The sequence below is a fragment of the Sprattus sprattus genome, assembly GCF_963457725.1.
Source record: "Sprattus sprattus genome assembly, chromosome: 3".
Lineage (NCBI taxonomy): Eukaryota > Metazoa > Chordata > Actinopteri > Clupeiformes > Clupeidae > Sprattus > Sprattus sprattus.
Genome location: NC_137922.1, coordinates 51,134,041 through 51,276,540, shown reverse-complemented (window position 1 = coordinate 51,276,540; position 142,500 = coordinate 51,134,041). Strand labels below are relative to the sequence as shown.

The 142,500-nt window shown below is 43.2% G+C and overlaps 9 protein-coding genes across 9 annotated transcripts in view; 5 read left to right on the top strand and 4 right to left on the bottom strand.

Moving 5' to 3' along the window:
• LOC308362406 (TBC1 domain family member 15-like) overlaps window positions 1-19,402 on the bottom strand; it is a 38,025-nt gene extending 18,623 nt beyond the window's left edge. The window contains exons 1-7 of the mRNA XM_080835024.1: window positions 19,280-19,402; window positions 18,402-18,500; window positions 18,246-18,320; window positions 17,344-17,479; window positions 12,738-12,951; window positions 5,676-5,778; window positions 2,597-2,800 (exon numbers count right to left, since the gene is read on the bottom strand). Of these exons, the coding sequence (XP_080691150.1) occupies window positions 2,597-2,800; window positions 5,676-5,778; window positions 12,738-12,951; window positions 17,344-17,479; window positions 18,246-18,320; window positions 18,402-18,500; window positions 19,280-19,303 (855 nt within the window). The 5' untranslated portion in view covers window positions 19,304-19,402. The remainder of the gene's footprint in view (window positions 1-2,596; window positions 2,801-5,675; window positions 5,779-12,737; window positions 12,952-17,343; window positions 17,480-18,245; window positions 18,321-18,401; window positions 18,501-19,279) is intronic.
• Window positions 19,403-23,394: 3,992 nt separating this feature from the next.
• Window positions 23,395-43,370, bottom strand: rab21 (RAB21, member RAS oncogene family). Its single transcript, XM_080835023.1, has 7 exons — window positions 43,024-43,370; window positions 31,709-31,768; window positions 28,026-28,133; window positions 27,695-27,758; window positions 25,745-25,799; window positions 25,481-25,569; window positions 23,395-24,737 (listed from the first exon to the last, which is right to left on the bottom strand). Exons 1-7 carry the CDS (start codon window positions 43,165-43,167, stop codon window positions 24,595-24,597), a joined length of 663 nt encoding a protein of 220 aa, XP_080691149.1. The 5' UTR covers window positions 43,168-43,370; the 3' UTR covers window positions 23,395-24,594.
• A 4,385-nt stretch (window positions 43,371-47,755) lies between these two features.
• Window positions 47,756-56,595, top strand: aamp (angio-associated, migratory cell protein). The gene is made up of 11 exons (XM_080835019.1): window positions 47,756-48,128; window positions 48,338-48,472; window positions 50,267-50,386; window positions 50,540-50,679; window positions 50,802-50,946; window positions 51,376-51,459; window positions 51,894-52,009; window positions 52,642-52,739; window positions 52,858-52,948; window positions 53,981-54,135; window positions 56,043-56,595. The coding sequence occupies exons 1-11, from the start codon at window positions 48,038-48,040 to the stop codon at window positions 56,116-56,118; spliced, it is 1,251 nt and encodes a 416-aa protein (XP_080691145.1). The 5' UTR covers window positions 47,756-48,037; the 3' UTR covers window positions 56,119-56,595.
• Window positions 56,596-65,111: 8,516 nt separating this feature from the next.
• On the top strand, window positions 65,112-66,182 carry LOC308362837 (G-protein coupled bile acid receptor 1; the record flags this gene model as incomplete). The annotated part of the gene is made up of 1 exon (XM_080835565.1): window positions 65,112-66,182. One exon carries the CDS (start codon window positions 65,112-65,114, stop codon window positions 66,180-66,182), a length of 1,071 nt encoding a protein of 356 aa, XP_080691691.1.
• A 2,133-nt stretch (window positions 66,183-68,315) lies between these two features.
• Window positions 68,316-73,419, bottom strand: LOC308362836 (intermediate filament protein ON3-like; the record flags this gene model as incomplete). The annotated part of the gene is made up of 9 exons (XM_080835564.1): window positions 68,316-68,470; window positions 68,749-68,777; window positions 69,048-69,268; window positions 69,628-69,753; window positions 70,415-70,579; window positions 70,839-70,934; window positions 71,188-71,248; window positions 72,280-72,488; window positions 73,213-73,419. The coding sequence occupies 9 exons, from the start codon at window positions 73,417-73,419 to the stop codon at window positions 68,316-68,318; spliced, it is 1,269 nt and encodes a 422-aa protein (XP_080691690.1).
• A 326-nt stretch (window positions 73,420-73,745) lies between these two features.
• Window positions 73,746-77,339, top strand: LOC308362403 (keratin, type I cytoskeletal 18-like; the record flags this gene model as incomplete). The annotated part of the gene is made up of 8 exons (XM_080835021.1): window positions 73,746-74,075; window positions 74,201-74,283; window positions 74,514-74,670; window positions 74,761-74,922; window positions 75,058-75,183; window positions 75,349-75,569; window positions 76,179-76,213; window positions 77,242-77,339. 8 exons carry the CDS (start codon window positions 73,746-73,748, stop codon window positions 77,337-77,339), a joined length of 1,212 nt encoding a protein of 403 aa, XP_080691147.1.
• Window positions 77,340-90,379: 13,040 nt separating this feature from the next.
• On the bottom strand, window positions 90,380-95,504 carry LOC308362835 (intermediate filament protein ON3-like; the record flags this gene model as incomplete). The annotated part of the gene is made up of 9 exons (XM_080835563.1): window positions 90,380-90,537; window positions 90,809-90,837; window positions 91,066-91,286; window positions 91,642-91,767; window positions 92,056-92,220; window positions 92,428-92,523; window positions 92,784-92,844; window positions 94,529-94,737; window positions 95,298-95,504. 9 exons carry the CDS (start codon window positions 95,502-95,504, stop codon window positions 90,380-90,382), a joined length of 1,272 nt encoding a protein of 423 aa, XP_080691689.1.
• Window positions 95,505-95,825: 321 nt separating this feature from the next.
• On the top strand, window positions 95,826-100,589 carry LOC308362402 (keratin, type I cytoskeletal 18-like; the record flags this gene model as incomplete). The annotated part of the gene is made up of 8 exons (XM_080835020.1): window positions 95,826-96,155; window positions 96,285-96,367; window positions 98,066-98,222; window positions 98,311-98,472; window positions 98,561-98,686; window positions 99,257-99,477; window positions 99,773-99,807; window positions 100,492-100,589. The coding sequence occupies 8 exons, from the start codon at window positions 95,826-95,828 to the stop codon at window positions 100,587-100,589; spliced, it is 1,212 nt and encodes a 403-aa protein (XP_080691146.1).
• A 17,496-nt stretch (window positions 100,590-118,085) lies between these two features.
• Window positions 118,086-119,171, top strand: LOC308362834 (C-X-C chemokine receptor type 2-like; the record flags this gene model as incomplete). Its single annotated transcript, XM_080835562.1, has 1 exon — window positions 118,086-119,171. The coding sequence occupies one exon, from the start codon at window positions 118,086-118,088 to the stop codon at window positions 119,169-119,171; it is 1,086 nt and encodes a 361-aa protein (XP_080691688.1).
• Between the last annotated feature and the right edge of the window lie 23,329 nt (window positions 119,172-142,500).

Genomic DNA, 142,500 nt, shown 5'->3' with positions numbered 1-142,500 from the left:
ACACACACACACACACTAAAGAGAGACGGCACTATTCCCTCTCTTTTTCATTCACATTCTGAGACAGATATGAACACTGAAGGGATTTAATAACCTATTTTTTCTAAGGTGCAAGAAAGAACTTATAACACACACACCCTACCCCCCACCACACACGCACGCACACATTCCCACACACACACACACGGACACAGACAAAAACACAGTATTCAAAAGCACTTCTGTCTGATGGCAGAGTCCTCGAATTAACTAAGGCAGGCGCTTCATAGTCTCACTGAGTAGCTTGTGCATTACGGTGGGCTGACGCTAAACAAAGGCAGAAGCATAGGTGGACTACTGATTATCTGTCTTTAGTTTCTTCTTCTTCTTTGATGCAGCCTTGCTTTCAACCAAGATGTGCGGCCTGAAGGTTAATGAAAGCCAAATGAAATAAAAGAAAAGAAAAAAATAAACACCCCACCGCAGAGGCTAGGCTATTCAGCTCTTGTAAACCAGACAATTGTGAGCGAGAGGAAGAGAGTGTTCGCCCGCCTACCCGCCTGCCTGCCTGCAAGAGTGTGTAAATATGCGTGTGTGTCTCTGTGTATTTTCTGAGTCTCTTTCGGGCTAGTGCATTAAGTGCAGTTACAGTGCATTTCATAACAAGTGTGTCAAAATGATGGACATTAATGCTTTGCCACACTCTACGTGTGTGTTTGTGTGTGTGTGTGTGTGAGGCATGCGTAAGTGAGAGTTAGAATCATTGAGGAGCCTTCAGACATTCAGCAGTAGAGTCCAACCAATAAATTATCGGCCAATGTAAGCTAATTGTCGATCAATATCTGCTTTTATAATGGCCAATACATGATTTAAGAATCAAGTCAACAGGCCGAAGATTGATCCTTCAACTAAAGTACCAGTGTTGTCATTGTACACTTTGTCTACCAGAGGAAGCACTGCAACTTTGCCAATACACACACGCGCACACGCACACACACACACACACACTTTCCTAGGCTACAAATCTCTCACTACTGCACAGTTCAACAGACTGTGCTTTCATGGTAGGGAGATCTTTTTCACGTGAATTGCATTCATTTAATCATAATTGATAGCAAAATAACGTCAAAATACTTCATTGGTCGGGCTATGATCAGCTCCAACTACTGTGTGTGTGTGTGTGTGTGTGTGTGTGTGTGTGTGTGTGTTTATGTAAGTGTAAGTGTGGTGTGTGTATGTAAGTGTAAGTGTGTGTGTGTGTGTGTGTGTGTGTATGTGTGTGTCCTATGCCTTCACATTCAGAGTATGGACTCACATCATACAGCCCGCAGACATTCATCACCAATATAATATCTCTAACATCTCAAAGCCTCTACGCCCCATCATGAAGGAGGGAGACAAAACCCACTCTGGGCAAGAATTTGACTCCTAAAGAGACACTGGTGGATAGAATGGTAAACCCATAAGAGTGAGTTAGTCTGTGTGTATGTGTGTGTGTGTGTGTGTGTGTGTGTGTGTGTGTGTGTGTGCGTGTGTGTGTGTGCAAGTCTGTGTGTATGTGTGCATGCGTTGTCCTGCAGTGCATTCGGATATATCCACCCTCTCCCCACTCCTGGTGCGAGTTCCCGGTTCCTACCGATAACTGCCAGCTAAGTTTAGAGCTCTGAGTTATGTAGAAAAAACACATCGTTCTCCCGTATGTATGTACATGCATCACATCAACATTGGAGCCCCTTTGTGTCAGAGAGGGAAAGGGACAGAGATAAAGAGAGAGAGAGAGAGTGAAGAAAGAAAAGATAGAGAGAATGCCCGTTGGGATAACTTGTTACCACAGCAACACACAGTAGAGTGGATAAGGTCTATTTAACCCTTGTGAATAATTACGGAAGACTGGGAGACAAAGTACTAGGCAAAGGGTTTTCCCTGACTTTATCTGCGACTTCTGCATTCAGTTCAGAGCTAGTCTGTGTGTGTGCAAGAATGTGTAGGTGTAAAAATCTCATTTTTAATATTCAAGAGGCCAACATATGTGTTTGCACCACACATACACGCATGAACATGCCTGCACCACACATACACACATGAACATGCCTACACGCACACACACACACACACGCATGCATACACCTCCTTTGATCCCACCATGACCTGCAGTCAAAGGCTTTGCATTCCTTTTGCCTTGTACATCACACAGTCCACTATGCATTGGAGGCGCTACTCACACAATCACCACCACCAGATCTTTAAAGAGACCATGATCTGCACACCAGATACTCTACATTCATGTGCATTCCTCCTGTTCTTCACTTTGTGAGAGATTTAACATCCACACACACACACGCGCCCCCGTAAGTCTTTTATCTGTTCTTTGAGGTAGGTGAGTGTTTGAAGTCACACTTGATTTCACACAAACTTGCCTTAGTCATCTTCTGAGGTCAAATCATCTATACAAATGTCGTTTTTAAAATGTAAAGTGTGTGTTCGCATTTTTAAATGCGTTTGTACTGTATATTTGTATGTTTTATATATTTGGGTACACATTCACTTGTGGAGTGTGTGGAGCACACATGTAAATGTTTGTGTGTGTGTGTGTGTCTCTACTCTCTCTCAGTCTCACCCTGGTGATGACTTCGAACCCCATCTCGTCCTGCGGGTTGATGTCCAGGCCGGGGATGGCCTCGCTCAGCAGGTCGGCCATGTCCTCCGGCTGCCGCTGCTGCTGCTGCTGCTCCGCCTCCCCCCCTCGGAGCGCGTCAAACAGGTAGTTGGTGACCTTGGAGAAGCCCCCCAGCGTGGTGGTGTATGGGTCCCTCCGAAACTTCTGCAGGGGGAACACAAGCATAATGACAGTTATAACATGTTCATAAGACCCTTAAACACAAGCATAATAGAGTTATAGCATGTTCATAAGACCCTTAAAGCAGCAATAAGGAGTTATTTTCCAAAACTAGTACGCTAACTACCTTGAAGGCATTCAAAAACCTTGTTGCCACCAACTGGTGTCTTTTGGCAGTAAAGATGGTAATGTCAATGTCATTATAAAACTGAGTTTTGACAATTAGCGCGCATTGAAGCTCACCATATGAATTTTATGGACGTAAATGCAGAATTTCTTGAGTAAAGTGCAGTAACGAAGTACGTGGAACATACTCCGGATTCAGTGGTGTAGGTCTGAACCACAAGCATCTCCAATTCTAGCCATTTATACTGTTTTAAAGACACCTCCTAGGCATTGAATGTAAATGAGTTAGGCTTGTAATGCAAACAGATCTGGCAACCTTTTATTGTTGTTTTGTCTGTATGATAATCAGGTTTCTCTGACCTGCTGCCTGACTGGTTCTCTGAGATGGTTCTCAATGGCCTATCCCATTCCCATACTATGATTAATTGCAGTCACTCACACCTTAGTTTTGGTCCAAGGTATCTGGGGCTTATCCAGTGTGGGGACCTTTCATTTGTTACCATGATAAGATTACCATTTTGGAGATTATGCTGGCCAACTTTTGGTGGTCACAGCAGCTGCTTGATCATGAATCTTACAGATCTTTTATGTTTCAAATTCAGAGACGTTTCTGAAAACAACTAACAGAATCGCGTTACAGCTTTTAGAAAGCATAACAAATCAGAAGAAAGATATTTTGCAAAAGGTTCACGTTGTCCTATTTTTAATGGCAACCATCTCTGTTGAGTCATGCTCTTGCATCAGGTAATCAAAAACAAACAGCAGAGCCTCAAGGCCAAGCTGTGGCAACCAGGCAGGGATGACCGCACCCTAAACAAGCTCTCCCAGAATGCTTTTCTTCAGCACCCAACTCTGAATACACTTCAAAGACCTACAAAATCAAAAAAGCAAAGCCAGGAGAATTGATTTCTTTCACGCTGCAATCCTTCCTGTTCCCCTCCTCCTCTTCCTCCCCTCCTCCACCCTCTCTTTCTTTTCGGGGCTAACAGGATCCAGTGACGTGGTCATTCATCTTTGCGATTGGATTTTTTCTGAGGCACATTAGGAAACAATATTCCTGCGCCACTGACCCCGTCCTGAAGAAGGCCACCCAATGTTATTAGCGAGTCAGGGATCATTAGCCTTATCCCTCGATTCCCTAGCGTTACTAAATGATTCCTGTAATATGGAGGGGGCCCGAGCAAGAGGCCCGCCGCTTTAGCGATAATGAGGGACTAGGGTTGTGCGCAAGCAGCTAATACCACCGCCATCGGAGCAGTTCGATTCCCCCTTACCCCACTTCCCAACCCCACCTCCGTGCACTCGTATGCGCTTAGTCATTATCCCTCTCGTTGAAAGGGTGGAATCACAGCCATTAAAAGGGTGTCATTTTACTTTGTGTGGTGAAGAAAAAAAGAACATTAAAAAGGTTAGAGGAAGAGTACAAAAAAAAGTAACAAAGTACAAGAGAAAGAAGAACATTCCTCCAAGCTTAACTGGGACAGATTTTTTTGTGTGCGCGTGTGAAAAGACGGCTTGATGAAGCGTGGCCTTTTCAGAGGTGTTGACGAAGACGAACAGCGGCCATCTGGACACATCGATGGCTCGGCTGATTCAGTCTAACGAGCCATTAGAGACGGAGGTGAGAAGAGACAAGTACTTCTTTGGTTCCCGTTAATAACAACCTCTGGTTTCTTCTGGCTTCTTCGGACTGAAGTTAGCAAAGGACTTTCATTTTTCAGTCTGGGCGTCTAATCTCCTGAATTTTTCAGGTTTTAAATAAAAGAAATTGGAATGACTAATGTGACAGAGCTGAGACATTTGATTTGATTTGATTTAGTATGTATGTATGATCAAACTTCAGCCATGATAGAAGGGGGCAGTGCAACTATTTGAATTTCTTGTTGACAATCTCACCTACTTAGACGTCTAATAGACGTGTAAATAACATACTCAAATGTGTAAAGGGGTAACTCTTAGGCTTAATATCAAACCACTAGCATTACTGTTCGAGCATGATTATGTGGGTGGTAAGATTCTTCTGATCTCAACCACTACACCCTGCCAATCAGGGGGAGTTCTATTCAGTGCTGTGCGTGAGGAGCATGAGGAGACACACTAGTAGGTTGGTCTTTTATCTTTTGGTTTGTGCTCATGGCTTTAAAAGCTATGAATGTATCGTTTCATTGTCCATTTTGAGTTGCACTTGGCACTTGCTGACCCAAGATTAAGATTCAATGAACCTATCTCTGTGGCTTACACATATTGGCCCACTAATCAGTTTTGTCATAAAAAAAAGCAAGTCTGCAGTTTCTTAGAGTATTTAACTGTTCATCAGCATCTTCCTCCCAACATGATTGGTCTCTAAGAGGTTAGTGCATTTAAAGGGCTTTGGAGGATGTTTTCCCTCAAATTACAAGCTTTTGCAGGAAACTTGGGAACCTATTCTCACTGAAAGCCAAAAACAGCCCTCTGTCTAGGCATGCCAACCATGTCACAGGAGCCTTGGCAACACATGCTGTCACACTCACTACAGTGGTCCTGTGAATGGTTGAGCAACTGCTAGTGCAAAATGCTAACCCTTACCAATATAATGGGCTTGATTCATAGGGAGCAATAAGACCAATACATAATAAAATATAGGCTAATACTATATTATATTATTTAAATGTTTATCTCTACTTTGAATAAAAACATCTACTAAATGAATAAATGTACATGTTAAAAGTTCAGTCTCGGAGTGAAAGGCCCTCACCTGTATGAGGCCGAAGGTGGTGTCGTCCAGCAGGTTCTCAAAGGACTGTGAGAGTGCCCTACTGTGGTGGCCCACGGTCAGCAGCAGCGAATCAAAGGGTGACCTGGGGAGAGAGACACAGACAGCGTGGATGAGACTTCAGAGGTCTGCCATCAAAGGCAATGCTGTGACTGTGGGCATCAGTAGTTCTGGCTGTTTGTTGTCTTCGTGTTTTGTTTGTATATTTACATGTATATTGCCCAGCCTAGACACCTGGTCCGAATAAACACTACAAGTACATTAATTCATTTAGCAGATGCTATTATCTGAAGTGACTTGCAGCACAGGTAGGACACAGATTTGTTTTATATATTTACTAATCAGTAAGTGTGCCATCTGACAATTGCATTTTAGCACCTTGCAGGAATACCCAGACATCAGTGAATTAAGTGGGAAAACCAACTTTCTCAGTTTTATTCTGCCGTGAAAACAGCTGGTATCGGACTCCTGTGTGTCAATCATGTCTATACTTTCACAGTCCCACATCAGCATTAGATGCAAGTGAACACCTCGTACCTGATGATTATCTCTACGGAACAGCAATCTATGTGTAATAACATTACCAATGTAAGCCGCATGTTCACTCTAAAACATGTTCACACCCGCAGACACGTTTAATTACACCTGGCACATCCCAAGACGCAACGCACCGCGAAGCAACACACCACGCCACACCATACCCACACCCTCACCCACATCGCACCACATCATAGAAGTATTTTCAAGGTATCGAACAAGCCAGATTAGTCATCCATCACATGTTTGGAGCGGGTGACAGGCAGTGCACTGAGTGAGGTTTTTTTGGCTTGATATCATCAGTGCTGAAGGAGTAAGTGATGAGCCTGCCAAATAAACTTGTGTCTCCGCAGAAGACCATCGCAAAAAAAAGAAATATGAAATAAATAAAAACAAAACATCGAGGGAAAAGAAAATATGATCTAGCAGACTCGCTGCGTAACTGGATAAATGTCAATGTAACAGATTGCATCCTAGGGGGAAAAATAAATAAATAAATTAAATAAAACTTCACCTTGGCAAAACAGGCTTTGTTTGATGTTCTTGCACATTGCGGTGCTTCATTTATTTCATTATATTTCATGGATATCTGCAGCCTGGTTGCGGGATGTCCTCTTTCTCTGTTGGCAGAACATGCAGACACCCTGCAGCTTTTGCGTGGTGACAGCTGCAAGGCTTGTGTGGTGACAGACCGTCGGACTGGATGGGACAGGACAGCTTGAACTCACGCACACGACGGCAGTGTGCTTAAGGTGGTTAATAAGGCAATGACTTGGGCCGTCTGCTTCATGGAGTCCAGGGCGTGACCTCAGTGAAATTTATTTATGAAAATATCGAGAAAAATCAAGGTCCGTTTCTCATTTTCATTAAAACCCTGGAATTTTCACAACTGCAAACACCAGCTCCATTTGGGTTGGTGGTGCGCTCTTAAAACACGTATTTCTGTTCAGTTCAGAGAAAAAACATTTATAAGTAACTTTCAAAATTTAGCATTCAACGTTTCATGAACATGAATGTTAAATGTTCTATTTTATATGGCATTAAGTCAGCATTTCCCAATCATGGTCCTGGGATCTTGCTAAAATCCTCCATAATGTTACAGCACAACTGCCAAATTACAGACACCTGTTTAGGTGCATCAGGTGTGTTTTATGTGATCATAAAAATCAGGTTTTAGGTGTTTTGGGCTCTGCCTGTGCAAAAACCTGGAACAGGACGATCCAATAACATTGTAATACCTCTTGTTCGTCCAACTTTATGTGGACATTGGAGGATTTATTCACATCTCATTTAATCTCATCACACAACCACACCAACCCCTCTCTCTGCCAGGCTGTAAAAGACAGACTCGTCAGCTATGGCCAAAAGAAAAGACCCCTGCTGTGTGATGAGGGCCGCTTGCCTTCCTGAGAAAAGCCAATGCCGCAGTCAGTGATGCCCAGGAAAGATTAATTGGCAGAGTGAGACGTCTGTGATGAGAGGGTAAATGAGCACGAGTGGGTAAGCGGGGCCACAGCGTTAGCGCTAGCCCATTATAGCCAGCAAGGTAGGAGAAATGAGAGCCTCACCCCTCCCCCCTCTCTCTCTCTCTCTCTCACACACACACACACACACACACACACACACACACGATTTAAAAATCTTTCATTTGAAGAGTCGGTGGTACGGGGAGAGGCGGCGTGCAAACACAGGGCGCCATCAGTCTGTTTTTTCTCGCTCTCTCTCGCTCTAGCGGTTTTTCCACCTGAGTGGGGTGCTGATGTTTCTACACCAGTGGAGGAGGAGGAGGACGTCCTCTTCTGAAGCCCTCTGTGCTTAAATGGGTGACGGCACTCTTCAGCTTGCTGTCACTTGGGTCAAGAGGCGCACGAGTGTGAGAGACGGAGTGTGTAGTGTGTGTGTGTGTGTGTGTGTGTGTGTGTGTGTGTGTGTGTGTGTGTGCCCGTGTGTGGGATGGTGGCAGACCGCAGACACTGTCCTCTTCAGCGAGAGGAGAGGAGTGGAGAGGAGAGAGAAGAGAGAGAAGAGAGAGAAGGCGAGAGAGAAAGCGAGAGAGAAAGCGAGATTGAATGAGACATCTCTCACAGAGAGGTCCTGGCATTAGCATACAAATAGCGCTCAATCAAAACGGAAGCGGTTTGGCAGAGGAGAATTCATTAATGACGGTATGATAGCGTGCTCGGGGTGCGAGTGGGATGTATAGAGGCGATAACAACAGTGGAAGAAGGCCCCCCGCTGCTGCATGCTAATGGAGCTAGCGGTCTGGCTGCTGCCACCCCCTACTGATGCTTTTACCAGAGAGAGGGCCCACCTTTCTGCTGTAAGTCAAAGAGGAGGGTCATGAGATCAGCACACACACACAAGTGTGGCACATATTTCACACACAGGGACACACACACACAGACAGTGTCAAAAACCCAAGCTCATACAAACACTTTCGTGAACCTCTCTCATACACAGACAATCTCATGATTCTGAGATGCAGATGCTCATATAGTTCCCATCAGGAAAGAGTGTAATTTGCATGCAAACACACAAATATATGAAACACTCTCATTTACTGAGAATGACTAACAATTACTGACATGCTACATTTAGACACAACACACAGTCTCTCTATCACTCTCACTCACACACACACACACACACAAAAGGAAAAGGATTTCAAAAGGTAAATGTGAGTGTGATGAGGCTGCTAGCCTTACAGGCTAACTCTACAATGTGACAGTGGCTTCATACATTGCCAGTGGTAATATATGAAGTATGCCAAGGTAAGTTGATGCATTCTTTTTCTCTCTTGCTCTCCCTCATACACAGTCTAACATACACACACCCACACCACACCCACACACACACACTCGCACTTTTCTCCTACTTATGGACAAAGGTTGGCCTGAACCCCATTCTTGGATAGTCTATTTTTCAGCTTCAAATGCCCCAATCCCACCGCCAACAAGATTAATGCTGAACACTGAGGCCCAGGAAGCCATCGGAAACGTGCTGTTGGCGCATGGTGAAATATTTATGAATATTCATTTGCTGGGGGATGCTGACTGACAGGTTGGTAACTATGGCTGCAGGGCTCGGCAAACAACAAACAACCACACGGAGATTAAAACCCAACCTCCAGCCACTGGCTAGCTTCAGTTTTCTGTGGTCTGTACCACTTGCCAGAAGGAGAAGTGTGAAGCATTTTTGACGTGCAAGCTGACAAAATGGATTTGTCTTCCTGTAGCTCTACTGGTAGAGCAAGGTCACCAAGGTCATGGGTTTGAAACCCCAGAAGAACACGGTGATGAAAATGTGGATCTGCACGGTACTGTAAGTGTCCTGGGATAAAAGCGTCCTCTAAATATTTGCGGTCTGGGGTGGTGATGAGGGGGAGAGGATGATCGTAAGTAAGGGTAAGCTCAGGTCATCAGCACAATCCCTTGACCTGTCTCCAGAGCAGAGGCATCATGATCTGTAGGCTGACCAGCTTGAGAGGCACTGACAGAACACCTGCCCTTGAGCCAGGAGGCCTTCCATGCGCCTCACATGGAGTGTAGTTAGCAATGAGCAATCAATAAGGCAACCAAACACACACACACACACACACACACACACACACACACACGTCAATCACACGTGCACACACACACACACACACACAAACACTACCTTATCCCACTAAACCCCGCTGGTGGTCCCGGCGGTGACAATCTTCGGTACTTGGTTCTCAGTTGCAATCTGGTCTTCCAATCGATGCCCCCCTCAGCATGCATTACATTCTCAAGTACTGCCACAGAGGCCCTTCTCCATATTGAGTAACACCAGGACCCTTTTCAGGGCTATTAATGGCCGTATGCATCACCAGAGTCATGGGGGTGGGGGGCTTTTGGTTACAATAGCTATTTTTTTCTTTATGCTTTTAAGAACAACATGTTTCAATGTGTATTGAGCTCATACAAGTTTAAGATTCTCCAAGTAAGGAAAATTGAAGTACAATTCACATGAGGTGCAATTCAGTTTGATGAGTCAAGACCAGTGATGATGGTCGCTGCTTTTTGTAAGACCTTTTCTGTGTGTAAGATTCTGCAGAGTGATATGTTTGATGAGTGGCAAACGCGAATTACAGACAGCAGTTCCATTTGCTGAGAGTGAGGAGTTTTGAACCAGCAAAGAACATGGAGGAGCAAAGCAGATCCTTTTCCCTTGGGGTCCTCTCCACGCACAACATTTAAAATAAATGGTGGTTATCTTCAACTTTTAAGCATTGAAGACAGAATGAACGTGACCAAAAAAAAAAATGTCACTGTCAAACTAATGGATACCTTCAGGCTCCAGCAGCAAAGCAGCTCTTGTGCAGAGCCTGCCTGCCCTCTACTGGTCACAGATAGGAACTGCACCCACAGTCAGAATCTGTGGGTAGCATACGAATAGAGAGAAACCCACATCAAATCAGTCTCTGGAGACAGTGTTGAGCGGTGAGGAAATCCAGCAGAGACAATGACCACAGCACAGGCATGGTAAAGGGATTATGCCCGCTTCACTCAAATCCCTGCTTCCCCCTCTCACATCCATTTTGCATGAGGCTCATTTGTGTGTGAATTACTGACTTGGTGTATTGACCTCAAATCTACAAGCATGGGGGGAATCTGTCGATTCAACTGTCGATTATTTTTTAAATGAATCGATTAGTTGAATAGTTTCAAAATGAAATCCTATATAATTTAGCCTATATATTTTGCACTAACAATGCTTTGTGTATGAAACAGATTTTTTCATAAAGCATTATATAAAATCATAAAGCATTATATTTTAAATGATGCATTTATTATAGTTTTCAGTTCATATTAAACTAAAACTGAAGGTTTAAGGCTAATTACACCAACATAGTAAATTAGTGACAAATAAGTTGTTGATATAGAAACAGCCGATTAAGTTGTTGAAGCATTACAATTATTTCAAACCTATTTTGGATATGGAATTTGTGGGGGCAGAGCAGGTGTCCAGGTGCTATTTGTCTCGTTCCAATTAACTAGTCTGTCTCCGCATGAGCAAAATTAGTAGGAAGCTTCCAGGTGTTCAAGCCACTCTTCTCACTTCCTGCTGTGCTTGTACATGTGGGCGAGAGGTGGGGGAAGTGAGACTTGGACAACCTGTGGAGGGTGACGGTGACAGTGGTGGGGAGGGGGGGTGAGACACAAATCTTGGGCTCGCTTCTGCTCTCTGTGGTTTTTCCCCATGCCAGTCACACAATGGTGGAACGGTGGTGGATGCTGACTGATCCGATAACGTCGAGATAGAGGGGGAGAGAGAAAGCGCAAGTGCGTGGGAGAGAGAGAGAGAGAGAAGAGTGAGGGGAAGAGAGAGAGAAAGAGAGCAAGTTAGAGACAGAAAGAGAGGGGGAAATAGGGTGATAGAGACACACACACACTGATAGAGAGAGAGTCACACACACACACTGAGAGAGAGAGAGAGAGAAAAAGAGAGAGAAAGAGAGAGAGAGAGAGAGAGAGAGAGAGAGAGAGTGTGAGTGAAAGAGACACACACACACACACACACACTGATAGAGAGAGAGAGAGAGAGAGAGAGAGAGAGAGTCTTCCTGTGGCCCCTCAGGCTCTGGCTGTAAGAGCTCTAAACCCTGAAAGAACGGTAAACCGGTGCAAGCTCTCCACAGGGGGGGCCTGGCATCCACACGCGCCCGTTAGAGAGCACGGCTCGTGCCTCATTGGCTACACCACACAACGCCTTTCACACTCTCACATCAAACACGAGGGAGACAACCACCAGTCACCCGCTTTGAAGCTTCCGTCCGTGGCTTCACGGAGAGATTATTAGCGACGCCTTACAGGCGGCATGTTGTGTGGAAAGGGTAGGAAGCCTTTTTGCCACGGCTGAATTGAGAAATCTGCATCCAAGTTTCAAGGGAACCGTCATCAAGCCAGAACAGGATACAGATGCGGACTCAAACTCAGAGCCTCACCCTCTACAGATATGTTTCTCTATTCCTGCAAGATTTTCCGACTATTACAAAGCCAACAAGATCAGGGTCAGGGAATTGGCGCAGGAAATAAATTCAAGTGAGGGGAACAACCTTGCTGTGCACAAAGGATATAATAAAACCGAATTGCATGTAATAAACCTGACTGCATAGCCAGGCACGGATCACGATTTTCAATAAAACACTCCTTTTATTTATCTGCTGAGCAATTGAGTCATCCGGTCACTGGAACCCATTAAAGTTTAGTGCCCATGAATTGTCTCAACCTACAAGGTTCTGGGGCAGAGGATATACAGCGCTGCCGATACACGGGGCCGGTGATTTCCAAGCTCATTTGCAAGGCAGCCAACGATTACCCCTTGTCCCCTGAAGGAGAGATGAGTTGTTATGGTACAAAGCTGAGTTTGTTTTTGTCTGGCTGGGGAGAGGTGTGTGTGTGCCTGGCTGGGGAGGTGGTTGTGTGTGTGTGTGTGTGTGTGTGTGTGTGTGTGTGTGTGTGTGGCGGTTCTACCACTCACTCAGTCAGGAGTACGTAGCGACGGAGGCAGGCCAGCAGAGCTTCAGCGCCGCCCTGATGGAAGTGGAGCGCCGGTACAGGTATGTCCTCCTTCAGGTTGAAGTGCAGGTAGGTCCAGGACTCATGGCGCACCTTGATGGAGATCAGGTCGCCCGCGCTGAAGCTCAGGCAGCCACTCCTTCTCTCGGCCATGGGGGGGGAAGCATCCGCAGGAGCTGCAGAGGGGACGACCCAACGACAGTTCACACTGGCATTCACACACTTAAATAGCTCAGTGTTCCTGATACTTTTTCATGATTTAGGAATCACTGTCATCAATAACAGAACCTACCTTTTCAAATACACTATATTAATACCATCAATATTTAACAACCTTAACTTGAATTGAGGTTGTGGGTGAGAGAGTGAATAAACTTGGCAGAAGAGAGAACTTAAAAAGAGGAAGAACGCAGAAAAAGATGAAGTTAGGGACAGCGTGTAGACCCATGTAACATCCTCCCAGCACTTTCACAGGGATTCAAAACAAACAAAGAGCCTGAGGCACCATCATGTCCAATAGCACACCTGTACGAATAACTACTAGCTGACTGGAATTCTTTTCAGTATCACTTCAGATCACTGGAGTAGTGCTGTCTGGTTTTGTCAAGGGTTTAAAACCAACCTCTGTCTAGAGCCCAACTATAACATGCTGTGTTACACCAGTAGGCTGTTTTATCCGAGAGGGATTCAAAGAGATTTCAAACTGCTGGTGAATGGGTTGCTGACGTTTTCAACAATAGACTTTTCACTGTACAATTCATGAGCCTATTGATCCACAGGTCTACGGATTGACAAGCCTATTGATTGTGTGCTAAAAAGCATCCCCAACTGAAGACATTCTCTTTCTTAGAACTCTTAACACTGCTGATCGGTGATGCTTTACAGGCAGTTATCGCTCCTGTTCTAGAAGATGTCAACCCCTATCCACTGAACATAAAGCCCCTCACTAAAGCCATCAAGCGCAGCAAGACATTCTGGCTGCAGTTAACTTCTTTTTGTAGAGGATGGATGTCAAATAAGTGGTGCAGTGCAATCATGCTGATGGTGGTATTTAGGTAAGCAGTGGTTTGGTTGTGGGTCGTGCCCAACCAGACTGTTGTGACCCCAGGCAGTGAGGCATGTCACCTCCTATCCTGTCATGTACTAAGTTCTCCCTTCAGCTGCGAAGGATGTCAACCCGTCGCCTGTACACTGACTACCTTAACAAGTGACTCACAAAACGACTGTGCTCAGAAAAACAGTGGTTTAGGTATGTAATGTTCAACCAGGCTCTTGTGACCACCGGCAATGTTGCTGTCCTGTCATGTTTGAAGTCACCCTCGTAATTCTACTGAACACGCTTCGCCTGGGATTTAAATGCCTGGAGAGCAAGTCATGGCGTGGTGCTGATTAATGCTCCGAGGGAACCACTGACATTGATTGCGGGCTGATTTGTGTTTGAAGGGGCAGGGGGGCAGGGAGGAGGGGGGGGGGGAGTGAAAATTGAAGCAATTAGTCTTTCCGGAATTAATTTCATGCCACTCTTTTCCACCCCCTCTCCATCGCTCTTACTCCATCTCCACTGTCTCGGATAACTCCTGCAGAGGACACAGGTGCCTTAATATATGCCTGAGAGACCCAGACCAACTTTTTTTTCCCTTTCATTTTTCTTTTGTGAAAGTGTGGCAGAGAGATTTAATTATGGCTAAAGCGTGGCTCTGAATGGCAATTAAGAGATAATGTGAGACAAAAATAGTAGCAGTGCATTGTCGGGAGCCACCTGCGTCATAAAGGGCCAAATCAGGACAGCACATGTGCACTCACCGCTCTCTAAGGACCCATTATACATTATTTCATACTGAGGCCACACATTGCAGACTCACCACTTCATAGGACCCAATGCATGATTATTCCCAGCGTACCGTAATTTCCCTGATTATTAACCGTGGTTAATACATTGATTTGTCAAAAATGTCTGCAGCCCTGCGGTTAATACTCATGTGGGGTCTTTACATGGGAATGCATTTTTTTCTTTACCTGAAAGTTAGTAACACGCACAGTAACTCTTCCAGGTAGAATGGGTCTCTCTCCCTCTTTAACATACAAATTCCATAAATGTATCAGGAAAAAACTAAATAGAACTCCTTTTCATTCCCCCCCCCCCCCCCCCCCCCCTAACTGCTGCCTATTGATTGGGATGCTACGAAGCTCAAACCTCCGGGAAAGGTTTGAAACATGTTAGGTCTCCTGCCAGTTACACTAGCTATGAACTATCCTTGCTATCTCTAGCTAAGGGAACCATCTTAACAGTTGGCAGTAGGTAGTTGCTAGCGTGTGTAATATGAAGTCATTATTAATATGAAGTGAATACGTACTTGTGTTAACATCAAACTGTACAGCCACCCAGAGGGTTTCTACCCATCCAAGCTTTTTAACTATCCTAGCTATCATAGCTTAGGGAACCATCTTCACAGTTGGCAGCTGCTAGCGTGTGTGAATATGAACTTGTGTTAAAAGCTGCACAGGCACCCTGAGGGTTTCTAACTTTTCCCATTATAATTTTGAAGAGACTGTAACTATCATGCCATGCAAATGGGACTCTGCCAATTAAAACGTTATATAGGTACCGTAAATAGGCTAGTTAAGTCTCATTAGCTATCTAACTAGTTAGAAAACATAGCAACTAGGCCAACATAGCAACCTAGTAACACCATTAGCTGCTTAAACTGAAAAAGTTGAATTTCTCAAAATTAGCTCACCAGTAAAAGTTAGATGACTTCACAAAGACATCCTAAACAGTCCTGAGAGAAATAATGGGACATCAATAGAGCAATGGCTTACTCTGATACCACTATAGTGATTGAAGGGGGTGAAGTCCCCCACGTTAATTCAGTGGTTGCTAGGGGATCTATTCGATTTAACGATTCGACATTCACATTTAGCATCTATTCCCATAGGACACCATGCCACTTAATAAATGCTAAATAGATGCATGGTTTTCACTGTGAGTAGGAATGAGGTAGCCTGTGTGTGTTTGTGTGTGTGTGTGTGTGTGTGTGTGAGGAGAAGAGAGGGTGTAGCATTTCAGCTTGAAATGCCCATCCCATACAACTTTTAAAGGACTAGTGGCGCTTGCACCACAACTACATGGCATTTAGTTTTATGTGACAGGATGATGTAACCTTAATTTACAAACGTGTGTATGATGTAAATGTTAATTCGGTTTATACACAATGTGGTTTATGGTCGGGAAAATACAGTACCTCTTCATTCTAAATATAGTTGAAATATAAAAGGCAGTTTGGACAAAAGCATCTGCTAAATGAGTAAATAAAAATGCAAACATGAATGAAAGGTGATACAGTTCTTTGTGAAACCATGGTATAGTCATTGGCCCTCATTCTCGATCATTTTCTGTAATTCTTCAGAAATGTTTCTTACGCGACTTTGTAAGAATAACGTAAGGGAAATGCTTCCGCTGCATTCCCGCACGCTTGAAAATGCGTTCATTAGCAGCCGAAGTCTTCTCAGCTGTGTTCCCTCGGATTAGTTTCTTAAATTGATGCGCGTTCTCATGAAAGTGGATTTGCATACATACACGCCCCGCCAGCTCCTTATTAGGGCACGCAGCCATAGCCAAGTGTGCTGTCGGAATCTCCTAAATCCACACGAAAGCAACTCGTAACAGGTGTTCATTAATAAGGTGGAGATCTTTTCTTACGTTGAACTTCCGAAGTCCATAAAAGACATTTAAGAAGGCACTTTTTTTTTTTATCGAAAAATACCCACCATAAGTGTGAAGACAGGTCACGAGTAGGAGTATAAAGTGCAGTCAGTGCTGTCAGTCAAAATAGCCACCATAAGTGTGAAGACTGGTCACGAGTAGGAGTATAATATGCAGTAAGTGAATCTCTTAGTTTTTAGAGATTGGGTTTAGTGTTTATTTATTTATTCACTTACATTTGCAGTGTTCATTTACATTCACATTCAGTCATTTAGCAGACGCCTTTGTCCACAGTGACGTACAAGGGAGAGAACAGTCAAGCTAGTGTAACAATAAATACTACCTCGTAGAATAATGACTATAAATGTGAAACGTAATTGTTAATGATACAAATATTCTCGTATTTATTATTATTATAATTATTTTCATCCGAGGATGTCTGTAAAGTTGACGTGAACGCAATCACCAACGGGTTCTCACAAATATAACCGTTAACCCTTTTAACACAGAGTTTTTTCAAATGTCATTCCTCAACGGGATTCCTCAAATAACCACAAGATGGCCCCGTGGAATCGCATTTCAGAAGATTCCGGAAGAGTTACGACTACTATTTCGCGTTCTGAAAGTCTTCTGAAGTTCAGGAGAAATCGCAGGTGAGAAAACTATGGTGAATGGCAAATGTTTCCCTAAATCCACCGAAGTAGAGTTCCTTCTGAAGTCCTTCTTAAAGTCTTACCAACTGCTGTCTAGAATGAGGCCCATTGTCTTTGTCTATCTACTGATCTATTGCAAACACCACCTTTAAATTCCTAACTATCCATCATGACTTCTAATATAGGGATGGTGATGAGGAAAGCTGGCCTACCTTCCCCATTGGATGGGATCTTCTTGCGGAAGTAGACGGCGTTGACCATATCCCACTCCGTCTCACTGCTGAGCTGGGGCTCAAGAGGCCTGGGTGGTCGTACAGGGTGTTTCCACTCCACCACCGAGCTGGAGTCCTAGGGAGAAACAACAACCGCAGAGTCTCTGTGTGTGTGTGTGTGTGTGTGTGTGTGTGTGGCCAGCAGGTGGTCTGCATGTACAGAGCTGCGTAATGACTAAACCTCACTCCCTGACACCTTATGAGACAGACGGGCAAGTCACAGATATTAGCAGTAGCACCAACTGGCTTTGGCCTCCTTGCTAGCAAGCCTGCCTCCCATTCCAAAGAAGCAGGTTCGAGTCAGGTGTCGGACTATGCGGTCACACAACCCAGGGTACATGTGGATACATAAATATACAATCATCCTATGACATACGTAAAGAAGGCCATCAGAAATCTTAATTAAACTACACTCTGGAAACACTGCTTTGTGAAATGATTCCTCCTGCCCGTGAAAACATTACATAAGCATGGGTGAAGGCATCACTTTTAGTGGCATTTCTCACTATGGTGCAAGGAGCAGGGAACATTTCCTAGGCAATGACAGTGCCTGGCTGTGCATCACTAGTCAAAGTCAAATGCATTCAGCAAATCAAAGTTTGATTCTCGTCAGCAGTTACATTCTGCGTTTTGAGATCATATTTAATTCATCTGTAGAACTGTACATATCAATATAGAATGCTTTGCCTCCAATGCTTAACATACCAGGTGAATTATTCTACAGGAATGAAACAAGCAAACCCTCAGTTAGACTGCAAAATGGTATCAGCTTCTTTGTATTGACCCACACACATTAAAACGCTTCGGTGAATCTGATGAAGTGAATAATATAGCCTACTGACCTTGTTAGGACACAGCATGTTGGATGGGTCAGCAACATCTTCAAACTGTCTAAACTCAACCACAACATCCCCCTCCTGACAACAAAAATGAACATTTAAAATCAAGGGATACATAGGTTTTCTGATAATAAAAAGTTAATTCATTCACTATATCACCTTTTCTATCACACGCAAACATCCTGAAATGAGAGAATCTTGATCATCTTGTCTGTCCGGGTTTGTGTGGATGAAAACACCGTGATGTTCAAACACAACCTACAAACAAATACACAATGTAATATAAAGCTTTGTGTTTTCGTGAGTAGGTCACAGGGATGTCATTGACTGCCTTTGACAGAATTTTAACATTAGTTTCCCGACCGTGAGGTGCAGTAGACAGCCACCTAAGATTCTGGCAGTCACGCAAGATTCTGGCAGAGTCTGGCAGAGCTGATGATCTTCATAATATAAGAAATCTAATTCCGTGATGAATCACATGACGAAACAACCTGAGTAGAACAAGCTAGCTGTTTGGGTTCCAAAGAATTCTAAATTACAGCTAGCGAACCTAAACGATAGTCCACTAACATTTGCCCCCAAATTCTAAGAAACTGTACCAGACTGTATGCCATTCCCTCCTCTTGTTTGTTGTGTCAACGTGTACATAACTTTACGACTGGCATCAACTTCAGACTTGTTCAACTGTTGAAACGTAGTTTGTGAGATGTTGTTGGCGAAAAGCTTACATTTGTATTTAGGTTTGTTGCTGCGACCGCGAACATTAACCCTCTTATCCGTGTTTATATCGTTCGATCACTTCTTTACAGAAGCATATTTAAATTCAACAATCAAACTTTCATCAAAACGCCAAGTGTAGCATGCTAGCTTGTTATTAGCAAACGAAAACAACGAGCCAACTCAGACAAGCCTATTCATCACAAAGTGGATATTTTTTTTTGTCTCCAAGCGGTAAGGCATGTTTCTGTATTTCATATCAATTTGCATATCCACAAAAAACACACATGTATTTGGAATGGTTTGCATCCTTTCTTTACCTTAGAACACACAGGAGTCGCCATGTCGCTCGCTTGTTGTTCTATGTTATGATGACGTAGGATTCACGTGCCTTGCAATGATTCACAAAGTACCAAAACATACGTGGGCGGCCGAATGCCGCTCGATTACAGCCACCCGACTGAGAAAGTCTCAGAAGTCTTTAAATCTAGCTCCAGGTCCAGCACAAACTGTCGGCTTGAACGCGGCCCGAGTGCGGTATACCTTTTGCTTACCTCTTGCTTACGAACTGGGCCGCTTCCGGCGCAGACAATGCCCTCTGCCAATCAGTCTGCCGATTCCAGAAACGAGTGAGCAAATTCGGTTTGCTCCAAAAACTTGCCGCTGCCAACTTGGCCACATATAAAACAGTAAATAATAATGCTTACAATTAACACAATCAAGACATCTTTTTTTCTCAAATTGTATTAAAATACACAAATGTAATCAAAGCTGTAAAGCCTTATTTTTATTAATTCAAACTCCCTCAGAAAATTACTATAACTTATCTTACAAGTGAAATCACCATGCCGTAGTGTGCTCAGTGTTGTAGCAGCCTTAAAGTAATAAGGAATTCTGATCTTAAAATAGCACGCTAAATAACTAAAAGGCATGCAAAAACCTTGCAAAATACCAGCAACAGCCCAGTTGACACTGATAGAAGATAACTGGTGTCTTTTGGCAGTAGCTGGCAATGTCATGCTGTGAAAGCTTTTCTTCCATTTTTGCAAGATGTTCCAGCCAGAAAACACAGAACTAGGCTACCCAGTGCATATTATGGATGGCTAGTGGGAAAGACACAAGTGTTTATCTGTCCTTCACATGACCATATGCTATCAAAATGATTTTTGAGGATGATACCAAACTAGTTGCCTATAAAAACAAACCACAAAAAGTGTCAAATTGTTGCATAGTGCTGCTTACATAGCTTTCCTTGTTGGTCCCTGTGGGACAGTAGTTCCACACGGGATGTGTTCTTGCCCCCTCTATCTACAGATTTTTTTCAAGACTAAGGAATTCATGGCTGACGTGGGGTAAGCACACCTGCAACATATATATTTGATAGGCTATGCACTTGCTCTTGAACTGTAGGCCTAACCTTTTGTGTATACTATATAACGCTACTTTTACTGTCAAAGCCTTTTTGTCAAAGCATCGACAGATAGCTCTAAATCGTTTTAAGAGCTTAATAGCATCAATACATTGCTTTACCTTTATGAATGAAACCTCATATTTTCGGTTATCCAAACAACAAAATAAGTTTGATAAACAATGATTTAGTAGCCAAACAATATTTTTTTTTACCACGTAATTCAATAGAGATTAAACGCACATCAGTGCCCTCCTGTGGAGAAAGTGTGCCGGTGCGTCATTTCTTTGGTGCTTTTTTAGACATGAAAACAGCGTCATCAGGTGGAGAAGTATTGCATGTCCACATAAGGGACGCGAAGTGAAGTGCTCCTGTCTGTATCCAATTTTATTCAAGAACTTCATGTCTTACGTTCCATAGTGTGTATATTTAACTGTAGTTTCAGTAGTAACAGAATTAAAAACATCCTCGCTCAATCCAAACAATATTTCTCCACAATGACTTAACCAACTGAACACAACACTACATTTAAGTCAATACCGTGGGTTTGGTGGAGCAAGAGAACATGTTAGAAACAGTGGTCTTGATAAAAATATATGTTCATTTCATAATTTTCAATTTGGACGAGAGAGGGAGGTTGACATACTGCTGGTCACTTTGGGAACTGAAACCACAGATCAATGAATCTCATTTCCTGCACATATCAGCATGTTATGTAAACAGATTACATATGCTGACTGATCAATCCATTTCGATCAAAATATTGGAGTATTTTCAGATGTGAAAGAATTCCACAATAGCCTGTGACGCCATGGATATTTCTGTACATCCCCTCCCAATACTGGGTTTCTGTGTTTGGCATCCTTCACGGAAAATATAGGTTGAAATAAATATCAGGAATATGACATTGTGAAAATGATTTGCAGCTATTTTGTTGTATAGCATTTCACATTAGTAATGCTGGGTTCATCTTTTAGACAATTCGTAAGCGTATTACTATTCTGATGAGAAAACAGCTGTCCTGTACATCTTCGATCTTCTATGAAACCAGCCCTATATTAGGAATAGGAAACAGAGGCCAGTCTAAATGAAGGTTACCCCCCTCAGTGTGTGTGTCTATCAGTGTGTGTGTGTGTGTGTGTAGACAGTGCACCCATGCATTTCCATTCAAATTCCACTGATAAAGTACTGCAGTGTCTGTGAGCTGTATGAATAAGGGTAGTCAGCACACACTGCATGCAAAGTGAGTGCAGCAGGAGGCTGCATTAGTATTCACCGGAGCGGAGGCACCTCACTGCAGACGGTGTGGGAGAGCATGAGCCTTCTGAGGGCTTTTCTCAGACCCTTAAAGTAAAACACAGGTGAAACCCCGTCTGGGACAGCTTTCCGCTCATCATGGGGGGATCTCTGGACCTGCCAAGGGCTAAAAAGGCAGGGGGGGTAAACTTGAGGCACCTGTTTCATGCTATTCACAAAAATTGCCTGAGTGAACAGACAATATTATTCTTTCTTTAATTTCCGTTTGAGATCAATAAAGGTCAAAGGTTATTTTTCACCTAGGTGTGACAGCCTCCGTGCCCCTCTTGCTCTGGATATACAGGTCATGGCAAAGTCAGCTGTGACCCATACAGGTTTGTTTTTTCTCTCCCTTACAGGGGTACCAGAAGAAAGAAGGACCCCACGCTGCGGTTAGATTTTGCCGACGTGCAGGAGTCTGTGTTGGGGGAAAGTATGGAGGTCAGTATCTCAGGTCTGGCATCATCCCTGCCTCGGAGGAAATGTTTGTGTAATGAGTCAGACTGTGGAAAGGAAGGACCCAGCTAGGAGAGAAAAAAACTATGAATCAGCAGAAAATACCGTCACATCCTCTGTACTGTATGACTTCTCAGCAACATATCTGAATGGGCGCACAAAGGGGACATGCCACGAGTTTAGTGGCACAGATAGAAGCACCGCAGGGACATGAGGTTGAGGTTGACTGGAAATTGTGGTCCAGAGCATCAGACTGAGATACGGCTGCCCCTGATCAGCCAACCCACAAATCACATCAAGCACACAGCCACTCCAGAGTTGCATGCTATCTAGTAAGTTTCCACAAAAATACATATCACAAACAGCTGACCTCTGATCAGCCAAACATGTCCTGCCCCCTTTAAGCCATCTAGGGAATAACTCAAGATAACAGACTTTTCTTAATTTTCTTTTCAAAATAGGCTTTAGCAAAAATTCCATGCATGCGCACGCCCACACGCACGCACATAGCAGAGTTGAGGAAGCTACAAATTGTAGCACCCATTACAGAGAGCAAATAGGGCTATTCATGTGCATAAGTACCCTGTGATTGGTTAATCTGCCGAGAAGAGACCAAACTTCTTTCATCCTAAAAGGATCTTCTCACACGCCGACTTCTGAGGCTGCGAGGGCACGAGAGTGGTCTCTCAAAGCATCATATATTAAAAAAAAAAAGCAAATATCTTTGAGTTTACACATCAACTGCTGTGGTTCCCCACCCCCCCTGGAGAGCACTTAACTTATTATAAATTCTGTTAACACTTCAGAAGAACTTAATGACTTCAAGGAGATAAGGCCTTAGGCACATTGAATCAACAGTTTCTTTTCTTTTTCTTTTTTTCCTGGTAAAATCATTGTAGCTGTCTTCACTAATGTGAAAGTAATGTAGAACAGGAACTATTCTTTTTTTCGTAAAAGTATCGGAGAACACAAACTGGTGTTTCTGTAACAAGTCCATAACACTTACAGCTAAACATCATAGCCCAAGACAGCTGACTTATTGATGTATATTAAAGTTTAGCCCCATAAACGCCTACGCTTAGTGAGATCTAATGGACGGAATGGTTCCTGATGGGAATATTTGCCATAACTAGAACACACGTTACCCAGGAGGCCTATTTAAACAAACACTTACAAGTTAGGCAGGTGATCGATTATTGACACCTGCAGCTAGCTCATGTCACTGGCTTTGGCTATGGAATTTCTTTTTAAAATAATGACAATGTCTTTGACACCTAAGCATTATAAATTGTTATAATTGTTCTATAACAAAACAAAAAAAAGGAAACACTTGACACTAGCAGTTAAAAAATTACAATTCCAAAAAGTGTGCTTTCACCCACAATTGTTATTTTTCTCCATTTTACAATCATCAACGAGACTAATGTACATTTGTCTACACCTGTGTAATGTTTTCCCAAAGCTTGTAAAAGCAGATAAAATATTCAATATGTATTGTACAAGTCTTTTTTCTCTTCTCTTTTTTCTAGGTTGTTGTTGCTGTGGTAATTTTACACACACATTCTGGCAACCAAGGGGGTTCAGTACAACAGATGCATTGATGGATCAGTTCAATCACCTACAAGAAGCCATAATCCACCCCAAAATAAAGAATCAAAAAGAAACAAGAAAGAGAGAAGAAAACAGAGCAAAGACTGAAGAAAAATCTAAAGAGCTCACTTAAGACCACAAATACATAGTTCTCAGACATGAAGAATTGGTACATAAGTTATTAAATAATAAAGATCTTTTTTTTTGTCGTTGTTGTTGTTGTTGTTGGTAGTTTTAAAAGTAAAACCAATTAAGCCTTGTACACAAAAATCAATCCAACATGCATGATGTTCACCCTTGCCAAAGGAAAAAAAAAAGCCTCATACAAACTGTACTGAACAGCGTTTCTGTGCACGTGTGTGGATAAATGCATGTATGTGTGTATGTATGCGTCTGCATGTGTGTTTGTAAAGTATGACAATGGTCTCTTCCTGTTGTGGAGTGAACCAACTTTACTCGGTCTGCTCTTTCGCAAAAAAAAAATCATACATACATCCTTTCTTTCTTTCTCTTCTATCTCACTCTTTCTCACGGAGTTTTTCCTGTCAACCGTTTAACTTGCTCACTCTTCTCTTTCTACTGCCTTATGTGTGAATGGGTTTGTCAGTCTTCAGGTGTACATCCTGCAGCATTTTGTTTATTTTTGTTTGTGTGTGTGTGTGTGTGTGTGTGTGTGTGTAGATGGGGCCTGAAAAAGCTTGGTTGTGTGGTTCTTGTTGGTGTGTGTTTCTGGGGTGCTGGGTGAGGCTAGGCCGCACAGACAGCTGCAGTCTTCATGGTAAGGGGCAGTTGGGGCTAGGGGGTTTGGGGGTAAATCAGTCCTGGGGCTTTTTTTGGGACGGGGACGGGGAGAGGGGTGAGACGGGTGGCTTGGGACGGTAGGGCTTAGCCGGATGAGCAGCATCCTCCCGCAGGCGTCGCTGCTTGTGGGTCATCATCGACAATCTGAACACCTCTCCGTGCGTTCCCCGACTGGCTCGCCCCATTGCCCTTGGCCCGCTCTTCCGCTTGAGCTGTGTCCATCATTCCTGCCATACACACACACACACACAAACACACACACTTATTACTATGGAGATCTTTACTGAATAATGGTGTATGGACTGGAGGCTACTGTTGTGTCACTGAATGTCATGTGTTGTTGTTCATAAAAAGAGTCATAGGATATTAACATTGAGTGTAAACCAAAACATTTTAAATGGCTGAGGACATGACTTGCTGAAAAAAAACAAGGAATTCAGAAGATTTGAGTAACTTCTGCTTAAAGTGAATTAGCAGCTAAATAGTCACAGCATTAACCATTTATAAGAAACTCAGTCCTGTGCTACTGACAAACTACTGACACAACTGTCCATGGCAATGCCAGCATTAGTGGGCTGCTGTATCTCATCAAGTTAAAAACATTATTTACACCATGGAAAGCATTATGAAAAGATACTACTGTGAAAGAGAAACAGATGTAGATAGACAGGGAGAGAGTGAGAAATAGATAGACAGACAGGTAGAGAGTAAGAGTGATAAACAGAGATAGATAGACAGCTAGCGAGACAGCTAGACAGGTAGAGAGTGAGAAACAGAGATAGATAGATAGATATTTAGAGGGACAGATAGACAGGTAAAGAGTGAGAGTTAGACACAGAGATAGATAGCTAGGGGGACAGATAGACAGTTAGAGAGTGAGAGTGAGAAACAGAGATAGGCAGCTAGACAGCTAGCGAGACAGATAGACTGAGAGAGGGAGAGAGAGCAAAGACAAACTGTTAGTGCTTACTTTTACAAAGGTCGAGAAACAGTTCTTCGATGCCTTTATTTAACTTGGCTGACGTGTGATAGTGTTTGGCTCCCACTGACTCTGAATACCTGCAGGGAACACATCATCAGAACAAGTCCACAGCACGCACGCACACACACACACCAAACACACGCACGCACACACACAAACACACACACACACACACACACACACACACACACACACACACACATGTACACAGGCAGGACTGGGGGGTCTGAAACATGAGCCATTAAAACCTACCCCTCTGCTTCTTCCAAGGACACGTGCCTCTCTTTTTCCAGGTCTGTTTTGTTACCTACAGAGAGAGATAGAAAGAAAGGAGAAAGAAAAACAGTGGGGGGAGAGGGAGAAATAAACAGATTGAGGAAGAGAGGGAGATAGGAGGAGGATGAGAAAAGGGGGAGAGAGAGAGCAGAGAGAAGTGAAAGAAGGAGAAAGGAAAGAGGAAAGGAAGAGAGAAGGAGGGTCGAAGAGAGAGAGAGAGAGAGAGAGAGAAAGAGAGAGAGAGAGAGAGAGAGGCAAACTCAGCACTTGAGAAGGTCATCATGTCAAAAACAGTTGCCAAGAACATATTTGTAGATGTTATATGAGGTGTATGCAGCTTACGAGGCCAAGACAACCCGGAAAAAAAAAACGTTTGGACAATCACTTAATTCCAAGCAATAATTAAATACCAAAAAACCTTCACATCACTGCTTCCATAAGATTTGTGGCCTATACTTACTACAAGACCAATGTAGTGTAACTAGAAAAAAATGGTATAGATTTAACCCAGTCTGTATTAAATCTGGTGGCAACCAAATGGTCCTGGTCAAATTCACCTAGTCATCATGACACTAGCAGAAACATCTGGATGGACAGACAGACACACGGAACACCTAAGGTTCCCAAGCTCCATGAAATGTTACATTCACAGCTACATACAAAAATAGATACATGACCAGGCAGACCTGATGAAGTACCATGCAGAATGTATGCCTCAAGGTCTTGTGAAATACACTCTGAAAAGGTCAAAGATGAAACCAATGGCTCAATGGCTGCCATTCATGAGAAAATGGCCCTTGTGTCTTTCTAACCAGAGATAACAGTCTCACTGTACAGGGCTAACCGCATCAAAAGGGCACATAACTCAACAGCTAACAGTTAGCCAAGAGAGTACAGTAATGAGCTATTTTACAGTCTACACTGACTGGCGGGAATGTGCTCAGTACTCTTCAGTACTCTCCGTTTACGCACGACGGCGTTGCCAGGTATGGCTCCAACATGATTTTCAAGTCTGCTGATGTTACCATTGCTCTTGGCCTCATCACGAGTGGCCTTGACCTCCTCTCAGTAGGCTGACTCATCACAGCGGTGCAATGATAGTAATGTCTGTCTCTACATCAGTAAAATTAAGGAAATGATTGTGGACAAACAGGAAGCATACCACCACCCCCCCCCCCCCCCCCCCCCCCCCCTTCCCAGGCAAAGATTTGTGCTGTCATTTGTGAAAAGCTGAAGTGCTTTGGACTTGTCCCCTGAGGTCAAACAAACACTGTGACAACATATGCCAAAAAGAGTGCAAGTTCATTCACCGGTGTCTCGTCACGAGGGCAAGCAGAGATATTTTTCCAATCAGTTGAGAGCTTACGGGCACAGGCTCGACACACACACACACACACACACACTAACCAGTAACCAGACCAACAGGTCTCACTCTCAGACAACCCCACTACTGATTGGCTGGGCAGAGAGGGTTAAACAGCCCCAAGCTCCTCCTTGGGCGTCTTTGGCCTGCATCCACATGACATGAGGTTCAGTGAGGAGTGAAGGGATAGGCCTGTGGTGCAGTAACTCACCCACTATACATAAACACATGACATGAGGTTCAGTGAGGGATGAAGGGATAGGCCTGTGGTGCAGTGAGGCCTGTGGTGCAGTGAGGCCTGTGGTGCAGTGAGGGCCTGTGGTGCAGTGAGGCCTGTGGTGCAGTGAGGGCCTGTGGTGCAGTGAGGCCTGTGGTGCAGTGAGGCCTGTGGTGCAGTGAGGGCCTGTGGTGCAGTGAGGGCCTGTGGTGCAGTGAGGGCCTGTGGTGCAGTGAGGGCCTGTGGTGCAGTGAGGGCCTGTGGTGCAGTGAGGCCTGTGGTGCAGTGAGGCCTGTGGTGCAGTGAGGGCCTGTGGTGCAGTGAGGCCTGTGGTGCAGTTACTCACCCACTATACATAAACAAATTTCGTTCCCCAGCATTTTCCTTAATTCTTTCACCCAGTTCTTCACCTGTGGAAAGACAACAAGAAAGGGATACTTACACAGTCAACATAAGATAAGAAACAAAAGCATGTGACAGTATTATATATTACAAATGTATTGTAACAATATTTATGTATTGCATTCTCTAAATTACATTTTAATGTAGCAAATTTAGTAAACAAAATACGGTCAACATCACATATACTGCATGAACACATACCTGTCTACAATTAAATACTTTAACCAGACAAATACATGACAGGTGTGGGGGAAAAAAGAGAGTTCACTGCCCACCTTCTGAAAGGAGTCCTCATCTGTGATGTCGTATACTAAAATGGCTCCATTGGAGTCTCTGTAGTAGATGGGTCCTAGTGCGTGGAACCTCTCCTGACCGGCTGTGTCCTGGTTGGACAAGAAGAGAGAGAGGCATTAGGAGAGCTGAAGAGAGAGCCACAGAGTGATAAAAAAAAACAACCAAACTTAATCCACGTAGAGAAGAGGGTGTGGGAAAGGGGGAGAGAAATATAAAGAAGAGCAAGAAGAAGAAGAGACTGAAAGTGTATATGGGCAGGGTACAGGTCAGAGTGTTGGTGAGAGAGCGATAGAGAAAGTTCACGAGTGAGAGTGGAAGGCGTAGATGTACAGGGGGGGACTGTAGAGCGTGAGAGAGAGAGAGAGAGAAAGAGAGAGAGCGAGTATGCCAAAGGGGAAGAGAGAGAGTGTGCAAAAGGGGAAGAGAGAGCGTGAGAGGGGCGAGCTGGTAGACAGAGGACGTGCTGGAGTGCCAGTGAGAGATACTGATTTAAGGGTCACACATGGGTCGTAGTGCCAGTGGGAAATACTCATTTAAGGGTCACACATAGTGCAGCGGTAGGGCCTACTGTTGCTCAACAGCAGCTCGCGGGAGTCTGACAGGAGCACATGGTTGACGTCACATGACCCGGCCGCACCCTCTGCAGTCACATGACCCCCACGCTGCTTACACTGCTGACAGTCAGCAAGTGTGAGCGCTTCCAGCGCTTCCTGACCCAGAGGGCTGGGATGCTTGGCCTCCCACGACAACAAGCATGCTGTATGTAACAGGCATCATTTATCGGATTTAACCACAGCAAACGCAGTTTAAGATGTCTGGCCCGCTCATCTGTTAGAATTAGGCTGGGGAAGTGGCCACGTGTTTGTGTCTGTGTCTGTGTGTGTGTGTGTGTGTGTGTGTGTGAGTGAGAGAGAAAGAGAGAGAGATTGTGTGTGATTGTGTGTACATATATGCGTGACAATTTTGCATGTTTGTGTACTACTTATACGGTATAGGTTGCATAAGAGTGTGTGTGTTTTAGAGAGAGAGAAAAAGAGAGTGTGAGTGTGTGTGTGTGTGTGTCAGTGTGTGTGGCTGGTAGGGGAAAAGATTGGAAGAAAAGAAAAGGGGGGCAGCACGCAGGCAGAAGCCATATGTTCCTGTGGATGAGAGCCGTAGCCTGGAGACAACACAGCCCCTCTCTCCCACTCACCTCCTCTTCCATCGCTCTCTGTCTCTCTCTCTCTCTCTCTCTCCGTCCTGGTTTTCCACTCTATCCATGGTTTTCACATTACGTAAACATATGCCTTCTCTTTTCCTCTGTCTATCTCTCTTCATTTAAACATGTCTATCCTTCCTCTCTTTTTTAAATACTCCACATCAGTGGGTGACACTTAAGCCTCCAGTGCAGTATGGAATAAGCCAGCTCTTAAATCTTAATTCCCGGGTAGTCAGAGAGAAGTTTGCTTTATTTAAGGGGCGTAAGGATTCATATTTACAAATTTTGAAAACTATTAAACTAAGTTTAAAGATGCAACTATACCGTTAAGCAGATTCCCATCGAAATATACCATGAACTGGCCGATGGCCGATTCTCAAGTTACGAAACTTTGCTGCAAATTCTACTTCAGTAAAGTAGGGTGACCCCAGTACCAGTAAAAAATCAAGTTTGAAAGTACATGGCGATTCTTCTGCTGATGTAACTCAGTACAGAAATGACAGAGTTGCATCTTGAGAAACATACCTAACATGATCTGATAACCCACTCACGTGGAGATAATCATACATTACTTCTTGTGCAAAGCAGTGGTATCCTGTTTTTGAAGTGAAGTGAAGTGATGAAACTGATTAGCCTGACGTTCTACTTTCCATCAAAGCTCAAGAGAAAGGTGCACGTACACAGATGATTATCTTTTTCCCATAATTTATTTACTTGAGAAAGTTTGAGAGAATTGCTCTCCCTGTGCTGGGAGAAGGGAGGGGGGAAAGAGAGCTGTGAGTTTATTTCAAGAGAAGCTTTCTCTCTCGATGATTGAACAAGAAGATGATTAGGAAACAGCCTTTTCCTCTGTAATGTTCTATGGACCAGGGATGTGCCGGCTGAGGTCGAAGTGACCTTTGTGGTGGGGTAAACTACTAAAACTAGGGTGACCAGACTTCCTCATTTACATGTCCTCTTTTCGAGACCTAAAAAATGCTTCCGGCAGGGATTCGAAAATTGTCCATGATTTTTCCTCGTTGGATATTTGTGTTTCTCTGAGTCTTAAACAAAGCAGTAATTACGTCCTTACAAGTTTTGAAAAGGGTATCTCCCTTACGTTCCACCTTCTTGCGCAAGCTCTGACTGTAGAGAGAGCGGTCATTGGTCGTCGACCATCTTCCCAGTGTTGCCAGATATGATAATTATCCTCCAAATACGATCATTTTGAGCCTTTGATACGATACACCATTTCCAACCTGGCAACACTGAGCTCCTTCCCGCCTCCATTAGTTGCATCGTTTACAATAGTACATGGCATCTGCATGTGAAAAAGATGTCTAAAAACTCGTGGGGAGAGTGCGGGGTCCCACAACGAAGTGTCCTCTTTTTCACAAACTCAAATCTGGTCACCCTACACTACGCTGTCTTCAATCGAAGAAGCAACAATGTATTTGTTAGGTTAGGATTCCTAAAAACGAATACCACCGTTTAATTAATGACACTTGGCAAACTTGTTTATTGCAGTACAGTGGATGAAATCATATCTTCAGTCAGTCTTGGCGGAGTAACACATATACAACAGGTAGTGTTACACAAAGCAGCTACATTAAAGATGCAGAAAGCTGCAACAAACATTAAAGCCTTGGCTGTGTGCTAACTCATCTGTTAACGAGGGAAGGACACAGGCTTATATTATATACCTCTCATTGTTGATGTCAGAAGCTGGCTAGTCACATGCCGCACTCACACAACGCGAGTTAGCAGCCTACGTGTTTATAAAGGTGTAAGATCATGGTTTAAAGATTCCTCTCATTCTGTCACTTTGCAAACCCTTCAAAATCTCTTCAGAGGGGTAGTATGCACACGTGGCAGAGGCTATGGCTACTCAACAATGGGACTGTTTGGATTGGCTTAAGCTCAGCAGATGAGTAGAAGGTCGACACAAATCTATGGTTGTCGTGAGATATAATTTAGTTTTATGTGTTAAAGGGCTTTGCAACGTTCATGAATTGCAATGTACTTGTGCTAAATTGCAATTGTACAATGTGCCTGGACCGTTTTGTACGATCATTTTTCATATTTATTTCGCCAGGGCGCCAGGGCATGTGGTGTGTGTAATAAATGCACCATTCATTAATCGTATCGTAGCCCACATACCTAGATAAGTATCCGATGATCTTATCAGGGAGAGATGCACACCCCTACTTGATATGCATATTATGGCCTGAAAATGAGAACTATATTGGAGGGGAGGGGGAACTTACACAAGACTGTCACATGCTCACATGAGGCTTACCGCACTAGGGGGAGTCTGTCAGTTCTACTCAAAGCAATGACTATAGAGAGAGGGAGGGAGGGAAGGACGAAGGAGGGAGGAAGAGAGATAAAGACAGGACCAGGAAAACAAAGAGAGAAAGAGAGACAAAAGGAGTAAGGAATGTTCTAGCATGACACAAGAATATAGCAGACAGCTGAGGTCCTTACCCAGATAGCGAGATTGACTCTCTTCCCTGTGATGTTTAGTTTCTTTGTAAGGAAGGACGCCTGGAGAAAAAGGAGAGAGAGGAAGAGGAACACAATTATTTCAGCACATATGACCCAATACAAGCCACCAAGGCCCAGGCCATCAGAACACACAGCAGGAACAGACCTAAAAGTAAATGATTAAGCCACATAGGACCCAATACCCCCCTCCGCTGCGCAGGCCTTCAGAACACACAGCGGGGGCAGACTCTAAAAAGTCACTGCAACTTTACTGGAGTAGGGAGTAGAAACTATGCACAAGAAGACACCATATGCACTCCACGCATTCTGTCCCCGATTTGTCCTTGACTGGATGTCACTGTACCCCCATCTCCAAGGTAACACGAGCCTGTCTTCACACAAGCAGCTGCTTTTATTCTCTTCATCTTTCCCACATGCACTGCGTTTCGTTTCATTCCCTCATGGTCCTCTCTTTCTCTCTCATTTTCACTCTCCCCTCTTCCCTGTCTCTGCTGTTGTGGGTTGGTGCCACGTCATTCTCTGATTCCTTCTCTCTCTCTCTCTTCTCTCTTTGTATTGTTCTCTCGCTTTCTCTTCCTCACGCTCATCCTCTCTCTCCTGTCGGTGGACCCAAGGCAGCTGAAAGTGTTCCGTTCCCAGCAGCCATTTGTCTGCAGATCTAATCCGCATCAGAGCAGAGGTGTGGTTCCGTTTCAGTTTCCTTTTGGAAGAATCGCTCGGAATAATGAGGCTACAGCATGGGCGGGAACACTGCCATCTAGAACCAAATCAGGCCGCCCTGCCCTCTCCAGTTCTACTTGTGTCTGCTGGAAACTTTCGCCATTTCAACCATACTCCCTCTGATTCATGACATCAGAAGAATCTCCAATCGATGAAATGTGATCCTGAAAACACCATACTGAAGCAGGTGTTCAGAGAAGGGAAGTGAGCCCTTATAAGAACGCTCATTTTAATCGTGAAGGGAAAAAGAACATCTCCATCTTCAATTGTTTGTGGGAGTTTATTAAGGCCCAGCAACCACACCAGCAACTAGTGCAGATACACAGAGTCAACACCAACACCAGCCGCATAGGCTAAACATCTAAACACACATGCATACAACATCAAAGAGCGCACACACACACACACACACACTCCAAAGCAAAGCAAACACGCACACACACCGATCTCACTAATGCAGCTAATGTTCAGACAGCTTTACGGGCCTCTGGGGTATTGCCTCATGGGGCATATGACCTGCATCACATGCGTTCAGCGTGGGGGGGCTACTTGCCCCATTGACCTCCTTTAGTTCCACAGCATACATACATGTGGGAAGAAAAGAAACCGTGGGAAGAAAAGAAAAAAAACTTTGCCCCAGTGGCTTTAACACACACACACACACACACACACACACACAAACACACAGACTTGTGCTGCCGACACCTAAGCTGGCATTAGTATTAAGCCACCATAAGGACAACATACTGCGCTAGCCAGGAGTCTGTGTACGTGCCACACTTCATAAAAACACAGACCAGATCACAGGCTGGGCTAGGATGGGCTGTTCACCTTTGGTGCTTGGGAAAGGAACTGGGAAAAGTTGACTTGGCTCTGAGGTGCAAGTCCACATAACACATCATGGCTTTGCATGTTTTTCTGGCATAGCCAATTATGTATCCAGGCCATATATAAACAGTCCAAATGACAGTAATCTGAACAGGGCAAACATGGATGCAGGAAGTGACCTTTGCTTTGGTGACTCAGTCTATTCGGAGATCATGATTAACCCAAATACGTATCTAGGCAAACTGTATGAATCTTCAATATAACACTGCAATGGTATCCAGCCATACAGCCGATTGCCTACATGAGCCCTGAGTGCATTAGCCTATCTTCAGTCACATTTGCATTGCCAGGCCAAGAACCGTTCTCCAGTCAGTTAAATGTGAATGCAGGGACAGTCTGTGACAAAAGTAATGAGGACACCACAGAAATATTTCTGCAGCATCTCTGTGAGCAGCGTCTGTGTGGTGTGATGTGGTGTGGTGTGGTGTGGAGGAGGCCAGAGTGAGAATGAGTCGCTGGATAGGAATGCACACAGGACTACAGGACAGAAAGCTACCAAACAAGGACGCTCAGGGGAAGTAGGACAATGGGTCCAGCGTTCACCTTCTGTCTGCCTTCATCAGTCATCTGCAGTGTCTCTCTACCCAACTCTCCTCCCTGTCCCACTCGAGTGCCCAGGAACACACTGAATAGTTCCTGGCAAGCTTGTTTTTTTGCAATCTTGTTCTCTGTCTGTGTGTGTGTGTCAGATCTGTGAGGACATTTCATCATCTGTCCTTGCACCTCATCTAGGCAGGCAGAGGGCCTAAGGCACAGGAGGGAGAGGGAAAGGGAAGGTCCTCTGTGTGTGTGTGTGTAGAGCTCCCACTGGGCTGAAAGAGACAGGATGAGGCCGGGATGTCAGTTTGACAGCTTCATCTGCTATCAGCTCATCGTGCAGAAACTCACTCTGAGGGGAGATGGCTCAGTGTGTGCGCGTGTCGATATGATGGAAATATCAAGCTCACAAACAGCTGACTGCAGGCAAAGGAACTCCTCTCTGAAGCAAGTGCCGCAGGTACAAACACATCTCCATAAACATGATAACATCGACTCGACAGCTCTGTGGAGCAGAGGCCTGCCTACCCACATTCACTTCCAGTATTCCTGTTAGTCTCTCACGCTCTCTAATGCCGTCTCGGGCCGAAGGCCACAGCCTGAGCCTCTCCTCTCCTCTCCTTTCTCTATACCTCCTGAGGCCTTAGCTGTGGGTCAGACCAGGTGAGCCCCACCCCCTCCCACACACCCAACTGTCTGCTCCACTGAGCGGTTGCTCTTTTCTCTGAACGAACCAGTCACATTCAACTGACCTCAAGGAGGAAATCTGCAACGCTTATATCAGATTTGGTATTTGTCTTCAGCTAAGGGACGAAAACAACAGCTCTAGATTTTCTTTCAAAATCCATACCTGTACTGAGGACCATAAAAATACCTTCAGTTGTCGCAAGTCAATCAACAATAACCTCGGTTCAACTTCAAGGTAGCTCATTAGTGTGAAAAATGTACATACGCAAGGTGCATTTCAAGGACATGTACCACCAGTTACTGATCTCTGAGGTAAATGTTTTGCCATGTACTGAAGATATAAAACTCTGAAGTCTGACGCTGAACTCGCTTGCAGAGTCAGTTATCTCTTCAGATGATATTCAATCCAACCAGACTGTCTGTTTCACACCTGCTCCGAGCGGGCCTTAAATAGCATCTCTGATGGAGAAACTGTGATCTCGCCCCACCGCTCACAGCAGCTGCTGCCACCTGGGAGACCTGTCCAGGCTTTTAATTACAAAACACACACACACACACACACACACACAAGATCTGGGCCTCGACATATTCAACAGTCAGTGGTCAACTGTCTGTATCAATGACTAAAAGCAATGGATGTGAAAGTGTTTGCATAATCAAAAGTGAGGCTACCAGAGAAAATGTTACCAAATAAGGGGGCGGACACGGCCAATTTTCTATTTAGTGCACATGCTGTCTCCAAAAAGCACTCACTCTGCGGACACTCGCTCCAATTTTGCCAACCGCTGTTGGTTTCATTTCTTCCGAACCGACGTGCATGACACCATGCCTGTCCACCTTTTTTCACAGCCATTAGTCTGTATGATCATTGGCTTCCTCCCTGTCTGACAGAGAGACAGGATTAAGCGCAAGACTAGCTGCGCTGCTCAGCAGGGTCTGTGAATGCAATCGCACAGCAGCGTGGCAAACGAGGCCCAGATGTCTTCTCTGCTGCGCTAACAAGCAACAGTCAACTCGCATTGGACAGCAATACGCCTCCGCATATCACACAAACAGAGGACAATTACTGTCCATAGGAAAAAGAAGCACTGGTCCCTTAGGTGTGGATAGATCTGCTCCCACTGTGCTGCCATGTTCCAGATATCTTCCAACACTAGTGACACAATCTGGGAACACTTGAAGCCATTAGGGAGAGATCCAGATCGTCTGAGCATTTGAGAGATTGGTACTAAACTCAGCCCGAGAAAAACGGGAGGGCTTTTCAAGGTTAACATTTCATTACACTTCTTAAAAAAGGGATGCAGTGCTTAGAATGATGGTAGATTCACCCTGACACTGTCAAGCTAAGGATCAAAGCTATGCAGCGAAGAGAGAGGGGACAACATAAGACAAAAAGGAGGATCTGTGTGTGTGTGTTGATACTTACACATATAAGAAATACCCAGCACAAAGGGAAACAGATATTAAGAGTGAGTCAAATTGAGCTGTGATTTTGAAGGTTTGACATTCCAGAGTCAAGGGCATGAATCGTTTAGGTTATTACACACAATAAGCTAAACAGTGTTCTCATGTGCACAAGGATTAACAGCTGATATACTTAAATGAGGCACTCTCATTCTTTGGTATTGCCTAAGTTGTTTAGGGCACTCACACACAATAAAGTCAAGCACCTTCACTACACATGGTGACATGATCTTGACATCTGTGCAGGCAGGTCATATGCACTGCGAAGAGTTTGCAAAAAAGACACTTTCAGAAGAATCCAGGGCCCGTATTCACAAAGACTTTGGTCTTAACACTAATAGTACACAAGGCTTTCTCAGAAAGCCTTTTCACTAAACTGCAGAGGCCACCTTTTACTAAGGAAAAGCAAGAAACCCCTAAGCCAACAGAACGACTTCGCTGCTATGGCTGACGCCGAGTCTCATGCACAAGCTTGCAATGATCTCTGTGAAGGGTTGATGAGTGACAGGTCTGTGCCAGTGATGTGCTTCAAAGGAGAAAACAATACATAAATAAATAAGTATTCGACATATTCCATTACTAATTTATTTGTAGACTACGCTGCAGACCGACAAAGTATCTACACACCATTTTGAAATGTATTATGACTTGTCTGTGTAGACAGGAGCTAGTTCTTTGGAGGCGAACTACAATAAAAAGTTTCACTCAATTTAATTTCAGCATTGAGTAGGTTGTTTTGGTTGGTTGCTGACGTATTGCATCCCTTACAGGCTCTATAAATATTCCCTCAAGATTGAGACTGCATCTGGATTCAAAGATATTCTAACGTGAAATATAAAACGGCCATTTTCTGTTCATTTGGGAGTAAGGCTTAGTGAGTTAGCACTTAGCAGTCCTCTTGAATACTTAGTTCTCCCAGACTTAGGTGCTTCTTTTAGGCCAGGAGTTTCTCCTAAATTGGCATGTTAGGAGCTACTTTTAGCCTTAAGATGCTTTGTTAATACGGAGCCAGAACTCTACAGGACAAAGTATCAAAATACTCCAAGTCTGGACGCGCAATCTACAGACCATTAAGAAGAAATCTCATGTGGGAAGCAAATCTGGTCCAAACTGAAAATAACTTGATATGACGAGCATGCTTGGGCCTTTCCGCCAACACATGAGCATATCATTAGCAGCTATTATTAACTCTTGATAGATCAGATCAGAGAGGAGGTAATGGGAAGGGGGGCATGATGAGAAAGACACGGAGGTGGTGATGTTGGTTCTGTAGGAAGAGGGGGGGGGGGGGGGGGGGGGAGGAGGAAGTGTAGTTTTTAGTTAAACCACATATGGAGTTCCACAGGTGTAAAGGGCACCGTGACGATGCCACCAAACATGGCCCCTTGTGCCAACTTGCTGTCACAGAGGGGATAGGTCATGTGGGTTGGTGCTGGCCGTCACCAAAAGAGAAAAAGAGATGGCAATGCTCGAAAAACAAGACGTCATTCAATTCAGACTAACCACAATACTAACAACAACCTAGGCTAAATGTTTCATTTAACTGGGAGAATGTGTTGTGGGAAAACGCCAAAAGCACCAGGCTTAATGCCGGCTCACCCCCCTGTTCTGGGTCACTGATTCATCGCACAAACACAGGTGGATGGAAGCAACCTCCTGCGGTGAGGAAGGAAGTTATGCTCCGTGATGATCGTGTTGTGATCGGTCTCTAACGTTAATTCTGAGCAAACAGGCCAACCAGGAAAAATCCAACAGAAATCCCCCACACGCTCTTAATAACAGCCCAAAGTAAACACACACACACACACCCACACACACACACACAAACAAGGCAGCAGCCCCCGCACCTTCTGAAAAACAGCAGCGGCAGTAAGAAATTGGGCCTCTTATACTTGGAGATGTTGTTTAAGGCATTATGATTGGTCCAACCTTCACACACCAGAGCCACTTAACATGCATAGCATGCAGGCAAGCGGAGAGAGCCTTTACAGCAGCATTGTAACGTTAAGGCCGTCGCCAGTGAGGGCCTTCATCACAACAATGCCTTTATTGTGCTTTGGGCTTGTTTGTGTTCTAGTGAGTGGTTTTGGCTTTATTCACGAACATTCCAGAATCTGGTGTGGAACACTCGCATCACCAGAGGAAGAAGTGGCTGGCAGTGCAGCCTGAGTCACCGTCTTGTGTGCTATGGGTACAGATTAAATGACACATCGCACATTGCCACTGCTTAACATTAGGCCTAAATAAAAGACTAGAGGCCCGCTGTTGACATCTTAACACAGGTGACATTGCATGTTATACAGTGTTTCAATACGGTTGAAAATGTTTCCAGTGTTTCCCAAAAGAGAAAACTCCTAGTTACCAAGGCAGTTGCATCACTATATTTTTGGTCAGTGGGTCTCTATTGGGTAGAGAGTCAGTGGGTAGTTCTATTCACAGGGAGGAAACATACTAATGAAAATGTGCTTTAGGACTGAGCCGCTTTGCATAAATGTGTCCTCTGAATGAATAAATAGCGATTATCAAATTTTCGGATCTGCTAGTGCTTTAAAAAGTCACACACAAAATCTTGGTGCTGCGCTGACCATCCTGGTGACAAATAATGACTTTCCTTCTGCCTCAAAAGAACTGGGTCCCCCCCCCCCCCCCCCCCCCCCCCCTGCAGCCTCCCCATCTTCTTCAGGGCATTTGGAGAAGTGGACAGTTACAGGAAAAGCAGACCACCCTCTGTCAGACTGCATTTCGCAATCAGAAAACTCTGTTTTAGTTTTGCACCATGCAATCACATAGAAGCCATGACCCAAGGCAGGTGTGGCTCAAAAAGTCTGTGTATTTGGAGAAACATCAGTAGTTGCCGGCCCTAACTCAATCAAAGTACTTCCTGGGCAAAAGCAAACAATGGCAGTTTATATTTGCCCACGTGAGACAATGGGGCCTTTTTCTGTACAAAGTTTGCTCACCGGCCCTCAGGGTGAACTTGCTGTGAGTTTTGGAGGTGAGAAAGTCTATCGAGGGCGTCCTGGAATGCTACCAGTGTAAGAGATTTGACCCCTGCTCTCTGTGTGTGTCACATTCAGTGTCGTTCCCCAGACTCCTCAACCAAGTACCCCAAAACAGGCCTGAGAGCAAATTCAATACACCACTGACATGTTTTTGCCACTATTAAATATGCCTATAACCTACTAAAATAACCATCATTATTTCAGGAACTCCACTTATGAGAACTACAAAAAACATACTTAAGCATATCTCTTTCTAAATGATACGTTTAGTAAGGCTTTTAGGGAGGCGAAGGCTACAGTTTAAACACTGAAGCGTTTGAACTTGACTTGACGGGTGCCAGCAAAGAGGAGGTTTACATTAGGCTATGCTGAACCTTGAATGCTTCCACTCAATCAATAGCATGGAGTTGATCAATAAAGCACTACAGCACAAGTGCAAAACAGGCCCAATTACTGTAGACAGCAGTCTATTTTAGACCCAAGACATTTTTCTGATGCCAATGATGCAGAAGTTGTTCAATATTCTCAAGTTCAAGAGAGAACATGCTCCTTTCTCAGTGCAACAGACAGAACAACAGGAAAACCACAGTCTTGCCAGGGACAATTGCGGTTGTGTGGGCCACAGTTTCACCAGCCTCCTCTTCACACCTGTGTACAGCCAAGCAATGCCTTACAGGGGCTTTCCAGATATTTTTAACAATACAACAAACACCTAAATCTGTATGTCAAATGGAAGTTTCTGTTCTGAAGAAGAATGTTCTGAAACAGTTGTTTCATTAGCGGTCACATTGACACCCACAGGGCAAGCCTGCCTCAAATCACAGATACCACCCTGGTTGCATTTGTCTATTTCTCAGTCAGGAAAAGAAACTCCTGAGGCTCAACACTGATAAAGAAATGAAACTTAGCCTAGCAAGGGTGAAAGATCATGATGAATGTTTAGGCTTGGCTATTTGAATCAGCAGTGCTATGATGTGCATCAAATATGAGTGAAAGTCACTTCTGTGCCACTGGGTCATGTTGCAACATGCTCACTCTGATTCATGGAAATAGTGCTTACACTATCGTTTCATTAGAAGTGTTGAATGGGCGTTTTTGTGTGTGAAATTACCTAAAAGTCCCCCTAAGTGTGACCTCACACAGTGCACCGTGTATTGTTTGCATTCACTCACAAAAATGTGTCAGCGAACAAAATACAGATAAACTTGTAGTTGAATTCTACCGAACTCACGTACGGGGCAAATAGCCAGCCAGAAGTTAAGTAAGGGAGTAGCCTGCTGTATTAGACTGGTGGTGAAGCTGGAATTTTTTTAACACAAATATATTAATGTTGAGTTTAAACGGTTCTCACATGCGTTTCAATGTTCAAATCTCACAAAACACAATACTTGTATCTAAGAGCTATCCACTCTCCTAGTGTTTCCCCCCATCTCCCAGTTCAAGACACGATTAACTTTTTCTCAGTTATAGTAGCATACCAGTTTAAAGGCTAGCCTAAAAAGTCAATCTCAGACCTAGTGTTAGTATCTCATCTGACCAGTCATCCATTAAAAAAATTCTAGGGGAAGAACTGCATGAATAATCGTGATGGCGATTTAGCCATAGTTAAAGGTGCATTAAGGATTAATAGCTATTCGCTAAAGGTATGCTAGCAGCTAAAACTAACGAAATCTCTTGAAATGTGCTGACTTTGACATTATGACAAACTAATTACTCAACGACTGTCCTTACACAGTCAAACATCAATCATGTGCAACACAAGACTAAGCAAGACGGCAAATAAGCTACTTACTAGATCGGCAGAAGGTAATCAAAGTCAGGTCGGCGGGCATCGGCAGGCAAAACTACAGAAGGCAGTTATATGCCTATCGACCCTGCTATGCCATTGGCACGGACGCAATTCTCCATATTAAAAGTCATTGTAGCGCCCCAATTTTTTTTAAGCTGTTATTTTTAGGTTAAACTGCTTATCCTAACCCTAATCCTGAAGCATAATTGTTGCATATTGTGCCTTTAAGCAGCCTTAGTAGTTAGTACCTTCTTTAATTTCTGACATATGGAGGCTTTAAAAAGGGTCATGGCTACAATTTTACTGCAAAAAGTGTTGTTGAAGGTCGAGTCGAGTGTTGGTTGAATACGATAAGTCATAAGTCATTACTTTTGAAGCATCCATGCTAGATGCTTGATATTCGACTGGAATTGTTCAACACTATTAGGCCTAGTTATGGCAAAATAATATCCTTTAAAAAATCCTGACGTGAAACATGCTTTGGGTATAGGCATTTTGAAAGTACTACAACATGAGTATTATAAAGGCTTTCTTAGAAACCAGAAGCATGTTTGAAAGAAATCAAATTTCTGATTCATTCATTAGAAATAAAATAAAAAAAAACACAAATAATACTTTTAAGCCAAGTGCTCACCCATGTTTGACAAAGTGTACCATACACCAATAATGCCACTGGAAAGAGCATGTTTATGCCCAAAATAATGTAGTTGGTCATTTAACCAAACTTTATTTATTAAGGTATCAGACATGCCATTAGTAGTATGCCTCTGTATGTAGCATTTCCATTTGTAGCAAAACATGGCGTTTCATAATAGGGACAGATAGTTTGGAACCTTACTGAACTCCATACTAAAACACCTGTAAATTCACAGCCTTGCTGAGACTGTTGAAGACATCAATGAATTTATCAGGACATCCCGAAGACCCATTTTAAACACCTTATATTGTTCAAGCAGGCCTTGATTGAGATTAACTGGGCAACATTAATCATAGAACAATGCACCATAAACAATCTGAAAACACTGCCAAGAAAACATAGGCTACAGATCATGATTCCACCAATGTTATCACAGCCTACAATACTCCCCAGCACACAGTGGCATGGGTCCCTCCATGGTCTCTTATCTCTAGGCATAGAAATTGCAATTCTGACATTCAGTCTTATCTTGGTCTTTCTGAACCATGAAGACTGATACAGGACACTACCGTGTTTTTATAGAACAAGGATTATCTTCCTGACTTGAAGATACCTCTTGTAAAGGAAATGTTTGTGAGACAAAATGGTATGTCCTGACTGGCTGTTAGAAGTAAAAGCTTTGAGAATGCTTGTCAACTGCTTTTGAGAACCCAAGATTACTTGCTGGTCTAGGGCGCTGGCTACAGTCTTCACATCACGCAGAGGCCAGAAACTTGACCTTCCATTCCTTCAAATGCTGTGTCATAGCCCCATACGCTCCAAGTTCCACCAATGGCAACACGAGCTAGGCTTCCTGGTTTTGTTGTGATTTCTCCATATGAGCTGACGTTAGGATTAGGCCATTTGGGCACGGGTTAGTCAAGATGATTCACCACTTCCATAGATTATATCTTTAACCAGGTATTCAAAAATATGGATTGGTTGTAATGGTAAAGACAATGATTTGACAAACCAGGTTACCGTACAAGCTAACTAGCTTCGTTTTACAGACTTGTTATGCCTGGCAGTCTCGACATCTGACCAGGCAGTAATATGACTGCCACATCTAGTTAGCTAACTAGCTAACGATAAATTATATATGTTAAAGATAACGAATGCTATTTCACAGACAGTTGTCAGCTGGGGTATGTTGTAATGGACGGTTACTCATATGGCTTAACAGGTAGCAGCAATAATAACTGCTTATACACCAGACAAACAGTTTTGCTTGTGATTACTGGGTGGTTAACGTTAGGTGGCTAGCTTCTAAACTGAAAATGCGACACAAGACAGACTACCCAGGTAAACAATATTTTCAAGTCAATGATCAGCTAACATTGGCAAGCTACAGCCAGGCCGTGAACCATGTAAAACCAATATCAAATAATTGTTGAAACGTTATCCAAGCTAGCTGGCTGACGTTTAGACTTCAAACACTTTCAGTTAGCACCATTATGCTTGGTTAGGGAAAGTCAAGCAATACAAAACCAGATGCAGAGATTCCACAGTAAACCTAGCTAACGTTACGTACCTGGAGAGTGGTGATGTGTTTGTCGTTGAATTTATTTTCACAATATCGTAATACGAGTGACGTCTTGCCAACACAGCCTTCTCCCAACAAAACCACCTTGAAAGAGTATGTTTTATTATTGCCTCCCGCTCCGCCAGCCGCCATGGTGAAGAAATCCTTCTTCAGTATGTAATAAAACGAGCCCAATATAAACGCCTTGCTCCAGTCACATTAGAGAAAGGTTTGGGGAGATTGATAGAGGGGGAAATGGGGGCACGGGTCCCCTAGGTAAAGGAAAAAAAACGACGGTCGTTCACACTGAACCTGATTGACTTCCTCCACCCTCTGTGTAGCCTAGCCTCTCTTACCCTGCCTAATGGCGTCTCCTTCCTCTACGTCATGGACCAGGGATCATATGACGAGCAAGGCTGGGAGTCACTCTTCAATGCTGTGTAGCGTGCAGCTGAGAAGCTGTGTGTACAAATTAAAAATTAAAAAAGTCGCAGTTGCTTGTGATTTTGAAAGGACAAATGAAAAATGACACCTCACTCTTTGTTCCAGCTGGCAGCACTGCAAATCAGACTGAACAAAACCCATTTTTGGTTGTAAAAAAAGTGGTTACATCTATGCATTATGTTCAATCACTTTTACATAAATAAATAACCAACAGTTTATTGTTAACACTTGTAAATATTATTGCTTCTTGTGCTCAGAATTGTGGTCGTGTGCCTTTATGAAATTATATCTTGCAAAATGTTGTCTAAAGAAAAGACACCATGAAACTATTTTAAATATAGAAAATCATTCTTGTCATCACAGTGGGACCTCAAAGCATGAACATTTTTCATACATCTAAATTGCACAAGAGAGCATAACGTTTTCATTGTTGTGGACACGTTTATAGATACGAATATACTAGGGTACATGTCCTATTGCCAGCAAAGTAAAGTTTTTCCCATTTAAAAGTAATTTTGCATGTGCTCTATCTTCTGTAATGTTAAATGATTAGAAATGTTTCCTGAATAGACATTACCTGATTGTTTGACTCAACATTGAAACCATAAAGCCATATGGTAACTCTGTGTAGGCTAACCCTATTAGACTTCACCGGTAAGCCAACGATTACAACATAATAATGAGATGAGTGTAAAACTTAAATTAAGTACAACACTATTATCTTTATTAAATACAAGGTACCAGTGAAAAAGTGCGATAACAACCTCTTGGTTTTAGAACAGTGTACAACATTCACAACAATTAGCAAAAAGCAAAAAGCATGCATGACCAACGCTAATCATGAAGGTTTGACAGATAAGCGTTCCTTCACAAAACAGTAACATAACCCAAGTCACCTGCATGACATCGATAAAGTGCAAAACTGTACACTCATTTGAAGAAAAGAAAAAAACAGTGCAGAGAGCTATGCATGGCATCTATACTTTTTACAGTGTGGAGCAATTTGATTGTCTCTAATCTTAGGCTTTTAAATATATGTTATGGCCAGGTGACGTTATGACTACAGAACTCAGTAGTTAGTTGGAGGGAGGGCAGGTGATTGACCACCTTCAAATGTGAAAAAGGTCCAAAAAGGTCAGTGAATTTAATTATTTATTTACAGAGGGGACACCCCTACAGCTTCCCCGAGGCAACGGTCCATTATAATCCCACCACCCTGCCCTATCAAATGCCGCAAACGGCTCTGCTTTACAGCCTCACTTCACTGCTCAAAGTGAAATAGTCCACCATTACACGTTGTAACTATGCCCATTGTGTTAGAGGGTTTTACTGTTTAGCATCCATACTAGCACTGACAGCCAAGAATAATAACTTTGAGAATGAAAGGAACAAAGGTCACCAGCGATTCTGAGAACAATGTACATGAGCTAAGTTGGTAACAGGAGGTTGGGAGGCTGAGGCCTTCTTTTAAAAGTTAGTTTATTCATGAGGAACGTTTTCTTTGTCCACACTCCTATACCTGGACGCATGTGGAGTTGTGTCTCTGTGAAAAAGTAAGAAAAACATCAGTACATACAGGGTTAAGGGTGGGGCTATACTGGTTGTCAGGCTGCCAAAAAAGATTAGTGAGGTGTGTTGAGCTTTGCAGTGCAGTGACTTACATATCTTTGGCATGTTTTCCATGGAGCTTTCGCGAACATGGAGACATCATGCTGTCCGTTGGGCTCCTAATGTCATTCCTGTATAGAGAGACAACACAACTCAAGCTAACACATGTGGGGCAGCTTTAATTGTCTACATACAACACACAATTGTTTCAAAGAAAATCTGTATGTTTGTATAGTATTTATGTATTTTGTATTCTGCCTGACATTATTATAAATGTTGCACTTACGTTTCTTGTATCTTCTTTCTCCTGGCCAGACTTGGAGTAGGTGGCTGTTGGTTAGGATGAATGGTGTGCAACTCCACTTTTCTTGCATTTCTTGTATCCATGTTTTGTCTTTCTGCAGGTAATTGTATTTATTTATTATTATTTTTAATTTTTTACAAAACCTTAGCCTTTGCCTAACATTGTGTTATGTGTCATCATGAAACACACATAACAATGTGTCTTTCTTGAAAAATGCTTGCTTATATTTATAATTGAGTGTCAAGTAGGCCTACATTGCAGTTGCAGTTACATTCTATTTACAATAATTACAAAATATCTGGCCAGGGTTTGTGCCAGCTAAGAAAATTGTCTAACAGATGGACATGCCGGAGCTTGCCCCCCCTCCAAAAAACGAAAACCGCACAGTCATGACAATATGTAGGGCTAAACAACCATACGAAATCATGTCAAGCACAACTAGATTAATAAGCCTACCTTCGGTTGCCGTCTCACTTTATCAGGTTTGAAGCTCCTTGTTCCAGCACTGCACATATCAGCTGTTTTGACTCATATTCGAAGGTGGCGCTGTGTGACGTATTTCAAATAGGAGCCTGCAATTGGTTGTTGTTAGGCAAAACAAGTCACGTGTTTATACGCCAAATATCAACTTGTTTTTCTCGTCGGCTGGCTGACAAAAATGTGACATTTTCGCATTTCAAAAGTAAACTAGCTCATGTAATTTTCCACGAAACTGTTGCCATGCGGAATAAAGAGTACCCTAATGTTCGAAGCTGACAATACGCCCAAGTCGAAAACACAACACTGAAATAACTGTATTTAAATTGACGAGCTTATAACGTTGATGTTGAAACGTTGTCCTATAATTTAAACGACAGGTGCTTTTTCGGAACATTTGTTTCACTATCCTCTTCAACGTAGGTAGCCTAGTACATCAATCATTAAACACTTTTTTTCATTCTTATGAGGGAAGAGTGTGGGGTCGTCCCAGTTCAGCACGTGGGTCATCTCACGTGGTTATGTCTCGCAAAAAACATCTGCGCCCAACGTGGGGCTCGAACCCACGACCCTGAGATTAAGAGTCTCATGCTCTACCGACTGAGCTAGCCGGGCTTGCTTCTAATCTCGAAGAACGCGATTTATTTACATAAGGTGAATGAGTCGATCTTCTCTGTTTTAAGAAGAAGCAGGACATTCATGTCAGTTCGAATAGCATATCAAAGACCTAGGTCTAAAGAATCGGTACCTGCTTAGTGATCAAGTTTTTTAAAAGATAGACTTCCTCTCTCCAACTGATATCAGGAGACGCATAGCTATCATAGCCTTGGCTAATGAAAGACTAGAAAAAAAATATTTATGCAGCGAGAAAACTGAAATCCCTCAAACTACTTGAAAATGTACAGAAAACTGCTTGAAACCCTTGGGTGACAAACAAACAACAGGTCGTTTTCGTCACCTTGTTAATGTGAGACTTGAAGCATAGATCGGAATCTAAAATAACACCAAGATTTGTAACCTATAAATCCAGGGAGTTAATTTCCCCAGATTATTAAACATCATTTCTCTTTTTGCATTAGGGCCGACTAGTAGGATCTCAGTTTTGTCCTCGTTTAACTTTAAGAAATGACTGCTCATCCTATGTATCGCCAAAAGACCGATAGTAACGGAGTTTATAGCTGCAGCATCATTTGGTTACAGCAGATATGTACAGTTCCGTTTCATCTGCATAACTATGGAAACATATCTATTGTGTTCTCTAAGGACCTTAGGGATGTCCCTAAATGGCAGCATGTACAGTGAGAATAATAATTGACCAAGGCAGCTCCCTTGTGCAACCCCAAAGCAGATATGTTTCTTAGACACATGATCTCCAAACCTGATGTAAAACGTTCGCCTTTGATGCATGTTCTGATGTCATGATCAATCGTTTTAAATGCTGCTTAGGTCTAAGAAGACAATTGTTCCCTGTCAAATCCGTATATGTGTGAGACAAGTTATCTAGCAAAATAAGCACTCAACATTACAGCGTGACGCTTGCAAATGAAGTGCTGCCATCTACTGGCATTAATAAGTATCACAGTTTGCCATAGCCAAACAGCACCTTTCGGATTAGACCAAGTCCCTGGGTCTTTTTTGGGGGGGGGGGGGGGGGGGGGGATTTATAGATGATGTACTTTTATTTTCAAACTGTGTTGTTCTGTCTAGGTTTCACTTACAGCCTGAATAAAAATGGCATTGTATAATTCCCACTTTTGCTAGGCCGTTTATAACGGAAGTCCCGCCTAGATTGGGCGTGGATTAGTGCTTTCCAGAGCCGTTTTTTCTTCACTGGTTTCTACGTGGTTGGTTTTCCTACCCTGTCAGTCAAGGTGATCTCAGCGTGTGACTCGGAAGAAACCTCGAACCAACACGTGAAATCATTGTGAGACAGCACGTTTATCATGACCAATTTGTTTTTGGATTGTTGGTTGCTTTTAAAACGTATTATTCTGACACGTACTACATGAGGATCCAAAAAGAAATTAGCGACAGGTATTGTGGGGTTTTTCCGAAAGAACTTTCATCTTGACCTGACTGACAAAACACACGTTCGCCAACTTGGAAAGTTAGCTGGTTAGCTAATAACATAGCGAACTGGTTCGCAGATACAATACATTAGTATTGCTTGAAGAAGTAGGAAAGGAAAACATGGATAATCCTTCTGAGGACACCATTGAATTGCATGAGGACGAAGAGATACTCGAGGTTATTGATCTAAGTGATACAGAACAAACCCCAGGTAAGTCAACGCACTGGTTTAGCTGTGCTGGCGCTAATATCAACAACTTCTTGCTAACTTCATATAACGGTGATGGTTAACTGGTTAGTGAGGGATTTTCCTTGGTTCACGGATCATACGGCAGCTAAATGTCAGTTAACGTGATTGGACGTTTTCAAGACACGGCATGTTCGACATTAATTGGGCACTGATTTATGTTATATTTCAAGATGACCTGGCAGAAGAGTTAGAAGACGTGGACTTCGCAGATGCTGGAGCAGCAGCCGATGACGAGGGTTGGGAGACAGGGAGTGAGATGGAGGAGGCTGTAGATGACAGTGAACTCACTTTCTCTCGTCACACTGGTAGGTATACTGACAGTCTCTGGGCTTTTTGGTGTTGTGCTTTATCTATTAAGTCTTATTTAATTCAAGGGAGAACCCATTGTGAACTCTGTAGGCATGTCTTCAGAGAAATCATCCTACTGATATAAAATATGTGTATTAATTGTATAATAATAATTATATGATATTTATGGAAAATATACACTACCGTTCAAAAGTTTGGGGTCACCCAGACAATTTCATGTTTTCAATGAAAACTCACACTTGTATTTATCAAATGAGTTGCAAAATGAATAGAAAATATAGTCAAGACATTGACTAGGTTGCAAATAATGATTTTTATTTGAAATATTAATTTTGTTCTTCAAACTTTGCTTTCGTCAAAAAAGGGTCCATTTGCAGCAAATACAGTATTGGAGACCTTTGGCATTCTAGCTGTTAATTTGTTGAGGAAATCTGTAGAAATTTCAACCACGCTTCCTGAAGCACCTCCCACAAGTTGGATTGGCCTGATGGGCACTTCTTGCGTACCATACGGCCAAGCTGCTCCCACAACAGCTCAATGGGGTTGAGATCTGGTGACTGCGCTGGCCACTCCATTACAGACAGCATACGAGCTGCCTGCTTCTTCCCTATAAAGTTCTTGCATAATTTGGAGGTGCGCTTTGGGTCATTGTCCTGTTGTAGAAGGAAATTGTAGGAGGAAATTGGCCCCAATCAAGCGCTGCCCACAGGGTATGGCATGGCGTTGCAAAATGGAGTGATAGCCTTCCCCTTCCCCTTAAAATCACTTGTACACCTTGTACAAATCTGAAGCAGCTCCAGACCATCAAATTACCTCCACCATGCTTGACAGATGGCTTCATGGCTCAAACTTTAAATTTGTCCAGAACACTTTTTTCCAATCTTCCTCTGTCCAATGTCTGTGTTGTTTTGCCCATATTAATCTTTTCTTTTTATTGGCCAGTCTCAGATATAGCTTTTTCTTTGCCACTCTGCCTATAAGGCCAGCATCCCAGAGTCCCCTCTTCACTGTAGAAGGTGACACTGGCGTTTTGCGGGTACCATTTAAAAAGCTGCCAGTTGAGGACCTGTGAGGTGTCTATTTCTTAAACTAGACACTCTAATATACTTGTCTTCTTGCTGTTGTGCACCAGGGCCTCTCACTTCTCTTTCTACTTTGGTTACAGCCCGTTTCTGCTGTTCTCCGAAGGGAGTAGTACACACCGTTGTAGGAAAAGTTCAGTTTCTTCGCAATTTCTTGCATGGAATAGCCTTCATTTCTAAGAACAAAGATGGACTGGCGAGGTTCACATGAAAGTTATCTTTTTCGAGCCATTTTGAAAGTATAACTGAACCCACAAATGTGATGCTCCAGATACTCAACTAGCTCAAATGAAGGCCAGTTTTAAAGCTTCTCTCACCAGCAAAACAGCTTTCAGCTGTGCTAACATAATCGCACAAGGGTATTCAAGGGTTTTCTAGTCATCCATGAGTCTTCTAAGGCGATTAGCAAACACCGGAGTGATAGTTGCTGGAAATGGGCCTCTATACACCTATGTAGATATTTCATTAAAAACCAGATATTTCCACCTAGAATAGTCATTTACCACATTAACAATGTAAAGAGTGTATTTCCGATTAATTTTATGTCATCTTCTTTGAAAAACAGTGCTTTTCTTTGAAAAATAAGGACATTTCTAAGTGACCCCAAACCTTTGAACGGTAGTGTATCTAGTATATCTTGATCTGTCATATTTTGAATGTGAATGTTCCCCCATCAAAAAGTGTATCATCATCTGTGTTCGTTGTCAGGTTCTGTATTCTGTGTTAGTCTGGACCCTCAAACAAACAGCTTAGCAGTGACCGGGGGAGAAGATGACAAGGCCTACGTGTGGACTGTGAATGATGGAGAGGTGCTCTTTGAGTGCACAGGTATGAGGGTGTGTGTGTTTTGTATATATGTATGTATTTTATCTCCGGACTGTCAACTGTGGTGGTAGAATACAATACAATAATGTGTATACTGATAGTACTGCACACAACTAATTGATTTTATTCCTGACTCTATTTTCCCTATGACATCAGGACACAAAGACTCAGTGACGTGTGCCACGTTCAGCCACGACTCCAAGCTTGTAGCATCTGGAGACATGAGTGGCCTCATCAAAGTGTGGAAAGTGGAGAGCAAGGAAGAGATCTGGTCCTTTGAAGTCGGAGACCTGGAGGTAAGCAACTCAATACATAGGCTCCAGTTGGCGTCTTTTACCGGGTTTCGTAAAGTGTATGTGAGAAGTAATCTGGTTTGATATGGCTGATGTTGTCTTTGTGTCTCTTTCCCTTTCCCCAGTGGTTAGAGTGGCACCCATGTGCCCCTGTCCTGTTGGCAGGCACTGCAGATGGAAATGTGTGGATGTGGAAGGTGCCAGGGGGCGACTGCAAGACCCTCAGTGGCCCCGGCTGCCAGGCAACAAGTGGCAAGATCATGCTAGATGGTATGTGTCGGAGGGTCATTTTTAACATGTATTCTGTTTGCCCTTACTTGTGAAATCAATATGGTGGTTCCTGTAAATATTTTCACTTCAGAAACAGGACCTTAAAAAAATCAGTAGCCAGTGTATTGTATGGCTGATAGAAGTGGTTCTCTATAGACATGATAGAGTTTAAAATGTTCTCATGAATCAAACACTGCCTCTCCAGAAGGTCATGGAGATGTGACAGTGGTCTATGCAACTGAGTTTCTTTTAGTTAAGTGGAGTTTCAGACTGGATAACATTGACTCGATTGTTGAGTTAAAGTTAAAACTTTAAGACAAAAAAGGAAAAAAAAAATGGCTGTGTCTCTGGCTGTGTGTCTTTATGTATGTTGTCTCTGACAGAAATGTGCTTAGTGCCATGTGCTCCCTTTCCCCCCTTTCTTCTCAGGAAAGAGAGCAGTGGTTGGTTATGAAGATGGCTCAGTGAGACTCTGGGACCTGAAACAGGGCAATGCCATCCATGTTATTAAAGGTGAGCCTCCCCTCTCCTTTATAGCGACATAAGGAACTTCATGACTCCAGCCAGTGCAGCTGAGGAGCTCATTTAACTTGGATGCTCAACTTACTGAGTGGTAAATTGCAGTGAAAAGGTTGTCAAGCTAAGTGTTATTCAGTTAATGTGTTAATCCAGTACAGTTACTGGGAGTATTTGCATTTATTCAATTTGGATACTCTATTTTTTTTTGATGAAGTAAACAAGGTAGAATACAACACTATGGAAAGCTAATGAAGATGCATTTGTTGCATAATTTTCATTTTAGCCTGAAATTACCTGCAAAATAGCTGGACGAAGCTGTATATGAAAGGGAATTGTATTTAAATGTAACTCTTCATTTATAGAAGTTGTTTGTAGAACAAGTTTTAATGGATCAAATGTTACTATTAAGAGCCGTCACTTTTTTACAGGTAGTGATGGCCACCAGGGGGCGCTGACTTGCCTTGACACTAACAAGGACGGCTCACTAGTCCTAACGGGCTCTGTAGATGGCCAGGCCAAGCTCATCAACACTATTACAGGCAAGGTAGGTCACCGACTGCTCTCACTGCCCTCACTCTAAGGGAAATAGATTTGAGCTCAGTCTGAAAGGTGTCCAGAGTCAATGCTAGGGTATGCTATAGAGATAATAAAGACGACATGTGGAGTCTGCATGTCTCCCCGTGTTCACAAGGGGTTTCCTCCACTAAGAACCCCAACAGAAAAATCATGCAAAAAGAACAGATCACTCCTGTCCGTCCCTGACCAAGACGGACGGTTCACTTGGTCCCTGGGCGCTTACAAGCTGTCCACTGCTCCTGGGAGGTCCTGGAGAAAGGAGGGTCCCGGATGGGAAAAAGGCAGAGAATAAATTCTCGCAACCTCAGGCCTGCGTGTGTGTGTGTCCTGTGTCGCCTCCATATAAACACGTGTGTTGCAGTGTGTCATGTGTGCCATTAAAACCTGACAATTATTAATTATTATGAATAACAACACTTGGCTATGAAAGCTGGCTATGCTTGGCTATGAAAGCTGGGCCATTGTCTGCTTTCTTTAACTGTGATGAACAGGGGAATTATTTACGCCAGGGGAAGGTAGACGTGTTCTTTAATGCAATTGGGTTGTTTTGCTGAATGAAGAAGAGACTTAACTGACTTAGTCATGTCAAATTCTTGCTAGGTTCTATGTGCCTTCTCCATTGAGAGTGTCAAAGCAAAAGACGCCATGATGGATGAGGAGCAGTCCAACTCTGTCGAGTCAGTAGGCTTCTGCAAAGTGTGAGTGAACCACTTATTCGTCTCCCTGTATTTACAATCCCAAGAATCCTGTCCTTCTCACAGAGAAAGTGCAGATGTCCTCTTGGCATTGCAGTCACATCATGCTCTTGTATTTCAGTTTGCCCTTGGTTGCCGTGGCTTACCTGGACGGTACCCTGGCTATCTATGACCTTTCTACTCAGACTATGAGACACAGGTGTCAACATGAGGTGAGTAGGAAGTATTATGCTGACCGTTATCAATACTTGGACTCTGTTACGTATTAGTTATTTCTTCAGATTGTCTTTCAAAATAAACAGTCACACGCTCATGGGTGTCGCAAACATTTCTGTATTTCTACACCAAACAAACAAATCAATTGCGGTGAGACATGGTCACGCATTAAACACAAAGTACCGACCACCACAAACGCATTGTCCATTGTCCACAGTGGTTTTATGTCCATCCAAAGAGAAAATATTCCAAATAAGAAAATCCTGAGTAATCCGTATGGAACAGGTTAAGTCCGTAATGGTTGGTGGAGAAAACCGAAGCTCCCGGCCTGTGTGTTCCGACGGTCCTACTGTCGGGAAAAGAAACCTTTTAAGAAAGGAACGCCAACGGCTTCGTATTCTGCCAATAGCCTGTGGCCAAAAACGCCGCAACTCTCCCGCAAAACTCTCTCCAAACGCCATTCGTCTCCATCTTTCTCCATCTCTCGGTCACCATACTTCCGGGACCTTTATTCACTTCGAGTTCCCCGGTTGACCTCTTCATGACCTTCATTTTTAATCACCCAGTGTTCTAAATAAACCATCCCCCATTGATGACATGACGAAATAACACGATATAATCGTGTGAAAATAAATATACAAAGTAGAAATAATATATAAGTGTGCTTGTACATCACAACTCCAACACATAAAAGCCTGGCCTAAGCGTTGGCAACGAGATTTCCTGTTAAAAGAAAGGGGAGAAATGTTGAGGTCGACATTTTGTCAGTCCTTCATAAAGTCATTATTTAGGTGTGTGATCGGAGTGTGTTGCTAAGTGTGAGGCAAGGAGCTGATTTAATGCCCCATCGTTCACTGGTGGTTTGAGATTGACTGTTTACAACTGCGGAGACAGGTCTGTCTGTTCAGCTGTGTGGTCTCAAGTAAACAGTAGTAGTTTATTCCTTAGTTATTAAGAAGTATTTGGCTGAAGTTAAGTATTAGAAGAGTAAAAAAATGTGTGTGTGTGTGTGTGTGTGTGTCCCACAGGCAGGAATAGTCAATCTACAGTGGGAGGAGTCCTCTTCAATGGTGGCCACCTGCAGCCTGGACGGTGTCGTCCGGCTTTGGGATGCCCGCTCTGGATCCATGGTGTCCGAGTGCCGTGGGCATGATGCCGAGATCCTGGACTTCACACTAAACAGGTGGGTCTTGCAATTAACAGGATAACTACTTACAACAATCACCTACTTTTACATGTACTTGTAAAGTTGTAGTGCACTTGTGTGTCCACCAGGAGGTGATGTTTGTTTATGATATCTTGTGAGGTCAGCATTTGAACACATTTTCCTTCATTACGGTTCTTTATGGTATTTGTTTTGTTTTGGATTACCTTTACAACTAGGAGACTTTAACCTGGACGTATGACTTGACAACTGCATTCAGTGCCAGAGGGCTTTTTTTTTTTTTTGTTAGGGTTATGAGTGAAATCTGTGTTGGTCTCCTATAAGAAACAAACAGTTTGTATCCATGTCAGACACGCGTACACTGATAGCTTCATGAAAAATTCAAGTCTAGAGAAAGTTTAATGCTTAAATATGTAACTTTTTTACCTTTTGCCTGTATTTAACTTTTTTCTGGAGCCGCTGGGTCCTTTGTGTCTGAGCATGTGTGACTAGGATCAGGTAGTGACAGTCACTTTCGGAACAGCTTTGACTCATTGGCGAGAGCTGAAAGACACATTTGGATACAAGTTCGATTCAGAGCTAGCCATCTTTTCTTGACATTGTTGGCAAAGTTGTTGACTCGCTAGAATCTCATAAACAAGGAAAGCAAATTTCAACAGGTTTCGCCGCTAGGGGGAGCTACGAGCCAAAAACGACTTATTGCTGTTTTAAGTAAGCCATTTCGATTCACCTGTTTAAATATTTGCTACAAAAATTTTAACACATTTTTCCTCCATTACAGTTCTTTATGGTATTTGTTTTGTTTTGGATTGCCTTGACAACTAGGAGGCTTTGACCTGGACGTATGACTTGACAACTGCATTCAGTCCCAGAGGGCTTTTTGCAAATGTCACTTCAGTATGGATGGAATGGCTGAATGATGAAATACTAGTTTCTAATCAGATGTACTGATACCAGTGTCTTCAAGACAGTAGTTCTTTAGTTTTGGACGAGATCTCACACTGACAAAAAGAATTATTGGTATGACATCTGCAGTATGGGATTAAAATGAGTCCCACGCTGCACTCTTGTGCTGGGACCTGCTGGTCCTGCAGTACTCCTGCGTGAGTCAGCCTCTAGTCACATGTTAATCGAAAAAAATTATTGGAATGACAACTCCTCTCACTTGAGAACAAACCCAGAGGTTGAGAACCTTATCACCATCAGTCATTGTGTGATGCTGTCAGGGAAAAGGTCTCAACTGTCCTCAGGGGAGCTTTACATCACTTGTGTTCAAAACAATGCGTAGGCTTGTGGTTGGAAACAGGTTTTGTGAGGCTGGACTGGACACTTGGATGAATGGGTTGAAATTACATGTTTTCATGTTTTGTTTTCACTGCCGGTGAAAACAACCTCCCTATAGATACCCTCAGAGTGCAGTTTCAGGTCCTGCAGCAAAGGCCGACAGCAAGATCACTCATGTGTGAGACATGGTCTGTCCCTACGATGGCATGCTTCAAGGTTTCAGTGGTAGTTGTGATCAATTGATATGGGACTGAAATGTTTTAAACCTTGATAATTAGCATTCTACCCTCCCTGCTTGTCCATTTTGCCTAAAGATGCAAGGTAAGGTCCTTTTAGCAGTAGAAGAGACATCATTAAACACTGTACATTGTTGCAATCCCTGTACATGCATTTATCTTATTGTTTTTGTCAGCTTCTGCATGAATCATATGGAGAAAACAAATCTGAGATGGATGGATGGATGGAATGCATATCATGATTGGTGCAAATTATCTGTATAATGTTCCTTCAGAAAGGCATCATGAGAGTTGTTCTGGGTAGATCAATGGAAACTACTCAAGATGAGGGTGATGTGTCTGTTGTGTATTTATGTGACGCTAGAAACCAGTGTGTCACTGACTGTCTGTCTCTCCTCTCCACAGTGAGGCCTCCATAGTAGTGACCGCAGCAGGAGACCACAAAGCCAAGGTGTTCTGTCTTCAAAGGCCTGACCGGTAGGGCCGCACCTCCTGCAGCCCTGCTCCCGCTCCCCTCCCACCCCTCCAGGAGATTTTACTTGCGTCATACCACAGATAGCTCCGTCTGGGCCCGGAGGAAGGGGTTTGCTCCTCACAGAGAGATTTCAACACACCAAGCCCAGACCAAGCCCACACCTGAGGGGACAGTTCTAGGTCTCCTAGTTCTTGGCCTATGGTGTTCTAGTCAGTAGTGATCTTTTGAAGTAAAACCTGTTCACTAGACACATTGGTTTGGAAATCATTTCAAATTCTCTATCATGAAATGGACACAAAATGTGACTTATTGTAATGGCTGTGTTCAATTACAGGAAAAGGAACGGGGATTTATATTTTCATATTACACACTGAAGTTAATTTAATATTATGCGACCTGTTTAACTCACTGAATATTTGAAATCGCAAAACCCCTTTTTGTCAGTTATTTCCGCGTGCTTCATTAAAATATTTTATGAGTGAATTCTGTGTAGGTCTCCTATAAGAAACAAACAGTTTGTATTCATGTCAGACACAGGTACAGTGCCACTTGAAAGAATGTAATCCCCTTGAGCAGTTAAGAGTTTTCTGTTGTTTTACCATGATTTTTCTATTTTTTCATCAGCAATTTTCCATAGATGGAATGTCAGGTTTATGTTTATCAATAATTGCATGTATTTGTTTTGAGGGAATTGTGTGAGAAGCCAAAAAACTGCATGAAACATGTAATTAGTGTATGTGCAAAAGTAAGTGAACCCCCAGCTTCATTGGTGAAGTCAAGTACCGGTAGGTAACCGATTTGGTGAAACACATTTGGGTTCTTAATTAGTCAATTAAGCAAACCAATCAAATGATACATCCTGAGGAAAAGGTTTGGGCAACACAGATTAATACAGAGAGGAAACCAACCAAACTACTGTAGTGCCAATGTAGCCACACAGATCAACAATACCAAGTGGAAAGATGATACCGAGGACATCAGGAAGAAGGTACTGACAGCCAATCAGTCTTGGGAAATCTATAAGACCATCTCCAAAAGATTCCAGCTCCATCCACTGTAAGACAAATTATGTACAAATGGAGGGCATTCAACATGACCGTGACTCTGCCTAGAAGTGGACGCCCATCAAGAATATCACCAAAAAGCACCAGAAAAACAAATAATAAAGGGAAAAGGCAACCCACACATCACCTCTAAAGAGTTGAGGACCTATCTGGCAGCATCTGGGGTACCTTTTTCTAAGGATGTCTCATTTGATTTGTTTGCTTTATTGACTAATTAAGAACCCAAATGTGTTTCACCGAATCGGTTACCTACTTGACTTCACCAATGACGCTGGGCTTCACTTACTTTTGCGCATACACGAATTACATGTTTTATGTAGTTTTTTGGCTTCTCACACAATTCCCTCAAAACAAATACATGCAATTGATAAACATAAACCTGACATTTCATCTATGGAAAATTGCTGATGAAAAAATAGGAAAATCATGGTAAAACAACAGAAAACTCTTAACTGCTAGAAAAATGTAAATGCTTAAGTAAGCCTTTCGATTCACCTGTTTAAATATCTGCTACGTGAAGTGATTGGAACAAACTGGTTTGAAGATTGTCAGGTTGGATGGTTTGTTTTATGATCGGGCCTTTTGTCACGCTAGCTGACTTGCTCTATTCTGTGCTACTCAAGTGCCTGCAGCTGCTGCCAGAGGCATTTCTACACTTCAGAATGCTGGAACAGCGATGTGGAGCCATAAATATCTCGCATATGACCATTTTGGGAGAAATGAGCTACGTCAGATGGCCACAAATGTTTGTAGTCAAATATGAGGAATTCTCTAATCTTGCAATTGTAATATGTTACAGTTTTTCTCCGTTCCTAAAACTCCAATTCTGCTAAACTAAAAGCACAATTCTCTGCTTTAGATACAGATTTCAATTGTTAACCGCACTTTCTTCAAAACACAACACACAATTCTCTGCTTTAGATACAGATTTTAATTGTTAACCGCACTTTCTTCAAAACACAACACACAATTCTCTGCTTTAGATACAGATTTCAATTGTTAACCGCACTTTCTTCAAAACACAACACACAATTCTCTGCTTTAGATACAGATTTCAATTGTTAACCGCACTTTCTTCAAAACACAACACACAATTCTCTGCTTTAGACACAGATTTCAATTGTTAACCGCACTTTCTACAAAGTACTAAACACCTCATCTCTGCACAGTTTATCAATGCCAAAACCTCCTTGCTTTCAGACAGAACACACTGTTATTCAAATGACAAAACTTCCATTTCCAAAGCTGTTGTGCAATTTGAAATCAAAACTTTAGCTCCTAGTTTGGAGAACAATTTATGGCAACAAATGATGAAGAGTGAAGAGGAAGAGCAAGACGGAGAGCCATTACTGTATCTCTGATGAGATTCAGGCCAATGTGTTTAACCATGTGGTCAACATGGGTTTGACCATGCAGGCCGCTGGCAAGGCTGGCCAGAGGGTTCAACCAAACATAAGCCGCTTCTCAGTTGCACCAATTCTCCGGACATTCAGAAGAGAGAATGGGTAAGAAACACTACTATGACAGTAAAACACTAGTTTGAATGCCTTATCAGGAGCATAGTATTCTTGTATTTACTGTAGAATATTTTACATTGTACTGTATTTGTAAAATTATAAACAAATACAAAGTGCAACCAATGATGACCCAGACATATTCCTAAACATCAATACAGTGAGCCTAGCCTCAGTGGACCATGTTCTATAAGGCAGAACACCTCGAGAATGAAGCAGGTGTACAGGGTGCCTTTTGACAGAAACTCTGATAGAGTCAAACAATTACAGTATGATATGACTATGTGCAAGTAAGTCATATACGTTTCCACAACTGATTACGTCCTATCAACACAGAAACAATTCAATTCAATTTTATTTGTATAGCGCCATAACAATACAATTGCCTCTAGGCGCTTAACAGAGCCCAGAGCCTAGACTCCCTTAGTGCATGCACAATGGCAACAGGGGCAAGAAAAAACTCCCTGTTAGGCAGGAAGAAACCTTAAGCAGAACCACGGCACATAAGGGGGGACCTATCTGCTTGAGGTCGGCCGGGTGGAGATAGGAAGGTGGGAAGGGGGGAAGGTGGGAAGGGGGGAAGTTGTGTGGCAGAAGGGGAAAGGAGGCAACAGGGGTTGTACACAGCCAGCATTTGGTCGCGGGACAAAGTATATACACAGACATCCGGTGGTAAAATACATGATACAGGCAAGACCGGTTTACTGTACTAATAGGGTAACTGTTACAGGGGTAGGGGACGTAGGGACAGAGAAACATTTCAGTGGAGGCAATAATGTATATTGTATATAAATGCTAGCATAGGGTATGGGGTAGAGTAAGTGTACGGCAATGCAGTGGCGGTGGGTGCAATTGGCCGAGGGTTTCTCCAGGTAGACCAGGTGGAGAGACTACAGCAGCGAGCCATGGAGAGTTGGTCTTGATTAGTAGGGAAAGAAAAGGAAGAAAGTGAGTGGGTAGAGTTCAGCTGTCCATATGTGTAGATGAGGAGTGGTGGGGGTGAGGAGCAATATTTCCATTTCCATCAGCGATTGGGACATGCTTGGTGTAACCAGCGAGGATGCTGGGGAGTCTACGCTGAATGTCACGGACCCTGGCTCCGGGGAAGCAGTGGACCTTGCAGGGGCCGCTTGTTGAAGGGGGGATGTGGACATCTCGGACCATGGAGCTGCCGATGACCAGAGTGGTGGTTGTCACATCCAGCGGGAGAAGTCGTCGAGGGGATGATGACTGTGTTGAGGGCCCAGGATGGGGAGCAGGGCGGCGTGGGCGATGCTGGTGTTGTCTGGGTAGACAAATCGGCAAGTTGCAGCGATTCTAAAAAACAGGAAATGACGAATCAATCTGCAGGTCTGTCAGTCAGGAATCAGCACAAACAAACACACAGATGAAACATTTCACCAACCAGGGACATGTCACCTGTGTGTCGGTTTGCCTGTTGCATGTTGCGGTGCTTAGATATGTTTAGTTTTGCTAGCATTGAGCATTTTGTTTTCTGTTGTGTTCTGTTTGCCGGGGCCGTACATGAATCCACTCGGCAAACAGGAAACACATTTGATGTTGCGGTACTTAATTGCAAGTAATATTTTAATTTTGATTTAAATCAAACATTACTGTACTGTATTGTAATCCAATCAAATGTTACTGTATTTTCAGATGTTTCACAACACAACAATTGTCGATATTGTCTTGAGCAAGAACAGGATGCAGTCTAGTGTTTTTGTCCTTTTTTTTATTTTACATTTTACTTTTTTTGTTGACTGTATCAATATCCTATTGTTTGTTCTGTGTAAATCATCTACACATTCGGTTTTTTGCTCTGATGTAAAGGCTACAGCACTTTTGAAAAAAAAAAACTTTACTGCAAGTCGTTACTGTTTGTGAGTTGTTTTATATTTGAGTTAAAACATTATACAGTTACAATATTTTACAACAGGAGAAAGCGTACAGTAACACTGGAGATGAAAAGGCATAATACTTCTGATAAGGCCTTTATATTAGTGTTTTCCCATTTCATAGTAGTGTTTGCCATTGAGCACATCAGTGTTCAATCAATCAATTTGTTGTTTGAAAACAAAATACCCTTTTGAGGCGACATAATAGTGTTTTGAAACCAAAGAAGCATTTTGCAGGAGATATAAAGGGTTTTGCATTTTGTGTGAGTGGTTTTGGGATTTGTGTTTAGAGCTAAGAGAAACCGAGGCATGCTTTGAAAAAAATTGTTTTAGGAACAGAGAAAAACTGTAACACGTAACACATAAATGGGGTCTAAGTAGATGGTTTAACAAAGTGAGATTCTAACTGCTCCACTTTTACCAAATTGCATTGAGCCATCCATCAGACAGTCACTTTTGTTGACTTGCACCACAGGTCTTGTGTGTGTGTGTGTGTCATATAGTCTCCTGTAGGAGATTGTGACAGCTGTATGTTAAACAAGCTTGGCCAGAAATGCCTGCAATCACACTCCTCTAAATGTAGACAGGGATGGATTACCGAATGGGCCTACCGCGCCCAGGCCCAGGGGCCCATGAGCTAGGGGGGCCCTAAGCCAGAGCCTCTGCGTTAAGATGCTGTTATGCATCTCTTATTTGTGGTTGAAAGAGGTGTATTTGGGGAATTTGCTGTTGGCTTTAACTGAGTGTACATTCACTGTCTCAGAAAACGTGTATGTGTGCTGTAAATCCTTCTGATGTAGGCTACAGGTGAATTTAGTTATTGTGCTGTTGAAAAAAATGTCATTACTTTTAAGTAATGTTTAACGAGTGCGTGAAGGGGGGGCTTTTACATGTCCAAGCCCAGGATCCCATGGTCTCATAATCTGTCCATGCATGAAGATAAAGTGGGTTGCGGATTTTGTGTTCCTTCAGAACTTCAATGAATTTTATAGAAAATATATGAACAGTAAACTTAGCAATTATTTTTAAATGGAAAAACGCGGTTGTTATGGCTCAATCTCAAAGGGAAAGAGACAAAGTTGTGCGTGAGTGGCAGATGCTAGCCTACTGGTGGGCTAGATCAATCTTTGTGTCAAACCTCATAATTCTATCAGTTAAGTAAAACGTTTAGCTATAGCTAATTATAATTACTGTTATATTGCTGGGTACAGTATTTCCTTGTAATATGCAGTTATGTGACTGAGATAGCTATATTCTAGAGATTTCCTTGTAATATGCAGTTATGTGACTGAGAAATCTAGACGACTTCGCTGATAAAAGGCCAGTGGACCACTGTTGTCCCCCTGGAGGCACAGCTGGCGATTGGCCTTTTTCTTAGGCCTATCGGTTTTTAGGCGATCCGCTGGTGAGTTACAGACAAACAAAAAACAAAAATACTCATTCTTTACTCATTTTTACTTCTTCAGTCATGTTTTTACCAGCTCTTAACCTATGTATAGATGTTACTAGTGCGTGATGTAAGTATTTCATTCACAGGTCCAGACAGGCCCCGCCCCCACCTGTCAAACTAACATTTCACAATGAAGTAGGCCTGTTCTCAGTCAGGAGACTCAGGACTCCTCACTACGTAAGACGTTAAAATCTGCCAGTCCTGTGCTGCAGGAAAGGGCATAGCACACGCTTTTTCTGTCACCAGACAACTGAAAATAAAATATTCCTACAGCCAATAGAAAGCTTCTCAAGTTCTTTATCACCAGTTGAAAACAGTCCGAAGCAATCATTGTTCCAAAGCATTATGTTAGCTTTCCATCTAAAATGCTTTTCTAACGAATTTCAGAAACATGATGTCTCCCAGTCTTGCTCTGAGTTTCCGAGTGTTGCTAAGTTTAATTCTGCTTTCCATGTCTTAGTAAAATAAAGTGTTGCTGCATTGATCTGATTTGGCCTAGTGACTTTAGCAACTCTGGTCAGGCTTAGGCCTAGTTGATCCGATCATGTCTAGCATTCATGCTTCATAATATAAATTACAGTGAACTTAACTGTGTGATGTGTAGATAACATGTGACGTGTTTGCGTTACCCCAAGGAATAATAGTAGGGCTTATGTTTATGTATATATTTTAGGGTTAAAATTTTTGCCTATGACATTTAGGTCACAATGATCATGGGAAATTGCATGGCCCAAGGCTAGGCCAGTTGATAACCACTGCTATACACAATATACACAGGCCCCTCTGTTTACACAAAACTTGTGAAGTTGGCCTCTTGTCTGAAGACAAAAATGTTATTTCAGTAAACTAAGTAATGTAGGTGTTTCAACATCACTAGACAAAATTGGAAACAAAATGTTTCCATCTGCAACACCCGGTGTATTTTATTTTGAGACAAAGATAATTGAGGTGTATATTATGTATATTAGGAGACCTAATAGGGGCCTAAACTGACTAAGCAAATACAATAGCATAAAAAAAGACTAACAATGATGGAGGCAACAGATTGGTTATCAAACAGGCTGAGACTTTAGACTGCTCATATTCATACCAAAGCTAAGCAACTTTCTGATCATTTCTGGTCCTGGAAAAAAAGATAACAAAAGTCAATATGCCAGGGAGCAACAAAATCACAGTGTGATGTTCACGTTAACTGGTAACAATTTAAAATATAAGGAAGTGAGAAGTGCAGATTTCAGTTTCAGGATCCCCAGCATCACTCCTCACCTCCATTGTATAAACTTCTCAGTTCTGAATGTGGTCTTAGTGGACAGGGGCCAAGCTTCTGAACACACGACTGAAACTGAAACTGAACCTGACCTAGTTTTATATCAGCCTTTCGGTCCTGTTTTCTGTACCATATCATCAGATTTAGTTCTTAGATCCTGTTTATGGTTTATGAGAGTATGCAGTTCTTGTTCAGTGTGTGTGTGTGTGTGTGTGTGTGTCTGTGTGTGTGCTTGTGTGTGTGTGTGTGTGTGTGTGTGTGTGTGTGTGTGTGTGTGTGTGTGTGTGTGTGTGTGTGTGTGTGTGTGTGTGTGTGTGTGTGTGTGTGTGTGTGTGTGAGAGAGAGAGAGAGAGAGTGGTTCTGCTCCAGTTGACAGGGGTTGTCTGGTCCTGTGGCATTTCCTAACATCTTCACCTCTGGTCGAGAGGACATGCTTCCCCTTTAAGGTTCGCGGAGCGGAGCGAGGCTTCTCCCTCTCTGCCGTGTCTCAGATGCAGAGGAGGGGGACGGCACGTTGTCTGTCCGTCCAGACAGAAACTATTATACCCTCATTGCATGGCTGAACATAATAGCATCATGGAATAAGGCAGGTGGCGGTGCCAAAATCAGGGACCCCAAGAGGAGCTTTGTCCTATCGTTTCTGAGGAGACCAGAGAAGACTTGATTGAAGTTGATTGGTTGGGTCTCTCATAGCTTATGTTCTGATCTGTGTCTTTATAGAATGAGGTGAGTTAATTTCCCATCATCCCGTCTATCCTTTGTTTAGTATGATGGATATTAGTTTTATTAAGTTTGAGGTGGGAGTCTCAAGCACCTTTTTTACTTCATTTTTTCTTCTTTATGAAATTATCCTGCTCTGCACTAATTGAATGTCTTCGGTTTTAAATTTCAATATTTCTTTTATGAAAACAAAACAAATGGGGCTAAATATATTTTTGAGTTCAAAATTTGAGCATGTTTTTATTTGAGCTATCAGTTAGATCTTTACCAAATGCTCTAATGCATTTACATAACCCATAATGAACTTGATGTTTTATTGAAACCTGTGCCATGTTGTATATTTTTATGTTCTTTATCCTCAGCCATCAAATATATACAAGGTATCTGCACTGGAAAGGTTAGGGCTTATAGTGTTACATTAATGTATGTGTGCCCTCTTGGGAAGAAACATTGTGTTCTCTGGGCAGTAAATGTACAGCCAGACGCTCATTGGAGAGGAACCTACCGTGACACCTGTCCGCTAAGCTGCAGAATAATCATGCGTGTCTCTCACTAAATTAGCAGTGGCCTGCTAAATAATACTGTCACGGTGAATGAGAGGAACATTGGAAAAATAGCCACCTGAATAATGAAAGAGTTGCTAGGCTGACTCATTGTCTGCTGATGTTGATGCTCATACAAACGTCAGAAGCCTTGTAATTGATATCTTCCTGGGGGGGGGGGGGGTATTCTAGCTTTGTATTCTAGCCAGACCGTTCACAGTTCTTAAATCCATGAAATTGTACAGAACATGAGACTTGACTTTTCAATTAAACTACACAGCCCTTTATGATTCAACATTTCAGGAGATGCATCTCTTTTACAGTCCTTAATAGTAAATTAATCATCAGTCAATTACTCTATCAGCATTTCTGGCAAGTTATGTAAACAGATTTAGCAGTTTATTGACATTTTAATTGGTTGACGTTGTGTCTCACAGCTGGACACTAAATGCTGATTGGGTGACATTCTACTTAATCCAGCCCTAGCTGAGTGCCTCCATTGATGGGGTGATGCTGAGGCCATAAGGGCTGAGGAGTCTCCACGGCGATGGAGCCCAACGCCTCGGGTGGGGGCGACTCAGACAGCATGCAGGGGCAGCTCATCTACTCCATCACCATGCCACTATCCAGCACCATAATCCTGGCCAACCTGCTCATCATCCTGGCCATCGGCTGCAACCGGCAGCTGCACACCACGCCTAACTACTTCTTCCTGAGCCTGCTGGTGGCAGACCTGGGCACCGGCGTGGCACTGCCCTTCATCCCCTGGATGGGCCTGAACCGCCCGCTCAGCTTCGGCTCGTGCCTGCTGGTGCACGTCCTCCCCAACTTCCTGTTCCTGGCGTTCCTGTTCAACCTGGTGATGGTGCACTACGAGCGCTACCTGAGCATCGTGAGCCCGCTGCGCCACCGCTCGCTCTGGGTGCACCGCCACTTCCCCCTGGCCCTGCTGGCGCTCTGGCTGCCACCGCTGCTCTTTGCCCTGCTGCCAGCGTTCGGTTGGAACAACCGGCGTTCTGGACGCGCCTGGACCGGGTGCTGCCGTCCGGGTGTGGCCCAATTGGATGATGGCACCGGCACCGGCGCTGAGAGCAACTGCTCGCTGTCAGACGCCAGTGCCGGTGGTGGTTCGGGCTGTTGCACGTACAAGCATATCTTCCCCAACGCCTTCATCTACCTGGAGGTGTATGGTATCCTGGCACCCGCCATCCTGTCCATCGCGCTGATGACAGGACGGGTGCTGTGGATCACACGCGGCCAGCTGCAGGACATCCACCGGCTGCAGCGCTCTGTGGCGGGGCGAGGTAGGAGGCAGCTGGGCTTGGACCTGCGCTACGCGCGATGCGTGGCGGCCGTCTCGCTCACCTTCCTGGCCTGCTGGGTGCCTTACATCATCTACACCCATGTCGGTGTGGCCTTCCTGATGCGACCCAACGCCCGCGGCAACCACACTGCCCACATCGTGCTTTCGTGCGCGGGCGTCGGGGGCATGGCCGTGGTGCCGCTGGTGCTGGGCCTCGCCAACCGAGAGTACACCGACCCAATACGGAAGTTTTTACGCAAACTCCACGACCGCTGGCGGAGAAGGAGGTGGGATGCTGAGAGCATTGCCCTGTGATGCTGATCCCAGATTATGTCATGTGGATTTCTAAACAGATTCTGCAGCAAGAGTATCAAGAAGTGGTTTCAAGGATTATAAAGTTGCTTGTAGATAGCTGATTGGGGTAGTACCTATTTTTTTTACAAACTTCAATGGAAAACAATAAAACAATGCATCGGATATTAACAATTTCGGGCAAGACAAAGGGATGTTGTCTTTTTTTCCCTCTTGATTCATGACAAACTATAGGACGCCTAACAAGATAACAGGAGTTATTTTTGGAAACCGCTATTGAACCCAAGATTTAAAAACCATTCTTTGAACTATAAACCACTTCGTTTAAAACAACTTCTCAGTGGGAGAACATATTTATGCGAAGAATGCAAGCAGTGGAGAACTGATGTAAAAAGCTGTTTTCATGAACACATTTTCCAAAAAAATAAATTGTTTATGAACATAGAGAGGCAGTGGTGGGAGGCCCATGACTAACCCTGACTGTGTGACATGTACTGAGCGGTTGGTGAGGTTAGAGACACTGCTTCTGTAGTTTTAAATCTTGGGATTCAGTGTTTGACACCAGGACAGTTCTGTTATTAACATATCTGTTTGGAGTTCCCATTGGTATAATTTATTGAGCATGTCATGTCCCTCGTTAGGTTTACCCTCTTATCTAAAGTTTATCTCTCATCTTATTGTCATGATTCAAATAATACTCTCCATGTTTAATGTTCCTTGTGCTTTCTCTGTGGATTTGTGGAGCAGAAAGGAGAATAGTTTGGCATATACTGTTGGCATATAAGCCATTAATAACCCTTGTGTGTGTTGAACAGAGAAACACAATAATTTAACATGTTTGGAGGAGCGGGACAGACTCAGAGTAAACACTTCCAGTTCTTTGCGTGTGCGTGTGCGCGTGCGTGTGCATGTGTGTGCATGTAAATGTTGAAAATACATTTATCTGATAGTGTTTTGTTCAACCAAATCCTAATCCAAATCATCCCTTGTTTTGTGTGAGATATTTGAGTGGCAGACAGACTTATGAAAATACATTTCAAACTATTACCAATTGACTATTGCATTTCTTATTCAGGCCAGTGTTGAAACAAATTCTTCATTGTAACCCAACAAACATGACGCAAGGCAGTTGAAAAAAACATGATTTGACTCAGATACTGCAGTTGTGGTCTGACTTCTTACTCTTGAGGCTCAAAGAAGAAGGAAAGTTTGGTAGAGGGCTGTGCTGTGAGATATGGTTGTTTACCTTACGTGCTGGGAGAGAATGTGTGTATGTTAAGTGTATCGGGCCCTAATAGGTCCATTACGCACAAGAATGCTGTAATTCTTTGAATGCGCTTTTCTGATGACAAGAGAGGAAGACTGAGCCGCACAGGAAGAGTTCGATCAAGAAAGAGAATGACGAAAGAGAGGAAAGAATGCAAAAAAGCTAAGGAGAAGAGGAAAAGAAAACAGTAAGAGGAGCAGTCGGACTGGACTGGGCTGCGTCCCAGACACTCTGCGGAGCATCATCTTCAGACTTATCATCATCATCATCGCTTGGAGTTTAACCAGAAACCTACTTTGTGCTCGCCAAAGCTACACACAGGACACCGTTGTTTCCCTGTATGACTGAGCGTGCTATAAACTACAGAATCGTCCCACACACACACATTGTGATTTCCTTAGGCTGATCTATCAGGCCTTGACTGAAAGATATGCGTTGCTTCGATAAACACCATCAAACCAAAATACTGTTCCTCTTAAACATGCTGATACATAAGGGGTACTTTCAGCGATGGTGGTCTTAGGATTCAAAGAAAATAAGGCTTTCTTATACAGCAGTCTAAATGTACTTGTATATCTCAAGAATATACTATATTTAGGAATGAAACAGACAAAAGCCAGCAGTGACATTAGACTTCAGGTTTAAGATCAGTTTGAAATTTATTTTTCAGATTGCACAAAGACAGTTTAAACAGACATCTGTACAGATTCGGTCGGCGGCATGACTCAAAGAAAACAGGTCATGGGACAGATTCAATGAACAGAGGAGAATAATAAATGATAATATTTTTTCTTCCAGTGAGCCACACACACTCGCAGCAACCCTGTAATGAGGCTTCTTCTCGACACAGGGGTGGGACAGGGATATTTTTACGAGTTAGCAAAGTGAGAGCTTTCGGAGATCACTATGCTGTCCTTCACTTCGATTTTGATGAGCACGCCTTTCTTGGGTTTGTGCCTGTAGGCGGGCGGAGACTGCTGTGAGTTTCCCTTTTCCAGTCGGAGGCTGTCATGGATCCGGGCGTCTGCATGAGTAAGGATGGGTTGGGGTATGTTTGGGTTTGATTTTAGAAATCTGAACAAGAGACGAAATAACACAGGGGGATGTTGAAATGGCAGGGCCTGCACTTGGTAGACATTTTGGCATGCAATTTTTATGAGCAGAACAGCATAGATTAAATAACAGGAAACGATAGAATACTTTTTTTATTTTGACAACAGAATTCAAAGGGTTACACTTTGCTGATATCCGTCTTTCCGTAAAATCCCTGAAGGAAGTTAGCTTAGCTACATTATTGCTTACCCATCTGGTCACGCTCACGTCCATCCATCCTGTAGAGAGAGAAATGACAGGGTGAACAATTGCCCAGCTTTAATATGATTTGATTGCCCGACTTGCCTTTAAATCTTACATTTCTACCGGCATCCAAATTCCAAGAGGTACGTAGCTAATATTTCATGCCTTTTAAAGTTCAATTAATGTTCTATTTAATTTATTATTTATTGTTTTTATTAACACTTTGTGGCTTGTTTAGAAACAAGCATGATTAGTCGATCTGGTCAATGAGGGCAGCAGCTCTGTGTTTCTGGCCTGGTCAGTACCTCATCTCCTCTCCTTCCAGGAGCTTCCTGTAGGTGGCGATTTCGATGTCCAGCGCCAGTTTGAGGTTCATGAGCTCCTGGTGCTCACGCACCTCACGCACAATGACTTGCTTGGCCTTGCGCATGGCCTCCTGCAGCTGCGTGATGTGGTCCCGTGTTTCATCTACAGCGGCCTGAGCCTTCTCTTCAGTCTCGCTGATGTCCAGCTCCATGCTCTCTTTCTGTCAGAGAGAGAGAGACATAGAGAGAGGGGTCTGAGGGGGAGTCCTAAAGTAGATCTCACTGTTTGGATCCTGCTATAGTGACCTCTCTTAGACTTAATGCCTGATCATTGTAGGGTGCATAAAGATATTGTGAAATGATGACAGAAGGATTGTGGTCTACAAATTCCAACAATTAATCAAAACAAAAGATTCCCACTAGAACAGTGTTGATACCCATTCATATTTGGTAAAAGTTATTGCATACATGAGAAAAATTATCTGTTGAGACTACAGTCTACAATGTTGTTTGATGCAGTAAATGAAAGGCTTTAGGCCAGACTTCACAGGGTCAAGTGTGTTCAGTGGTTGAGTCTTACCTTCTTCTTTAGGACTTCCAGCTCATGTTTCAGCCGCTGGATCTGCCTCAGGAGGTCAGCCATCTCCTTCTTGCTATCGCGCAGGTCATCCTCATACTTCCCAGCCTTCAGATTCATAACTTCCATCTAATAAGAGAGCAAGAGAGAGGTCAATTCTGCATCTAGAGAGGTGAGATTACAAGGATAAAGAATAACTTTGAGTCATTTCATTCTCACAGGTTCATTCACTTTTCTATTAAAGTGGCATTATGTAGGAATTGTATTTCAGGGTTAGGATTAGCAGTTTACCTTTTGGGGTGCTACAATGACGTTGAATATGGAGAATCGCCTCCATGCCATTGCCATACCAGGGTCCGTAGGCATAGTACTGCGTTATGTTAGTTTGCCTGAAGCCGCCTGTTTACTACTGTCTGCCGAACTAGTAAGAAGCTTATTTGCCATCTTGCTGTGTCTTGTGTTCGCTTGCTTGATGTTTGACTGTGTTACGAAAGTTGTTGTTCACTAGTTTGTCATAGTGTCAAAGTAAGCAAATTTCAAGAGGTTTTGCTAGGTTTAGCCGCTAGCATATTCTTAGCGATTAGCAACTCCTCCATTGTGCTGCTTTAAATGTGTTATCTAATTATAGCAAATGTCTAGAAACATCTAAGCTTAGAGCAGAGAGGTAACACCTTATAACAATGAACTACTCTACAATGACATCACTGTACCTTAGTATAGCTTAGTACATACTTGCCAGCTGGTAGCTGGCAGTGGAAGGCCTTGGGGCACTGTCCCATTGTGACCCTACCTTCTTCCGGTTCCACTGCTCCACCTCCTCGCGACTGCGGGCCGCCATGTCTTCGTACTGTTTCTTCACTGCTGCCACTATCTCATCCAAGTCCAGATCAGGAACACTGCTGGCCTTCAGCACGATCTTCTCTTTGACAATCATTGATTCCAGCTCTCTGATCTCCTGTGGTGCAAAAGACAGAGAATCCATGTCACAATAACATCCGATGTGGCATAATTACGCACGCTAAAGTGTAGGTGTAGTGGGATTCCATTAGCCCTGTGGTGGTCATTTCCTTTACATCCTGCCTTGACCTCATGGCGTTTTCCATTGAGGTGAAGGAAATGTGGGTCAGGAAAGGGGAGAGGTGGGGGGCCCTAACAAGGGCGTCTGTTATTGGTCAATACATCTGTAACTGTTGTGCTAATTGGCTGAGACTGACCTCCTGGTAAGCCTGTTTCAGGAACTCTAGTTCATTCACCAGCTCCTCGAGCACCAGTTCCAGTTCCACTCTCCGTAGGTAGCCTTCATCCACTTCCTATCACAGCCAAACAAACAAACAACAAACCTTTTTTACTCCTGACAATGTAATGGAATGAAACATTTTAATTCAACTTTGTCCAGGTCATTTGAAAATATCAAACATTTCTTAGGCAAAACTAGACCTATTTTTTAATTTGCTTTTTCAAACCTTAACTCACCGAATTACAAACCACCGCCACATTATATATGAATGTCCTGACTGACAGCCCTCACAGCCCCTAAGACCCTCCCACAATCCCAGCACTCACCTTCTTGTTGATCACAAAGTCATTCTCTGTGTCTATCTTCTTCTGCAGCTCTTCCTCAAACCTGCAGAGACACATTCAAGGCCATTTGTCAGAGGACATGTCATTGTGAGAACCACTATAAGCACGATGGTGCCTGTGACTTATGACCAGGAAAGAGACCGGGCCTCGACGACAAAGAGGTCAGGAAAAAAACAGTGTCTCACTGTGAGTAGAAACAGACAGAGCTCCAGAGACAACATGAACCGAATGGAAACATGCACTCGATGGATGCTTAGTGAAGGTGCAGGGTTTACCGATGGCCTGCAGCAACAACTCAGGCCCTTCTGCTTTTGGAAGGCGGGGGTGGGGGGCTGGGGCGGGGGGGGTTGCTGGGGCCTGGGAGTGGTTGAAGCAGAGGTGTTGGCGTGTGTATACACACAGACATAACGTAGTGCATTCCAGACCTTTTCCGCATCTTTGCTCATCCCTTACATGGGGATCAAGGGCGAGTAACCTTACGTAATGTGGTCAGGACGGGCACTGGGGACAATTCAGTGGTGTGCTCTTTGGGAATACTGATTGTGCATTAATCATTAAACTGGCTGCAATGATATTTCTAAAATAAACAAATTACATAATTCATATACATGAAATAGATGGATTGGGGGCAGAGCTGAAAGACTAATGCACAAGCTCCTGGGCCTAAGAATACATCAGAGCCCCATGCTTAGGAAGAAGGGGGTTGGTGGATTGTAATTCCCACTTTGATCAATTTGATCCACAGGAGTGTGCTCTTTTAAGTGTAATTGTGGCAACAGGAATATGGTGAAAGTGTGTATCTGGGGCAGGGAGAAACTTCAGGTGTAACCTCCAAGTCAATGAGCCCATGGGCACTGACAGGACAGGACTATTTGGGGGGAACAGGAAGAGTCATAACAGGAAAGCAGCATTCAAAGGAACTAAGAAATCCAAATATATGATGATGATGATGATGATGATGGTAACAGTGCTAACAGTTTATATACAAGTAATTATTCCGACACATATACTTAATAAAAGTGATAAAAACAACAGTTAAAATGTGATCAATGAAGCATTGAAAACAAGGCTCACTTTTCACGGGTCTGCTCCACTTCATCCTGACTGCGCACCAACTCCCCCTCCAGCTTCAGTCTGTCCATGTCCAGACTTTCGATCTGTCGGCGCAGGTTGGTGCTCAACGCGGCCGCGATTTCATCGACGTTGCCCTTGTAGCGCTCTTGCTCCAGGAGAATCTTCAGTTTGGTCTCTAGCCGTTTGTTTTCCTGCTCCAGGTTGCGCACCTGATGAAGCACAATAAGAAAGTCATTGGGCTGTCTTGACTGACCTCTTGAGGACGAAATGAGGAGTTGCACCTACAAAGTAGTGGTAAACTTCAGAATGGAATAGGAGTTTGTTAGGTATAGAGCCCCTTGCTTTGGGCGTGGTTGTGGGGTGGGTGGGCTATGTTCTGTGTTACATACTTTTCACACAAACAGAAATTTCTGTATAATATAATGTCTGCAATGTATGAAATGCTGGAACGCAGACTATTGATTTTCAGTACATCAAACAATCCAGCAGGAGCTAAGCCTATGGATGTATGTGATGCTGTCCAAAACCATAAGTACACCACATCTACTTTTGCATAAACTAGGCAACACCCTTGACCTAACCGTGGGCTAAATGCTGCTTACGTAAAATTACAGGACGTGCACCATTATACGAATGCACCACTATGAATACACTTGTAAGAAGACAACGTGCCATAAACTGTAACAGTAATTATCTTGGTCATAAAAAAGGCAAACAACTATGTTTCTTTGGCTGAAGAAAAATACATTGTGGTAGTATCCCAGTTCACTGCAAATTGATATTTCAGAAATTTGAATTGTGACTGTATGAAACGTTTGAATATTTATTTAGATTAAAAGTTTACAGATAGACTTAGACGTGAGTCTAAAATAAACACATACAATCTGGAGTCTCTAAATTACTTTGCATCTTGAAAACTTAAAGCGTACTCACTCTGTCAATAAATGTAACAAACTTATCATTCAGTCCAACCATCTGATCCCTCTCATTGGACTTCGCCTTCTGGTCAAGGAGGTCCACCTTTGTGTGGATGGGGTTGAGCAGGTCCTTCCTGGCCGGCGTCATGCTGATGTACACTTTGGAGGAGCTTACACTGAATGACTGGCTGCTGAAGCCTCCGTTTTTTTTGACGCTAGTCATGTTTTCTATCTTCACAGGGTCAGTGTTGGCAGGAGTGCTCTTGGCAGACAAATGGCATGGAAGAGAACCTAACCTGCTTATTAAGGTGAGGCATGGGCCACCCCTAATGAATTATGCATAGAAGTGGAAAATCACCGGTAAAAAAGTGAATGTTGGCGAAACTACAGGTTCTACCGGTTGGATGGGAGTAGCCTATAATTCAGTCGAGCTGTTTGACGCCCCGGATGGGTGGGCTAGTATAAATAGGATTCTAGCATTGACACCTCATTCTACACCAGGTATCTGTTTTAGAAGTGGCACTTCCATCCTTAAGCAGACAGGTCGCAATGTCTCGTACAAGTTCCGCAAGTATGTTCGGTGGGGCCGGGGGAAGAGACTCCCGGGCTTCTGTGTCCACTCTGAGGGGTCTCCGAAGCGCTCTGCGCCCCGACTCCCGGAGAGATGGTGACAACCATGCCTCGGCCCCCACCGATGACAAGCAGACCATGAAGGGCCTGAACAACCGTCTGTCTGGGTATCTGGGTCGGGTGCGGCAGCTGGAGAAGTCCAATAACGATCTGGAGGACAAGATCAGAGACATTTTGAAGAGGAGAGGAAAGACCACCGATCATGACTGGGAAGAAATTGAGAGACCTCTGGTTGATCTTAAGAAGCAGGTAATTGACAAAAAAAGTGTAGTCCTAGTCTACAAATAAATGTACCACTGTGGAGATAGCAAAGGCAACGATATTTGTTATCCTCTCCTTACACGACTGTAACCTTTTATGAATGATTCTTGCAGGTGCGCCAAAAGACCTTGGAGAATGCTCGTCTTATTCTGCAGATTGACAACAGCAAACTGGCAAACGAAGATTTCAAAAACAAGTAAATTATATTGTATAATGTTATGCTCCATTAACCCCGATAATGATATTGTAGACGAGCAATGTAAAAAAATTAAATGACGGCCAAAAAAGTTTTAATCTCTTAGGCCTATATTTTTTTCATGGTCGCAAGATGGCGCAACATTCCGCAACACACATCAAAATCTGGACACAGATAACTTATCCTTCAAACTATTTTGGCGAGTATTGATGACAAGTATCACTTTACAGAATGGAGACTGAGCTGCTTGTGCGTCAGAATGTGGAGCGGGACCTTTCTGACCTGCGCAAGGTCATCGATGACACCCAACTGTCTAAGATGCAGCTGGAGAGTCAGATCGAGTCCGTCAGAGAGGAACTGGCTTATCTCAAGAAGGATCACCGTGATGTAAGTTAGTCACGAACATGCAATACGCTCTTACATCCAATATTTTCTTATCTCTCACCTTTAACTCTGTCTTTTCTACCACCATCCTAGGATGCAATGGCGCTGCGTCAGAAAGTAAAGGAGTCTGACGTTACCGTGGAGATGGACTCACCTGACTCTACCCTGGCTGACACCCTCAACAAGATCCGTGGGCAGTATGAATCGGTTGCTGTGAAAAACCAGGACGAGACTGACACCTGGTACAATAAGAAGGTATTCTTCATCACATGCATTACATCTGAGTTTTTGAAAAAGAAAACGTTTCCTTGCACTGTTGAAAAATTGCTGTTACATCAAACTTTTAAAATTCGGCACAATATATTCATGTATGTCCTCTCTCACTCCCAGTTTGAAAACATCAAGGTTGAAGTGGCTAAAAATACTGAGAGTCTTCAGTCCAGCAAGAATGAGCTAAATGACCTGCGTCGCCAAAAACAGCTCCTGGAGATTGATGTGCAGTCTATGAACAGTATGGTATGCTGCATCAGCCTATACTGTACTAAATCCGCAACAGACACACACACACACACACAAACACACACACACACACACACACACACACACACACACACACACACACACACACACACACACACACAGACACACTCATACCTCACACATTTCTTTCTTCCGCTGTAGCTCATCTCTCTGGAGGAGACCCTGCAGGACACTGAGGGCCGTTATGGCCGTGAGCTGGTCCGCCTCAACCGCCTGCTGCAGGGGCTGGAGAGTGACCTGGGCCAGGTCAGGGACCAGGTGGAGCGGCAGTCTGAAGACTACCAGGCACTGCTCAACGTCAAGATGAAGCTGGAGGCTGAGATTGAGAGCTACCGCAGCCTACTTTACGGCACCGACGATGTGTGAGTACACAACCCTCCCCCTCACACAAACACACACACACACATGCATGCACACAGTGAGACATAAGAGTGACATGACCTTGTCATAAACATGGCATAGTTTATAAACATAGTGATACTGACAGTCAATATGGTATGACATGACAAAGCAATGTTTCTGTGTGTGAGATTGTGTGTGTGTGTGTGTGTGTGTCATAATTATTAACATGACTGCGTTAAGGATTTAGAATGTCAGAACAGTCTTTGCCACAGACATGTGAGCAGTAAATTCACAAAAATTAGTAACGCCGCTGTTACACCACTAGACACTAGCTGTCATGTCAACTTATGACACGCATATGACATGTTTATGTCAGTTTTATGACAGAGGGTTCAGGTAAAAAGTTTCCAAACCCCTGGACACGCTAGTTGTATGCGTGTGCATGTTGATGCAAGGATAAGCAGGTAGATGGATCTCAGGCCTTAACCCTCAATGTGTCTCCATATGTTTTTTGCATTCCTTCACATTGCTGTGGGGTATATCCCCCGTGTTGCCTTTGATTGCTTCATATTTTGTATGTTTGAAGAAACCTTGTCCTAGCGTTTGTTTGTTATGTTCTCTCCACACAGCGCGGAGTTCTCCTTACAAAATGCCTTAAACAGTGGTAAGTTTTCCGATGACTGGTCCAGACCCAAGGGGACCTGTGGGATGATGCATGATATGTGCATGATACGTGTTTAAAAGCAGGGCATAGATATGCAAGCATCCACCAAGCACTAGGGACAGTCATAACTTGCTTGTTCAGTCTTATCTCAATGGCAGACATAAAGGAAGTTATGATCGTCTCATGAGCTAAACTGATGTTTGAGAACGCAGACCCAGAAGCCCTCAGCGGTCAAATCTGTGTCCTGGCCTTCTTAACACCATTTTCCACCTTCACTGTGTGCTTCTAACTGTGTCCTGGCCTTCTTAACACCACACTCCACCTTCATAGTCTACTGTATGCTTCTAACTGTGTCCTGGCCTTCTTAACACCACACTCCACCTTCATAGTCTACTGTATGCTTCTAACTGTGTCCTGGCCTTCTTAACACCACACTTCACCTTCATAGTCTACTAGTGAAAACTGGGCGTGCCTCCTCCACCTCTGTTGATCGAACCGTTTGATGACATGTTTTGGACTTTGGCCTTGCCTGTCTCCACATGTTTCACCTGTGTTCATCATTTATTTCACTCTCTATTTTTTGGATCATAACCAAATGCATGAACTAAAAACATGATCAAACCAAAGAGATGATGTAACACAACAATTTGACAATAATATTTGTTTTATGTTTGATGTTACAAAAAGTCATTACATGTTTTGGTAAAGCTTTATAATACGGTGCGATAATAAACTATTTACAATTATTACCAAATCGTTTATTATATAGCTACAAACCCTTACAAGACATAAGACAATGTTAGTAGATTACTTACTTATTTATAAGACACTTTAAAAAATGTAAATGCTTAATTCATGCATAACACAAATATTTATTAAAGGCTACCCCATAACTTTGCAAACATATAGTTCATTATTCAGACAGTATTAGATTATTTTCAAATCTAATACAAAAATTGGTAATACCTTGATACCCAGGTTTTTGAATCTATTTGTCTGGAATGACTTTGATGACTTTCAATCTTCAGAGCCCCCAAAGAAAGAGCCAGCTAAGAAGACTAAAGCAAAAGCAGCGGAGAAAGATCCTGAGGAGAAAGCCGGGACCAACACTCCAGCCAAGAAGTAATCATCATGAAGCAGGAAGTTGAGTGGCCTGAATGAGAGGAGGTGTCCATGAGACTCACCTTCCCCTCAGTGCTAAAACACTGCTCAGTGGCTAAACTTCCTTTGGGAAATATGTTAAAATATGTTTTGGGGAAAAAATGGTTTTGTTTTCTGTGCAGAAATCTGAGATACTAACAAATAAAAACGATTTGACTGGCAACGATTTGATTAGTCTCTTTTATTGTTTTGATGATTCATCTTTATGGATTGGATACATGCATGTTGTTGTGGTATATCTTACAATCCACTAGGGGCGCTACACTAAGATAATGAGATACCCGGGGAAATGTAGGTCAGTATGTTGGATGAAGAAGTGAAGTAAAGGATAGTTCTACACTACGTCTGCTCCGTTGCTTGCTTTCACCTTAATAAACAAAATATTAGCGACGAGGAAATGGCACTACTCAGCCTGACACAACCTCTACCATTCCTACAATTACCAGGTGAACCTACAATTACTTTTGATACCTGGCTGAGAAGTTTTGAGACGTACTTGACTGCACAAGAAGGAATTGGCGGACAAAAGAAAGCGCGCGCTCTTGATTCACTGCATTCGTGTGGAAGCAAAACAAATTTTCTACCATCTCGAAATGGGGACATCATACGAAGATGCTACTAAAGCCTTGAAGGCCTTCTTCATGCCCAAAGTTAACGTTGTGGCTGAAAGGAACAAGTTCCGTCTATGCAGCCAAAGCATTAGTGAGGCTGTTCACTATATTGCCCTGCATGAGCTAGCCTCTACCGAGTTTAGAGAGGTGACAGATGACATGATTAAAGACCAACTGGTAGAGAAAACCAACAGTTTCAGAATACGAGAACGATTGCTTTTAGAATATGGACTGACTTTACAAAAGGCTTTCACGCTAGCCAGCCAAATATAAACTGTAACTGCCCCTAAACTTTTCTCCTGGTTAAAGATGAACCACGCGCCTCCAACTGATGGTTGATGAGTTTTTATTTGCTTGCGTACTCTCTTTCATACTCCAAACCACCGTGAAAAACTGAAATAAAATGTATCACATCCTAACATCAGCATATGTCACGTAATCATATTATGAATTAACCTTGAAATTATCTTTTAACACCTTTAACACATTACTAATCAAATACAACATACAAACATACCGTGTGCGCCCTCCAACCAGAAAGTTAAGGTCAGCTAAAACGCTTCGTATTCACACACATCCTTCTCCATGCAAGTTGTAGATACAAAAGAACGAAACTTACATTTTCCCTGCTATTAACTATTAGTGCATCACATGACTACGGTATCCCCTTTGACTCAATTAACTTATTCACCAGTAGGTGTTCTTACCATGTAATACCAAAATTCAACATCAGCAAAATACAAAATTGGTATGCACAAGCACACAAACAAAGAAACAAACAAATACATATTTTAATAAGTAAATAAAGAAAATATGCGTATATTTCAGCGACAGCTACAGAAACTGTGCTTGACGAGGCAAAAGCGATGGCTAAAGGCCGGATTATAGTCAGTTTTAAACGCAACACGTAAGCACGTAAGATACACAAGAGCCCCTTGCGCAGTTAAGGCCCTTGCATGCTTCTAAAGGGAGCATGAATTGCTAGGTGCTTACGCGTTGCGTTGGGGGTGTTGCCAAGCAATTCACACCCAGAACAATAGGCTTGCGTAAAATGACGCAAGTCTAGAAAAAGGGGCCGACGCACGCAAGACATAAAAAGTCGCGCAAGGGTCGTGCAAGGGGCTTGCGCAGCCTCTTGCGCTTGCGCTTACGCTTACGTAACTGAGCATAAATCAGCCTTTACATAACCCTCTTTACGTGCTTAAGTGGGTTCCCCAAAATGTCTGACTATCCGACAAAGCCACGCTGGCCCCACGCAGCTCGCAAAGACTGTGATTGGCCTGCTAACCACAGCCTTTCATGAGTCTCACGTTTCCAGTTTCATAGCATACTACAGTCTTTTTTAGACCCAGATTTTTTATTCATGAATAGTCGCAGACCGTCTCACAAGCCTCTTCTTGTGGATTATGAACAAACATAACAGAAGAGGTCCGAAGACATGAACTCCTTTACAAACCCTCTTTAAACACTTATAAGGACGCTCAAATGGCCGCAAACTTATGGAGAGACTATCCCATTCTCACAGGAGACAACATCACCCGCGATTGTTTTGGAGAGAACACGCTAATTCACCAAACAAATACTTTCATATTCATTTTCCACCATTTGTAAGTCATGTCATCCATTCATATCGATGTGAATCGATCAATTGCACCCGTGAGGCAAGCGCGAGTTTGATAGGTCTGCTCATATACAAAAGCTAACATTAACGTGGAGTTAACTTCCAACACCGTTGTATTACAAGCACTGACAACAAACACTCATGTTTACCTTTCACCTTTGAATAACGTAACTCATAAACACATCTTTTTAAAGCGCTGTAGCCGTCATTAAAAGATATGTCTTTGTCTTTTCGCCACTGGTACTGAATTGCCAACCTTTGTATTTTGTGTAACACATGTATTGATAACATTAAGCCTTTCGCCCACTACACTTTCATGCTCCGGTAAGTTTTTTTCCTTTGTCCTGCTGCAATAAATACGCTTACATCACTCAAAATAAAACCTATAGTTCTGGCGTTGATTTGCTTTGCAACACGTACAATCCCAAGGGAACCTTAAGGAACCCGAAATCAAAACGAGTCCCTTGTGTAAATTGTGTGCTTACGGTTCTGCATCTAAAACTGATCCTAAATCGGCCTTAAGAAAAATTATGGAGTTGTTGGGGCCTTCCAGGTAACTGCTTTTCGCGGTGGAGGAAAACGAAAGACCTCACAGCATCATCGCAACGACTCCCGTTTCGTGCCCAAGCAATATGAAACTACAAATCCTTCCCAGCCATGTAATGAACTGAACTGGAACTGAGATCGTTAAATGGACTACTTTTAACCTTTACTTTTAACCATGTAGATTTACCAAGACCTTGGGCTGCTTTTAAACATCTGCTTTTAAACCTGTGAGTAGTTTCCCTGCGAGAGGGTGAGTGCACGCACCAACCTTGCAACATTGTGGACAACTGTTTGTTTACAATCCCGTTTTACCACCTAGCGAAATGCTACATGTTTTAAAATGCAACAGTTCAAGAACAACAAGCAGACAGGCTATTTCAAATCTACAGAGGTTTTATTGAGTAAAGTAAAGTTACAAAGTAAGAACAGAGTAGTCGCAAATGTTTACCTTTTTCTCCTGGCATCTCGGGCTGCAGCGTTAAAGGGCCGACTGGGACGCGTTCGCGCACTGCGCTCGTGCGTGAGCGGACAATGGTATTGTCCAATTTAGATTGATAGTCGCTCATGAAGCGTTCTGGTTTTAATATTATGGTACGAGTGTGATGGTTGTTATTTCCTGTATTAGGAACATTTCTTGTCTGTTCAGTTAATGTCTTTAATGTGTCTGTAAAAGCATGTTCTGTATTTTTAACCCCTAGTTTTTGCATTATTGGGTTGTTCCAATTACTTAGGGGAAATGGGTGTCTTGAAAAGGTCGAGTGTTTTCAGTCTTCAGGAGGCCAGCCATGTGTGCACACTATTGTTAGTGAGAGCCTCAGAACTTAGTACAGTGAGTCACTTTATTGCACCAAGTTATTTTGATTAACTTTTGTTGCGTTAGCTTTTGTTAGTTTATTTACTCTTTTCTTTTGACCCTCGTGTCATTGTTTGTTTATTTGCATTTTTTGACCTTAGTTTATTCGCACTGTAAATGTCTGCACGGATTTTTGGCTTGGGAAAAAATAAAAACAACCCTCAACCTTTTGCACAAACCTTCTTGTGCACCTGCATCTCTGCCAGACTTGCCTGTCACGGTTACACATTCCCACATTTGGTGGCAGCGGTTTTGGGAGCCAGTGACCAGCAGAAGTGCAGACGAGCAACATCTAGTCCTACAGAAGGAGGATGGCAGAAGGAGGAGCCATCCGTGATGTCGACAGTGATGGTGACAGAGGAGGTAGCCTGGAGGCTACGCTCAGGCAGTTCATGCAGCAGCAACACCAGCGCGACATGCAGCGAGAGCGAGAAGCCCAAGAACAAAGCCGTCGACTGAGGGCCCTCCAGCATCAGTTTGGCCTGCTCCAGACATTCGTCAGTGAGGAACAGCTGGACGGGCAGACTGCATCCAGACCCATCAGCCCGACAGCATCTCGCCCAGCCAGCGTGGGCCCCTCTGACTTCGGCGCAGGAAGAGCGAGCAGAGTAAGCAGTGTTCCCTCCAACCTCGTGACGTCTTCGGCCAACCAGGCCCCAGCCCCATTTCCAATGGTATGGGCCGCACCGAAGATGACCCCATATCAAGAGGACCAGGATATTGAACATTTCCTGACAACATTTGAGCGCATCGCTTTGGCCAGCCAGTGGCCCATGCAGAGATGGACACTTTATCTTGTACCCCTGCTTACAGGCAAGGCACGAGCAGCTTACGTTGCTATGGATATTCGAGACGCTCAGGACTACGTAAAAGTGAAGCTGGCAATCTTGAAATCGAAAGCGAGACCTATCGGCTGAGGTTCAGATCCGAAGAAGTGCGAGATGGCGAGACACCGCGGGAGCTGCAGGCCAGGCTTCGGGACCTCTACATGAAGTGGGTAACACCCGAGGACCGGACGAAGGAAGAAATCGGGGACCTCTTCATTCTGGAACAGTTCCTGTGGATGGTCAACCCAGAGATCCGCACATGGATTAAAGAACACGCCCCTCAGTCATCGGAAGAAGCGGCGCAGCTAGCAGAGACCTACATATCAGCCAGGCGTGGACGAAGAGGACTCCAGCTGGGCATGGACAAGTCGAGGCAAGACCAGCGGCAGACGAGTGACGGCAACAGCAACGGACCCAGCGCTGGTAAGTCGGGGGGTGGTGGTAATGGTCGTGGTTATAGGGGTTCTAGGTACACTTCATATAGCCAACACACACCAGCAACATCATACCCACAGGCTAAGTCCAGGGTAGTCTGTTACAATTGTAACCAGACAGACCACATTAAGCCCAACTGCCCGTTACTCCAACCTAATCAGTCCAACCTTTGTTTTGTCACCCAAACCCCTAGTGGTAATGACAGGAATCCCATTGATACTGATGTTACAGTCCCTGTTAAGATCACAGGCAAAACCTGGGATGCTTTGGTAGACTCTGGTAGCAGCCAAACTTTTGTCAGCAATAGTTGTGTCAAATCGCTGAATCTAGCTAAAACGGGCACAGTGCATGTCAGATGTATACATGGTGATGTCAGAGAACATGACACGGTGAATTTAACCATGGAAATTGATGGACAAGCTTACCTGTTGAGTGTAGGGATTATGGAGGAGGCTCCATACCCAGTCATTTTGGGACAGGATGTCCCTATACTTGCCGACCTTTTGCAAAAGAAGACTATGACTACGGCATATGTTACCACGAGAGCTCAGCGCAAAGCAGAGGGCGATGTTGTTCTGGACTGGGATGAGTTCCCGTTCCCAGTCCCAGTCCGTAAAAAGTCCCGAGCTGAACGCAGAGCAGACAAAGTGAGAGGTACCAATGTGGAAGAGACACTTCCCACTCCTCCCATGAGTGAGGAAGGAGTCTTGACTGCTGATTTTGATGAGCTAGTGAAAAATGATGCGTCACTGAAACCACTTTTTGAGAAAGCGGTAACTACTGAGCAGGCCATGGAGCTAAATGCTAGGGGCGAGGAGTGTCACAGGTTGAAGGATGGCAAACTGTACCGTATGAGCGAAGATGGTGAACAGTTGGTGGTACCGCGTTGTTTGAGGAAAACGGTTCTAAAGCTGGGCCATAGTGTGCCTTGGGCAGGCCATTTAGGCCAGCAAAAGACCCTGTTGCGCATCGCAAGCAGATTTCACTGGCCGGGTTTTTACAAAGAGGTAATAGAGTACTGCAAGTCGTGCCCCGAATGTCAGTTGACGTCGAGGGCAACCAGAGGTACCAAAGTTCCCTTAATTAGCCTCCCCATCGTTGACACCCCTTTTACGCGCATAGCAATGGACATAGTTGGACCCCTTGAAAAGAGCAGAGCAGGACACAGATACATACTGGTCATATGTGATTACGCCACCCGATACCCTGAAGCATTTCCGCTCAGAAACACCAAGGCTAGACAGATAGCAAACTGTCTTATCCAGTTGTTTTCCAGGGTAGGGGTGCCCAAAGAGATCTTGACTGACCAGGGGACAAACTTTAGCTCTAACTTCTTAAAACAAGTGTACAGTCTTCTGGGGATAAGGGGTATTCGAACCACACCATACCACCCCCAGACTGACGGCTTGGTCGAGCGTTTTAACCAGACGCTGAAGTCCATGCTGCGCAAGTTTGTGAGTGACTCTGGAGCCGACTGGGATCAGTGGCTTCCATACATCTTGTTTGCTTACCGTGAAGTTCCCCAGGCATCCACAGGCTACTCTCCGTTTGAGCTGCTGTTCGGACGTGCCGTGAGGGGACCCCTCGACATCATGCGGGAGACCTGGGAAGGTGGCCAGACCAGCCAGCAGACCAACGTCATCTCCTACGTCGTGAGGATGAGGGACAAGATGGATCAACTGACCGCCATGGCCCACGACAACATGGCAAAGGCTCAAGCCCAACAGAAGACGTGGTACAACCGCAACGCCCGTAGCAGATCTTTCCAGCCAGGCCAAAAGGTGATGCTGTTGCTACCTTCGTCAGAGAGCAGCCTGCTCGCCAAATGGCAGGGCCCATTTGAAGTTCTGCGCAAGATGGGGCCCGTCACCTATGAGCTTGCCATGCCTGAACGTCGAAAGACAAAGCAAGTCTACCACATCAATCTGCTGAAGCTGTGGAACCAGAGGGAGGTACCCAGAAACCAGCTGTGGGCGCGTGCCGTTCCGGAGGAGGAGGAGCTGCAGGAGCAGTATTTTCCCGTTGCCCAGGGGAAGCCCTCTCAGCCGGAGCTGGGACACCTACCACAACGCCAGCAGAGGGAGCTGCAGCGCTGCATACCCAAGGGCCTATTCCGGGAGGAACCGGGCCGCACGTCGTTGACGGAGCACACCATCCGCCTGACCTCGCCAGGGCCTGTTCGTCAGACCCGCTACAGGGTGCCAGCTCAGCTGATCCCTGCACTCAAGCAGGAGATGCAGGACATGCTGAAGACCGGCGTCATCGTCCCATCCCGCAGCGAGTGGTGCAGCCCCATCGTCCTAGTCCCGAAGAAGGACGGTAGTCTCCGCTTCTGCGTGGACTTCAGAGGGGTGAATGCCATTTCAGCCTTTGACTCCTACCCCATGCCACGGGTCGATGACCTGGTGGAACGGCTGGGGAAGGCACAGTACCTGACCACTCTAGACCTCTGTAAGGGGTACTGGCAGGTCCCTCTTGCACCAGAGGCCCAGCAGTTGACGGCCTTCAGAGTGCCGTCTGGATTGTACCAGTTCACCGTGATGCCATTCGGGCTGCATGGAGCAGCCGCGTCCTTCCAACGTCTGATGGACCAGGTGTTGCGGGGAGCCGAGGGGTACGCCCTGGCCTACATCGACGACGTGGTGGTCCACAGCGCCACCTGGGAAGACCACCTGGGCCATCTGAAGGACATCTTCCATCGCATCCACCAGGCAGGCTTGGTGATCAACCCGGGCAAGTGTCAGCTGGCGAGGACCGAGGTCTGCTACCTGGGCTACACCCTGGGGGGTGGAGTCGTCAAGCCGCAGGTGGACAAAGTGGAGTCCATCCGCAGCTGCCCTCGCCCCACAACCAAGAAGGGCGTGAGATCCTTCCTGGGGTTGGTCGGCTGGTACCGCCGGTTTATTCCGGGATTCTCCAGCAGGGCGGCAGTACTGACCGACCTGACAAAAAAGAATGCTCCCAACAAGGTCCGGTGGTCCGAGGCCTGTGAGCGGGCTTTTGAGGACCTGAAGGAGTGCATGTGTCAGGGGCCGGTCCTGCAGAGCCCTGACTTTGACCTGCCATTTACAGTGCAAACTGATGCGTCCGGCACTGGTCTTGGGGCAGTGTTGCTCCAGGGCGAGGCGGAGGAGTGCAGGCCGGTCCAATACATCAGCCGTAAACTTTACCCGCGAGAGACTAGATACTCAACAGTTGAGAAGGAGTGTCTTGCTGTGAAGTGGGCCTTAGACACCCTCAAATACTATCTGGTGGGTAAAGACTTCATTGTTGAGACCGATCACAGGGCCCTCCAATGGCTGCACAGAATGAGAGACAGCAACGCCAGGGTGACATGCTGGTACCTGGCAATGCAGCCCTTCCGTTTCGCTGTGAAGTATCGCAGTGGCAAGACAAACGTCATTGCTGACTTCCTGTCCCGCCTCGATGAGGAGGGTCAGTCTTAAGGGGGGGGGTGTGTGATGCTGTGACTTGGCGTCTTCCCATCACGTGACGGAGTCACATGACAACCAGCCATGTAATGAACTGAACTGGAACTGAGATCGTTAAATGGACTACTTTTAACCTTTACTTTTAACCATGTAGTTTTACCAAGACCTTGGGCTGCTTTTAAACATCTGCTTTTAAACCTGTGAGTAGTTTCCCTGCGAGAGGGTGAGTGCACGCACCAACCTCGCAACATTGTGGACAACTGTTTGTTTACAATGCCGTTTTACCACCTAGCGAAATGCTACATGTTTTAAAATGCAACAGTTCAAGAACAACAAGCAGACAGGCTATTTCAAATCTATAGAGGTTTTATTGAGTAAAGTAAAGTTACAAAGTAAGAACAGAGTAGTCGCAAATGTTTACCTTTTTCTCCTGGCATCTCGGGCTGCAGCGTTAAAGGGGCGCACACCTCCACTGCCAAGCCTGATAGGCGGTTGCGGCCGACTGGGACGCGTTCGCGCACTGCGCTCGTGCGTGAGGCGCTCATGAAGCGTTCTGGTTTTAATATTATGGTACGAGTGTGATGGTTGTTATTTCCTGTATTAGGAACATTTCTTGTCTGTTCAGTTAATGTCTTTAATGTGTCTGTAAAAGCATGTTCTGTATTTTTAACCCCTAGTTTTTGCATTATTGGGTTGTTCCAATTACTTAGGGGAAATGGGTGTCTTGAAAAGGTCGAGTGTTTTCAGTCTTCAGGAGGCCAGCCATGTGTGCACACTATTGTTAGTGAGAGCCTCAGAACTTAGTACAGTGAGTCACTTTATTGCACCAAGTTATTTTGATTAACTTTTGATGCGTTAGCTTTTGTTAGTTTATTTACTCTTTTCTTTTGACCCTCGTGTCATTGTTTGTTTATTTGCATTTTTTGACCTTAGTTTATTTGCACTGTAAATGTCTGCACGGATTTTTGGCTTGGGAAAAAATAAAAACAACCCTCAACCTTTTGCACAAACCTTCTTGTGGACCTGCATCTCTGCCAGACTTGCCTGTCACGGCTACACATTCTCACACAGACAAATAAACTGGTGCAATGTGTCACTTCAAGCAGCAAGTGGCACTATTGTAAATACAAAATTACTAATTGACACAGGATCTGGTGTTTCTATTTTATCTCAGTGCTTTACGAAGAAAGCTTCACAGTCTTTTTGCTTACAAGCCCTACTCTGCATCTGATGACATACACAAAGACCCTACTACCTGTGCTTGGTTGTCTAGCTTTGAATGTGACTTGCAATACCAAATCTGCCAATGCAAATCTTAACGTTGTTCCAGGGGGAACACCAATCTTAGGCATGGATCTTTTTACTGCTTTGAGATTGGACATTTCATGTGACTGTATGCATAGCTTTACACCTCCCACAATTCCAGTGCAGCACACTGCTGTTGCAAAGTTGGGAAAGGTCGTCAACTTGGTACACAAGGTAAAGGTGCATCCAGACATCATTCATGTCCAACAAAAGCTACGCTGCTTACCATTCTCTATCCGAGATGAAATCACTGCAGAGCTGCTGCGGTTGGAAAAGGAAGGCATCATCGAGAGTGCAGATCCATCAGTCAATTACACAATTGAGTACAAACGTGGATGTGACAATGTAATTGCTGACTGTCTTTTTTACTACTGCCTAACACTGACTTTAATGTGGAACCTGACATGGAGACGGTTGCATTAGTGTCAGATGATTTTGCTGCCATTACTATGTAAGAGCTGACTGCTGCATGTAAAGACTGTCCTATTCTACAACAGGTGAGGGCGTACATCAGGACAGGTTGGCCGTGCACTGCTGAAGGCCTTGACCCAGCTCTCGTACCATACTTCAGAATTCACACTGCGCTTGCAGAACATGATGAATGAGTTATCCATGCTGCCCTACAAAGCCAAAGAGCAGTAAGTGCAAAAACCCCAAACTGAGAAAAACAGCTTTTTGTGTTTTTTTTTACACCAAGTAAAAGTTTTAAATTATATTTAACAACAAAATGTATAATTAGATAGATTAAAGTGAGGTGAACACCACCCTTTAAGTTTTTTTTTACATTTTTGCAAAATCTGGTAATTTTATAGGCTATACTGCGTTTTGCCTTTGTATTACTGCTTAAAATTACACATGCATACATTAAAGGTACCGTATGTAACAATAGCTATTCGCTAAAGGTATGCTAGCAGCTAAAACTAACGAAATCTCTTGAAATGTGCTGACTTTGACATTATGACAAACTAGTTACTCAACGACTGTCCTTACACAGTCAACAACATCAAGCAAGTGCAACAATTGAAGAGCTGAACCTGCACTTTCAATTTCTGCAAAACATTTTTATTTTTTTTAAATGCACATACTGCTCTTTGCCTTTGTAGGGCAACATGGCTCTAACCGTGTTGTAGTTCCAAGAGAAATTCAGCCCAAACTGATCCAAATTTCCAATGATACACATCAAGGAATTGTACGTACAAAGCAAAGACTTAGGGAGCTTTATTGGTGGCCAGGTATGGGTGCAGCTGTAGAGATCGCCATCAAGTCCTGCGTCACATGCACTCAACATGACAAGACTGCCATCGTCAGAGCCTCCCCACTGAATCCGGTGAGTCTTCCCATTGCAGCATGGGAAAAGCTTGCAGTGGACTATGTTGGTCCTTACCTACATGCCCCTCGGATTGCTGTTATTCTATTACTCTTTTGGATTTCTACAGCAAGTGGTCAGAGGTGGCATTAACCTCTGAGGTGACTTCAGCTGCAGCCATTATGTTTCTCTCTACTGTCTTCAGCCGTGAAGGAAACCCGATTGAGCTGGTGACAGACAACGGGTCAGCTTTTGTTGCTGAATTTGAGGCATTCCTTTCCAGCTGAGACATTAAACATTGCCGTAGTTCCATCTATTATCCACGATGCAATGGCGAAGTTGAAAGATGGAACAGATGCCTCAAAGACTGCCTCCAGGCAGCAGACATTGAGGGTAAACCTGGGAAGCAATTTACTATTGATTTCTTGGTTTCTTATCGTGCTACTCCCCATGCAATCACACAAGACTCCCCTTCTGAACTGCTGTATGGTAGGCCGATGAACACTAAATTGAGAATTAGGGGCTTGTCTACACGTCCTATGCAGTTGGTCGATGCAGAACTAGGAGATACTGTTAAGAAGAAACAACTTAAATCAAAGGAGAACACTGACAAACGCCGCAGTGCACAGACCCCGACATTTCAGGTTGGTGACTTTGCGCATTAAAAAGCCTGCCTTGTAAAGAAAGGTGCTCACAAGTTTACAAAGGCCCTGCAACCTTTCGCCTCTCTGATGGCAAAATCTGGAACGCAAGTCATCTTGTCCCTGCTTTACCAGTCAACATGCCTGTGCCTCCCACTCCACATCCTCCTGATGCGACACATGAGCTGCTGCAGGCTACACCGCCTGCTACTGCATTGCCATCTAGGAGAACTGTTCGAGTTCCAGAATGGCAAAAGGACGATATAACATAGACACTTTTCCAAAAGAAAGAGGGAAGTGATATTCATTTTTTTTTTTAAATGTGTTACATTGTGTTCTATTGCTGTGTGCACTCTGTGATATTGATCTGTTATATCATTTGTGATTGTTAATATTCTGCATACGCTATTCTATATTATGCTCAAGGTTTAAATAATGAACATGGTAAATCCTCTATGTTGAAGTACAGTCTCTTAAGGTAAAAATACTGAAGTTGTGATTGTTCTGCATAATGAAGTTTTTAATAGGACGGCTAGTTGTACAATGGGCCACCGGCAGAGGTTCTTTAAGAAAATGGGAATATGTGGTATATCTTACAATCCACTAGGGGCACTACGCTAGGATATTGAGATACCTGAGGAAATGTAGGGAAGTATGATGGATGAAGAAGTGAAGTAAAGGATAGTTCTACACTACGTCTACTCCGTTGTTTGCTTTCACCTAAATATACAACAGTTGAATAATCAATTAAATGAATCAATTAAAACAACAACAATTATAACAATAATGATAATAATATAATAATCACTGTCACAGTGTTGAACTGAAGACAAATCAGAGAGTACACACACACACACACACACACACACCCCCCACAAGGACATTTTGAAAATAAAGGACTCAAAAACTCTTTCCTATTCACCCCTTTATAATTCTGGGCCAATTTGTTTCTTTGAAGTTCTCAGGGGGGAAACCAGACTCGTAATTATTAAGGATTCCTATTCTATAGTGCCAGTGAAGAGAGTTAACCACACAATTACAATGTCCGTAAATGGCCACTGTAAAGAGAGTTTAAAAAGCTTATAAGTTTGACTGGAATGCTAGTATTGTGTCAAATGTGTTAAATCCCACAGGTGTTTGTGTTATAGAATAGCTGAAAGTGTTTAGGGATAATCATACTTTCCAGAGGTTTGACAGACAGACTATAGGTTTTAGATCAGATTAAAATTTATTTTTCAGATTGCACAAAGACAGTTCAAACAGACATCTGTACAGATGTGGTCAGCCGCATGACTCAATGAAAACAGGCCATGGGACTGATTTAATGAACAGAGGAGAATGATTAATGAAAATGTGTAAGTGAGCCACACACATGGAGCAACCCTGTAATGAGGCTTCTCCTCGACACAGGGCTGGGACAGGGATATTTTTATGAGTTAGCAAAGTGAGAGCTTTCGGAGATCATCATGCCGTCCTTCACTTCGATGACTTTGATGAGCACGCCTTTCTTGGGTTTGGGTGTGTTGACAGACGGAGACTGCAGTGAGTTGCCCTTTTCCAGTGGGAGGCTGTCATGGATCCGGGCTTCTGCATGAGCAAGGATGGGTTTGGGTATGTTTGGGTTTGATTTTAGAAATCTGAACAAGAGACGAAATAACACAGGGGGATGTTGAAATGGCAGGGCCTGCACTTGGTAGAAATTTCGGCATGCAATTTTCATCCACAGAACAGCATAGATAGAATAACAGGAAAGGATAGTATACATTTTGACAACAGAATTCAAAGGGTTACACTATGCTGATATCCGTCCCTCCTTTAAATCCCTGAAGGTAGTTAGTTTAGCTACATTATTGCTTACCCATCTGGTCACGCTCACGTCCATCCATCCTGTAGAGAGAGAGATAAGATGGTGAACAATTGAGGGGGAAAAGCACAGCTAGGTGTATGTACCTAATTATGTTATGCCTTTTAGAGTTTAATTCATTTTCTGTTTAATTCATTATTTATTGTTTTTATTAACACTTTGTGGCTTGTTTAGTTAAATGTAGAGACAAGCATGATTAGTCGATCTGGTCAATGAGGGCAGCAGCTCTGTGTTTCTGGCCTGGTCAGTACCTCATCTCCTCTCCTTCCAGGAGCTTCCTGTAGGTGGCGATCTCGATGTCCAGCGCCAGCTTGAGGTTCATGAGCTCCTGGTACTCGCGCACTTGGCGTGCCATGACCTGCTTGGCCTTGCGCATTGCCTCTTGCAGCTGCGTGATGTGGTCCCGCGCGTCGTCTACAGCGCCCTGGGCCTTCTCCTCAGTCTGGACGATCTCCAGCTCCATGCTCTCTTTCTGTCAGAGGGAGAGACATAGAGAGAGGGGTCTGAGGGGGAGTCCTAATGTAGATCTCACTGTTTGGATCCTGCTAAAGTGACCTCTCTTAGACTTAATGCCTGATCATTGTAGGGTACATAAAGATATTGTGAAATGATGACAGAAGGATTGTGGTCTACAAATTCCAACAATCAATCAAACCCAAAGTTTCCCACTGGAACCTTGTTGATACCCATTCATATTTGGTAAAGGTTATGCATGCATGAGAGAAATGATCTGTTGAGACTACAGTCTACAATGTTGTTGGATGCAGTTAATGAAGGCTTTAGGCCAGACTTTACAGGGTCAAGTGTGTTCAGTGGTTGAGTCTTACCTTCTTCTTCAGAGCCACCAGCTCATGTTTCAGCCGCTGGATCTGCCTCAGGAGGTCAGCCATCTCCTTCTTGTTATCGCGCAGGTCATCCTCATACTTCCCAGCCTTCAGAGCCATAACGTCCATCTGATAAGAGAGAGAGAGAGAGAGAGGTCAATTCTGCATCTAGGTGAGATTACAAGGATCAAGAATAACTTTTATTCTCACAGCTTCCTTCACTTTTCAATTAAATGTGTTATCTAATTATTAACAAATGTCTAGAAACATCTAAGCTTAGACCAGAGAGGGAACACACCTTATAACAATGAACTACTCTACAATGACATCACTGTACCTTAGTATAGCTTAGTACATACTTGCCAGCTGGTAGCTGGCAGTGGAAGGCCTTGGGGCACTGTCCCATTGTGACCCTACCTTCTTCCGGTTCCACTGCTCCACCTCCTCGCGACTGCGGGCCGCCATGTCTTCGTACTGTTTCTTCACTGCTGCCACTATCTCATCCAAGTCCAGATCAGGAACACTGCTGGCCTTCAGCACGATCTTCTCTTTGACAATCATTGATTCCAGCTCTTTGATCTCCTGTGGTGCAGGAGACAGAGAATCCATGGCTTTAGTCAGATAGTCTTTTTGGCTTAGGAAGGTTCCTAACTGAGTGAAATGACCGCAAGTGGCAGCCATGATAAGAGCTGGTTGGGTCAGGAAAGGGGAGAGGAGGGGGGCCCTAACAAGGGCGTCTGTTATTGGTCAATAAATCTATAACTGTTGTGCTTATTGGCTGAGACTGACCTCTTGGTAAGCCTGTTTCAGGAACTCTAGTTCATTCATCAGCTCCTCGAGCACCAGTTCCAGTTCCACTCTCTGTAGGTAGCCTTCATCCACTTCCTATCACAGCCAAACAAACAAACAACAAACCTTATTTACTCCTGACAATGTAATGGACTGAAAAGTTACACATTTTTATTCAACTTTGTCCAGGTCATTTGAAAGTATCCCACAATTGTTTGGCAAAATTAAACACATTTTATTCTAATCTTTTTCAAACCTTAACTTACTGAATTATAAACCACCGCCACATTATATATGAATGTCCTGACTGACAGCCCTCACAGCCCCTAAGACCCTCCCACATTCCCAGCACTCACCTTCTTGTTGATCACAAAGTCATTCTCTGTGTCCATCTTCTTCTGCAGCTCTTCCTCAAACCTGCAGAGACACATTCAAGGCCATTTGTCAGAGGACATGTCATTGTGAGAACCACTATAAGCACGATGGTGCCTGTGATTCATGACCAGGAAAGTGACTGGGCCTCGACAGCAAATAGGTCAGGAAAAAAAAAAAAAATCTCAAATTTGAAAACTATCATGTCTCTCAAAAATTCTTGAATCCTTTATTAATTCCCAGCTAAAATCATTTTTATCACTATCCTCTTTCCTGAGTCCATCTCAATCAGGTTTTAGAGCCCGACATAGCACTATTTCTGCAGCCTCCCTTGTGGTGAATGATGTCATTGCTGCCTTGGACAATAAGCAACATTGTGCCGCACTATTTGTGGACCTCTCAAAGGCCTTTGACACTGTTGACCACCACCTGCTTTTACACAAATTGTCACTTATGGGCTTTGAACATGTGAGCCTTCAGTGGTTTAAAAGTTATCTCACTGGTCGCTCCCAATGTGTAAAGGTGGGCAAAATAATATCGCCTTTTTTAGATATTGACTAGGGGGTTTATATCAATGAAATTGCCTCCACACTCACTCCACTTTGTCAAGTTCATCTTTAAGCGGATGACACAGTTCTGTACTGTAGTGCCTAAAACATTGAAGCTAGAAGCACTGATTTTAACAGCTTAAAACTCTGCTCTACAAATGGTTCCGCTCTAGAAAGGGTCACCAGCTACAAGTACCTAGGCATTTGGGTAGATGAGAAGCTTGATTTTAAACCACATGTGAAACAACTCACTAAAAAGCTTAGAATCAAATTGGGTTTTTTATACAGAAATAGATGCTGTTTTACTTTTCCAGCCAGAAAACGTATTATTGAGTCTGATTTTATATCAGTTTTAGATTATGGTGATGTAATCTATGGCAATGCATCCCACAGCACCCTAAAAACCCTGGATGCTGTGTACCATTCTGCCCTACGTTATATAACTGGAGACCGCTATGGCACACACAACTGGGGAAGACAGCCTTCTGTTTTAAGGCACCCTTCATTTGGAATGAGGTCCAAAAATCACTAAGGTTGGCTCATTTATTTCACTTAGGGAATTCACAAGTCTTATCATATGTACACCTGCCTTCTCCTGCAATGATTGCAACTGTTGACCCAACCATAGTATTTTACTGTATTTATTTTATTTTTGTATTTATTTTATACTTATTTTATTTTTTCTTTCCAATGTATTAACTCCTGTTTTACCCTCGGCACCATTGAAAATGAGGATCTTAATCCTCAATGTGTCTTCCGAGGCCTAAATAAATAAATAAATCAATTGTGAGTAGAAACAGACAGAGCTCCAGAGACGACACACGCCGAATGGAAACATGCACTGGATGGACGGCTAGTGAAGGTGCAGGGTTTACTGATGGCCTGCAGCAACAACTCTGGCCCTTCTGCTTTTGGAAGGCGGGGGTGGGGGCTGGGGGGCTAGGAGTGGTTAAAGCAGAGGTGTTGGGGTGTGGACACTGACAGGGCCAATTAAGTAGGGGGAACAGGAAGAGTCAGAACAGGAAAGCAGCATTCAAAGGAACTAAGAAACCCAAATATATGATGATGGTAACAGTGCTAACAGTTTATATACAAGTAATTATTCCGACAGATATACTTAATAACAGTGAAAAAAACAACAGTGACAATGCGATCAATCAAGCATTGAAAACAAGGCTCACTTTTCACGGGTCTGCTCCACTTCATCCTGACTGCGCACCAACTCCCCCTCCAGCTTCAGTCTGTCCATGTCCAGACCTTCGATCTGTCGGCGCAGGTTGGTGCTCAAAGCAGCCACGATTTCATCGACGTTGCCCTTGTAGCGCTCTTGCTCCAGGAGAATCTTCAGTTTGGTCTCTAGCCGTTTGTTTTCCTGCTCCAGGTTGCGCACCTGATAAAGCACAATAAGAAAGTCAATGGGCTGTCTTGACTGACCTCTTGAGGACGAAATGAGGAGTTGCATCTACAAAGTAGTGGTAAACTTCAGAATGGAATGGGAGTTTGTTGGGTATAGTATAGAACCCCTTGCTTTGGGCGTGGTTGGGTGTGTTGGGAGTCGAGTGGGGTGGGCTACTTTCTGTGTTTTCACACAAACAGAAATTCCTTCAATAATATACTGTCTGCAATGTAAAAAATAGGCATAAAATTGAAATTTCAAGACACGCACCATCATACGAATGCACCACTATGGATACACTTGTAAGAAGACAACTTGCCATAAAGTGTAACAGTTATTATCTTGGTCATGAAACAAACAGACAACCACATGTTTCTTTGGATGAAGAAAAATACATTGTGGTAGTATCCCAGTTTATTGCAAATTGATATTTCAGAAATTTGAATTGTGCCTGATTTGATTAAAAGTTTACAGATAGACTTGTGAGTCTAAAATAAACATACAACCTGCAGTCTCTAAATAACTTTGCATCTTGAAAACGTACGCGTACTCACTCTGTCAATAAATGTAACGAACTTATCATTCAGTCCAACCATCTGATCCTTCTCATTGTTCTTCGCCTTCTGGTCAAGGGGGTCCATCTTTGTGTCGATAGGGTTGAGCAGGTCCTTCTTGGCCGGCGTCATGCTGGGGTACCCTCTGGAAGGACCTACACTGTATGACTGGCTGCTGAAGCCTCCGTTTTTTTTGACGCTAGTCATGTTTTCTATCTTCACAGGGTCAGTGTTGGCAGGAGTGCTCTTGGAAGGCAAATGGCATGGAAGAGAACCTCACCTGCTTATTAAGGTGAGGCATGGGCCACCCCTAATGAATAATGCATATAAGTGGAAAATCACCGGTAAAAAAGTGAATGTTGGCGAAACTACAGGTTCTCCCGGTTGGAGTAGCCTATAATTTAGTCGAGCTGTTTGACGCCCCGGATGGGTGGGCTAGTATAAATAGGATTCTAGCATTGACACTTCATTCTACACCAGGTAGCTGTTTTAGAAGTGTCACTTACATCCTTAAGCAGACAGGTCGCAATGTCTCGTACTAGCTCCGCAAGTATGTTCGGTGGGGCCGGGGGAAGAGACTCCCGGGCTTCTGTGTCCACTCTGAGGGGTCTCCGAAGCGCTCTGCGCCCCGACTCCCGTAGAGATGGCGACAACCATGCCTCGGCCCCCACCGATGACAAGCAGACCATGAAGGGCCTGAACAACCGTCTGTCCGGGTACCTGGGTCGGGTGCGGCAGCTGGAGAAGTCCAATAACGATCTGGAGGACAAGATCAGAGACATTTTGAAGAGGAGAGGAAAGATGACCGATCATGACTGGGAAGAGATTGAGAGACCTCTGGTTGATCTTAAGAAGCAGGTAATTGACAATAAGGGTAGTCCTAGTCTACAAATAAATGTACCACTGTGGAAATAGCAAAGGCAACGATATTTGTTATCCTCTCCTTACACGAATATGCTGTAACCTTTTATAAATTATTCCTTGCAGGTGCGCCAAAAGACCTTGGAGAATGCTCGTCTTATTCTGCAGATTGACAACAGCAAACTGGCAAACGAAGATTTCAAAAACAAGTAAATTATATTTTATAATGTTATGCTCCATTAACCGCGATAATGATCTTGTAGACGAGCAATGTAAAACAATTAAAATGACGGCAAATAAAGTTTGAATCGCTTATATTTGTCCATGGTCGCAAGATGGCGCAATAAATTCCGCAACACATATTAACATCTGGACACAGATAAGTTATCCTTCAAACTATTTAGTCGAGTATTGATGACAAGCAGGCACGTGCACAGATAGACCCCTAGTGGTGCTCAAGCACCAGCCCTTGTGCCCTGGTTGGGAAAAAGTGCCCTTTTTTGCTGGAGCCCATTTTTTTTTTCATTCATCAATATTTTTAGAATACAATACGAATTAGTCTTTCTGTCATCAATTTCCCCAAATGGGTTTTGATTTCTGAGGGGGCATTTATTTGAGTTCTTCTGAGAATTTCGCCCCAACATGCTCCGCGGCACAGACATAGAATAGTATTCTATGGCTCTGCGGTGCTCGCAAGCCCCCGCCGCGGCTCTCCCTCCTCATCCCCCACATCAGTGCTGAGCGCCAGGCCGGTGCAGACTACTTCTTCACTGACCTGCAGCATCAGACAAACAGGTAATGACGGTGTTTGTGCACCCCCCCGACGTTGTTTGTTATAAATTAACAACAACATTAGTGCCCCTGAAAACATTACGTCTGAAAACATAACTGGTCCGACGTTTCCTAAAAAAATAAACAAACAACTAACTTGATTTCAAAGTATTTTCCAGCTGTTTACTGACGTTTGTCATGTTTAATGACATTATTTGTCTGAAAGTGCATATTTTCTGTTGTATAAATGCCGTTTAGACAATTTCGAAAGTATGTTGAATGTATGTTTATAAATGTCACGAGAATTCACAGCTAGAAAATAGCAGGTAAACTATGCTAGCTCTCGGTGTCATGCTATCCTTGTCCCACATTGTTTACCGTAATATTTATGTATCTCTTCGTTTTGCCTGTTTTACAACGATCAAACTTGTATGAGTAATTGTAGAGGGTGAAAAAGAGTAAAATAAGTTAAATGTAAGCTAGCTGTCTTATCCTGCCAAGAGGACCCACAGGTTGAGAACAGCATAATTAGTGTAATGCTGCTTATGCTTTAACCTTCAGAAAACGGTAAAATTATTATCCATAACATTGATTTATCTCATTCAAAAAATTTGCAGCATAATGCCAAAAAAAGACAGACATAGGGCTCAGATACACATACGCGTTTTTGTAAAAACGGGACGCGAGCAAATACATTGATTCCTATGGTACGGCGCGTTTAAAGCGTGCGCCCCTTCTCCACCACGCGTTGCGTCTTTGAAGCGTTTTTTAGGTGCGCTTAAAAGTTGAACTATTCTCAACTTTCCAGCGCAAGGCAGGGAAGCGCACCGCTTCTGTTTTGGCCGCCGCACTTTGCCAAGGCGTTACTGAAGCGTTTCTGCCTGAAAAAAGACGCGTATCTGAGCCCTCAAGAAGCAGAAGGACAGGGAACTGCAGCAAGCAGCTCAGAGTAGCCGCTCCCTTTTAACTTGGAACAGGCCATCAAAGAGCCAATCAAATGAGGGAGAATCAGTTACCCTACTAATATATAAGTTGCAAATATCCTATATTTTGGCGATGGGTGCCCTTTTTTTTTTTTTAGCACCTGCCCCCCAAAATGTCTGTGCACGTGCCTGATGACAAGTATCACTTTACAGAATGGAGACTGAGCTGCTTGTGCGTCAGAATGTGGAGCGGGACCTTTCCGACCTGCGCAAGGTCATCGATGACACTCAACTGTCTAAGATGCAGCTGGAGAGTCAGATCGAGTCCGTCAGAGAGGAACTGGCTTATCTCAAGAAGGATCACCGTGATGTAAGTTAGTCACGAACTTGCAATGCGCTCTTACATCCAATATATTCTTATTTATCACCTTTAACTATCTTTTCTACCATCATCCTAGGATGCGATGGCGCTGCGTCAGAAAGTAAAGGAGTCTGACGTTACCGTGGAGATGGACTCACCTGACTCTACCCTGGCTGACACCCTCAACAAGATCCGTGGGCAGTATGAATCGGTTGCTGTGAAAAACCAGGACGAGACTGACACCTGGTACAATAAGAAGGTATTCTTCATCAGTTTATGCAAAGAATACCTGATCAGAAAAATTTATGTTTAAAATGATACTCATGTATGTCCTTTCTCTCTCCCAGTTTGATACCATCAAGGTTGAAGTGGCTAAAAATACAGAGAGTCTCCAGTCCAGCAAGAATGAACTAAATGACCTGCGTCGCCAGAAACAGCTCCTGGAGATTGATGTGCAGTCTATGAACAGTATGGTATGCTGCATCAGCCTACACTGTACTACATCTGCAATACAGCAATACAATAGCCCTTTTGAGACAATTCATTGCAATCTGGAAAACAAAGACTATTTATTCTTTCTATATTATTAAACTACACATAGACTTAAATACAACCCCTCAGGCAAAATGCCAGGTGAAGAACAAGTCACAACTCATTGTGTTGTATGTAAACAGACAGTTCTACAAGCAGACTTTAAGTGAAGTATTGTGAAAGAAAAGACACACATACACACACACACACACACACACACACACACACACACACACACACACACTCAAAACCAGCCCTCTTCACGTCTACTTTTGCAGTGCATACACCACACAGATATGCACCCACAGAGCTCTAGCTCTGTTTAATACAGTAGCAAGCCATTCAGATACATTCAAACTCACAAGACACGCACACACACACACACACTCATACCTTACACATTTCTTTCTTCCGCTGTAGCTGTTTTCTAAATTTCCCTTGGGATTAATAAAGTATCCATCTATCTATGTATCTATGTATCTATCTATCTATCTATCTATCTATCTATCTAGCTCATCTCTCTGGAGGAGACCATGCAGGACACAGAGGGCCGTTACGGCCGTGAGCTGGCCCGCCTCAACCGCCTGCTGCAGGGGCTGGAGAGTGACCTGGGCCAGGTCAGGGACCAGGTGGAGCGGCAGTCTGAAGACTACCAGGCACTGCTCAACGTCAAGATGAAGCTAGAGGCTGAGATTGAGAGCTACCGCAGCCTACTGGTCGGCATCGACGACGAGTGAGTACACAACCCTCCCACTCACACACACACACACACACACACACACACACACACACACACACACACACACACACACACGCAGGCACACACACAGGCACACACTGAGACATAAGAGTGACATGAGCTTGTCATAAACATGTCATTGTTTATAAACATGGTGATACTGTCAATATGGTATGACATGACAAAGCAATGTTCCTGTGTGTGAGATTGTGTGTGAGGATGTAGAATGTCACAACATTCTTCCCTTTTCCACAAATATCAGTTTGTTTGTCATGTTTTCTCCACACAGCGGTGATTTCTCCTTAGAGAATGCCTTAAACAGCGGTAAGTTTGCCGATGCCTGGTCCAGACCCAAGGGGACCTGTGGGATGATGCATGATGTGTGCATGATACGTGTTGTAAACCAGGACATAGAGATGCAACCGTCCACCTAGCACTAGGGACAGTCATAACTTGCTTGGCCAGTCTTATCTTAACAGCAGAGATAAAGATTGAGATGTTTCACTTGTGTGCATCATTTATTTCACTTCCTGTCTTTTTGATCATAACCAAATGCATGAATTTAAAACATGATCAAACCAAAGAAATGATGTCACACAACAATTTGTCAATAATATTTGTTTTATGTTTGATGTTACAAAAAGTCATTACATGTTTTGGTAAAGCTTTATAAAAGGGTGCAATAATAAACCATTTACAGTTATTACCAAATGGTTAATTATAAAGTTACATGTCTTAACAATACATTAGATAACATTAGTAAATTACTTTACAAATAGTTTATAAGACACTTTAAAGAATGTTGTAAATGCTTAGTTCATGCATAACATAATAGCATAAATGCTTAGTTCATGCATAACATAATAGCATAACTATGCAAACCTATAGTTTATTATTCAGACATTATTAGATTATTTTTAATTCTAATTAAACATTTGGTAATACCTTGTTACCCAGTTTTCTTTAATCTATTTGTCTGGAATGACTTTGATGACTTTCAATCTTCAGAGCCCCCAAAGAAAGAGCCAGCTAAGAAGACTAAAGCAAAAGCAGCGGACAAAGTTCCTGAGGAGAAAGCCGGGCCCGACACTCCAGCCAAGAAGTAACCAGCATAAAGCAGGACAGCTGAGTGGCCTGCATAAGAGGAGGAGTCCACAAGACTTACCTTCCCCTCGGTGCTCAAACCCTGCTTAGTGGCTAAACTTCCTATGGGAAAGTAATATTGAAATATGTTGAAATCGGATTTGGGGGAAAAAAGGTTTGGTGTTCTGTGCAGAAATCTGAAATAAAAGCATATGATTTAACCGGCAACAATTTGACTTGGTCTCTTTTATTGTTTTGATGATTTCATCTTTATGGATATAATAATAATACTATAATATAATAATAATTTCAAGACCAGTGCTGAACTGGCAAAGAAAAATTCTCCAAAGACAAATCTAAGAGTACACACACACACACACACACACACACACACACACACACACACACACACACACACACACCCACACCCACACCCACACACCCACACCCACACCCACAAGGACATTTTGTAAATAAAGGCCTCAAACACTCTTTCCTGTTCTCCCCTTTGTCAATCTGGGCCAATGTGTTTCTTTGGAAGTTCGCATGGGAAAACCAGACAAGTAATTATTAAGGATTCCCATTCTATAGTGTCAGTGAAGAGAGTTTACCACACACAATAACAAAGTCCGTAAATGGGCACTGTGAAGAAAGTTTTAAGAGCTTGTAAGTTTAACTGGAATGCTAGTATTATGTCAAATGTGTTAAATCCCACAGGTCTGTTATAGAATAGCCACAAATCTTTAGGGATAATCACACATTCCAAAGGTTTGACAGACAGGGGTATGTGAAAACACATCAGCCACTCTTTGGTCGGTGAAAAACAAGTGATCCTATTTCAAGACAACTTCAGTTCCTCAGAAACTGTCATTGTTGGCATGCAACCCTCATCTTACTGTTATGGAAGAATGCACAGGTCTTCAAAGAGGCCACAAGAGTGACACAAAATCAGACTGCAATATTAAAGATGAAAAGGTTCATTTTATACAGATGTATTTATTTACTCATTCAACGCATCTAACCTCCCACTGTGTCTACAAAAAAACAGGAAAGCTTTCTTTGTGTAGTTTTCCTTGTGAAAGGGCTTCTTTAACAACCAAAACTGGGTAGGATCTCCCATTGCAGTCCTTCTTTTTGCCCTGCGGGACTTGGGATGGGACGTGCAAAAGCATGTTGGTTGTTACAGTTCACAAGTTCCTAATAAAGAGAAAGTCTTCACCCTGGAAGGGGGCAAAGGTCAAAGGCCACATTTTTGAAGCAATGTGTTTTGTCTTGAAAGTTGCGAGTCCACTCACGTTTGCAGGCATTCTGGTTAGCCAGACAAATGATGGAATACTGTTATGGTTTTGTGTCATGTGTCTGGGCCTGGAATCATTCTTGTCATATTAAGTCTGCTCTCTGCACCTGTCTTCAAGGCAGAGGCCCAACTGATTAGCTCCACGTAGAGAGTAGCTCATGTGAGAGAAAGGGTCCCAGGATAAGAATGAATAGCCTCTGGGAGAAAGTGGGGACCTGCCAGCAGCCATGCTGATAGTTCCCCAGATATACCTTCTTCCAAGCCAAGCTTTACATATTTTACACATCAGTATGTTTGCTATACTTGATACACATTTAAACTACCATGGTGGTTGAACTGATTGTTGATTTTCTTCACACACACAGATTATTGAGTTTTCGGCCACGTTTTCCACCACAATCCAGGGGACGTTGTTTAAAGTTTTGAACCTTGTTAACATGTACACAAAAAAACGTTATGACATACACAACATATCATGAGGGAAATAAGCAGTCAACACCATGGCTGAGCATTTCCACCATGCTCCTACAGTGATCCAATGACTGAAAAAAATTGGAATCAGACAGCCAGGGTTTTATATCCAATACATCTACCAGTTCCATCAACTTTGCTATCAGGAGGCGAGTGTAATGGACTTCAGGCGACACACAAAGACATAAGGGAGACGGAAGTTTGTTAGGAATAGCCAAAGCCAGGGGAACAGGGAAAGAACGGGGACTAAAACAAAAGAAAACGGGGATACAAAAGCTCAGTAGATTAATAAATCCAAACGGGAAAGCACGGAAGATAGGAGTTACCAAAACTCATAAGTAAATTACAAAAACTAAGAGCAAAACAAAGAATCAACGTGAGGCAGGAACGCTGTAGTATTAGGCGCAGGCGCGCAACAGGAAACAAAGGAACGGAACTGAATGACACATTCACTACCCAAGTCAGAGCTGGCGATTAGGACCAAAGTTTATCTAACATTAGCAACACATTATAAGCTGTTTGATGACGAGCCAAAGGCAGATAGATAGAGGTATACTGTATTCACTTAATTTCACACAGGCTGTTGACATTGCTGTTTTGAAGCCTAGCTCCAATAAAGAAAATGGGTAATATGTATAAAATGTTCTAGCTTGAAACGGGAAAACACCATAGGAGGGTTAATGTATGTGAAGAGAATATTGAACTGGGGGACACAGGGCCCTGGGAACATAGATGCACTCACCTGAAAAGCACAGTCCCACTTCACTCAAGAAACGCATGAAACTACCCAGACAGGTTCTGCTCCTCTGATCAATCTACATCACATGCATTTCAAAGCACAAAGAAAGAAAGAAGAGACACCATTCACCCATTACATTACAGAGTCACTGTGCATGTTAGGAGGTGATCAAAATGCTTTCCCATCTATAGGCCCTAACTGAGTGTTAACCGCTGGGCTGCTGAAATGTTACGAAACCAATGTACAACCTCAGAAATGACAAAGATGTCACATGAAATGGTGGAAAAGTTATTATGGTTGATAGACTTATTAATTAATTAAGACAGCCCTTTGACATGTGATCAAATAGTGATCTTAGAGATAGTCTCTTAGATACCTCTGATATAGGGCTCTTGTCAATTTGAAGAATGTCACCTTTGGACTGCACCAGAAATGACTGTGGTCTGGCTGTGGCATCTTCAAAGACTTTAAAAATATCGCACACACACACACACACACACACACACGCACCTCAACAGCATACACTAAATACCAGACTAAAGTATTTACCTCAGGTTAAAGTGGAATGGAATAAGCTTTGTTCAAAAATATTTTCAGTCATAGTCATGACAGAAGGGTACAATTTGTTTGATAATGATAGAAAAAACAGCTTTACATGTGACTCATTTTGCCAAATCATCAGTCACATTGTCACCAGGCACACAAGCCCAGTCAGGCCATTATTATTTTACTGAAATGTTGTTAAATGACTGCTTATTTTGCATTAAAGGTGCAGTCCTCCATCCTGGTGAAGGGTTGTTGATATTTGAGCTCAACAGCGAGACAGGAACTTACCTTGTCCCTTTCGTGTTGAAGCAACATTGGAGCACAAGCACCCATTGTAGTTTATTGGCTGGAACAATGTATGCCTTTGAGTTATTCTGTATTATAATCAAGGTCTTCATTATATAGCATCTGTAGATTATGTAACCTTCACCTGAGTCTCTTTTCTCACCACTGAGTTCTCAGTATGGCTTGTGTTCAAAAGCAGTTAACTCCTTTTTACACATGTCCATCATTCCAAATAAGTAATCTTAAAACCTATACGTTTGTCTCCTACAGGCATAAAATAAATACATAAAAAACTCTGATGTCTCCTACAGGCATAAAATAAATAAATAAAAACATCTAATGTTGAACTTTGAAATCTCTTGATCTATGTCCATCTCCACCCATCTAGGGTTTGCTGCCAGATCGCTTCCAGCAGCTCTGTTTATACAGGAAGAGCAAATAAAAAAAACCCTGTGTATTCTGTTCCATGGAAACAATTTGAAATTCTAATGATATTTCCGAAGAATCGTAATTAGGTCTGACACACGACACCCTCCACCACACACGCACATGCACACGCACACGGCCTCGGCCTAACCATCTATCTCCTATGGTCTCATGTGTGTAAAAACATGAATAGAAAAGAGTCCTTTTTTAAATCATAAACTATTTCAAAAAGAAACACAGGTCCACATGTAAACAACAATAATCATTCTTAAAAAAAGACAGACATGCATCAGTGAAAAGCTATTCACTTATCTCAAGTTATCTCATATAGGTGGTGAAGATGCCCACTTAAATGCAACCAGTGACTGACATTTTTTCATTTAGTTTTTTTGTGGTGTGCATTCTAGACAACATGAGCGATGTGGTTCCAGATATCTCAACCTTCAAAAAAAATATCAGCAAAGTAGTATTGGAATGAGAAAAAAAACACAGGTCTTTCATTTGAGTAACTCTTAAGCAAGAATTGAATTGTGTGATAACGTCACTGCTGTATAACGGCTTAGGTTACAATTTCTGTGATTTAGCGTAAACAACTAAATCCACCCAACCTGAGGAAGGAAAGGGGTTTAATCATTGGAATGACAGGTACACATCCTTCTACAGGACCTTTAAAACATTAAAATATGAGGCAATCCCTGTGAGAACAAAGGAGCCATTTTTATGGCCACTCAAGGTTCTGAGGCGCAGAGAGCCAGTAAATGTCTCTGGGGCCTAAAGTGCCTTTAGACTTGTGTCAAGTTCACTTTGATTGGTGTTGACACACAGGGCTACACTGCTCCAGGCTACTTTGATGCGCTTTTTCATTCTTTTGCTCTGCTTAAAGGGCATGTTTATGCTTTCAACACAACCCTTGAGTCATTGCCTTGGAATGGCAGGCAGTCCCTCACTAAACAGTCACAATTATTGTAGTATTTAGCAGGTCAGCATATAGATAGATAAAAAAAGTTTCTAAATTGTTTCAGGCATTCAGTTGGATTTATGTGGTCTAAGTCCCCAAAATCTCTTTTCGCAAAACAAGAAGCTCAAAATACAGTCAAGCATTACCGAATTTCTAGTGAAAGATTAATAAAGGCAAACAATGGTGTCCAGCAGGTTTTATTAAAAAATGTCTGCACTTCCTTAAAGGCACCCAGTGCAACTTTATGTAAACATTCAATGAAAAATAAACATTCAATTTCTAGTCTTTTTTACACGTAGTAAGTTTCAATAACTCCATACCATTACATATCGACATTCAAGGAGCAAAGATGAGACGTCGTTGTGTGGTGAGAACTGATAGAAAATCGTAAACAACAACAATCGCCGGTGGGGAGAAGTCATTTTTCCATTGACTGGAAGCCTGCTTTATTTATTGTAGGTTACAAAAAATAAAGAAAATGGCGGCGATTGTTGTTGTTATCGATTTTCTATCAGTTCTCACCACACAACGACGTCTCATCTTTGCTGTTTGAATGTCGGTATGTAATGGTATGGAGTTATTGAAACTTACTACGTGTAAAAAAGACTAGAAATTGAATGTTTATTTTTAAGCCTCGAAAGTTGCACTGGGTGCCTTTAAGTCGTTCTCTGGAATATGATTAGTACAACTTGTATAAGATTGCAGTCAGTATGTGTCTGCTTATCACATCGGCATAACACTATAATGTTGAATTTACATAATTAAATAAAGAAATATATTGCAACCTTTTCATGTAACATTAAACAATTACATTTGAATTTGTTGGTCAAGTTGTGTTTGTGTTATAAGCAACTTCAAGATATTTTGTAAATTGATTTAAAACATTTCATTCATGTGCAACCAATATCTACAATACAAAATATGTTTTTCAGTGTATACAGCCATAACAGGAAGATCCTTCTGGCATCCTCAAGAAAAAACATCCAAATCGAGCCCCAGACTTTAATGACAACAGACGACTCATTCTGAACTTGGTCCTTATCACATCTGCCTGGAAGTTTTGAATATTTTCATTCAGCCATCATTCCTGCTGTGCCAATCGTACGAAGGCTTGAAACCATGTCTGCCCGCCCACCACCGCAGTCACACGGCGCCTGGAGCCTTCTCGACGTGTGCCACCAACCCACACCATCATTATGGTGCTATCAGGAAACAGTAATGCCAGCGGCATGCATGGAGTGACGGCTGCTGGGGACACAGCAGAGGACGCTGTGCCAAGCCACATGACACCGAGTACTATTCCACATATGATAATTAGCATGCTTTACATTTTGATTAAAAAAAACAAAACCCTAACTTTGTTCCAAAAGAGTTTGTGGGCCAATACTGAGAACATATTAGTTGTCAAATCAAATTAACCATTTCTGTGAAAACCAATCATCTTTCTAATGTGAACTAAAGTAAAATGTTGCCTATGTCAAGAAACACAGTGTTCAGGCCAGAACACATGACATTCTACTGAATCCATACAGATTGACAACATGAAGGTGAAACATGACTTCCTCTTACTTGGGTATGACCTGCAAACAGTTTAGTGATACCATCATTGACCAACTATCAGTAAGCACAGATACCAAGCACTGTAGCCCTGTAGGCCATGCAGCAGGGCACGGGACACACCCAGACCAAGTTATCTGGGACTTATTTACTTGAACCTTGCTTCATAAGACTAACATAACCATGTTATAGTCTTGTCAGCTTAGACGTCATATTATGTCATAAATTGTTACAACAATTAGTGTCCATTGATGTAGCAGTGTCATATAACCATAATCGATAACTGCCATGATTGGAGAATTGGCATCATGATATTGTCAAATCTATGGACATTAGCTGTTTTGCACATGTTTATGTCAGCCTCAGGGGCATTTCTAGCTATTGAAAAGATAAGTCAAGTTTACCTGGGGCTACCCTTTAAAAACAAAAAATGTTTTGTTCAAAGTTCTTGAAATGTGAAAAATTAAATCTAAAGGTCCATTCCGATGTTTGTTTGCTGCAGCGGTTGTTTTAACAGGTTTTCACTTCAACACAATTTGTAGTTTTAGATGACTTTTGGGCAGGGGTGCTCAGACTTCCAGCGAATCCTCCTTAAACTTCTCATTTCTCATCCATCAATTATTATATTTGTAATCTCCATGTAATCTCGGTCACTGATGAGAAAAGCCTCTATTGAAAAACTCTCCATAGTGCTTTTGACAAGGATTTAGGGTTGACAAAAGAGGTGGTGGTGGGTGAGGTAGTATCATCATTGTCATCATCATCATCATCATCATCATCATCATCATCATCATCATCATCATCATCATCATCATCATCGTCATCATCGTCATCATCATCGTCATCATCGTCATCATCATCATCATCATCATCATCATCATCATCATCATCATCATCGTCATCATCATCGTCATCATCGTCTTCGTCATCTTAATCATTATCATCATCATCATCATCATCATTGTCATCATCATCATAATCATCATCATCATCATAATCATCCTCATCATCATCATCATCATCATTATCATCATCTTTGAACAATGGTAAAGACTTCAGTCACTCTGGTCAATTTCACCCAAACATACACCACATACACCAAACCTTCACCAAATGTACACCATACCAATGATCTCACAGTAAATGCCCTGACCTTTAAATATTAACCCACACTCCTCACAGACCAGCCTTTGAAGTTGAACTGGGTAAATCCCCTAAAGTATGGCCTTCCTTCCTTCAGGCATGTAGACTTAGGGTTTAATGTAGATCAACCCCGAGGCCCCACCACCAACGGTCCACATAGGGGAAGAGGGAGGTCAGTGACAAGAAGGGAGGAAAGGAGGTCATTTAATCCTGGCTTTTGGCTCCTGTCTAACTCCTCCCCAAAAGTTGAGTAAATAACAAACCCCTTCCCCCTTAAAGGTTACCGGAGACCAGTTTGTGCACATGACAAGACATCTGCATCTCTATAGGACCCCTACCGAAGGAGCAAGAGACTGTTAGAGCTCCTGACTGCTGACTTGATGTGCAGAGCTTGGGATGCATGAGATCAGCAACCTGCGGCATGGGATGGAAAGAACAACTGGAGGACATCAGACGGGGTTGAGGAGAGACAAATAGGAGTAATCGTTGGAGGACATTTATTAATGGGGGGAATTTTATCCACAGGTTTGGATTTACAAAACTCCTTTGATTCTCTTGCTGTCGTTTGACTGGACCAGGGGTTTCCTCTCTGCTCTACATGTTTCTCACCTCTCCCTGCTTTGCATACCTGACTTGACTACTCAGCGGCAGTCTTGATTCATCACTGGAAACACCTGATTTAGCCAATCAAGAGCATTGCAATTAGACTGAATTCAATCAGGTACACTTTTAGATCTTTAGAGAAGGGAGGGACCCTGAAGGGAATCTGCTTCTGGATTGCGGACCAGTGGAGATTACTGCTGTCACTGACATCCCTCGGACCAGTGAGTGAGCTGAGATCACAAAGAGGTCACTTTCAGGATACCATACCGTCAGGGAAGACCTACGCAGTCTCGTCGTCACGGTAGTGGACCACGGCCCTTTTCTCCTTGCACCTTGCCCCACTCCTGACATCTGAAGCATTCTCTTGGTGACATTGTGCAGAAGCAGAAGCAGAAGCGGAAGCTCCTCTTCAGTCTGCTGGCTTGGTGGAGCACCTATTTGGTGACAAACAGCAGAGGTACTGTGAAGCTTACCGAGGATAACAGGGAGAATTAAATCAGTGGCTTCAATTAAATAGAATTTTTGCCGATGTTTGGATGACACCTGTTTGTTACTTTTATGCCCTAGTGATTACAGGTTTCTCTCATCTTTACTATCACCCTTATCTCAGAGCCCTAATTAAATAACAGCGAAAAGAGAAAGAATGCACCCGTGAGATGCTTCTTGTGGGCCTGCTACCTCAGATGTGAAAGATATGAAAATAACAGGGATGGTTCCGGCAACAAACCCGCCTCGGGCGCCACACTGGAGTTTCCACACAACCACTTCAATAGCCGAGAGCATCAAGAGAGACAGACTGGGTGACCTATTAGAGTAAGCACTTTGGCATTTTTTTCCGACCCAGATACTCCACACCACCACATAAACACATACAGAAATATGCAGACGTGTGGCATAGCGATGAAACAACCCTGCTATCAGGCTGTCACTAAGGAGGTTGTTTCATAATGTTTTGAAACTTCCTGACACCCGTGCAGGGGGAGACACAGACACATATTGCCTGTCAGTTTTTGTTATCCCCTGTCGTGCACTTTATGCAAATTCTTCCTCCAAAATATTTTCGAATCCCCTTGTATGACCATATTTGGCAAACACACTCTACCAGTGAAGACCCAGAGCTTTATTTGAGACTCCAGTCTCTTCTTCACTGTGGTAGAATACTTGCTTTAAGTTCTGCAGCAGAGGACAAAGAACAGGATGCAAAGATGCTCTCTTCAGGATGCTGGTGAGGAAACTGAGCATCACAATTCACTCAGAATCTATGGGCCTTACAGTACTCTTCATTTGTCAGCATGGGTGGACCTTCCTATCAGCATGCCCTAAGGATTGTACACAAAGCATCTTTCAATATGGATGCACTTTTGACTTATGAGTTCTGACCTGTCAACCATAACAGCCATGATGACATAACAGCTTTAAAGAATGAGAAGGCAAAGCCTTCACTGTGATACCTTTACAACAATGTGTTCCTCTCTCTCCTTCCCTCTCTCTGTCTTTTCAGTGGAATTCAAGACCCTCTGAGAAGCATGTTTGGACAAGCATGCAGTCTGTATGGCGGTCTTGCTCTGGACTGTACTGTACCTTCACAACGCCATACACCAGCAGCTCTGTTGTGAAACTTAGGCAAGTTACTGATTATTGCCTTGGTACAGTCACTGCTGGCTCTGGATATTTATCACATAAATGGTACAACTAGAAATTAGCTTTTCAAAAACCGCAACAGCAAAAACAATCAAAGCCCAGGGTGCAGCAGGTAGCTGAGATATGGAGACAGGAGTTAGACATGGCCTTAGGTGCAGAAATCAGTGTTGTCTGCCTCAGGTCTTATATTACTGAGGGCTGTAACTCACCAGCAAAGATAACAATGACTGATGTTTGTCAAGAGCGCAAAGAAAGATTTTGACGCTTTTAATCATGGGTATTCTTGTTTAACAAAACCAGTGTTGACACTGTCACAACACAATTTCTTTGAAAATTCTGGCAGACTACATACAATACATCTCAACATCAATAATGGCAAAAAGTACGTCTCAACATCAATAATGATTACCATACATCTCAATATTGTTTTTTCTTGAATGTCAAGACACATTTCTTGAAATTATGTTCCATTTCCCAAAACTCTAAACACACATGCATTACTCTACACTCATCTTCACAAACAAACTCCACGTCAAAACCAAACTCACACAAAAGCCATCAAATACAAATACAAATAAACTACAAAATTGCCATTACACACGGCTGAGATCAGTTTAAAACATTACCTTAAAAACCTATTATTGCAATCATGGCACTTATGGTTCCCCCCAGAAAACATGTATAAAACATTATCAACATTTTTACTTCCTCAATGTACCTAAACTGAATTCAGTGAAAATGTAAATGTACTGTAAAAATATGGAACTGATACGTAACGAACGTAGAATAGTGGTGCTGTCTGAAGAGTTGGGTCTTCCAAAGCTTTTTGAAGGTAGAGGCGGACGCCCCTGATCTGGTAGTGCTAGGCAGTTCAGGTCAGTGCCACATTGGTAGACCATGCGCTTAACCATGAGGGAGGCTGGGCCCAACCTGAGTCACTACACGGTTGCATCTGTCAACCCTACGTTCAGACATGAGAACCGCCAAGGTCCCTACTATCTACACCATGAGAACGGGTAAGTTCCCTACTATACATACTATGACACTGCTCTTAATGTAACTACACTGTAGTATACTGCAGTCCAACACCATAGGAGGCCTATGTTATGTCACCGACAACAGGCTGTTTCAGTGGAGTGACCGCTTTTGAATCCAGACTGGTTTGGATTGAGGAGATTGGTCAGCATGAGGCGAACAAGAAAAACTGTTACAATGGTAACAATACATATTAATATCAAGATGTTAACAAACATTTTTGTCATGAATGCTAACCCTCTCCCGGCAAATGACAGCTTATACAGCCATAATGCTGGTTATTATAAGTAACACAGTTTATGATTACAGTTTTTTTTAAAGGCACTGCCCCTCAAAATGCAAGATACACATACCAGTTCCAAAGGAGGTTATTTGTTGTGATGTTAATGACTGGCTGGGTAACCCTAACCCTAAGACCCAAATAGGAGGCTTGGTACAGTCACCCAGTCTCATTTTATATGATCATGTAAAAAGGGTCAATAGTTTTTCAATACTTCTTACATAGCCTATTATAAAATATTGTGTATGACGTGCTTCTTTGGACACACGTTGAAATCCTGTTTAGGTAATACACTTATACACTTTGGTAAAACATCTTTGTTGCAGTATTGATCAGCCCTCTGCACCATAAATGGCCTATGAAGTGTACTGTTACTGTAACTGTAACTGTAACTGTAACTGTAACTGTTACTGTAACTGTAACTGTAACTGTGACTGTAACTGTAACTGTTACACTGTAACACTGTTACTGTAAATCCCTTTAGCCTAACAGTGTTGAATCACTGTAGTGTACTGATCAATTGGAAAAGTCTGACCACATGAAAAGTTGTGTTTACTATTTGACACAAAAGAGGGACGGGATTGTTGAGTTTTGAATGCAGTGTTTCATTTTGCAGGAGATGTGTGATGTTCTGCATTTCTTTGGGCAGTTTTGAGAGTTGTGTTAAAAGTTTTCAACAAGATGAGACTTAGTTTCGGAAAACGTTTGTAAGCAGCTGTAAAAACTGTTGACAGAGGTAGGTGACTGTTACGGGCCTGGTAGTAAGGTTTTGTGTGATCACTGTTTGCCTTCGTTTCAGATGCCTTGGCTGTCACCTGCATTCACTTGTGATTGCCTGCAGGTGCCAGCTGCATTTAAGCACTGCTCTACCCCCCCCCACACACACACACACACACTGCAACTGCTTACCTGGCGGAAGGACAAGCACGTTGCAGTCCACTTTCCTTTTTCCCCTACCCAACTAATAAATACACTTCTAAATTAAGTTTTGGTTTCCGTGTTCTCATTATGTTTCTTCCTTATGTGACCTCTTGAAAAACCAATGGAGAATGCTCAACTGTGTGATTCATTCGGTGTTATTATACGGCTCCTCAGAATGTCGCAAAAAATTCATATTGGTTGGAATAGGTCACCTCAAAGTGTGGAGATATGACAATTCTGTATATTGACCACTGCCATTCATATCATTCAACATGTAGTCTGTTGACTTAATGTAATGGAGATTTATGGTAACTTGGAAGTCAGCAAGTAATAGGTTGCTAAACAAGATTTCTTGAGGCAGCATTGGAAGAAGAGACAGTAGGCCTACAGTGAATTGGTTCTGTTGTTTTGTCCAGATGCCAACAAGGAAACCAATATTCATATTTCAGCCGGTTCCAATCACCCCAGTCTACGTCGCTCTAGTTAACCTGATGCCAACAAGGAAACCAATATTCATATCTCAGCCTGTTCCAATCACCCGAGTCTACGTTTACTAGTTTGACTGTCCGAATGCTTGGTTTAGAGCTAGTAAAAAGGAGTAGAAGAAGGAGAAGCATTTCAATGGTGTGGAGGCTATCCTATAAGCCTCGGTGTGGACGGCAAGTTTTCCCAATGCATAGCAAATAATCCTAGGACCAGGCATGAGCAATCTTTGGGTGGTGTTCCCGTTTATTATAAGGTAGAAATTTGTACATAAAATTGGTCTTTTCACCCAGTACTGTTTGCTGTCGGTAAAGTGGGTTTCAGGCTACGGTAAGAACCCTGTGGTCCCCGCCATCCACACTTTTCCCTAATTGAGTAATCACACCTGTAGATATAACCAATGCCCAGTGACGTGCCACACCCAGTACAATACTCCCCCAAGTGGCTAAAATAAGTAATAATAAAATAAACCTAACTAAAAGGTGGATAGAAATGGCTCCCACAAGTTATTTCACAACAAAAATACCTACATACCTACACCTTGTGTGTTGTGGAGCCTTGGAAGTCATTGTTTCAGCCTATCTGTCTATCTGTCTATCTGTCTCTGTTTGCCTCTGGCTTGAGGTTTTAATGAGGCACCTGTGCATTCTGTACCTATAGGAATGCTCTCACAGATTTAGAGTTTCACTCATCTTGTCAGCTGTCTTTAGTGGAGAGACGGGATAAACAGACACTCACACAAACACACACTTGTACAGACGTCCACACACAGGCACATACACCCATACACACACCCATACACACACACATGCAGCACAGAAATAAATAATAAACAGAACAGAATGCCCTCACACATGCATGTGGTCACTCCTGCATCCACACCCAGATGTTTACAGGTATTTGCTACCACTGTTCCAATGTTTGACTGCCTTTATGGCCTTCACAGAACTACAGTCTTATGGGCCTCAAAACATAGCAGTTGGCTGTGGCCTGACCTCCTGCCGGAGGGCTTTCAACATCACTATAATAGGAGTGGGTGACAAACGGTCTGACTTCAAGTGAATGACATGTCTTTGGACATTTTTGGAATTTCGCATTTAAGAAGCACACACAGTCAGTTTGTCAGTAAAATTACAAAGCAGACCAGTGAGACCAGTTAATGGCTCATGACTGAACATAAATGACTAGACAAGCTGACATTTCAAAGCCTCATAGCTCAGGAAGTAACAGGAAACTTTAAAAAATCATCTCCAGTCTAACAGGAATAAGAACACTGGGTTCTAAATGTCCTCTCTATGTTTGGTTTCTATTCTCCAGGTAAATGAGACAAGGCCTTCATACAGAGTATCGGGGTGGGACTGGTGAGAGGGTTCTGACTGAGCCATCCATAAAAACTCCACCAGCCCCATAATAATACAGAATGAAGAAAGACGTCCAAAACAAGACCATCTGGTCTGATGGGGTGGAGGTCTGATGGGGTGGGGTCTGTGGGCAGCGACAGCAGTGAATCACTCACCAGGGAATGTTACTGCCCCACACACACACCCTGGCCCCCAGCCGCACCATTCTTCTTTCTGTCAGAGCCTCTGTTGCTCAAGGGAAAGTGTGAAAGTGTGAAAGTGTGCCCCCTGTTTTTCGGATGTAACCGTCTTAGTTCCATATGCCACTAATGGAGCAGGCTTCTAGCAACCAGTGTGAACGCGACAAAAAAATCCAAACTTCCACAATCTTCCTTTTAAACTTTTACTGACAAAAACGTAACATACAAACAAAACATGAATTTCTTAAGGTCTCATTAACAGTAAATCAGCGCATTGGTGTTGTCGGTCAGAAAAACTGTGTTGCTTCTTAACCTGACCATCTCAAACTGAGCAAGCACAAGTTGGTCACATGACCACCGTTCTCTCCTGATTCTAAACCATTTCACTCATTTAACCAATCAATGTACTTTACAGCTATGAATGAACTGATATTTCTCTATACATGAAATTATGAAATTACAGATTTAAATAAACAATATTCTAAATAATATTTGTATACAACCAAAACTATTCTTCAAATTGGCTCTTACACTAGGCCTAAGTAAAACAAGGGGCCATATCTTCGTTGATTCTGGGAGAAATTAGGACTGTTTGTAATGTTTTTTTTTACAGTTTTTCACTATTGTTAAAAAGTATAAAGCGAAAATTCGGCACAATCTGCACAACCTTCACGTCATGTATCAATCGCTCGCCCCAAGTGGGAAATACTTAAGATTCCCTTATCTACATTAGAGTCCGATTTTCCTTGTGAACACACTGATGTCAATTACACATCACGTTGTTGTCAAAACAGTGTACACAAAGTTCTGTTGTTGCACACAATTTTCAAGTAAAATCTCAAAGCATCAACCTGCAAACCACAAATAGTCAAATCTCTAAACTTTCAGGTCTTTTGACCAATTTGCAGTGAGGACTGCACCATTAAAGTGTCTTGAGCCTCTGTTTTGTTGGATAAACTATTGAAAACTTTGAAAAGATCCACAACCAGAGAAGGAGAGGGGTAAGAGTGAGAGGAGGAAGAAGAGGAGGACAAGAAGGAGGAGGAGTAGGAGGTTGAAGAGTAGGAGGACAGAGAGAAGGAAGAGGAGGACAAGGAGGAGGAACAGAATGAGGACAAGGTGAAGAAGGAGGAGGATCAGGAAAAAGAAGAAGGAGAATGGTCATCTCTAATGAGATTTGGGCCGCTGTGGTAAACCATGTTTTCATGGTTTTTTATCGAACCTTCAGGATGGAGAACAAGTACGAAATCTGTTTGCCTTGTGTACTGTAATACTGCATATCAATATAATATACGTAGTGTGCTCACAGTATTTGTATTTTGCAGGACTGAAAGAGAACCACACTGTGGAGGAAGAAAACACACTTTCAATATTTTTTGAAAGCAAAGTAGCATTTTCCAGGAGATATAAAGGGTTTTGCATTTTCAGTTAGTTGCTTTGCAATTTGTGTTTAGAGTTTTGAGAACGAGGCATGCTTTCAAAAAATGTGTGTAAGCAATTGAGAAAAACTATAAGCATTTTGTATACAATTTTATGTCAATACAATCTGGTGGAACAGGAGACTAAAATTGTAAATATGGTTTGTGAGAACAACGGTATTGCTGTTTTATGTTTGACTATGAAAAATGTAGGCCTACACTGATACATTTTACAAAAGGAGAAAGGGCTCAATGAGTCATTGTCATTCATATGGTGTGTTTCGATGATTGTGTTTTCAATTTTGCACTTCTGTGTGCTGTAAATGCTTGGTAGTGTGCAGCTAATGCTTAGTTGTGTGTACTAAATGAATGTATGTGTGTGTGTTTTGAAAATATGGCTGTGTGTACCAAATGAAAACACGAGTTCCATTTTGTGAACAGTTAAGAGATTTGATAGCAAAGAGTCATCTTGCAAAGGGAGTGTCAGGTTTAGCATTTTGTGTGTGAGGTTTTCAATTTTCTGTGTGCAGTTTTGAGAAAGACGTTACTGTTTTGAAAAACGGGTTTTAGCAACAGTGAAAAACTGTAATGTTGTTGATTTTAGAGTGGTGTGCCCGTTGATCCCCCAAATTCATTAATGGACCAAGTTCAGAGGTCTCTGTCATCTTTTTAATCAGTTCATTACAATTTCACTGATTATAATTATGGTAATAAGTTTCTTAATCAACAAACACCATATGATGGTTTTCATAAATGCAGGAAAAACATAGTGCTGATGCTGGAATTGATGAAACAGTTCTACCTACTGGTCAAAATCGGTCGTACACAGAATGCATCTGCTTTCAAATGACCATTTATCAGATCATTCCTATCTGCAGCGCAGCAAAGAAGGACTTGCACACAGAAACCAAAAAAGGAATTCTGGATTTTAAATATTTCTATTTGTTATTTTGTAGGGTTGTACAGACAGTGCATTGAGTGCACTGAGTGAAAATGTTTCAGCCCATGACTCTATGAGAAAAGTTCTCCAACTGGTTCATCATCATGTCTTATTACTCCAACTGGTTCATCATCATGTCCTAGTTCTCCAACAGAGCTTTGATTAGCACAGGTTTGTTGCTAAACCTAGCCTACTTCCTCACTTGCACAATGTGTTTTCATTGTAGCTTTCTTCACAATATCCGTTTGTTATAATGTAGGAGGAGACAGAGAACATATGGGAACCCATGAAGGCTTAAGTACATTAAATGGCTGAAGCAAACATCTTACTTGTACAGACATTTTCACTTTCAGAGTAATTCTGTATAGCTCAACAATGCTCCAGGGGCCAACACCAGGATACTGATTTAAAAGTGATTCACTGATTTCACTGCTCTAGAACTTTCCGCAGATAGTGGGTTCTGTTCACACGCTCTGAAGAGATTGCCTGGAGGTCTGCTTAATACAATGAAAACACAATGACGTGTAGGGAAATGAATGACACAAGACATACCACAGACACGTGCCACAAACACTGGGGGGTCACACATTAGTTTAGAAAAGTGCAATTAGTAATTTTCAACCAATAATAGCTTTTATTTCCCACATGAGAGTAACGGAGAGCTGTTGTTTTTGTTATCAGTGCAATAAAACCGAATAACCAGATGTAACAACAAGTATCAAATACCAAGACAATTTCTATTTTTCTCGAATGAATGCAGGCCATTATTTAGTCATGTGGTCAGTTATTTAGTGTTACTCATTACAGGACTACATGAGTCAACAGGAAGGCAGGAGGATGTGTGTGCAATCTTTATATTGGGCAAAGAGGAAATGTGTCGGGTTGTTCTGTGAACAAACACAAGGCACTGAGAGGTGCGTTCCCTAACTTCAGGCAGAGGAGATGGCAGGTGAGGAGCTTTTTGAATTGAAGGATTCAATTTGAGTTTTTCTGGGTCTCCAGAAAAAAGACATGCATGTGCTTAGGCTTTGCTTCTTCTCATTCCCTTTTCTGGTAGTGACAAAGAACACTTTCTGTGATGTAAAAGATTTAATAATAGATTATAATCATTTATATATTCATTATTAATCATTAATAATACTTTTCTGGCAATTTGATGATTACTTACAATCATCGGATGAACATAAATTACCATTCATTTAATGATTTGACCTTATATTGCAATCATCAGTGAGCATGGAGGAGCTGGACTTTGATGAATTGTACGAGGAGCTAAACTTCTCGGAGCACAGCAACATCAGCATCGAGGGGCTGAACGTAGATGCCTTCAGCTGCCGCACAAAGCCGATCCCCGTGCTGGCCGACGTCTTCATCTGCGTGTTCTATGCGCTGGTGTTCCTGCTCGCCGTCCCCGGAAACCTGCTGGTGGGGCTGGTGGTGGGCTCCAGCAAGCAGCGTCTCTCCCCGTCCGACCTGTACCTCTTCCACCTGGCCGTGGCTGACCTCCTGCTGGCCCTGAGTCTCCCTCTGTGGGCCGCGTCAGTGCTCCGCGGCTGGCTTTTTGGCGGGCCGGTGTGCAAGATGGCCAGCATGCTCCTGGAGGTCAACTTCTACACCAGCATCCTGTTCCTGGTCTGCATCAGTGTGGACCGCTACCTGGCCGTGGTGCGGGCGGGAGACGCGGCGAGTGCCGGTTGGCGGGGGCCTGGGAGCCAGCCGCGGAGCTTCGGCCTGTGCGCCGCTGTCTGGGTGTTCGGCGTCCTGCTCTCGCTGCCCGCAGCCCTCCACAATGAGGTCTTCCAAGTCGCGGGGAAGGAGATTTGTAGCGAACGCTTCGAGATGGACGGCACGGCAGACTGGCATCTGGCGACGCTCATCCTCCGTCCCCTGCTGGGCTTGCTGTTGCCCCTGGGGGCCATGCTGGCGTGTTACGGCGCCACGGTGCTGCGGCTCCTGCACACGCGCGGCCTGCAGAAGCTGCGCGCCATGCGCGTCATCGCCGCAGTGGTGGCCGCCTTCCTGCTCTGCTTGTGCCCGTACCACCTGACGACAGCCGTGGACACGCTGATGCGGGCGCGGCTGCTGGAGTTCAGCTGCGCCAGGCGGCAGGCTGTGGACCAGGCCGTGAACATCACCCAGATGTTGGCGCTCTTGCACTGCTGCATCAACCCCGTGCTCTATGCCTTCGTCGGGGTCAAGTTCCGCAGCAACCTCCAGCGCCTGCTCAAGAAGGGGAGGAAAAGGGGGGACAGGCCTGGGACGACACGTTTCTTCAGCAGGTCCATCTCCGTATCCCAGGATGGAAGTGTGTCACTCCTGTGATGGACAGGGGAAAACACACTGGGCCACACTGTTAAGGGTAAAGCACTTATATTGCAAATGGTTTATTGTTGTGTATTATTTTGAATGTATCTGAAAGTTTTATCACATTGATGTTTTCTAGTGCCGTAGACCAGCTGCGTGTGTGAATTGATTAAATACAAAGTTGCATGTTGAGAGACTACATTTAGTGATGATGTTGAGTGTTTTTGTGCTTAAATGATCCATTTTTAAAATGAAATAAACAGAAAGTTCCTGTTCATATGCTTAAAATAGCGTTTTACCGCCACCTAGTGGTTGAACCCATTTTAGTGGCTTAGCTCTTTCTTTTTGTGACACAGTATAGAGAGCAAAACTTCCTGATGAAATAAAATGTCTTAATAGCTCTAAATTGTATTAAACTATCAACACCCTACTACTACTTCTGATTTTTGACACTTCAAAGATAGAAGCATGAAACATTGAAATGTTTCAGATAAAATGTTTAACAAATAATATGTTCTGTTTTTGCTGTACAGGCACACAAATAAAATGTGCGCCATATTAAGAAACTGGCTGACTTATTGAGATAAACTTTTTCTTTCATAAAACTTTAACCAAACGACATTATCATTACACAAGCTCTGATGTTCCTGCACCTGTATGAAAAAGGGAAGCCTGTTACAGGAAGTGATTTCTCCACTTGTGATGATGCACTCGTCATCTCCCAATCGAATCACTTCTCTTAGTGTCCTTTTAGATCACCTGATAATGTAATTATTAATTATGTAATCACCTCCTCTTCTTACAGTAACCTTCCATGATCAGCTCAACCGCTTCAAAAGAAAAATAACTTCACAGTATATCAGACTATGGTATGTGTCAAACAAAGGTGATCATAATTTATCTACTTGTACATTTTGAGGGAACAAGGCGGTCACCCCACTTTTTGGGATGTGGGCTGACTGGAGTTAGTGGTGAAATGGGGGGAAAGAAAACACTGTGCAGGAGAAGACGTGTTCTTAGAAAAATAGGTTTTTAATTATATTGCTGGGGAAATCTCTCCCACAGCCCAAAACACACAACAAACAAACATATATCCGTACTCGAAACAGTACTCAAAACGAATCAACTAGTCAGTATCCAAAAAGTATTCTCAGTATTTACTTCACCTCACATCAGGTAAGTACGCCTTCTCTTCCACCCCTTCTGAAGGAATGAGGCACCCTTAAAGAATACTGCCCATTGGGTTAAATTGGACCAATCAGCCCAAAATGGACCAAACCATTTCAGTGGGGTAACCCTCCCCACAAGAGCCTTATAGAATACCTAATACATTCCATTAACAAATACACAAGCCCATCACCAGGTTCACCAATGCACCCATAACCATAGATTACAATATGTACACACACACAATAGTATAGACATACTTTACATATATAACAAATGTAACATCAAACACCCCCCAAGACAATTTCCTTCTCCCTCCCCAGTGGGACACGGAGAAATACCTCTCCCTAGCGGCCCGCACTTCCGCTTCAAGCAGCAGTACGGGAATGGAGGGTGCAAGTGAGTATCTGTACGTGTGAATGAATTAACCGGGGTTGTGTATGGAAACGATGAGTTGATGTGCCATGACAAAGTGGGTATTAAACTAGGACATGGATTGTAGTCAGGATAAACAGGTGATCAGTGACGATGGTGGATTAGAGGTTTTCTGTTATGACTCGGGAACACCGCGTTGCAGCCACAGTGTTCCGCCTGAACTCATGCCGACGACTCACTCAGCCAACGATGCCAGTGACATACATGAATTCGCACATGTGTCTGCGTGCATGAGTCCAATGCCTCTCTCCCCCGCTCTTGTGGGCAATATGTGTAAAGCGAATGGTGGAAAGGGGGTGAATTCACTTTTTCAAAGTCTAGTTTAATCAGACAGTGCAGTTATTACTTCAACAAGGGCACCCCATCAACAACCGCAGCAAACACTTCCAATATGAGTCACCTAATGACAACAGCTCAACATTGGAGTCTGATGTGCCGGGCTAGAGGTACGAGGAGACACTGGAGCATCTTTGAGAGCAGGATTTGCCACACCTGATACCCCACTAAGTCGATAATGAGGCTGCTCTCTCAGTGAAGACAGACTGGCTCTTATCGATGGTTGTCGGGTTTCTGATGCCCTGAAAGGAATCATGGCCTCAGTTCTCACTCCTGTGCCTAGCCATGGACCAGTCTCATTCTATCTTGCATTATTTATCTACTTCCTTCTTTCTAACTTATTCAATTTCTCTCTCTCTCCCTCCCTCTCTCTCTCTCTCTCTCTCTCTCTCTCTATCTCTTTCTCTCTCTCTCTCACACACACACACACACACACACACACCAGACATACGGACAGACAGACAGACAGACAGACAGACAGACAGACAGACAGGCAGGCAAACACACACACACACAGACACAGACAGACAGACAGACAGACAGACAGACAGACAGACAGACAGACAGACAGACAGACAGACAGACAGACAGACAGACAGACAGACAGACAGACAGACAGACAGACAGACAGACAGACAGACAGACAGACAGACGCATGAACAGCTCAGTCAGAGGGGAGTGGGTTAGGGTGTCAGCTCTGTCTGAGAGGACTGGAATTTAACCTGCACCTGCCCGACCATAAGCTGCTGCCACACTGCAGACTCCAGCTGCAGACCACCTGACACAGAAAGGAACATCACACTACCAACCACTACATAGGTAGGGCTGCTTGACTTTAGAGGCTGGATGGCATCAGAGACACCTACAGACCACCCGGCACTCTATGGACTTAACACAGGAGATGGCCTTGTAGTTTAAATCTTATACTACCGTCTTCTATCCTTCACACAAGTGAGACACTTCAAAATAACTTAAATAACAAAATAATAAACAACAATTGGCTTGGTAGTAAAGGGAATAAAAATGACATTTATTGTGTTTTCAGTATATATTCCTCCATCCCTTTCAGTTTCCCCCATTTAATCATGATGAAAATGATGCCACAGAAATTGAACCATGTTCTTCTGCTCTCTTGCACTGGTTGCATGGCTTTGCACTCCTTCTTCTCTCTGGCTGTTTCCTCTTTCTTTGCTTTCCTCTCTCTTTCCTTTTCCAGCCTCCTCTCCTTTGCCTGTATCTTCTCCAGTTGTTTTCTAATCTTTTTGTCCAGTTTCCTTCTCTCCGTCAATCTTGTATCCCTCAGCGTCTTCTCTTTTCTATACATTTTGGTGTGAGGTTCTTTCATGCTCTGTACAAGCTCTTGCTCTATCATGGCCGGGATTGGGTTAAGTGTCACCTCTGTGTCACAGACTGCCTGAAGAGAAGACATGCCACATTGAACGGAGTACATGTACAGATTGAAGCCTTTAAGTGGGCAATGAGAAGGCAGCATCTAGTGTGACTGAACATCTGTTCAGAGATGGTGTGAATGTTTGTTTATTTATTTACCTCAAACGACAAAACAAAATTATTTACTTACCTCTTTTTCTGCCTGCATCTTCAGCTCTGTCAGAAGTTTGTGTTTCAGAGGGAAAACAACCAGGACTCCTTATAACGTTCAGTCCACCCACTCAGTCCTTATCTTTTCAAAGTTCTCCAAGTCTTTATTCATTTGGTCTCTCTGCCTTTCAGCCACGGCATCATCATAGTCATTGTCCTGCTTTTCCAGGAGTTTCTGAAGCGTCTGGACCTCAAATTCAAGTCTTTTAATGTTTTCTTTCTCCTGCTCAAGCGGTTCCTTCTCTCTCCTTCTTCCTTCTCGCTATTGTTGCAATAGAAGTTTACATCTTTCTCATGCTGGCATTTCGATTGTTCGTCCCTTCTTGCTACTTCTATTCCTTTCATTAGTGTGTCTTTAATTTTTCCCCATTCCTCCCGTTCGGCATTCAATACAGCCTCCATTTCTACTATGTCCTGCAGGAGGGACTGCATTGTTGCTTTCTTTGCCCGCTCATTCTGCTCATTTTCTGCTGCCATGTCATTGAAAACTGCTTCCAATTGCACCCTTATTATGTGACTCATCTCAAATCTCACACTCTCACTCAGATGATCCATTTTGGATTGCACTGGAAAAACAGACAAGTTACAAATAAACATTCGGAATTGTTACTATGTATAACGAAGTTAAAACAATGACCATTAGTTTAAACATGAATTCGAAAAGTCTCTGTATTCACTGTGCTTAAAATATAATTGAGGTCAAGCAGAGGTCACTAAAACTAATGGCACATACACTATTTTCATTTGTAGACTACTCAAGCCAATGTTCTCACCTGAAATCTTCGATATCTGTGATCAAATCGCCTTTCTTACTTATTCGCCAGCGGTGATTCAAGTAAATGACAAAAAAACAATAACCTCACTTTTGTAGACTTTGTGAAACGCTATGTCGTTGTCATATAACATGACGGCACAATTGACTTGTGCCACGTCATTACCTCACCAGCATGAGCCACTTCAGAATGCACGCTTATTACAGTGCATGAAATGCCCTGTATTGTTATTCCTAGGCATTTTCTTCTTCTTCTTCTTATTCTTCTTACCTTTTTCTGCGATTAATTCAGCCCGAACCTAGAAACTTCATTCAAACTTTCTCTCTATCCCTCTCAGTCTACTTTCTCTCACACTCAATCTCTCTTCTTCACTCCATTTTTATCTCCTTTTTTCAATATTTTCACTCTCTTTTTCTCTTTCACTCTTGTTCACTCTTCTTTCCTTCTTCCACTCTTCTTTCCTTCTTTCACTTTTCTTTCCTTTCTTCACTCTCCTTTCTTCTTTCCTTCTTTCACTCTTCTTTCCTTTCTTCTTTCCTTCTTCAACTATGATTTCCTTCTTTCACTCTTCTTTCTTTTCTTCTTCCACTCTTCTTTCCTTTCCTCACTCTTCTTTCCTTCTTTAACTCTTCTTTCCTTCTTCCTCTCTTCTCTCCTTTCATCACTCTTCTTTCCTTCTTCCACTCTTCTTTCCTTTCTTCTTTCCTTCTTTCACTCTTCTTTCTTTTCTTCTTCCTTTCCTAACTTTTGCATTTCATGCACTGGTATTTCCTTCAGGAAATGCATTTTCTAGTTATAAAATTAACAATACATTTGAGATTGAATAATTCAATAAATTATGAAATACGCACCATCCAGCAGGCATCTGATAAAAATTGTACAAATCTCGTTCCCTTAACGTCAGCTTGAGTTTTCTAAACAAACGAGACACCTCCAAGGATGCGGTTCAGGTCATCTATACACTGACTTGTGTATGATTATTGTTTGGAACTAACTTTTGTCCAAAGCGAGTTACAAAGCATTACTAATACATCAACATGACAGGTGTGGATGTTTAGGCTAAACATTAAATGTATCTTACTTAATTGATGAATACGAATGTGGTGATTACAACACCTGTTTAGTGTTTCATGTTGTGCCCCTGACCTGGATATTTTTTACCCTCCCAACATTATGATCAGTTTAGTCTAGAGGAAATGTAATTTAATCCTTCAGTTACCTTAAATATTGTATCTGTTTTTCTATTATTTGATCAGAACTGTGTTTAAAACATTTAAACATTTTTTTTTAATAAATGAATGGCGGCACAGCAAATCACAACACACGCAAATCTCACATATGTGGGACGCTGTCACTAGGTTGAACTGAGCGAACCAAGCAAAGAGGATGCCTTGCTTTAATATATGTTTGATTGTATTGGATTCAGGAGAAAAAGTGAGATTGAGAAACAGAATGAGCACACATGCATCATCATTATATTGGCATAATCTGAGAGTGGCAGACATACCAGAGATACTGTCCATGGTTGAACACAATTAAATTACCATAGATTTAATAACAGAAGTCAGAAGAATGAAGAACAATGACCTCCAATACCACCAGAGTAGAGAGAACTTGTATAGCGTGTACTATGTCATGTTATGTTATGGTAGGTTGTTGTGCGGTGCGGTGCCTTGTCCTAAGAATTTCAGTGCCCAGTCTCACCCTGTCTCATTCTGTGCATCTGACAATAAAAGTCTTGTGACAATGCCAATCACTGACATTTATTCCCAATGGTGCCCAAGAAGGTACGTCCCAGCGCCCTCAATGACTACAGGCCAGTTGCTCTGACGTCACACGTCATGAAGAGCTTTGAGAGACTGGTCTTGCAGCATCTCAAGCCCCTGGAGAATGATTCCCTGGACCCCCTGCAGTTTGCGAATCAGGCAAACATTGGTGTGGGTGATGCAACCATCTACATGCTCCACAGAGCCTACACACACCTGGAGAAGTCACGCAGCACCGTGAGAGTCAAGTTCTTTGACTTCTCCAGCGCTTTCAACACCATCCAGCCACCCCGGCTAGCTGAGAAGCTCTCAGTGACGCAGGTAGACCATGACCTGGTGGCCTGGATCACGAACAACTTTACCAGCAGACCACAACACGTGAGACTGCAGGGCAGCCTGTCGGATGTGCTGGTGAGCAGCCCCGGCGCCCCCCAAGGAACTGTGCTGTCACCTTTCCTGTTCACCTTCTATACCTCCGACTTTAGCTTCAATCAAGTATATGCCACCTACAGATGTTTTCTGATGACTCCTCCATCGTCAGCTGCATCACGGACGACAACAAGGTGGAGTACAGAGCTCTGGTGGAGAGTTTTGTAGATTGGTGTAGCAAGAAAAGGCCCCTTACTGAGGGGAGGAGGCGGTGGACAACTACAAGTTCCTGGGTGTACATATAAGCAACAAACTGGACTGACAACACTGAGGCCCTTTACAGGAAGGGGCAGAGCAAGTTGTTCTTCCTGAGGCAGTTCAGGTCCTTTAAGCGAAGAAACTTTGTAAACAGCTTGGTCAGCATTTTTCGAAAGTCCATCGCCAGTCATACTTGGAATACACTATATGTTAACCTATGAACATTAGCTTCTAAAAAAACATAAATCATAACATTATAATATATATAAGTGCTGTCAAACGATTAAAATATTTAATCGCGATTAATCGCTTTTTTGTCATAGCTAACTCAAAATGAATTGCGATTAATCGGCAATTTTTATCTATTCTAAATGTCCCTTCAATTATTTTTTTCCATCATTTTTATTTTATTTGAATCCTCTTATCAACATGGAAAAGTGGATTGGCTTGCTTTATGCAATGTTTTATTTTATTGAAAAAAACCATTGCCAAACAGGGCGGTATAAATTTATAAAGTGCACATTTCAGATAAACTCTGACTCCACCATGGCCATGGCTTAATATTTTCTTTTTTTCTAGTTTGCTGTGAACATAGAAGTCAGACCTCTTATTTAAAAAACAATGAACCGTTACAGTTAGGTAACCAATAAAAGGGAAGCCTACTACTTCTGTGCTTTCAGCCAGTTGCCTGTTGACATTTTCAGACAACAGTGAAGCTCGCCTCTTTTGCACAACACAACTTTCAAAACTTTCTATTCAGAAGCTTTTTATCATCCATTTCGCGGTATCGCGCTCACCATTCACTCAAACGTAACGTTAGCCTACTACACAGTTTGGGAGGGCAAAAAGAACGTTAATCTAACGCGTTAATCGTGCAATAACAAAATCGACGGCGTTAAAATCGGTTTGCGTTAACGCCGTTAATAATGCGTTAAACTGATTTACTAATATATATATATATATGTGTGTGTTGATATGCCGTATTGTCTTCAATAAAAAACACTGCGACTGCATTGGACGAAACCAGAGATTTATTTCGCAATCATAAAAATATGTTAGCAAGTAAGGTTATCGTCTTTTGTCTTTTTGAGAAGTGTGTTTATTTAGAAATGTCTGGAGTAAGCTCTGTTATGTACAGAAATAATTATTCCTGCTAGAAATAATTAGTCACCATTCACTTCTGTGTTGTAATTCAAGGTTCTCCTTCAGTTGATGGTTGTGTATTCACAATGAAAACTGAATAAAGTCCCAGTATAGAACAGCATTAAGTAAATGGTTGAACAGTCAGACCAGCTCTCTATTGATGGTGCCCCTTAGATCTAGACAGTAACAGAGAGCTAAAAACAGCCTAGTCCTGTCAGCTGTGTATCAGGGCCACTTGAGGCGTTCAAGAGCCATTCACAGCCATGCACGCTTGACACCCCGCTACACAGATACCCTCTGGCAGCACTGCTAGCAAAAGGGACTTGTTTGCACCAGCTATGGACCAGCGCACAAGACAGCCTGCTCTTTACTTCCTGATGAACTTCTGTCTGGACGGAGAACCACCACAAGGTTTAAGCTTTTTCGGTGGTGGGGAATGAGGTCGCCATGATGACACACCAGCAGTACAGCGGCATCACAACTGCAATAGTTCACAATTCTGGAGCAAGGGACCAGACTTGGAGTGATAGTGCACCAACAATGGTGCTTTCTACCAGGGCACCATTGAAAGCATCCTGTCCAGCTGCATCACTGTGTGGGGCAGTAGCTGCACTGAACACAGCAAGAAAGCACTGCAACGCATAGTGAACACAGCTGGTAAGATCATTGGTGCCCCACTCCCTTCCTTGCAAAACATTTACACCACCCGCCTCACCCGGAAAGCTACCTCGATTGCGAGTGACACCAGCCACCCCGCACACCTCTGGAAGAAGGTATAGGAGCCTCCGTTGCCGCACCACCAGAATCAGAAATGGCTTCATACACCAAGCGGTCAGGCAGCTAAATTCTCTCCCCTCACTCCCCCAGACATATCCTCCAGTCCCCAGCCTCCCCCCAAAAAATCACTCAGGACTCTGCACTTTTAGCACTTGTTGACGTTTAAGATTGTATTACTTATTAATTAATATTTATGTTTACTTAGTTTTAGGAAATGTCTTGTCTTATCTGTTGTGCCTGTGCACCTTTATGTTTCACCGTGGGAGAGTGGGAAACATCATATTGATTCCTTTGTACGTCTTGACATATTAAGTTATTGACGGACAGACAGACGGACGGATTCGATAGACTCTTTTTCATTTACGGTTCTCCGAAGGCTGCGGGTGCTGAAAACCATTCACCGCCAGAACAGTAGGTGGAGCAAGTTTTTTTTTATTGAAGGCTACCTTAGAAAGGCCTACCCCATGACGTCTGTGTGTGGAAGTTGTCGATTGTTTATTTACCTCCTCCCATAACTATAATGGGTGGAGCAGGTGCAGGTGCAGGGCCCGTGGGTCTTGGTGGCACATAGGGTTAGGGTGCCAGCTCCGTCAGAGAGAAGTGGGTATTAAAAGGAGTAGTTAATATGAATAAATAGGCTGGTGTTCATGGGTTGTTTCTGAGAATAATGCAACGATTAATGTTACGTGTAATTTATCGCTTGGCAATAACATACCATGAACACCAGAATTTACATACAGTTCAACAATAATAAAGTTTAATTAGTGCAAGCCTTTCTAGTAGTTGACTTGTACAAAGTTAATCAACTAATATTAGCGATGGACTTATTGATAAACTGATGAATAAAATAATATGAATTAATACAAACTTGAAGTTATAAGCATTTTATTCATAAGGTTTCTTTAGCCGGTTCAGTCTGTGTTTAACTACAATCACTCATGACCACCAAACTGATTGAAGCACCGTTGAAGAAAAACCTTAATGGACAGGATCTGAAAAAGTGATATGTTTTGGGTTCGGTGAGGGACAATCACCCACCACCTGAGGGGATGAGTGAGATGGGAGTCAGCCTCTCTAATGGGGTGAAATGTCAACACAGTTTCCATTTCCAGCTATTCATTTAGCAGACACTTTTACCCTGAGAGGCTTGGGTAGAGGACAGGCCCAACAAAAGTAGGTTAAAAGGTAGCCATTGAGAGTAAGCTTTACAATACCCAGTTCCAATCAACCTGGCATGAGTGGCATTGAAAGTGTAGAGTAGAAGTGGAAAATGGAGCAGAAGTTGAAGTAGAAGTGCAAATGTGTTTTCCAGAAGTTTCCTTCCTTGCCCCATCCATGAGTCCTCTTCAGGCTCAAACCTGAGCTCTTTCCCCATGCTTGAGTGGTAGGTTGGATGCTGGGTGTGTGTTGTCGGTGGTCGAGTGACCTCAGTAAGACCCTCCTCAAGGTGACCTTTGCCCCTTTTTTGACAAATGGCCACAAGGAGCCCCCGAGAGTGGAAAGTTGTGAGATGACAAACAGTGACATGTTTTAAAAAAACCCACCTGTCCACTCTGAAGTCACCATGGAGGAGGTGAGGGCTTGAGATGGATCATTTTACTGGCACTTCACCACCCACATGAGGCCTCTCGTCTGGAAGCCTTGCGGTGGTGTCTCTATTGATGGATATAGAAATAATCCTTATTGATACCTAGACCATCACACTTCAGGACTTCAATTACAATGAACTTTGATCAAAACAATATATTTATCTCCTTTAATATACAGACTTGACCAAAACCCTTGAATGACCTTGAGTGATTTGATATGCTTTGTATGTATGTGCAAGTGATGAATTTCGCTACTTCCGATTTCACCCTGTGATTTACTCTAACTTGAATCATTGCAATGAGCCACTGTGGCTCTTGGTTATAGCAGAGAGGAAAACTAGCAGTGAAACGTGAGCTTCCCGACTGGGCCCTTTTCCCATGGTCCACTGGCTTTGAGGCCACCGGACCGTGTCATCGCGCTCCCCTCGGCCCCCCGACACGTCGGGCATGCTCTGGGCGACGGGAAGTGTCAGGTGACCACCTGTCCTGTCACCACGGTGATGTGGTGTTGACAGAACGTGATGGCTGTATTGTTGCTTGTTTTACATTTACGTTTAGTTGCTCGGCAGACATTTTATGTTCAAAGTGAGGTACAACAAGTGAGGTAACCGAAACATTTGTTTGAGAAGAAAACAGAAAAGATGTAAAGTGCTGTAAAGTAACACATTTCAGTTTCACTGCACCCAAGTGTCAGATAGCTTAGAGGAGATAGAGGAGGAGGAGGATGAAGAGGTAAAGGAAGGAGTTGTGTTTCAATTCAAAATCAATAACAATAAAAAAATGAATAGGTTGTATCAGTGTGACAACAGTGTGACAACATGCTAATAACTAGGAAGACGGTTTAGTAAAGTGACTGATCTGTTGCAAGGGCAACTTAGTAACTTTTTAATTTAGTTCATAGGACTGTGTGTGTGTGTGTGAGTGTGTGTGTGTGTCTAAGCTCACATGTGCATTGTGTGGATCAGCTGCATGTGAAGGTGGGTGTGTTAGCTGTGTGTTCATTCATGTTCCAAGGTGCAGACGAACATTGAAAACATCATAAAACTTAAGTGCCTGGAAACACCAAATTCAGCCAATCCACATCCACACACACCCGCACCCATCCGCCCACACACCCACACACATTCCACTGATATTTGTCCTTCTGCATCAGAAGTGTCTGGACAGCTACAGTCAATAGACTTCAAAATTCCTTGGAAGTCCAATTAAAGCAACACTATGCAGGATTTTGCTTCTTTTTGACACATATTTTTAAAGGCAAAGAGTGTTGGTATCATCCTCAAATGTATCTTGATATTTTTACCATGTGAAGGACAGATAGATACACAAGTCTTTCCCACTAGCCTGCCAGGCTATACACAGATCCTATACACAGATCCTATGTATATAAGAAAAGCTTTTGCGACACATTGCCAACTATGTCAGAAAAAGACTCCATTTAACATGCTAGCAAGCTTTTAGCACAAGCTTTAACCACCAGCAAGCTTGCTGGTTGTAGACCAAAACTCCTTACAGCTACAAGCTTGCTGGTTGTAGACCAAAACTCCTTACAGCTACAAGCAGTGTTCATCTCTACAGGTTGTATAGCCCCTTATCCTTGCAGCTTTTAGCACAAGCTTTAACCACCAGCAAGCTTGCTGGTTGTAGACCAAAACTCCTTACAGCTACAAGCAGTGTTCATCTCTACAGGTTGTATAGCCCCTTATCCTTGCAGTGTAAGGGTCATGGGGCAAACAGGCTCTGTGTGAATCAGTCTCTAAGTGCCAGTCATGACCCGCTTCTGGTGCCAAGAAACCCGACTTGGACACCTGATGCGATTCCCATTTCATACACGGCCCAGTGTTTCAGCGCTCCAGGTACCGCACTGAACAAACACAAGCGGGCTCATCGCCAACACGCACCTCACACAAGATCCTTCTGCTTCAGCGTCTGGAAGAGGTAACATTACTTTTTTCCAGTTATTTTTTAGAGGTCTGGAGACCACTATAGGGAAATGATGCTCTTACAGATGGGAAAGATACAATGATTTTTTTTAAATACAACAATAATACAATACCTTGTGAAGATGGAACTCTTAATGGGAAATGGAAAGCCGGGCTCTGTGATTTGGACAGAAGAGTCAAATGTTCATTCCTTTATGTTCTTCGTCACACACACACACACACACACACACACGCAAAAACTGTTATTCAAATGATATGGGGCCTAGTTTCCCGAACGCTAAAAAGGACTTGAAATCGGTCGTAAGAGGGATCCTTGCAGAGCGGTTTCCCGACACCGCACTTACGGCTATGATGAGTCTACGATGTCGCCAAAATCCACGTAGGCCGTTAAGATAAGCCGTAATCGGGAAACGAGGCGATGGATTGGTAGTGTAAAGAAGTGAAAAATAGATTAAGTGGCAAAAAAGAGCCAATAAATTTAAACAACACTGAGAAATGAAGAGAGCGCAAACAGAAAAACAAACGGACAGACATCAAGTGGAACACCCAAAATGTGTGGAACGAAAGAATGGGGGAGAAGCATAAATGGCAACTTCCTCCAGGGAGGATGTCTTCACTTAAACATTTCCTTATCAGTGGGTCCTTCACGCAATCAACTTATGCGTCACCTGCATGGAGTAGAAACTAGATTAAAACAATATATGAGTATTTTTTTTAAATAAATAAACAACTGTAGGCTTTTGTATGTTATGCATATTAGTATGAAAACATCTGAGCTCATTGCTGAAATGTTCCCACATTGTCAGGAGCATCTGATATTTTCATTTAGCTTGCATAACAGTATTTTCCCAAAGTGAAAAGTCTGATGCAGAGATAACCGCAGGGACTTAGTTCCCTAGAGTGCTCACACGCCCATTGATTCCTTATGTACAGAGTTAGTGAGATTCCCATCACTGCTAACACTGCTGGAACTTCACACTTATACTCATACACAGACACACAAACACAGACACATAAACAGGCCCCCCTCCCTACACACACACACCCACACGCATTCATGCATGCATCAACAGATACAGAATCATCACAAACACACGCACTCTCATACACACACACACACACACACACACACACACACACACACACACACACACTCGTCTCATTTAGACAGTGTAGTGGGAAAATCCCAACACACCCAGGAGGGTAATAAAATATTTTTTTCTGGACGATGAGAGCGTTTTGCATAGTGTGTATGTGTGTATGTGTGTGACCTGAAAGTATATTAACCTCACAATCAAACATTAACCTCATACCGGCTAGGACTAAGAGCGATACAGATAGAAATCTGACCTTACTTTAAAAGGCCCATTCCTTGTATATGTATTTTATCTAATCTTAGAGGCCTCCATAAAGTCCTATGTTGTTAACTATTTACTACGGACCACATTGTTGTGGATTTCTTTGATGGTCAGTCCATGATTTTTTTTTTTTTTTTTAGATTGTTGGGTGGTTGTTGGAAGAGTTTGTTGGTTGGTGGACCAGACAGAAACACAGATAAAGATGAACGTCTACTTATGTGGTGGCCTAAATACATGAACAGATCAGAGCTCCACACTAAGCCTCCCCAGGTGAAGGGAGAAGGCTGTACAGTGCTGTTATTCTAACATCAAAGGATAACAAACACCATTTTTTGACCTATTTCTCCACACATTTTTCCAAGTATCTTGTTTATCTAACCGTAGGTATCAAAATAATCCATAGTGTATCACATAGTGCCTACAGGTATTTTTTGAAACTATAGTTTTTGTTGGGACTGACTTGGCCATCCAATGCTGATCGAACAGATACGTTTTGTTTTAATATGTGAGAGAGGCGAACGGGAGTTCAATTACACTTACATATCAGATTATTTTTCTTGTGTTTTAAACTACTTGACCCTCATCCTGAAGCGGTGCTGAAGCTGAAAAAACAAACAAACAAAAAAACTTGCATCTCAAGACATGAACACGAGCTCAACCCCGCGGCCGTGCTTCCTTACCTGGAAGGAGCTCTACTCTAGAATGAGTTCAACTGAGCTCTGCTTCATGAGGTACTCCGTTTGAATGGGTCGGTATATAGAATACATTTGACCGATCTCTCCAGATGGGATGTACTGTGAGTTTTATTTTCTGTGAAGACGACTGTCTGCAGATGCCTTTCGATTACGAAGATGAAAAAACGAAAAAAGAAAGAAAACTTTTGGCCAAGGTAAGAAGCGACTTCGGTCTTTCTCTGACCCAGTCTCTCACTGGCACGATATGGGAAACTCCTTAGGAAACATATTTGCACTCACTAATTGTTTACTTGTAGCTTAGAGGCTGCTGCACATACACTTTGTTCGACTGCCTTGTAAAGTGTTGGCTGAACTATGCTAAATGTCATCACTTCAGGCTAATTAATTTCGAACTGGATGGCTTAACCATATTATGACGTTTGAAACTGCCTTCAACATGCTATTTTCAGCACATTATTGCACAATCCTCTGCAGTATTTATTTTGAACAGTATTTAGGAAGGAACATGTTTGGAAATTACACATCAAAAATCAGGACGTCACATACATTGTTCTTTATTTTACTTCGCCTCTTCAAACGAAATTATGAAGTTATGTGGAGATTCAAAAAGTTATATTTTAAGTCTCTGCGTAGGCAAGTCTTGCTACCACCTTGCGTAACAACAAGTTTCCATTTGCCTAAATATCTTCAAGTAATCTGCCAACAGTGTTTGTATGGGATCTCTGAGCCTGTTCTGGTTTAAACCGTGTAATGAGGCATGGGTAATCTCTTTGAGGGGGATGAGGATGAGAATTGATTGGCTGTAAAGTCACATGTTTGACCTCCTTGGTCTCATAGGGGTTGAGTACAGTGGGACGTTTAGTTAAAAAAAAAGAAGAAAAGTCTGCACGCGAGGAAAGTCAGTCAGTCACTCATAACAAATCAGTGTTTTAGTTTAGTAGCAAGAGTCATAATTAAAAAAGTGTAACATGGTAACATTTAAATGTGCCAATTCACTCTATTTGTAGGCAGTGAGCATAGAAACATTATAACTGTGACATATAAAGTCACCCCATACTTAAAAATGTACAGAAAATGTCATGTTTTTGAGTGAAGGGTTCAATCAATCAATTAATAAATATATACAGTAATGTCTCACTCTGAAATCTGAACGCCATAGATGGAGCCTGGAATCCATGGGCCTATGTGCATGTGTGTGTGTGTGTGTGTGTAGTATTAGTAGGTTACATGTATGTTACTTGTGTTTTGCTCACACAAAATAGGGTCATTATCCATCAATGTGCATCCATTCATTCATTTTCATACATTCATTTATTCATCCATTCATTCATCCATTCATCCATCCATCACACATTCATCCTCATTAACTCATCAACTCATCACGCGTTTACTCAAAGGCATCGGTTTGACAGTGCTAGTATACCATAGCTCTGGCAGGATGAAAGAATACGCCAGTGCATACCAACTCAAAATTATGTTCATCATATTGAGTCCTTGTCTGTAGGTAGTTAATTTTGTAAGGGCACGGTTGCTAGTTCTGATCACTTCATTGCCCCGTGTTTGGTTGCTTTATCTCCTTTTCCTCCTCTCGCATGTTCTGCTCATCTTTGGGCAGTTAACCACCTCCCGTCCTGCTAATCTGCCTTCCCACAAGATTATCAGGTGTTTGGAGCGACACAGATCCTTGCTCCTGGTGCTCGGGTTATCAGCACCTGCCGTCTGGGACCTGCTCACTCTGAGTGTGGACCTTTGACAGGCTCCCGAGATAAGGAAACCTTTCTCTCTCTTTCTCTCTCTCTCTCACCCTCTCTCTCTATCTGTCTCTGTCTCTCTCTCCATCCCCTGGGGTCACCATGCACCATGGCTCCATCTATGTTCCAGTCATTGTCCACCTTAGAGAGCAGGGGAGGGGGGCTCAAGATTAGGACTTTGTAGAGGCCAAGTGAAACCTTTCCAGGCCAAGGCCCAGGAGAGACCACCATGACATTGACAAATGAAGTTGGGGAAAAGCTGGAAAAATGAACTGATGTTTGACAAATGGATATTAATGATAGAGGAGGAGGAAGTGGTAGTCAGACGTTGGCCGATGTTAGACGGAGGAAGCCGAGCTTTCACCATGACTGGCAGCGACTCGATTGTGTTTATTCATTTGGTATGGGGTTGGCGTGCAATTGATGAAAAGTGAAACCCTTTGGTGCCAATCAGTTTCCTCTGCCTAGAGGGTCCCGGACAAGGCTATTCAAATTCAGCATGTTGTTTTTTTTATGTATATAGATGTATGTATATAGATAGATAGATAGATAGATAGATAGATAGATAGATAGATAGATAGATAGATCCCCATATTTCTGACAAACTCTACCCCCTCCCCACTCCCTCCAATTCTGCAGATTTTGTAATTATCTGATAGGGAATGTCCAGAAGAGTAACTTTCCTACAATCCCTGGCCACATTCCTCTCTCCAGACAGCTCCAAGGAAACAGTGTGGTCGCTGTTGTACCGTTGCCCTGGCAACTCGCCCCCCATCCCCCCAACCCCTCCTCTTTCTCCCTCTTACCTGATACCTCCCTCTCCTTGTTGGCATGGGCCCTGTAGCACCCCGTCCACAGGAGCACAAAGGAGCAGGTTTCCCTGGGAGAGAGGGACCATCCTTGTTTCATTTGACCCAGTTGAGATAAAGGAACTCTGGCTCGCTCCCCTACAGAGACTTCCTGCCTCAGAACACCAAAGCATGATTAACCCCTTTTAACCCCATGTCGTTTCTGTAGGGCTGCTGTGGGTGTTAGGCTGCAGCTGGTCAAGGGATGTCACTGGGTGTGTGGTCCACCTTCATTTCCTATTTACAAATCCCACCTGTTATATATAAATATGAAATACAACTGAAGTGATGCACTTGCAACGGATATAAAATGTGAAAAGATCTAGTAACTCACTATAATTTATTTGAAAGGTGGTTTATGTGTCTTATGGTCTTCTTTTAGCTCACGATAGCACCTGCTATACAAACAGCAGGCCCTGCTCATGTTTCTTATCAGCATAATGCCACATTAGCTTTATCACTGAAACATCTCTGTCCGATGGCATGCCTTGTTGATTACCTATTGCTGACCAATCAGAGACAAGCTGAATGGAGGTGGGGATATTGGGCTCTCATTGGCTGCTTAGAGGGCCTGAAATGCCACTGCGGAGACTGTGAATGTCAGTAGAAGCGCTTGTTTACATTCAGCAGTGTGTCTGAACATGCTTCTCTGTCATCAGACAAGTCTGGCCCCATTCACAAAGGGAAATAGATGCTTATTAACTGACCTACTTTACCATCAATTCCCCCGCCCCTTCCCCTCCCTTTTCATGAAACTCCATTCCAAAAAAATGTTTGCTTTCATGAAACTCCATTCCAAAAAAATGTTTGCTTTAAATAATACTTGGGACGGTGATTGAACAAATGTGTAAGAATGTAAGTGGCATTAAAGGCGGTTGTGAATGTTAAGTAATCATACCACTTTTGAAAAGTCTCCTCATATAATCCCCATTGCTTCAGAGTGACCCTATCAGTTGTCCATGCAGATGGCTAGATAATGTCTTATTGGAACATTTGTGAGTCCTGACCAACATTTTTTTCCTTACCTCATCAGTCCCAGGGTCTTATCATAAGATACTGCATTTTCTCAACCTCAACCACAATGTAGTAATTGTCCAACACGGATGGTCTGGATTGTCTCAAGAGTAACGTAGGCTGATGCAATAAGACATTTCATATGAATAGCATTGTAGGTCAAGGGAGTATTACAGTGTTCAGTACAGTTAAGCTCTTTTTTATACATTCCATAACGTTTTCCTGTTGTCACACCTGCAGTTCTTAGAGATAAGTAGATTGTGCTTTCAGGGTAGTGGTCCCTTTCTTTCTTGCTACTCTGAGCCAATCATCATACCTCTTTTTTCTTGTCCCAGTACTCTGAGCCAATCATCATACCTCTTCTTTCTTGTCCCAGTACTCTGAGCCAATCATCATACCTCTTCTTTCTTGTCCCAGTACTCTGAGCCAATCATCATACCTCTTCTTTCTTGTCCCAGTACTCTGTCACAGAGAGCAAGACAACAGGAGGACTTTTTGAAAAACAAACAAACACAACAACACTGACCCCCCCCCCCCCCCCCCCCCCCCCCCACAACACAGACATTCAGTGCATTCTGATGAATTAATTTAGATCTGGCCAACAATAATAATGCACAGATAGAAGTGTGGAGATGAGGCTTGTGCGAAATAAGGCCCTGTTTTGTTTTAATGGAATATGTCAGGGAGGAGAGCATTGCACATTCATCATCCCAGGGCTTTGGACTGCTGCCAGAGAGAGTGTGTTTCGAGTGTGTGTGTCGAGTGTGTGTGTGTGTGTGTGTGTGTGTGTGTGTGTGTGTGTGTGTGTGTGTGTGTGTGTGTGTGTGTGTGTGTGTGTGTGTGTGTGTGTGTGTGTGTGTGTGTGTGTATTCATGTGTATGTGTATGTGTTTGTGTATATGTAGTATGTGTGTGTATGTTTCTATATGTGTGCTTGTATATATATCTGTGTGTGTGTGTGTGTGTGTATGTGTCTGTGTGTGTGTGTATATGGATGTGTGTGTGTGTGTGTGTGTATGTGTGTGTGTGTGTGTGTGTGTTTGTGTGTGTGTGTGTGTGTGTGTGTGTGTGTGTGTGTCTGATAGCGCCAGTGAGGCTCTGGAGTGTGGAGCGTTGGCTGCCAGGATCAGGCCTGCGGGTCGGGCCAAGCCCAGCAGGGCCCGTGCCGGGCGACGGTGCATGCCAGGTGCTAATGTTCACCCCCCCTGAAGCCGTCAGCACATTGACAAGGTACTGCTGGGCTCCGTGGGAAAAATCAGAGCAATGGGGAAAAAACGAAATAGAGACAAAATGGGCGCTGTTGATCTATCACAGGCAGCAGTTGAGAGTTTTTAAAGCGAAAGACAGTAGTGTAGTAACAAAACAAAGTTGGAATCATGATCTCCTGAATTGTTCTCTGACCACAATAATGACAAAGACATCTTCATCAGAAATGGTTGGCTCTACTTTTTCTCAGGACTGGTGATTTTCCACTTCTTTGTATCCATATCAGAATCAACTACAAAGTGTCTGTGGTGTGACAAACAGATCTGTCTGAATTTAGACAAAGGGAGAGTATCATTGTGTAAGCCTGTCACAGCAAGGCAGAGAATACTGCTCTTAAGTTCCCACTTCTTTGTGTTCCACTGTCCTGTGTGCTTACCCCAAAACACATCCCACTGAGGTATCAATGAAGAGCCAGAGGGCCAATTTGAAATAGATAAACCAACAAACACACACACACACACACACACACACACACACACACGGGTTGGGTTTGGTTATCTGCTGGCATTCAACTATCCATCATCCTCAGCGAATTCTCCAGGCTTACTGCTGCTGTGGTTATCAGGGGATAAGTTGTCAACATTAGTAATGACGCTGTTAATGTCATTTTCTGTTCCACTGCTTTTAACTGTACCCAACCACCACCCTCCCCGCTGTTGCTGAGGTAAGCCGAACAGACCAATCAGAGGCAGCGAGGAAGGGCATTATTGAAATCTGACGCAGTGCTGGGCATCCTTCGCTCTGCTGGTTGGCAGAGCACGCTGTGAAACTGGCGGGGAGGTGGGAAGCACTCTTCTGACCACAAGATGGGAGTGTTGGCGTTAGGGAGAGGACCCCTGTCTGCAGATACTAATGGTGTTTTTTCTGGAACTTGTAAATACATCTGCTTCGAATGACGCAGGCTATTTTGCAGACTGCTGGACTTGTGAACACTTTGAAACACTCAGATGCTTCTGTGTGAAAAAGGAAGTGTGGCAACTGCAGATTATATAAGTAACCTGTAACCTGCGTTGTTATTGTGCTGGACATGTGTTTTATTTGTGTATGGTAACATTTGATCATGTTTCACATATAGTGCTCTTCTAGTTCTTCCCTCTGTTTGTCGAGCTACCACACAAACATGTTAAGACTTGTTTGTCTTTCCATTACAATTACAGGTGCGCAATGGTAGTGTTATTCCTACATGCCGAAATGACAGAAACATTGATACTCGTATCTCCCAATCGATCTGCGTGTGCCTTAAAGGTTAGGGTCATGCATACTTACTGTAATCCCTGGTGAAATTCCCACGCCTCTAGCAGCAGCGGGGTGCTAACGGAAGGTGACAGGGACACGTAAACGTTGAGACCGTGTTCCCACGCACTCAAATCAAGCAGTGTCCAAAAACATGAAAAGGCACAACCACGTACAAATCCTGGCAAGGACAAAGACAGAATACAGTGCTGATACAGTGTGCTGAAATTGTGAAGTGGTCTGAAAGGATGTTTTTTCTCCCTGCTGAAGGACATTTGCTGTGGATGGGAACGGTACATTTTGACCTTGAGAAATTCTCCACATTCTGACTCTGTACTCTGTACTGCATCTCTTCCACCAGTATCTACCGTAGTTTGTGAAAAACAGAGATGAAATCTATCTATGCAAATGAATTAATAAAAACATAAATCAGTGTGAGTGTGTGTGTGTTTGTGTGTGTGTGTGTGTGTGTGTGTGTGTGTGTGTGTGTGTTTGTGTGTGTGTGTGTGTGTGTGTGTGTGTGTGTGTGTGTGTGTGTGTCTGTGTGTCTGTGTGTCTGTGTGTCTGTGTGTCTGTGTGTGCTTTGGAAAGAGGAACCAATGCAATATTGTGCCAGACCTGGGGAAATATGGCAATGAAGCAATCAAATATGAGAGTGCACCCTTTCCTGTGCTGCATCTTTAAGAATGCGTCCAGAACAGTCACAGCCGCGCAGCAACAGAACAATCTCGTAACTAGAGTAACTGAGCAAATATGTCTGTGAGTCGAGACGTTAAGACGTTGTCTGTGAGACAGGGGACAGAGGGACAGAACCATGTGGAGATGTGGAGAAGACCGTGTCCAGGAGTGGAGTGCCCACTCAGAAGAGACTGACAGTGGGACGGTATTTAGAGGGACTGCAGTGAGAATAGAGTGGAGAAGTAGATTTAGAAATGCTGGAGTTCCAGGGATGGAACAGGAGTCAAGGACATTGTGTTCAAGGAGATTTTGTGCGCTTAGGGTAGAGCTGAGGCAGAAATTGCAGTAATCGTGTGTTATGAGAGCACTCCTACCAAAACAAACAAACAAACAAACAAACAACAAACAACATAAATTAATTTCTCAACTTGAGTAAAAGTACATTTTGTGCTTTACTTCAAAAGCAAAAAGTTCCTTCCATTCTACAAGATTCGGTGTACAGAATGTGTGCTGAGGAGAGTGCGCGTGTGTGCCTGTGGGTGCCTGTGTGTGCATGTGTGTGTGTGTGTGCGTGCGTGTGTATGTATGTGTGTGTTGAGAGCCGTGTGTCACTATGGCTTCATTAATCTCCATGGCCCTCAGAGACACAACTAAACGGGGCCAGAGAGGACAACTCCTCTCAGGGGAGCCCCAATGCTTGCCCTCCGCGCCGCGGACAGCTCAAAGTCAAACGATGCTTGTCCCTGTGTGTGTGTGTGTGTGTGTGCTTGTGTGTGTGTGTGTGTGTGTGTGTGTGTGTGTGTGTGTTGTTGGTGTGTTGTTGGTATGTATGTGCATGTGTCTGTATGATTATGTGTGTGTGTGTGTTTGTGTAATTGTTTATTTGGTTTGTTGGTATGTATGTGCATGTGCATGTGTCTGTATGTGTATATGTGTGTGTGTGTGTGTGTGTGTGTGTGTGTGTGTGTCTGTGTGTGTTGTTGGTATGTATGTGCATGTGTCTGTATGATTATGTGTGTGTGTGTGTGTCTGTGTGTCTGTGTGCGTGCGTGCGTGCATGTGTGTGTGTGTGTGTGTTGTTGGTTTGTATGTGCATGTGTCTGTATGATTATGTGTGTGTGTGTGTTTGTTTAATTGTGTATTTGGTTTGTTGGTATGTATGTGCATGTGTCTGTATATGTGTATGTGTGTGTGTGTGTGTGTGTGTGTGTGTGTGTGTGTGTGTGTGTTAGTGCTGTAGCGATGCGTCGATGATGTCGACGCGTCGATTTCAAAATTATGTCGACGCCATATTTTTACGTCGACGCTTCGCCACATACACGTGGTTGACCCAAACAGAAACAAACATTGCGCAAGGACTGAGAGAGCAGAAACCCAGGGAATTGCTTGGCGCCATTAGTTGATATTGGCGATCTAACGTAGTGAATCATGATACTATAAGCTGACCAACACCATGACTTAGCTCTCTGTGCCGTTTGTTCATGCTTAGTTGCCGTGTTCTGCAGCCGTAAGTTAACGTTAACTAAACTGACACACTAGTAGCTAGCTAACGTTAACTACTAGCAACCAAGCACGAACAAACTGCACGGAGAGCTAAGAAGATAGTTTGCTAGCACCACCGAAGTGCGCAGAGCTACACAACACACTGAACAAACGTTAAATTAATGTAACCAACGTTACTTATTGTCCCCTTCACGAGAGACAATGGGGTGCGTTTCTATCTCCATTCTCAAACGCACCCTATTGTCTCTCGTATTTAACGTTTGTTCAGCGTGTTGTGTAGCTTGAGCTCTGCGCACTTCGGTGGTGCTAGCTAACTATCTTCTTAGCTCTCCGTGCAGTTTGTTCGTGCTTGGTTGCTAGTAGTTACGTTAGCTAGCTACTATAGCGGCAACGGCTAGACAGCTGTGTCAGTTTAGTGAACGTTAACTTACGGCTGCAGAACACGCCAACCAAGCACCAACAAACGGCACAGAGAGCTAACTCATGCTGTGGTCATTTACGAGTCAAACACATAACAGTAGACTAACGTTGGCCAGCTTATAGTATGTATCATGATTCACTACCACGTTAGATCGCCAATGTCAACTAATGCAGCCAAGCAATGTCCAGGACAGGGCTGCACATAAGGTGGTGCGCAGTGCTCATCAATGAATGAATGTTTTTATAAGCACTGAAAACATTTAAATGAATGAGCACCACATCCAAATGTGATAGGGCTCATTTGAGTACCAAACATTTTTACTGTGAACTCTAGATAAACATGAAATGCATTGTTGGACTTTTGCTGTGCAAAACGGTGCTCATTAAAGTATATTATTAAGATTTTTTGGGGTATTCATTTGAGATA

Coding starts and splice junctions, on each gene's coding strand:
- rab21 (XM_080835023.1), bottom strand. CDS start 43,167: ATGGCGGCTGGCGGAGCGGGAGGCAATAATAAAACATACTCTTTCAAG. Junction 28,134..31,708: donor GAGTCAATCTCGCTATCTGG/GTAAGGACCTCA, acceptor TTGTCCAACCAG/GACACAGCCGGTCAGGAGAG. Junction 27,759..28,025: donor ATGAGGACTCCTTTCAGAAG/GTGGGCAGTGAA, acceptor GTCTTTCCACAG/GTGAAGAACTGGGTGAAAGA.
- aamp (XM_080835019.1), top strand. CDS start 48,038: ATGGATAATCCTTCTGAGGACACCATTGAATTGCATGAGGACGAAGAG. Junction 50,387..50,539: donor GGTGCTCTTTGAGTGCACAG/GTATGAGGGTGT, acceptor CTATGACATCAG/GACACAAAGACTCAGTGACG. Junction 54,136..56,042: donor CTGGACTTCACACTAAACAG/GTGGGTCTTGCA, acceptor TCCTCTCCACAG/TGAGGCCTCCATAGTAGTGA.